Source organism: Lepidochelys kempii, chromosome 1, assembly GCF_965140285.1.
Source record: "Lepidochelys kempii isolate rLepKem1 chromosome 1, rLepKem1.hap1, whole genome shotgun sequence".
Lineage (NCBI taxonomy): Eukaryota > Metazoa > Chordata > Testudines > Cheloniidae > Lepidochelys > Lepidochelys kempii.
Genome location: NC_136380.1, coordinates 264536314 through 264680492, shown reverse-complemented (window position 1 = coordinate 264680492; position 144179 = coordinate 264536314). Strand labels below are relative to the sequence as shown.

The following is a 144179-nucleotide window of genomic DNA, read 5'->3' as shown; positions in this document are numbered from 1 at the left end:
GGAGGGAGGGGCGACTGACGACACGGCTTACAGAGTTGGCTTCAGGGAGCTAAAATCAACAAAGGGGGTGGCTTTACATCAAGGAGTATTTCAGGCAGGACTTCACGGAGGGTTCCAATAAGAAATGATGCACCTAAGTTATTGTTCTTATTGGAACAAGGAGGTTAGTCTGGCCTCTGATTGATACATGGCTAGATTTACCTCACTGCACCTTCCCTGTGAGTGACTGCAGTGTGACCTAGAGGAATGAGTCCCCTAGACGGGGGAGGAGGCAAATGAGTACAAAACAAATCTGGTCTATTTCTTATTTTGATCCACTCCATCTATCTTTTACATCTTTGGCTGGCAGCAGACGGTGCAGAAGGACTGCATGCCATCCACATCTCATGGCTGCTCGGCAGAAGATGGTACAGTACGACTGCTAGCCATCCTCATCTCTTGCCTTCCCGGCAGAAGATGGTACAGTACGACTGCTAGCAATCCGTATCGCCTGCCTGCTCACCATAAGACGGTTCAATAGGACTGACTGCAGGACTAAAGAGAATGACCCGGTCAAGTTACTCCAAATTTAGTCCCTGCGCCCATGTCTGCCCAGGCGCTCCCAGCCGACGTGGCCAGGAGCACCTCGGACACGACGATGACGGCTACCAGTCATATTGCACCGTCTGCTGCCAGAAGGCAATGGGTTGCTGCTACTGTGTAGCAATGCCGTACCGCATCTGCCAGCACCCAGGAGACATACAGTGACGGTTACCTGAGCGGGCTCCATGCTTGCCGTGGTATGGCGTCTGCACAGGTAACTCAGGAAAAAAGGCATTGGGATCTCAACCCAGAATTCCAATGGGCAGCGGAGACTGCGGGAACTGTGGGATAGCTACCCACAGTGCAACGCTCCGGAAGTCGACTCTAGCCTCGGTACTGTGGAAGCACTCCGCCGAGTTAATGCACTTAATGCACTTAGAGCATTTTCTGTGGGGACACACACACTCGAATATATAAAACCGATTTCTAAAAAAACGACTTCTATAAATTCGACCTTATTCCGTAGTGTAGACATACCCTTAGAGTCATGGTGAATGGTTGACTTGAATTCAGCATTTGTGGTGACCTTGCTGGTAAATACCAACAGAGGAGATTGTTGTGCATCACAGATAAAGGGGGCTGAGATTCATATCAGGGACTCAAGAGAGGGAGGTAGCCCATTGAACCCTAGGTATTATTCTGCTGTCTTGTAATATAATTTCTGAGCATTAGTGAAAAGTGGAATAAAAGTAACCGAGTACAATTTGCTGTCACGGGACCTGATCCAAGCATTTAATTTCAGCCTTTTGTACCCTTCTAGATGAATCTGGCAAACCTGGCCTGGGGTTTTTTAGGGTTTCAAGTTTTGAGAAAATGCTAAGTAATTTTCAGGGGGTGTGGTCCCTCGCAAATTGAACCCACCCCAGTTCAAGGCAGTTGTGTGACTCCACATCATCAAATTTTGCACAGCTCTGTGGTATCTTTAACTTTTCAGGTAACAGGCCATGAACACAGCAAGCGAGTGGCCATGATTTTCAGAAATGGCTAGAGATTTGGGATGCCTCCATTTTTGGGAGCCCAAACTAGCAACACTTTAAAGGGGTCTAATTTGCAGAAAGTGCTGGCCATCCTCCCTTTGAAATCAGGTGTCTCAAGTTGAGCACCCAAAATCTCTAATTAGTTCCTAACATCATGATTCAGTATTTGAAGGCAAACCAGTTGCCTACTGTAACTGTTGATCTTTTGATGACCACATATTTGTGATAGATTGTCAGCCAAGCCACCTTAGGTTTTGCCCTGAATATGCCTGCTAACTCCTGATGCAGTGTTGTTCTTCCTGTGTTGGTCCCAGGATATTAGAGAGACAAGGTGGGTGAGGTAATATCTTTTATTGGCCCAACTGCTGTTGGTGAAATAGACATGCTTTCGAGCTTACTCAGAGCACTGTGCTTACACAGAGCTCACCCACGCTGTCTGTGCTAAGTTCTGAGTTATTTTATTAGTAGTATTTGTTTAGCAGTAGCATGTAGAGGCCCCAGTCAGGGTTTGGGATTGTGCAAGGCACTGTACATACCCAGGCCATGTCTACACTACAGACACTACAGTGGCAGAGCTAAGGCACCGCATCTGTACCTCTATAGCACTGTAGTGTAGATGTTTCCTAGAGCAGTGGTTCTCAAACTTTTTTACCGGTGGCCCCTTTCACGTAGCAAGCCTCTGAGTATGACCCCCCCTTATAAATTTAAAACACTTTTGTATATATTTAACACCATTGTAAATGCTGGAGGCAAAGCGGGGTTGGGGTGGAGGTTGATGGCTCGTGACTCCCCCATGTAATAACCTCACGACCCCCTGAGGGGTCCCAACCCCCAGTTTGAGAACCCCTGTCCTAGAGTGACAGAAGGGTTTTTTCCATTGCTGTAGCTAATCCACCTCTCCAAGTGGCAGTAGCTGGGTTGCTGGAAGAATTCATCCATCGAGCTAGCCATGTCTACACCAGGTGTTACATCACCTTAACTGTGCACTGAGCGACACAGCTAGCTCAAACTAAATTTTAAGCGCAGACCAGGACATGTAATGAAAAGATGGCCGCTGCCCCAAAGAGCTTATCATTTAATGTACATCATCTTCTTCACTATGTTTTCTTCTGGCATTCTGCTCTTTCTTTTGTCTGGATCTTTTCCTCTTTGTACCACTTCCTCTTTTCACCTAATTTAAAGCCCTCATTGCATAAAACCAAGGAGCCTGATTCCAGTGCTGTTTAAATGGAGGCCATCCAACCAGTGCATCACTGAAAGAAAAGCAGTGCTCCATGAACAGCATTCATTCACTGTCTATAGTTCTGCTTTATTCAACCGCGGCCCTGTCAAAATCCCTGCAAAGAATGTTGTCTTCAGTTCTAGGTTCAAGTCTCCAAAGTCATCTGACATTCTGCCTGTTAACCTGTTGGCGGTTTCATTACAACCTTAGCACTTTCATTAACCTGGCATGTTATTTTTCATGCTGTCTTCTTTCCCATTCTGCTCTTCTTCCTGCCTTGGTCTACAACAGTTATCTCCTGTACTGACCTTTTGATAAATCCTCCCCATTGCCTGATCTTTCTCAGTAACTCCAGTTGCCATTCCTGTCCACCTGGCTTCTCCTTGACAAGGGTAACCAGCTTGCACTTTGTGCAGAGGAAGACCCCTGCATCTTGTCACAGCATGAGCATCATGTATCTACATCACTTATGTTAGTTCAGTGGCTGCTGCCATTCCTTGTTGTTCTATCTCTGGTCTCCTGGGGTGCATCCACTGGAGGTGGATGCGGGAGACATTTCCACACGTGTGCCCAGATTGTTGCTACCATGCTGATGTCCCTTTCCAGGACTCAGTCGTTCTCACTTTTTGATCAGCCTCACCTTCTCTTATGTGATTGCACCTAGATCTGGATTTGTTCTGACATTGGCTTGTTCTTCAATTCTTCCCTCTTGCTTTCTGAATGAATTCAGCGCTGGTGGACAGCAAAGTCTTCCATTTATCCCCACAGGGCTGAAAGTGGCAGGACAGGCTGAGCCACCCTGTCCTGCCAAAGGGTAATTCACTCTTGGATCCATTCCCTCTTCGGCATCTCTGCAATTATTCCTGGAACTGCCAACAAGACGAGTAATTGTTACCATAATTGACAAGAGTTAGGCTGCTGGTGTGCTGAGACCAGAGCCTGTCATGCTGACCAATATTGTCTCACTGTTTCCTTGTACTCCCCCATCTGTCTCTACCACCTGTTTTCTTATACTTGGATCGTAAGTTCCTGAGGGCAGGGGCAGTCTTTTTGTCCTGTGTTTGTACAGCACCTAGCACAATGGGTTTCCGCTCCATGATGGGGGCTCTCAGGCGTGACAGTAATAAAAATAAATGTTGGTGGCCTTTTGGATAAGGGAACTTGTTAATTAAAAATAGATTGAAACCACCAATTTATTTCATGTAAGCCACTGAAGAACAGCCAGAGGGCTAAATTCCTTGTAAACTGCAAGGCCGCATGGCCACTCAGCAGCCTATTTAGCATTGCACACGCGCTCAGGGAACCTGCCCGGTCAGGACCTGCCCCGGGCCAAGGGAGGAGCGGCCAGAACACAGCTCCAACGGGACCTGCCACAGTAGCCGGGGAAGGGGCGCTAATCCTGCAGCTCTAGCCCAGCCCCAGCCCAGACCTGCCGTGGCTGGGGGAGGGGCACCTATCCCACAGCCCCAGCCATGAAGCTGCCGCGGCTGGGAGAGGCACCTCTCCCGTGCAGCCCAGGTGCGGCTGCAGCAGGGAAGAGAGCTGGAGGAAGTCCTCTCTCCCCTCTGTAGCCCTGGAGCACCCTCCTGAACCCCAAACCCCTCATCCCTGGCCCTCACCCCCCCCACACACACACACACCTCAACCCTCTGCCCCAGCCCTGAGCCCCTCATCCCTGGTCCCACCCCAGAGCCCTCACCCCCAGCCAGAGCCCTCACCGCTCTGCACACCAACCCTCTGCCCCAGCCTGAGCCCACCCCACACACACTCCTAACCCCTCGACCCCATCCCCACCACATGAATTCTGTTATGTGCACCAATATGAAAGTGATGTGTCACACATCACCTCCATATTGGTGCACATAACAAAATTCATTCCACACATGGGTGGGAAAAATTAGAGGGAACACTGCCAGAGGATAACAAATTTTGATCAGTAAAAACCTATTTCACTATCTCCCTAAATGTGCCCCTTCCTAAAAGATTAAACCACTAGTATTCTTTATCATTATGTAAGTGAGTAATGATTAGGGATCCTAGAAATCCGTTTGCAACCAAAAAACACGGAATTTGTGTTTTTACAGAGAATCTTTAGTTTTTACATTTTGTGAAACAATAAAAACATATGAAGTACTAATTACCAGTGCCACTTATTCAAGGTGTGCAGCCCGCCCCCCCCCCTCTTGTGGTTGATTTTTAAATGCACTTTACATTTACATAACTAAACATACTCCAATAAACTGCTTCCGGAGTATAGAGGTTACTCAACGGTGTATAGGGGTTTATATGTTAATGTATCTCAAATTTCACTTCAGATGCTGAAAACTTTAAAAATCACTGTGTCACGGAGTTTGGCAAGAACAAATTTCACGTTGATGGCAATGTGCTGTTCTGTACTGTCAGCAGTAAGGCAATAGATTAATTTTGAAGGCAGACAAGTGTAGAAAACATGGAATACACTAAACATAAAGTGAATTAAAAGAAATGAAAACAAGAGACTGAAACAGCAGGGCCATCGACAACAGTAAAGAAACAACTCACTATGATTGGTTCATTCCAGCATTTTACAAATGCCAAAGAACAGCGTGAAACTGTCACTTCAGATTTTGTTCGAATATGTGTAAAAGTAGACATTCCTCTGTATAAAATGGATTTACCTGTTGTCAGAGTTTTTTGAGCAAGCACCTTAAGAGAGGCGGTGCCATTTCCAAGTCAAATCAGTTGTATTCCCATTACTTAACAACTCTTTGTGAAGAGAAAAAACAGCACCTTCTTAATGGCCTGAAAGAAAACTCCATTGCCGTGATCACCAATGAAACAACCAACTTCCAAAATAGACCAGTTTTCAACATTTTATTTCAGGTGCTCAAGACAGACCCGCTTAAGCATGCTGTCAGTACCCCACCACAGCTTGTAAAGACAGTATCCCTGGGAAAAGTTAATCATACAACCATCTCACAAGCCTTGATGTCTTCTATGGTGGAAGTCAGCGTCCCACTTGATTGAATCTAAGCATTCGTAACAGACAGTGCAAGCGACATGGCAAAGGCTTGGAATGATGTGCTTTGCAACCTGAGGTCAAACTGTGTTAATATTCATTGCTATGCACATTTAGTCACTCTGGTAGAAAATACTTGGCGAGATACCTTTAAGCAAGTGAGTTGCTTTGTCACTTTGATGAAGTCACTGTTAGTGAAAGCTCCAGCTCATGGTGCACGTTCTTGAGATGCCTGAATGCACAGAGTGTTGATTTGCCAACACTTCCACCTGCACCAGTTGTGACCAGGTGGAATACATGGCTCAATTGTGTAATGACTGATGGCACTGGTAGGCTTCAAACTTGCTGAAAAACTGTAAATATGTCAATAAAACATTGTATTCAACTGATACCTATTTATAGTGTGGCTAGGGAAACTAAAGTTCAGCATTTCATTTTAACTGAGGAAAAACATGGCGGCTTATGTTTTTTTACTGGAGAATGTTGTGGGATTTTTTTTTAATCACAGAAAACTAGGATCCCTGGTACTGCTCCAGTTCATTTTCAGATGTGCTACAGTCGAGGCTACGGAGGTCGGGCAAACACTCGCATTTGGCTGTGAAGGGGTGCAAGGTCAGTATGTGACTGTGATAATCCCTGGGAGAGAAGAGTTCCTCTCACTCTGTGAAGTGCAAGTGCTTGGCCAGCCGTGGATTTATGTTGGTGAGTGGAGGTCCTGAATCTTCATTCATGTGGTTTTCATGAACACAGCAGGGATTCAGAGTAGCAGCCGTGTTAGTCTGTATTCGCAAAAAGAAAAGGAGAACTTGTGGCACTTAGAGACTAACAAATTTATCACCCACCATATGTCTCCTGGAGTACAAAAGAATTAAACATTGGAGTTCCTATTATGAATTCCTATACTCACTATCTACTAACCTAAAGAGGAAAAGATTCCTACTGAGGAGTAAGTTTGGGGGAAAGGGACCATTCATTCATGACATCCCAGGCTGTGGAGAGTGTCCTCTGGAATGATTTAGAAAGAAAGAACATACAAATAACACTATTAGGTATTAGGTATACAAAAGGCTGCAGCCTGATCAGCGATGGAGTGGTTAACACAGTAGCTCAATCTGTGGTCTCTGTTTGTTGGGAATATAGGAAAGTGCCTAACTTGGAGGAAAACCCCAGGAATGTCAGTTGATGTCAGTATGCATATTTTTACCTCATGAATTTGAACTAAAACTTTGCCTAAGTGCCAAGAATATGATCCATAACTAGTTCTTGTAGCTGTAGTTTGCAGCCAACCTCAGGAGACCCTAGGCCAAACTCAGCATTTAACTTCAATGGAGTTAACCCAGGACTGAATTTGGTCACCTCTCTAAAGCCAGGGGGAAAGTTGTATCCCAGAAGTGAGTCATGTTGTTGCCTGGGGATTAGCACACATCACACACCTCTTCAGCACTCCTCTCCAACATATTCATTACAAAGCACTAATGACAGCAACCTTAAACTGTATTTCTACTCTGATGAGTTACTGTGAAACTGTATGGCCTTCCAGGTTTGTTTCTCAGCCATTTCCAGAGCAAATGTACTCAGTTAACAAGGAAAAGCAGTACCCCCCCTCCCACTCCAAATTTCCAAACCTTCAAATTTAACCTGGAATCTGAGAATCAAACTAGACTCTTCATCGTCACCAGTGATAAAGGATCAGCCAGCAAATTAGCCCATTTATTAAATTTTTATGACCCTGTAGCAATCCCTCAGTGACACCTGGGAGCCCCATTGCAATCAACAGAACCTGGCAGTTAAGGAATATAAATCTGTAAAAGAAACCTGGTTTTAGTCATTAAAGTAATAACTTGATTCCTAAAGGGGGAAATCCCCTGAGTAAGGGTCATGTTCATACATTTACTCTCAGGGCAGAACTGCATTTGAATGCAGTTGGCAGAATCCTATGGCTCCAACTAGGGGTCAAATGTCACACTGCCACCAACAGTAGTCACTAGACAGGCAGCCATCTTGTGAGAGAAGAGAATTGGCTTGAGATACAATCCTAGACTGTGGAGGTAAAAATGCTACAGTGTGAAATTTACTGCACTTCCTGTTGCTCCTGCCCCCAGGTCTGCCACCGCTTCACCTCTATCCTGATCTGAAGCAACCTGTACACAAGTGACAATATTAGATCCCTCACATAATCACCATTGACTCATGGAGTCTTTTCACATTTCTGGGGCAATGCTGCCATCACATGGCCATTCTAATTTAAACAACAACAATTTAAAATGTTCTTATCCCATAAGCTTTCACCCTATTTAACAACAAAGCCATAGCCATCTACAAACATCATGGCTGTTAGTTTGCTGCACACACTGATCCCCACAGCAGCAGCAAAGGCAGAATTCAGATCGTCATGTGCCAAAAGTACAGGACCTTACTACTTGAACTAAAAATGAATCTCTGTAAGCTAGCAGCAATATAGGGCTGGTGGCACATAGCGGAGCAGCTCTGATTCTACTCTCTAGACAGCAGAGGGGCTAGCCTTTTCATGACAGTAGTATGTACTGTATTCTGAAACTTCTTCTGTTTCAATCATATAATCCACAGCCTGAGCCAACTAAAGTAAATGAAAAAATGCCTATTGACTTCAGTTGGTTTTGGATCAAGTCCCTAATTAAGTGCTCTTTTTTCCCATGGAGGGAAGCTGTCTCCCAAGTAAAGGCACATACAGATTACACATTCTGCAGTTGTAAATTTAACCTTGCCCCATTGCACTAAGTAGTGAGCCAGAGCTGTGTGCAGAAAGGAGTTAAACCCCAGACTAGATCCCATTTCATGCACAACTGTTTATTAGCAAAAAGAAAAGGAGTACTTGTGGCACTTTAGAGACTAACCAATTTATCTGAGCATAAGCTTTCGTGAGCTACAGCTCACTTCATCGGATGCATACTGTGGAAAGTGTAGAAGATCTTTTTATATACACACAAAGCATGAAAAAATACCTCCTCCCATCCCACTCTCCTGCTGGTAATAGCTTATCTAAAGTGATCACTCTCCTTACAATGTGTATGATAATCAAGGTGGGCCATTTCCAGCACAAATCCAGGGTTTAACAAGAACATCGGGGGGGGGGGAAAGGGGGGTTGGAAAAAACAAGGGGAAATAGGTTACCTTGCATAATGACTTAGCCACTCCCAGTCTCTATTCAAGCCTAAGTTAATTGTATCAAATTTGCAAATGAATTCCAATTCAACAAACAATTTCCATCCCACCATCAACCTCAGCCTGGTCCAGTCCACACAAGAGATCCACTTCCTGGACACTACAGTGCTAATAAACAATGGTCACATAAACACCACCCTATACCAGAAACCTACTGACCGCTATTCCTACCTACATGCCTCCAGCTTTCACCCTGACCACACCACATGATCCATCGTCTACAGCCAAGCTCTGCGATACAACCACATTTGCTCCAACCCCTCAGACAGAGACAAACACCTACAAGATCTCTATCAAGCATTCTTACAACTACAATACCCACCTGCGGAAGTGAAGAAACAGATTGATAGAGCCAGAAGAGTTCCCAGAAGTCTCCTACTACAGGACAGGCCTAACAAAGAAAATAACAGAACGCCACTAGCTGTCACCTTCAGCCCTCAACTAAAACCCCTCCAACGCATTATTAAGGATCTACAGCCTATCCTGAAGGATGACCCAACACTCTCACAAATCTTGGGAGACAGGCCAGTCCTTGCCTACAGACAGCCCCCCAACCTGAAGCAAATACTCACCAGCAACCACATATAACACAACAGAACCACTAACCCAGGAACCTATCCTTGCAACAAAGCCCGTTGCCAACTGTGCCCACATATTTATTCAGGGGACACCATCACAGGGCCTAATCACATCAGCCACACTATCAGAGGCTCTTTCACCTGCACATCCACCAATGTGATATATGCCATCATGTGCCAGCAATGCCCCTCTGCCATGTACATTGGTCAAACTGGACAGTAACTTGATTATCATACACATTGTAAGGAGAGTGATCACTTTAGATAAGCTATTACCAGCAGGAGAGTGGGGTGGGAGGAGGTATTTTTTTCATGCTTTGTGTGTATATAAAAAGATCGTCTACACTTTCCACAGTATGCATCCGATGAAGTGAGCTGTAGCTCACGAAAGCTCATGCTCAAATAAATTGGTTAGTCTCTAAGGTGCCACAAGTACTCCTTTTCTTTTTGCGAATACAGACTAACACGGCTGTTACTCTGAAACCTGTTTATTAGCAGGTATTACACAAAGAGATAGTGGTGTGTGTGATGGGTTGTCACCCCCGCGCTGCAGTCTGGGAGCCATGGGAACCGCTGTGGGCTCTAACCCCCAGCTGGGCAGGCCTCTGTCACACTGCTGAATTGGATATACAGCCAGTCTCATCAGGTCCTGTTATCACCCAACACAACAGCAGGTGGTGCCACACACCCAACTGAGTTAGCTGAGTGCTTTACGTAAGCGACTCAAGGACATACAGCCAATTTTCCAGCTCCCCCGCCTTGCAGGTCTGCTGGAGTATAAACCCAGAATTGTACCATTTTACACTGCACAGGGATTTGTACAAAGTAAGCACATTAATATAGTTCGCTCTCCCCTCAATGTGGGGAAGATATGCAGGACAAATTGTGTTAACCAAGCTGAGATTTTCCCCAGACACTTCAATCAAAGCATGCTGGTAAAGATAAAACATGTTTATTAACTACAAACAGATAGATTTTAAGTGATTATAAGTTTTTGTAAACAGATCAAAGCAGATTACCTAGCTAATAAACAAAAACGGCAAACTAAGCCTAAAATACTAGATAGGATTTGAATCAGTAATCTCTCACCCTGACTGATGATACAAGCAGTTCACCAAGTTTCCATACACAGGCTAGAAATTCCTTTATCCTGGGAGCAGCGCTTCCCCCAGTTCAGTCTTTTTTCCTTAGGTGTTTCCAGTTCTCTCGTGTGGGGAATGAGGCCAAGAGATGATGTCACTCCCCGCCTTATATAGCTTTTCCACATGGTGGGAACCCTTTGTGCCAAAATCAGTTCCCAGTTCAATTTGTGAAAAAATAGAAATAAACCCAAAAGGGAGTTCAGTGTCATGTGCTCCAGTCACATGCCCTTATATGCCTTGCTGAGTCATAGAATCCATTATCCATATGCTGTTTGGCACGTTCTCAGGAAGGCTCAACAGGTGGGGGATAAGCTTCTCCTAAAAGCCTATTGTTTCCCCTAATGTCCCATTACCTTGAATAGGCCCAGCTGTCTAGACTGGGAGCATCTTGCCCCATGGGTGTCATCCAGGTGTAACTACATTTGAAATACAGCTACATAGTCACTATTAATAACTTCAGATACAAAAATAATACATGCATACAAATAGGATAATCATATTCAGCACATTATAACTTTTCCATAGACCCCGACAAGACATATCTTGTACAAAATATATCATAATTATGTTATAATCATACAACTATGAAGAATATGGGGTGCAATGTCACAGTGTGATCCAGAGTGTGGAGTCTTTCCTCTTCAATAACTGAACAACAAAAGCGAATAGGAGGTTTAGCAGTTTTTAACTTTCTGTATAATGCTGCTTATTTGCTAGTCCATCCTCCCCTAAACTGAGCCTGTGGGGGTGGGAACGTAGTTGCTCAATCTAAGAATAGACCAGCCTTGTATGATGATTAAGAGTGACTGAGTACAGTGTCTAACCCGAGAAAAATCACCAAACATTTCCAGCTAACTTTAGCTTGAGATCTCTCCATTTGCAAGGCAACAGAGACCTAATTTTAAACACACAAGTAATTGTTAGAGGTGGTTATTTCTTACTTGAAATCTTTGAAGTGTCAGTTGAGAATGATACTAAAGCGTGGGTATAACTTCAAGCCAAGTCTCCATGGGACTGCTCCCATGTTTAACATTACACACCTGCTTACGTACAACTCCTAGATCTGGACCTCAGTTTGTTTAATCACTTCGAGCCAGACTGATTCCCTTCCTCACACTAGTCCTGTACTGTGTACTCCACAAGGAGCCCCATTGACTTCAAGGGAACTATTCATGGTGTAAGATTCTAGTCAGTGCAAGTGCATCACAGCCTGGTCCTTAACTGTAAATCCAATGTGAAATTGCACAACTACTAACTGTGTTACGTAATCAAGGGCACCAGAGCCTTCCCAAAGGTGGTGGGGAGGAACACACCCCCGAGACCCCACCCCTACCCCCCTAAGTCCCTGCCCTCAGCCAAGCCAGAAGCCAGAGCATGGCCGAGGAGCCATCCTACCCAGGGTGGGACGAAAGCAGCCCCTGCCCATGTCCCAGGCCACCTGCCCAGGGCAGGTGAAGGAACTCAGGCTCCCAAAGCTGCCCATGTGACTCTCCCCAACCTGGCTCTGACTGGAGTGGGGGCCTAAAAGCCACAGCCTGGCCATGATAAGAGCCGGGCAATCAGGGTAGGGGAGCAACAGTGGACCCACCACCTCCCCATGATATGGGGGGCCCAAGGAGACCAGCCCTCAGCCTGCAGCTCCGAGGGCTCCCCCAGCCGGAGCCAGGTCAGGGAGAGCCACGAGAGAAGCTGTGGGCAACCGGTACAGAGTCACGGACCTTCCACCTTCACCTGCCCTGGGCCGGGCAGGGAGAAGGGGGGCGGGGACACAGGCCAGGGGCTGCTCTCAGCCTCCCCCCACCCCGGGCAGGTGGAAGGTCTGCCGCAGCTCCCCACAGGTGCCTGGGCTCCCTGGCCAGGCTCCACGCTGGGGTGGGGCCTTGGGGGGAAGAGGAGGTGAAAGGGGTGGGGTCAGCCCCGGTGAATAGTGAACTAACCAGGTCCATCCATTTTCAAAAAGTGAAAAGGTTATGGCCTCCCCCGGTTCTGGCATCACTGTATGTAACCTATCATTTAAATGAGCTTCTGTACCAGATGACCCAAGGATAGCTAATGTGACACCAATTTTTTTTAAAAGGCTCCTGAGGTGATCCGGGCAATTACAGGCCAGTAAGCCTAACTTCAGTACTGGGCAAACTGGTTGAAACTCTAGTAAAGAACAGAATTCTCAAACACATAGATGAACACGATTTGTTGGGGAAGAGTCAACCTGGTTTTTGTAAAGGGAAATCATGCCTCACCAATGTACTAGAATTCTTTGAGGGGGTTAACAAGCATTTGGAAAAGGGGGATCCAGTGGATATAGTGTACTTAGATTTTCAGAAAGCCTTTGAAAGATCCCTCACCAAAGGTTCTTAAGCAAAGTAAGCTGCCATGGGATAAGAGGGAAGGTCCTCTCATGGATCTGTAACTAGTTAAAAGATAGGAAACAAAGGGTAAGAATAAATTGTCAGTTTTCAGAATGCAGAGAGGTAAATAGTGGTATCCCCTAGGGGTCTGTACTGGGACCAGTTCTATTCAACATATTCATAAATGATCAGGAAAAAGGGATAAATAGTGAGTTGGCAACATTTGCAGATGATACAAAACTACTCAAGATAGTTAAGTCCAAAGCAGACTGCGAAGAGTTACAAAGGGATTTCACAAAACTGGGTGACAGGACCCCAAAATGGTAGACGAAATTCAGTGTTGATAAATACAAAGTAATGTACATTGGAAAACATAACCCCAACTATACATATAAAACGATGGGGTCTAAATTAGCTGTTACCACTCAAAAAAGAGATCTTGAAGTCATTGTGGATAGTTCTCTGAAAACATCCACTCAATGTAAAGCGGCAGTCAAAAAAGCTAACAGAATGTTGGGAATCATTAGGACAGGGATAGCTAATAAGTCAGAAATATCATATTGCCTCTATATAAATCAATGTTATGCCCACATCTTGAATTCTGTGTGCAGATGTTGTCTCCCCATCTCAAAAAAGATATATTGAAATTGGAAAGGGTAGAGAAAAGGGCAACAAAAATGACTGAGGTATGGATCATCTTCCATATGAAGAGAGATTAATAAGACTGGGACTTTTCAGCTTGGAAAAGAGTAAGAAATGACTCAGGGGGGATATGATAGAGGTCTATAAAATCATGACTGGTGTGGAGAAAGTAAATAAGGAAGTGTTATTAACTCCTTCTCATAACACAAGAACTAGGGTTCACCAAATGAAATTAACATGTAGCAGGTTTAAAACAAACAAAAGGAAGTATTTTTTCACACAACGCACAATCAGCCTGTGGAACTCCTTGCCAGAGCATGCTGTGAATGCCAAGACTATAACAGGGTTCAAAAAAGAACTAGAAAAATTCATGGAGGGTACGTCCACCAATGGCCGTTAGCCAGGACAGGCAGGAATGGTGTCCCTAGCCTTGGTTTGCCAGAAACTGGAAATGGTCAGCAGGGGATGGATCACCTGATGATTTACGTGTTCTGTTCATTCCCTCTGAGGCACCTGGCATTGGCCACTGTCAGAAGACAGGATACTGGGACAGATAGTCCTTTGTTCGGACCCAGTATGGCCATTGTTATGTTTTTATGTTTCTAGTAGTTGTATTTACCCATAACTTTCTGTGCCTGAAATTACTTATCTTTGAATCTGATTTACATAATGTTTAGGCTGGTAATGAGAAATGCAATGTCCAGTTGGCTGTTTTGCAAATGCAATATGTTCCCCTGGTTCTCTGTATTGTTGTAATTGTAATGTTCTTCTGCTTTTGTTCTTTCTTTTGATCATCTTTTAAGTAAAGTAAAGTAAAGTATATATGTCAATAACAGCCACCTAAGGAACTGCTAATGTTCTCATTCAGGGACTTTTGATTCACTCAGCTATTGACCAATAAAATACATGTAACATTAGAGCTAAACTTTGGGTCTAAGCACCAGTGGTGCACTGAGGGATAGGTGGGTTTTTGCACCCGTAGCATCCAAGTGCTGATAGAGGGGATGGATGGTCAGAGGTACTGAACACCACAGCACCCATTGACTTCAATTAATGTTGAGGGTGCTTGGCACTTCTGAAAAATCAAGCCCTACGCCCATAACACTTTCAAAAGCACTAAGGGAGGCGTACTCAATAACTGCCCTTAACAGCCTGATACCAAAGCATAGCATGTATCTTCCCACCACTTAACCCAGAGCTAGCCACTGTGTAGAGAGCGTGGAGCCCTAGCTGAATATGCCAACACGTCCAATGTATTAGATTTGGGAATCCAGGGTTTCTGTTTCAGATGTTCACTTTATTCTGGGTAAATTTTGCCTTTTTTGTTTTGTTTGTTTAGGAATGATTTGTGAACGGATCCTGATTTCTGTCAAACATATTTGTTGCTCTCCAGATAATTTGGAAAACATTGAGTCTGTGAGATGTCTGCACGTATTTCAGCTGTTCATTGTTTGTCATGTGTGACAGGTAACTCAGGCTCATGGGGCTCAGGTTGAGGGGCTATCGAGCTGCAGTGTAAACATCTGGGCTCAGGCTGAAGAGTGGGCTCTGGGACCTTCCCCCCCACAGTTGTCCCAGAGCCTGGGCTACAGCCCAAGCACAGAGGTCTACGGTGCAGTTCTATAGCCCTGCAGCTTGAGCCCTGTGAGCCTGAGTCAGCATACATGGGCCAGCCACAGGTGTTTCATTGGGCTGTCAACATGCCCTGATTCATAAGCGATACAGCAACTGGGAATCTGGGAGTCACGTGACATGACTGCAGGTCACCGGTGCACACGTTTTGCTCTGCTCACTTTTAGGCTGCTGCTTACTCACATGCATTTTTTTTTAAAGATTGGGTTATATTAAATATCTGTATCTGTAAAACATCCTTGGGGCCTTCGCTTCTGTAGTAGTTATTGTACCCCAACTACTGTGCCTTTGGGATGGATTGTCTTCTCGACCAAACATGGTGTTAATTTTTGCCCATTTAAAGGATTAAGAGCATGGAGTAGGATAAAGCAAAATGAAAACAAAGAGCTTTTCACCTGATCCAGGTCCCTTTTCTAAAAATATTTGATTTTTCATGCATTTGGTACCCTGCTGGTGCTAATCCACTTTTTGGAGCATCCAAAGATAGATAATTTCTTGCAGGTGGGAAGAAAAGTCACTATTTTTGCTGCAGATCTAAGAGTGACACAGTGGATCTTACTGAAGTATTTTGCCCTTACAATAGAGATGGAGGCCCCAATTTTCCTGCAGTAAGAGGTAATTAATGTCCATTTCTCTGTGATTTTTCCCCAGTGGAAGAGGAAAACTATGATTCAGCAGGTGGTGTAAGGTCTCAAAGTCAAGAAGATATGTTTGTGTATTGGATTTGGTTATTTCCACAGAACCCCAAGACAAACACCACTCCTTCATCCTATTTAATCTGTAACTAATTACTGTGTCTTCTGATGGATATTGACTGGTAATTTATGTAATATAGTTCCCCTTGAACTCTGTGAAAAACAAATTCAACAGAAACCATAGACATTGGCCAAGTCTCGCTAAAGGCTAGATTGTAAATGTGGACTGCACAGCCATTCAACAAAGCAAGGGGACATAACCAGTGGTGAGCTGGAGCCAGTTCGCACTGATTCGCATGAAGTGGTTGTTAAATTTTGAAGCAGTTTTAGAACCAATTGTTAACCCGCTTCCCCTGAGGGGGGCGCTGAGGCTTTGATGGGCTCTGGCTGGGAAGTGATGTAATTCCTCCTCTGGCTGCTGGGGGCGCTGCGCTACGGGAGCCATGTGGGCTGCCGCCTGGCTTTGGACACGAGCCCTGTTGCTGCTGCTGCTCCCCTGGCCCTGGGGCTCCTGATGCTGCCTGGTGGGTCCCCGGCTGCTCTGCTGGGCCTGGGCTGCCTCCTGCTGCTCTCCCCATGAGTACCCACCACCCTGCCCGCAGCCAGCCCCTGCCTCCAGCCACCCCCTGCCCTGCCTCCAGCCACCCCCGCACCCACTACCTGCAGCCAGCCCCTGCCGTACCCCCTGCCCTCCAGCCAGCCCCCGTCTCCAGCCACCCCCTGCCCTGCCTGCAGCCAGCCTCTGCCACACCCCAGCACCCACTGCCCGCACCAGCCCCCATCTCCAGCCACCCCTGCCCTGCCTGCAGCCAGCCCCTGCCTCCAGCCACCCCCGCACCTCCTGCCTGCAGCCAGCCCCCATCTCCAGCCACTCCCTGCCCTACCTCTAGCCACCCCTGCACCCCCTGCCCTCAGCCAGCCAATGCCACACCCCCTGCCCTGCCCGTACCAGTCCCTGCTGCACCCTCTGCCCTGCCTGCAGCCAGCCCCTGTCTCCAGCCAGCCCCACACCCCCTTGCCTCCAGCCAACCCCGCACCCTCCAGTCTCCAACCAGCTCCGCACCCCCTGCCCTGCCCGCAGCCAGCCCTGCACCCCCTGCCTCCAGCTAGCCCTGCCCCACGCCCCTGTCTGCAGCTGGCCCCCACGTCCACTGGTGCCCTGCAGTTCCCAGGGCAGTAACCCTGCACACCTGCTTCAATGAGGGGGGCAGGGAGCAGCTGGGACCCACACATGTGCACACCCTAGGGTGACCAGCTAGCAAGTGTGAAAAATCAGGACGGGGGTGGGGTGTAATAGGAGCCTATATAAGAAAAAGACCCCAAAATCAGGACTGTCCCTATAAAATTGGGACATCTGGTCACCCTTGCACACCCCCAGGGAGTGGCGGGGACCCGCACATGTGAAATGGAGCTCATTTCTAGTTCAGGACCATCTTTTTAAAAAAGAGCTTTAGGCTGGGTTAACATACAACCGTATTTTCCCAGACAGGTCAGGCTTTTTGGTTCTTAAATCGCCATCCGGGAGGAATTTTTAAATTTTAAAAATTCCTCCCAGGAAAATACGGACGTATGGTAACCCTGTTGGTACAAAAAATACATACTGGGGCACTTGCCTTAAATCAAAACTTTTTATGGGGAACCGGTTGTTAAGATTTTGGCAGCTCATTACTGGACATAACCCTCTCTGCCTCCAGACCCCACCCCACACACTCCTCTGTATAACCATGCAGGACCTACCTGAGTCTGAGCAAAGGGGTGGGTGTGGGGAGCAGGGGCAGTCTGAAACTCCATTTCTCCCCTCCACTAACAAGTGAGTGCTGAGGGGGCCTAGGCAGAGCCATGACTCCCCCCACCTTTCCCAGCATGCCCCAGCTGGGAGAACTGGCTGCAGAGGAAATGGCGAGTATGTTGCGTCTGGCAAGGGCCTGACAAGTACGCTCCCTATGCCTCTAACCCTGTGTGAAACAGGAGATCGGGAGGAAATGTTAACCCAAACTGGAGCTGCACAACAAAGAAAACAAATGCCTCCTTTTCCAGCTTTGTGGTGAGAGAACTATGAGTGAAGATTATAATGCGGGACACTGACAGCCTTAAACCAGCTGCCTCAGGAATCTGTCAAGAACTTCACTGAAAATATGTTCTTCATCTTAGCAATGGAGCTAAGGCCTTGTCTACACTGCCACTTTACAGCGCTGCAACTTCCTTGCTCAGGGGTGTGAAAAAAAAACCCCTGAGCGCTGCAAGTTTCAGTGCTGTAAAGTGGCAGTGTAGACAGTGCCCTGGCGCTGGTAGCTACTCCTCTCGTGAGGGTGGGTTTTTTACAGCGCTGGGAGAGGGGAGGGAGGCTGCAGCAGGATTAGCGCTGGGAAACCTCTCCCTGCACCAGACCATTTCCTTACTTGGGATTTCTTTTTGGTCTGTTCCGCCCACTTCAGCCAAGGCAACTGGCAACATGGTGCAGGGCATTCTGGGAATAGTAGTGCAGCTGTCCTCGCCGGTCCCAGGGCCCCAGTGGAACACAGAGGTATGCAAACTATAACTCCCAGCATACCCTTCAATACCCAGTCCCTGTTGCACCTGCATACTGTGCTCCCCAGGCTGCTGAGTGTTTCAGCTGGTGCTGGGAAGTTGCTGACTCTTCACATTTCTGGGCTGTGGCCCAAGCTGGATTAACCCTTTGTGGGCCCCTTCCAAGCCACGGCACCACTGGAGCCATTGTAAACCTAGTACTGTTTAGGATACAGTTCTACTGAAAATTTGTCTTTTAATAAGTCAGACATATGCTGAAATGGCTCCTCACCCAACTCCCATATTCCATATAAACAGACTGAATACTACATATCTGGGGGGGAGAGTGAGTAGTTAAGCATGTTGATGTTTGTATATACAAACACCCATTTCATCACTGTACTGGAAAATATAGCTGAACTTAATTTTCTATGGAGTTAGAAGGAAGTTTAACAGCCCCAATTGTTTTCTGTGTTAATCAGTCTGTACCTGAAAAAATTACATGCCTTCTAAGAAAAAAGAATCAGTCCACACTTACTGAAAAAAAAATTCCTTCCAACTAGTGTTCAGAAGAGTGCTACAAGACACATACATAACCTTATGAGCAGAGGGTGGAGAGTTCCACTCCTCCCACATTATGACCAGCAAAATAATAATAATAATTAATAATAGAATCTCAAAGAGGCAGAGGTACACAGATTTGCAAACCTGAAAACTTGTGTTATGCTTTAAACCACTTCAGCACATACCATGTTTATGACCCTTAAAAGGAACAGTGAAGCCCATTAACATGAATGTGTGCTAGTCAGTATGCCCTCACTGACTAAAGGTGCAGTCACACTTGAACAGCTAAAAATTAACCTTGCCCCTTTAGGCTAAACAGAGTCATGTCACTGACTCCATCTCTGTTCTTACATAACAGGTAACAAAACTCCAGTGGGGCATGGTGCTGGTACACAGGGTCTCAGGTACATGGTATGATTTTTCAGAATCTTTTCTGGGAACAGTCATGTAGGTGAAATAGCTGGTACTTATGATTATGCTATTTCTATGCATGTATATTCATCTTGGTATATGAAGTTATGAATATTAGCTATGTTTACTACATGTTTTCTTGCTCTTGTGGTAATGCTCACAATGTATTTAGCCAGCACATAGAGGGACAAGTCAAGTTGAATGGCCCATTAAGGAACACTTAGCTCACAATGGACCCTGGAAGACACTGTCTACACTTAATGGACTTTTTGTGAATGTTCTAACTAGAATATGGGTGGGGGTGATGGACATGTAACTTGCCCATGTGACTCCATACACCATCTTTCACAGTGAGAACAGATTTCCCTTTCCTTGGCACTTGGCAGAAGCTAAAAGGCCCTGGCCTGGAAACATCTCCATTTTGCCTCTTTCCTGCTCTGGTCTCTTTCCTGCTCCAGCCTCTGGACTGTGAACATATTTTAATGGGAGCATTCTAGCCAAGGGACTGTGGACTTGAAAGTAATCTGGAGCCTTCATATTTCCTTGATCCTTTGCAGATGGACTTATGAGTTGGTTATGGTACAGAGACTGTTCTAGCCTCATTGATTGCTGATTTCTCCCTTGCAATGGACAAAGATCAGATATCTGCTGACTTTCTCACATGAGTCAGCAGCTTTTGATACCTGTAGTATAAGCAACATAGCCTTTGCTTGAGTGGTTTTGTTCTTTCCTCTCCAAATGTCAAAGCCTGTTCCCATTGAACTCAATAGCAAAACTCCTTTTGATGTCAATGGAGACAGGATTTGACCCCAAGAGATCAGACAATGTGATTTTGATCAGTTGCTTATCTGTCTAGAGACAGTTCTCATGCATGTTCTGCCAGGCTGATTTTGATTGCCCCTCCTGTATGTCATGCTGAGGAAAATAATAAAATCATTTGGGCTGTAGTTCTATCAAGATGTACATGGCACACACAGTTTGATGCCTCTTTTCCATCAAACCCAGATGGCACAGCATCTTGTCTTTCCTAGTGCCTGGCAGAGAGCAATACTTAGATAAAGGCAAGCTGCAGAAGCTTAGTTTGGACATAAGGGAGGCACTGATAGTGTGTTACGGGAAATGGGGTGATTGTTCTTCCTATCCTTCTTTCATTTAAGAAGTTTTCAATTTGGGGTGCTGCTGGATCCTCAGTGATACCTAGAAGTACAGTTGGCACCAGGGGCCCAAAGCATTATTTTTACAATTGCATCTGTTCAACAGATGCAGTTGTAAAATTTGAGACAGGTAAGGGGGGTGTTGGAGGGGATGGGGAGAACATGGAGGCCCCAGGCTGGGGAGGAGTCACATGGGTAGGTCACGTGCCCTCCCTTGTGTCCCTCCTATGAGTGCAGTACTGGTAAGAAATTATTTCTACTTGCACCATTGTTTTCAGGTCATTAGAGTGTTCCTGATGGAGCCATATTGGCCTCTTCCTATCTTTCCTTTGCATCAGGATAGTTTGCAATTGTGCATTTATTGAATTCAGTGGGTTTCTGCATGGATACGGGACACCACCCTCATGTAGTTCCCCTCTCATTATTGAACTTTCTTCCCACTTTATCAGTCACAGGGACCTTTAAATATTTGGTCAAACAACGTTCCTCTTTCTAGAACAATTCTGATTGGAAGATATTGTGCTCAAGTGAGTTTAATCCTCTCAGAATCTTTCCATCTCCCAGAACTGGGGAGTTGTCCAATTTTCAAACAGGGTATTTAAATAGAAATCGAACATTTTGTTTGCAAATACAGTGAAAAGGCCACTATACAACCATGTTACGTAGACTCTCCCTGCTTCTTATGCTAGTCCTGAAGGGACCGTCTGCAGATGAAGGTAAGTGCTAGTTAGAGATTATTCTTTACTTTTATTTCCCCACTCCCCATTATCTGATCATTTTATTGAGAAGGATTCCTATTAGCAGGCCAAGTCCACCACTGCCAAAATCAGCTACAGAACCAGCGTGTTGACCCACTTACATTAGCCGTGATTCTGCCACTGAGCACTCTTACATGCCAACTGTTTTCTCCGTTGATCGTTGACAGATTTGATCGTAATCCTACAAGATACTATTAGTTTCCAAATGCAGACAATGGGACACACCCTCCAGGGACGCCATTTAGGGGGGCCGGAGGGGCTTTAGCCCTCCCCCCCGCCCAAGTTTCTTACCTGAGGTCTGCTCACAGTGCACCTCCAGCCCCAGACAGAGCTCTTATCTGCAACACAACTTGAGTGTGCTATGTGATGAGTTCTGTGCTGCTCCCAGCTTCTGCCTTTGGGGCAGGCAGTTTGTTTATAAACAGAGGAAAAGTGATTAAGATAACAAAAAGCTTGCCATTAAATTAAATTAAGGATTATTAAATGATCCTGAAAGCATTGCCAGGCACTCCAGTTAAAAGATAGGAAACAAAGGGTAGGAATAAATGGTGAGAATGGAGAGAAGTACATAGTGGTGTCCCTCAGGGGTCTTTATTGGGACCAGAGCTGTTCAACATATTCATAAATGAGCTGGAGAAAGGGGTAAACAGTGAGGTGGCAAAATTTGCAGATGATACAAAATTACTCAAAACAGTTAAATCCAAAGCTGACTGCAAAGAGTTACAAAGGGATCTCACAAAACTGGGTCACTGGGCAGCAGAGTGGCAGATGAAATTCAATGTTGATAAATGCAAAGTAATGCACATGGCAAAATATAGTCCCAACTATACATACAAAACGATGGGGGTCTAAATTAGCTTTTACCACTCACGAAAGAGATCTTGGAGTCATTGTGGATAGTTCTCTGAAAGCATCTGCTCAATGTGCAGCAGCAATCAATAAAGCTAACAGAATATTGGGAATCATTAGGAAAGGGATAGCTAATAAGACAGAAAATATCATATTGCCTCTATATAAATCCATGCTATGCTCACATATTGAATATTGCTGCAGATTTGGTCACCCCATCTCAAAAAAAGATATATTGGATTTGGAAAAGGTACAGAGAAGGGCAACAGAAATGACTGAGGTATGGAACAGCTTCCATATGAAGAGAGATTAATAAAACTGGGACTTTTCATGTTGGAAAAGAGATGATTAAGGGGGGGATATGATAGAGATCTATAAAATCACAAATGGTGTAGAAAAATTTAATAAGGAAGTGTTATTTACTCCTTCACATAACACAAGAACTAGGGGTCACCCAATTAAATGAATAGGCAGCAGATTTAAAACAAACATAAGAAAGTATTTCTTCACAGTCAACCTGTGGAATTCTGTGCCAGAGGATGTTGTGAAGGCCAAGACTATAACCGGGTTCCAGTAAGACCTAGATAAGTTCATGGAGGACAGGTCCATCAATGGCTATTAGCCAGGGTGGGCAGAGATCCAACATCATGTTCTGTGTGTTCCAAGCCTCTCTTTGCCAGAAGCTGGGAGTGGGCAATGGAATGAATCATATGATGATTGCCCTGTTCTGTTCATTCCCTCTGAAGCACCTGGTATCGGCCACTGTGGGAAGACAGGATACTGGGCTAGATGGACTATTGGTCTTATCCAGTATGGCCATTTTAATCTTCGTATATGGAACCCAGATGTATCTGCTCCCTGCTGTAGACCCCACTCCCCTCCCAGAGCTGAGATAGAACCCAAGAGTCCTGATGGTGTTTCTCTGTAGAGTTAGTAACAAAGTAAGAATATACATTAAAATTTTAAACCTAACCGGAATCCCTTAAGTGACTTGCCACAAGATGTCAAAACATGTTAGTATTAGAGTTGAATGGGTCTAATATTTATTTAATTTTCTTTCTTTTATATGGGAATTAGATACAGTAGTCCTGTCAGCTAATTGCTAAGTTATCTGCCTAAAAAACAGAGTTTTCAAATGCCTAAGTAGCCCCTGGAACCAAGGTTAAAGTTGCCCCCACAAACACACACCAAAATCTGAAATAGTGCCGCTGGCACCCTCCCCTACCAGCAAGACCTTCTCCTATCTAAAATTTATCTGGGAAAATGCTCCCAGAAGAAACCCTTCCCAGGTCCTCTCTGCCAGTGCAAATGGGGTTTATCATTTGAAAGTTTAAGTTCGCCTGCAGTAAAACAGGGTATTCCTGATTATTTCCTGCAGTTTCTAATGTGGCACTTGAAGGTGTAGCATCCCAGTCCAGCACCTTTAACGAATATGGAAACCCTGGCAATGCCATTGATGGGTCTCCATCCAGTGATTACCTGAGTGGAAAATGCCCCAGTGGAATGCACTGGCTTGTGTTCAGATACATGGCTGCCTTTTGCTGGAGAGACTCAGATCTACATGGATGTGTGTATACGCACCACTGCTTTCTGATCTGTAGAATAAGACATACGCAAGTGTGTGATGTATTGGATACACACCAGCAATGTTAAATGTATGTCACTGAAGAGAAGAGACTTCTGGGGAAAAGCCTTATCTGCTGCAAAGAGAGTTTTTGGGAGTGAAGTCTCCAATCTGACTGTGCCCGCCGAGATGGTAAACAAAGCTTGTGAGATGCCTGGAACTGTATAAATAACTGGTATGAATATTGTCCTACATTTTTAAAGAACAGTTTGTCTCTCTTTTTTTCTCTGTTTCCTTCCATATTTTTCCTTGCCTTTCTTTCTTTTTTGTGCCTTACTCTTGGTTTCTAGTTTTGGTTTCTACTTTGGGAGATTTTTGTTTGTTTGTTTAATTTTCGTATACCCCTCTGCCCTCTCTACATCCCCTAAAAGGGACAGTCAATTTGATTTTTGTTAACGTACTCCTTTTCAGTACTCCAGTTTCTGAGACAACCCTTTCTGACTTGATTTTTTTCTGCTTCCCTATTGATGTTTACAGATGTTTGTAGATGTTTTTTCCAGCAAGGGAGAAACGGACTAACTGAATCTATAAAGGAGCACTGAAACTAACTGTACACAAAATGTTGTCAAATGTACAAGGGACCTGTGCTTACTCTATTTAAGTCTCATTTAAGGCAAAACTCTCCTTGACTTCAATGGTGAAGGACTAAGCCCAGTGTAAATAAACTGCAGGTAGGAGAGGATAATATTAGGTGTAGGAGTAGAGCATTGCCTCGGTGGAATGCACTGGCTTGTGTTCAGAGACATGGCTGCCGTTTGCTGGAAAGAATCAGATCTACATAGGTATATGTACATGCACCACTGCTTTCTGATCGTTGGAATTAGATATAGTCAAGCGTGTGGTGTATTGGACACACACCAGCAATGTTCAATTTATGTCACTCAAAAGAGAAGGGACTTCTGGGGGAAAGCCTTTTCTGCTGCAAAGAGAGTTTTTGGGAGTGAAGTCTCCAATTTGACTGTGACCACTGAGGTGGTAAACAAAGTTTGTGAGACGCCTGGAACTGTGTAAACAACTGGTATGAATGTTTTCTTACATTTTTAAAGAATAGTTTGTCTCTTTTTCTTTCTCTGTTTCCTTCCAACTTTTTCCTTGCCTTTTTTTGTTTTTTTTTGTGCCTTATTCTTGGGTTATAGTTTTGGTTTCTGCTTTGGGGGATTTTTGTTTGTTTAATATTCTTTCACCCCCTCTCTACATCCCCTAAAAGGGACAGTCGACTTGATCTTTTGTTAACATACTCCTTTTAAAATACAGTACTCCAGTTTCTGAAAGACAACCCTTTATTACTTGATATTTTTTTTCTGCTTTTCTGTTGATGTTTACAGATGTTTTAGATGTTTTTCCAGAAAGGCAGAAACTGACTAACTGAATCTATAAAGGAACACTGAAACTAACTATACACAAAATGCTGTCAAATGTAGAAGGGGCCTGTGCTTACTCTCACTGAAGTCAGGGACAAAACTCTCCTTGACTTAAATAGTGCTAGACCAAGCCCAGTGTAAACAAACGGGGAAAAGGGGATAATTTTAGGTGTTTCTTGTTACTAAAGTAACAAACACAATTTCAGACAAATATGTAAATTTTCAAATTGACTACATCCATTTAACAAACAAACTAAACTTGTGGCCTACAGTTTTTCCATCATAAAAACATAGGGTTGCCAACTTTCTAAATGCTGACAGCTGGTCCCCCTCTGCCCCACCCCCTGCCCTGCCTCTTCCCCCTGAAACCCTACCCCTGCTCCACCTCTTCCCTTGAGGCTCCACCATTGCCCTGCCCCTTTCCCCAAGGCCCTGCCCTCTGCTCTGCCTCTTCCCTCAAGGTCCTGCCCCCCACTTGCTCCTCTCTCCCTCGCCCCTACCAACCTCCTTCCCTTGCTGACATTAGGAAAAGAAATTCATTATGGAGTCAGGTATTTCCTTGAAGCAATCCTTTTATTCACAAGCAATGTGCACAAAGTCCTGTTTCCCAGAACACAGTAGGAATTAAGAAGTAGGAGGCAGTTTCCTTGCTCTCAGTTCCAAACCTCTTTCCAGCCAGCACTTCTGCCCAAAAAGTTCTCCCTATAGGCTTTCTCTCAGGGCCTTGTTAACTGTGTTCCACTTGTTGTCTCTTTGGCTTTCTGCTTCTGCTGCCTTCTCTGCCTTCTTCTGCTTCTGGCTGCTTCTGCCCACAGACAAGCACGCTTCCACCAAACAGCAGCCAGCCAGCTGCATTGGCATTCAGTCACCAGTGAAACCCCTCCAACCACATAGCTCAACATCTAATGAGCCTTGCATGTGTTCTGTGGTTTGGTCAGTGGTCCCTCTTGTTTCAGTTATCTTACTCCAAAAAGTAGCTTAACTGCTAACATTATCCCAGATGAAAGGCAGCTATCAGACCCACCAGTGTTAGACAGGTTCCACCCATCCTCTAGCCTAATAATATACAAAGTGTGTCAAATGCACAAAATACAGAAAGGGAAGTATAGAAAACAAAGAATATTCTTTCCTGTAGTCTTTTGCAGTGCAAGAAACCTGAAGTGTTAATAGTTAAACAATTTTCACAGAAAAATGTGATTTTGGGGGGGCTTATATGAAAAAATTTGGTTGTTTCAATCCATTTTTAAGGAACAAATTTCCTCATCCAAAAGGCCACCAACACTGATTCATATTACTGTAGTGCCTAAAAGGCCCACCATGGACTAGTGTCCCATTGTGCTGGACGCTGTACAAACACAGAACAAAAAGATGCTCTCTGCCTCAAGGAGTTTACAATCTCAGTACAAAACAAGAGAGAGCCTCTGGACTCTCTCGTTCTTCTCCCTAAGATACTTGTGTGTACCTTTTTGAATGGGTGATCTCATCAAAGTCAAGCCACCACAGAACACGTCAAGTTTCGCCCATCACTTATTACGACTGAGCATGCTCACACAACCCTCCCCGGTATGACTCACCATTTGGCAATAATTATCCAAACCACTCTAACGTTCAGAACAAATACTGTGAAGGCAAGTGAATGAAATCTCACACTGAAGAATGAATTTCATTCTCTTCAACTGTTATCACACACTTGGTTTGAAAGATGGACACATTTGTGGAGGGTTCTTTATTACTTTTGCCTAAGTCACATCCTGTCTTCTTTCCTGATCTTATTCTGACTCAAACCCATTCATTCCTCACAGAGAGTCAAGTGATGAGAGAATTACAGTTGCTCTAGGATGGGTGTGATTATAACTAGCTATGATTTCTGTCCTAGGTCTCCTTGAAAAAGCCTTTATTTTCCCAGAGGAAACAGAGACTAGCTATGTTGTCCTGTCCCCAGATCTGCCCTTTAGTCTTGGAGCATTTACACTTTATATGAAGGTGGCCTCAGAGTTACCAGCCAAATGGGAAACCATTCTTTTCACCTACCGCACCAAGGACTATGATGAACTTAACGTGTGGCAAGAGTTTAATGGCACTTTCAGCTTGTACCTGAGTGGTCCTTGGGTGCACTTTACTCTCCCAACACTCAACACCTTTGGGAACCATATCTGTGTGTGACCTGGGACTTCAAATCCGGTCTCACAGCCCTTTGAGTAAAAGGTAAAGGAGCCAAAGAAAAGTGTTGAGACCAGGGCATAGGATCCAACCACAGGGCATTGTCATGTTGGGGCAAGATCCAGACACTTTATTGGGCAGCTTTGACAAGGCCCAAAGCTTTGTGGGAGAAATAAGCGACCTTTATATGTGGGACCATGTCTTATCACCTTCCATTATCCATTATAGGCATGGATTATCCATTATCCATTATTCCATTATCCATTATAGGCAGACTAGTCCCATGCTCACACATGCTAATGCCACACTTGTATCTAATGTATTATCTCAAGACACCTTGAGACCAAAGACGCTATGCAGAGTTGTGGTGCAAAGTGTCTAACTTGGAGGAAAACCCCGGGAAAGTCAGGTGATGTCAGTATGTATATTTTTACCTCATGAATTTGAACTAAAACTTTGCCTAAGTGCCAAGAATATGATCCATAACTAGTTCTTGTAGCTGTAGTTTGCAGCCAACCTCAGGAGACCCTAGGCCAAACTCAGCATTTAACTTCAATGGAGTTAACCCAGGACTGAATTTGGTCACCTCTCTAAAGCCAGGGGGAAAGTTGTATCCCAGAGGTGGGTCATGTAGTTCCCTGGGGATTGGCACATATCACACACGTCTTCAGCACTCCTTTCCAACATATTCATTACAAAGCACTATTGACAGCAACCTTAAACTGTATTTCTACTCTGATGAGTTACTGTGAAACTGTACGGCCTTCCAGGTTTGTTTCTCAGCCAGTTCCAGAGCAAATGTACTCAGTTAACAAGGAAAAGCAGTAACCCCTCTCCCACTACAAATTTCCAAACCTTCAAATTTAACCTGGAATCTGAGAATCAAGCTGGAATCTGAGAATCAAGCTGGGCTCTTCTTGCCCATCGACACCAGTGATAAAGGATCAGCCAGAAAATTAGTCCATTTATAAAAATGTTACAACACCGTAGCGATGCCTCAGTGACAACCTGGGAGACTCCATTGAGATCAACGGAACTTGGCAGTTAAGGAATAGAAGTCTGCAAAATAAACCTGGTTTTAGTCATTAAAGTAACAACTCGCTTCCTAAAGGGGGAAATCACCAGAGTAATTGTCATGTTTATACAGTTACTTCAGGCAGAACTGCATTTGAACGCATTTGGCAGGATCCCATGACTCCAACCAAGGGTCAAATGTCACACCGCAATCACCAGTAGTAACTAGACTGGCAGCCATCTTGTGAGAGGAGGAGAGAATTGGCTTGAGACACAATCCTAGACTGCAGAGGTAAAAATGCTATGTATGAAGTTTACTGCAGTCCCAGGGGCTCCTAACTCCAAGTCTGCCACCGCTTCACCTCTATCCTGATCTGAAGCAACCTGTACACAAATGCCAGAATATGAGATCCATCACATAAACTCAGGCAGTCTTTTTGCATTTGTGGGGCAATGCTGGTCATTCTAATTTAAACAACAACAATTTAAAATGTTCCTTTCCCGTAAGTTTTCACATTATTTAGCAGAGCCATCGAGGAACTTCACAGGTGGCGCGGCTGTTAGTTTGCTGCACACACTGACCCTCACCGCAACAGTAAGGATAGAATTCAGATCCTCATGCTCCAAAAGTACAGGACCTTACTACTTGAACTAAAAATGAATCTCCTTCGCTATCAACAATATAGGGCTGGTGGCACACAGCTGAGCAGCTCTGATACCACTCCCTAGGCAGTTAGGGTTGCCAACTTTCTAATTGCACAAAACTGAACACCCTTGCCCCTGCCCCGCCCCTCCTCTGAGGTCCTGCCCCTTCTCTGGGGCCCCGCCCCCACTTACTCCATCCCCTATCCCTCTGTGGCTTGCTCTCCCCCGGCCTCGTTCACTCACTCATTTTCACTGGGCTGGGGCAGGGGGTTGGGATGTAGGAGGGGGTGAGGGCTCTGGCTGGGAGTGCAGGCTCTGGGGTGGGGCCAGAAATGAGGGGTTCAGGTTGCAGGACAGGGCTCAGGGCTGGGGCAGGGGGTTGGGATGCAGGAGGGTGCAGGCTCCAGGAGGGAGTTTGGGTGTGGGAGGGGGGTCCGGGCTGGGGCAGAGGTGTGGGAGGGGGTGCAAGCATCAGGCATGACTTTGGGTGTGGGGGGGGCTCAGGGCTGGGGCAGGGATTAGGGTGCAGAGGGGGGTATAGGGTGAGGGTCCTGGGAAGGAGTTTGGGTGTGGGAGGGGGATCCAGGCTGTAGCAGGGAGTTGGGGTGTGGGAAAGGGTGTGGGCTCTGGGTAGTGCTTACCTTGGTGGGCTCCCAGGAAGCAGCAACATGTCCCTCGACTCCTAGGCATAGGAGTGGTCAGGCAGCTCTGCACTGTGCACGTGCCTCCTCCTGCAGGTGCTGCCTCAGCAGCTCCCATTGGTTGCAGTTCCTGGCCAATGGGAGGTGCAGAGCTGGCACAGAGGGCGGGTGCAGCACTTTTAACGGCCCACTCAGCTGTGCTAACTGGAGCTGCTAGGGTCCCTTTTCAACTGGATATTCTGGTAGAAATCTGACACCTGGCAACCCTATAAGACAGAAGAGGGGCTAGCCATTTCATGACAGTAGTATGTACTGTAGTCTGAATCTTCCTCTGTTTGAATCATATAACCCACTGCCAGAGCCAACCAAAGTAAATGAAAAGATGCTGAATGACTTCATTGGGTTTTGGATGAAGTCCCTAATTAAGTGGTCTGTTTTCCCATGGAGTGCAGCTGTCTCCCAAATAAAGGAACAAACAAATTACATATTCTGAATCTGAAGAGGTAAATCAAGTCCATGTGGTGTAAATTTAACCTTGCCCCACCGCACTAAGTAGCAAGTCTGGGATGTGTGCAGAAAAAAGTTAAACCCCAGACTAGATCCTGTTTCAGGCACAGCTGTTTAATAGCATGTGTTACACAAATAGTGGTGTGATCCAGAGTGTGAAGTCTTTCCTCTTCAATAACTGAGGCCTGGTCTACACTGGCAAGTTTCTGCGCAGTAAAGCAGCTTTCTGTGGTGTAACTCCCGAGGCGTAGACGCTGCCAAGCCACTTAGTGCCCAGAAACTGCACAGTTGCAACGCTGTAAAAACCCACCCCGACGAGAGGTGAACAGCTTTCTGTGCCGGGGCTACAGCACTGCAGTGCCAGTGTAGACACCCTGGTGATTACAGCGCTGCGATTGGCCTCTGGGAGATGTCCCACAATGCCTGTTCTCGCCTCTCTGGGTATCGGTTTGAACTCTACTGCCCTGCCCTCAGGTGACCCACCGGGAGTGCCACCCCTTAAATTCCTTGGGAATTTTGAAAGCCTCCTTCTCCTTTGCTCAGTGATGTGTGCAGTGGTCTCAATGCATCTTTCCAGGTGGCCAGGCCTGCTCCACGCACCAGGCGATTCCCCGCTTGGAGCAATGCCGAGCGGCTGGACTTCATCGGCGTTTGGGGAGAGGAGGCTGCGCAGTCCCAGCTGCGCTCCAGCTGTTAGAATTATGATACCTATGGCAGATTTCACGATGCATGAGAGAAAGGGGCCATGACTGGGACACACTGCAGTGCAGGGTCAAAGTGAAGGAGCTGCGGAGGCATGGGAGTCAAACTGCCGCTCTGGTGCTGCGCCCATGAGCTGCCAGCTGGGCCGTCCTTAGGCATACGCAGAATATGCAGCTGCATAGGGCACCATGAAATTTGGGGCACCAAATTGCCCCAAATTTCATGGCGTCCTACGCAGCTGCATACTTCATATGCTGCAGCGCCAGCGGCCAGCCCCATCCCCCATCTGGCCCTCCAGTGAGTTCCTCGGGGGATGCAGGGCCCGGGACAACTCCCTCCACCTCAGGCCCACCCTGTCCCCATTTTCCACCCCTTCTCCCAAGACCCCTGCCCCAGCGACGGATGCGGCCCGGGTGGCCTGGCGATGGCAGCAGGAATCAGGCCTACCCCTGCACTCACCAGCGGTGGCGGGAAGCTGAGAAACCCAGCCCCAGCCCGCTCCACTCCGCTGGCTCCGTGCTGTGTCACTCTGCTTCCCACCGCCGGTGAGTGCGGGGGTGGGGGGCAGATGCCTTCCCCCAAGCCCCCTCCCCTGAGCGACATGGCTGGGTCCGGGGGAGCGGAGCGGGCTGGGTCCGGGTTGTCCCATTTCCTGCTGCCAGTACCAGACCCCCCGCTAATTCCCCGGGCTGCTCTGGGCCTGTGGGCCCCCCCAAAGCGGCCCTCCACAGCTCCTGCCTCTGTGGCCCCACAGGCCTTGAGCTCAGCCAAGACCCTCCGCACGGGGGGAGCAAGTGCTCGGGCTGTGTAAGGCACCATAATTGGTAGGGATGGCCCTGGCTACCAGTTCTACAAAGAGCTGGACACGATACTCGGTGGCAACCCCACCTCCACTGTGAAGGCCACTGTGGATACTTCGGTGGCTCACATGCCAGTCGAGAGTGGACTGAGCTAGGAGGAGGAAATCTTGGATGAGAATGTGGAGGGGGAAGGGGACCCAGAGGCAGAGGACAACTCAGAGGTTAGAGATGCATGCAGCCAGCAGTTCTTCTCTACCCCGGAGGAATCTAGCCAGTCACAGCAGTCAGATCTTGGGGAAGCGCAAACAGGAGAGGAGGCAACTGGTATGTGGCTTTGATTTTGGGAATCGCTGAAGCAAGTTCTCAGGGGCAGGAGGTTTGCAGAAAGCAGGCTTGTGTCTGTATGATGCATGTACCACCACATGCCTAGTCTGGGCAACGGAACAGGGTGTTGATTGACTCCCTCACTTCACAGGAATCTACCTCAGAGATCTCCACGAAACTCTCATGGACATACTGAGCAAACTGCTGCTGCAGTTTCTTTGGCAGAGCTGCTGCAGTTTCTTGCCCCATTAAGGGTAACTTTCATGCGCCACTGTGCCATCACTGGTGGGGGGATGGGACCATTCCTGCACACAGGCGAGCTGCATAAGGGCCAGGGTGGAAGCCACAGTCTTGGAGAAGACCCTCCCTTGATTCCCTGCTCACCCTCAGCAGCGAGATATCTTCCATAATGAACACAGCCTGTGGAAAATGTGGGGACAGGAATGATTATAAGGCCCCCCCTACAGTGCTGGCTCTCCCCAATAGCCACATACCCAGTGTATAGTACAGTCCTGGAACACTGATTTCCCCTGCCCCTGTGGTTACTCACCATTTTGGGTGTCTTGTGGCTCATGTGTGCTTGCCTGGGGTCAGCCAGTTAGTGACAGGTATGTGCATAGTGGCTGTGTTTTAAATCAGTGGTCTGTGTGTTGCAAACAATACCGCTTCTGTAAAATGTTGCATTTTGGCTTCACAGATATGACCTTGGGAACCCAGCCGCCCTTTTTGTTATCGCCAGGTGAATGGCTGCGCAGAATTAGAAAGCGGCCACGAAGAACTAAAGAGGACTTTCTGCCTGATGTCATGATGCACTCGGCGGCCAGAAAACAAGAATTGAAGGAGTGGCCAGACAGCGAGAAGAGGGGCCGAAAGTAGAACATGGCACACCAGAACAAAGCCACGGAGCGGCTCTTAAATATTATGGAGTGCCAAGCGGACACACTCCAGGCGCTACTAGCATGCCCGCCCTCCCCTGCAGCCGCTATTGCAAAACTCTTTCCCATGGACCCCCCAGACCCCACCAACACACTCTTATCAACCTCCTGGCTCCAGTCTGTACCCACGGCATTCCACTCCTGCCCGGTCACAGTCCAGCCCTGCGGAATCCCAGTGCCCCACTGCATCAACACCCGTCCCTCTACAGTTTAGCCCTGCTGAAGTACAGTACCTGCTGCACTGTACTCCAGTGAAGAAGGCTGGATATGATACGTGGACATACACAAACCTTTAACCGTCCCGGGACCCCTCCTCCTCCTGGGACCCTCCCTTCCCCCATCCCCCTCAGTGCCGATGTGTTTTTTTGTTTGGCTCTCTCCTCCAGTTATTGTTTTTTAATAAAATAATTGTGTTGGTTGGAAAGCAATCTTTATTCCGTTAATTGAAAGCAAACAGAGCCCTGCAAAGCAACAGGCAATTTCCTTAAACCTTCACAGTGCATCGTCTGCACCAATCACAGTCACCTCCTAGCATTACAAGCATTGCACTCCCGAGCACAGCAACAAATATTAGTGGCTTTCAGCTTCAAATTGCTGCCTCAGGGCGTCCCTGATCCTTATGGCCCCATGCTGCGCCCCTCTAATAGCCCTGGTCTCTGACTGTTCAAATTCAGCCTCCAGGTGCTGAGCCTCAGCCATCTAGCCCTGAGTGAAGCTTTCACCCTACCTGTCACAAATATTATGGAGCGTACAGCATGCGGCTATAAGTATAGGAATATTGTCATCGGCCAGGTCCAGCCTACTATATAGGCTGTACCACTGGGCCTTTAAATGTCCAAAAGCACACTCCACAGCCATTCTGCACTTGCTCAGCCTATTGTTGAACCGCTCCTTGCTACTGTCAAAGTGCCCCGTGTATGCTTTCATAAGCTGTGGCATTAAGGGGTAGGCTGCGTCTCCCAGGATCACAATGGGCATTTTGATTTCCCGTACTGTAATCTTCTGGTCCAGTAAGAAATCCCTGCTTGCAGCTTCCTGAACAGGCCGCTATTCCAAAAGATGCATGCATCCATAGGCTCCGACTTCACCTCTACCCAGTGGGTGCTCGACCTCACCCTCACCCCTGACCCCACCCCTGCCCTGCCTCTTCCCGTCCCTGCACCACCATCACCCCACCCCGATTATTGTACTCAGTGGCTAGGTAATCTGGTGCCAGAATTGGAATATGAGTCCCATCTGTCGCCCTCCACAGTCAGGGAGGCCCATTTGTGCAAAGCCATCCACAATGTCACGCACGTTGCCCAGAGTCATGGTCTTTCAGAGCAGCATGCGATTAATGCCCCTGCACACTTCCGTCAACATGAGTCCAGTGGTCGACTTTCCCACTCCAAACTGGTTAGTGACCAATTGGTAGCAGTCTGGAGTAGCCAGCTTCCACAGTGCAATCACCATGTGCTTCTCCAATGACAGGGCAGCTCTCATTCTCGTGTCCTTGCGCTGCTGGGCTGGGGCGAGCTCATCACACAGTCCCATGAATGTGGCTTTCCTCCTCTGAAAGTTCTGCACCCACTGCTCATCATCCCATACATGCATGTCAGTGTGATCCCACCACTCAGTGCTTGTTTCCCAAGCCCAAAAGTGGTGTTCCACTGTGGTCAGCATCTCCGTGAATGCCACAAACAATCTCATGTCGTAGCTACTACGCGTAGCAAGATCAATGTCACGCTCCTCTTGCCTTTGTAGTTTAGGAATAACTCCACTGCCACTCGTGACCTGTTAGTCACAGCGAGCAGCATACTGGTCAACAGTGCGGGATCCATTCTTGCAGACCGAAGAGGCAGGGTGCACAATACACAAACCGTTGACAGATGGCGCCAAATGCGGACAGAAGCACAGGGATTGCTGGGATGAGAAGCAATGCATCACAGAGCACTGGGACAGGACCCAGGATGCCCTGCGACCCCCTCCACCGTCCCACAACTCTTAGTGGCAGAAGAGGAAGAGGTGCTCTGGGGGATAACTGCCCAGAGTGCACCGCTCTGAATAGCTCTGCAAGTGCCGCAAGTGTGAACACGCTATTGCGCAGGCAGCTGTCAGTGTGAACACACAACAGCGGTTTCCCTTCAGCACTCTCTGAGTGGCGCGGTAACTGCCAGTGCTGTAACTCTGCCAGTGTAGACATACCCTGAGCAACAATAGGGAATTGGAGGTTTAGTAATGGCTAACATTCTGTGTAAAGCTGCTCATTTGCTAGTCTGTCCACCCCTAAACTGAGCGTGTGGGGTAGGAATGTACTTTAGCTCAACCTAAAAACAGACCAGCCTTGTATGATGATTGAGTGTGACTGAGTACAGACAGTGTCTAACCCAGTGGAAAATCCCCAAACTCCTTTCCATTTCCAGTCTAATATAGATTTTAGATACTGTAGTTTGAGGTTTCTCCATTTGCAAGGCAACAGAGACCTAATTTTAAACACGCAAGTAATTGTTAGAAATGGTTATTTCTTACTTGAAGTGTCAATTGAGAATGATACTAAAGTGTGGGTATAACTTCAAGCCACGTTGCTGTGGGACTGTTCCCATGTTAAGATTACATACCTGCTTATGTACCTTCCTAGATCTGGGCCTCAGTTTGCTTAATCACCTAGAGCCAAACTGATTCCCCTCTTCACACTAGTCCTCTACTCCGCAAGTAGCCCCAATAACTTCAAGGGAACTATTCATTGTATAAGATTCTATTCAGTGCAAGGGCATCACAGCCTGGCCCTTAACTACATAAATCATGTTTCTATTAGCTGTATTTACACAAAACTGTCTGTGCCAGACATTACTTACCTTTGAACCCGATTGACGTAATATTTATGTGGGTAATGAGAAATGCCATGTCCAGTTGGCTGATTTGCAAAGGCAATGTACTCCCCTGGTTCTGTGCATTGAACTTCTGCTTTTGTTCTTTCCTTTGGTTGTCTTTTAAGTAAAGTCAATAACTGCCACCTAAGGGACTGCTAATGTTCTCATTCAGGGACTGCTGATTCACTCAGCTATGTACTGATACAATAAATGATGCAATTTTAGAGCTAAACTTTGGCTCTAAGGGCCAGTGGTGCACTGGGGGATAGGTAGGTTTACGCATCTGTAGTGCCCAAGTGCTGATAGGGTATTAGGGGACTGATTTTCAGAGATGTTGAGCACCACAGCACCCACTGACTTCAAATAATGTTGAAGGTGGTCAGCGCCTCTGAAAATCAAGCCCTATGGCCATAATGCTTCCAAAAGCACTAAGGCATATTCAATAATTGCACTGAACAGCTTGATACCAAAGTTTACGGATTGTCTTCTGTACCAAACATGGTGTTAATTTTTGCTTATATAAAAGATTCAGAGTACGAAGTTGAATAAAGCAAAACAAAAACAAAGAGCTTTTCACCCGATCCACGTCCCTTTTCCAAAAATACTTGATTTTTCATATATATGGTATCCTGCTGGTGCTAATCCATTTTTGGAGCATCCAAAGATAGACGATTGCTTCTGGGAAGAAAAGTTTCTATCTCTGCCTCAGGTCTGAGAGTGACACAGTGGATCTTATCAGAGTATTTTTTCTAACCCTAATCTTCTATGATTCTGTGTGGGTATGTCTACACTACGAAATTAGGTCAATTTTATAGAAGTCGATTTTTAGAAATCGATTTTATACAGTCGATTGCGTATGTCCACACTAAGCGCATTAATTCGGCGGAGTGCGTCCTCACTACCGTGGCTAGCATCGACTTACAGAGAGGTGCACTGTGGGTAGCTATCCCACAGTTCCTGCAGTCTCCATCTCCATTGGAATTTCTGGGTTAAGCTCCCAATGCCTGATGGGGCAAAACATTGTCGCGGGTGATTTTGGGTAAATGTCATCAGTTGCCCCTCCCTCCGTGAAAGCAATGGCAGACAATCGTTTCGTGCCTTTTTTCCATGCAGACGCCATACCACGGCAAGCATGGAGCCTGCTCAGCTCACCGTCACCGCTGCTATTGTGTCCTGGATGCTGCTGTCAGCAGACGGTACAGTACGACTGCTAACCGTCATCATCCTCCGCTTCTGCTGCAACTTTGCTCTCCTGCTCTTGTAAATGAACTCAGTCTCAATAGCAAATTTCTCCATGTTGTCATCATCCGCCGCTGCAGCTCTGCTCTCCTGCTCTCCTGGTGCCATGAATCCATCTTGCAGGTCCTCTCGTCTTTCTGTATAAATATCTATTCTCGTGGCATCCGTCATCATCCACTGCTTTCGCTGCAACTCTGCTCTCCTGCAGACGCCATATCATGGCACGCATGGAGCCCACTCAGCTCACTGTTGCTGTTGTGAGTATTGTAAACACCTCACGCATTATCCTGGAGTATATGAACCGGGCTAAGAGACGCCAGCACGAAGACGATTTTGATGAGGACATGGACACAGACATTCCTGAAAGCATGTGGCAATTGGAACATCATGGTGGCAGTGGGGCTGGCTGATACAGTGGAACGCCGATTCTGGGCCCGGCAAACAAGCAGAGACTGGTGGGACCACACAGTGTTGCAGGTATGGAATGATTCACAGTGGCTGTGAAACTTTTGCCTATGTAAGGCCACTTTCCTGGAACTCTATAAGTTGCTTTCTCCTGCCCTGAAGTGCAGGAATACCAAGATGGGAGCTGCCCTGACAGTTGAGAAGTGAGTGGCGATAGCCCTGTGGAAAGTTGCTACGCCTGACTGCTATCGGTCAGTCGGGAATCAATTTGGAGTGGGCAAGTCTACTGTGGGGGCTGTTGTGATCCAAATAGCGAATGCAATCATTGACATTCTGTTAGCAAGGGTAGTGACTCTGGGAAATGTGCAGGTCATAGTGGATGGCTTTGCTGCAATGGGTTTTCCTTTAACTGTGGTGGGGCAATAGACGGAATGCATATCCCTATCTTGACACCGGACCACCTTGCCAACCAGTACGTAAACCGCAAGGGGTACTTCTCAATGGTGCTGCAAGCACTGGTGGATCACAAGGGACATTTCACTGACATCAACATGGGATGGTCGTGAAAGGTGCATGACACTCGCATCTTTAGGAACTCCAGGCTGTTCGAGCAGCTGCAAGAAGGGACTTACTTCCCAGACCAAAAATTACTATTGGGGATGTTGAAATGCCAATAGTTATCCTTGGGGATCCAGCCTACCCCTTGCTCCCATGGCTCATGAAGCCTTACACAGGCAGCCTGGACAGTAGTAAGGAGCAGTTCAACTATAGGCTGAGCAAATGCAGAATGGTGGTAGAATGTGCCTTTGGACGTGTAAAAGCTCACTGGCGCTGTTTGCTGACTAGGTCAGACCTCAGCACAACCAACATTCCCTTTGGTTATTGCTGCTTGCTCTATGCTCCATAATATCTGTGAGAGTAAGGGGGAGATGTTTATGGCAGGATGGGAGGTTGAGAAAAATCGCCTGGCATCTGATTTTGAGCAGCCAGACAGCAAGGTGTGCTGCACATCAGAAAGGCTTTGAAAACCAGTTTCATGACTGGTGAGGCTTCGGTGTGACAGTTGTGTGACAGTTGTGTGTATTTGTCCTTGATGCAAACTCGCCCCCTTTGTTGATTTTAATTCCCTGTAAGCCTCTCCCCTTCGAAATAAAGTAACTATTATTTTGAAACCATGCATTCTTTCTTTATTATTTTTTTTAAAAGGGAGGTAACTGACAAAGTAGCCTGGGTGGAGTGAGGTCAGGGAGGAGGGAAGGACAAGGCCACATTGCTTATTGTAGCCACACTAAAAATCAAACTGTTTGAATGATAGCCTTCTGTTGCTTGGGCCATCCTCTGGAGTGGAGTGGCTGAGTGCCAGGAGCATTCCCCCCCCCCAATGTTCTTGGGCGTCTGGGTGAGGAGGATATGGAACTTGGGGAGGAGGTCAGGCGGTTGTACAATGGATGCAGTGGGGGTTTGTGCTCTTGTTGGCTTTCCTGCAGCTACACCAGATGCTTCATCATGTCCATTTGCTCCTCCATTAGCCTTAGCATCGCCTCCCACTCCACTCTTCGCGCTCCTGCCTCTGCTCTTCGCGCTCACTTAATGCTTTCCTAGCCTATAACACTGAATGCCTCCATGCATTCAGCTGTGCCCTATCAGTGCAGAAGGACTGCATGAGCTCGGAAAACATGTAATCACGAGTGCATTTTTTTCTCCTTCTAATCTGTGATAACCTCAGGGTCGGAGATGATAGGGGGAGCTTAGAAACATTTGCACCTGGGGGGAGATAAAAAGGGAGAGTAAAATTTAAGATAATACATTTCTGAGAACAAAAGGGAGACTCTTGCACAGTGAATCAAGGAATTCACAGGAGACAGCACATGTGCTTCAGGTATAAGGTCGCATTGCGCCTTTTATATTGAGCGCCTGCTGGTATGGTGACACATCACACATGGCGGGGCAACAGAATTCAGTTTCCATGCAGCCATGGTAAGGCAAAGGGTATGCGGGGTTGGCTTCTTACGCATAACTTGTGGGAATGGTTTCAAACTGCAGCGCCATCATTTCCCACAGCAAGCAATGGGTTGGGTTTCACATTTAAAAGGAGGGGCTGCGGTTTTCAGGTGGATGTGCAGCACACACCTCCCCCCACCCCACCACGTGGCTATTCTCTGGGATGATCCCTTTTAGCCAAGTGCAAACAGCCCAGCATGAAAGGAGTCCTTTTACTGTTCCCTTACAAAAATTCCCCTATTTCAACCAGGTGACCATGAATGATATCACTCTCCTGAGGCTAACACAGAAAGATATAGACCAAATGTTGCTTGAATGCGACCAAAACCCAGGACCATTCGCTGCTATGCTTTGTGCTGCAATGATTCCAGAATACTTTCAGAGTACCTCCGGGAGAACTTCATGGAGATGTCCCTGGAGGATTCCTGCTCCATCCCCAGACATGTGAACAGACTTTTCCAGTAGATGGACTGGCTGCGAATGCATCCCAATTCTTCAGGGCAAATCAAACATTAATCACTATTGCTTTTAAACCCTGTACTGTAGTTACAAATGTGCACTCACGAGAGGTGCCTTCTCAAGCTTCAGGGTCGGGGATCCCACATTTGGAGGGTATTGGCTCCAGGGTGATGAAAAGGTCCTGGCTGCCGGGGAGAATGGATTCACAGCTTGCCTGCTGCACATTCTCCTCCTACTCCTCATCCACAAAATCTTCCTCCCTGTTGCGTGAGACTCCCCCCTTGCAGGTGTCCACGGACAGTGGTGGGTTAGTGGTAGGTTCCCCCCCTAGAATGCCATGCAGCTGATCATAGAAGTGGCATGTATGGGGCTCTGACCCAGAGTGACCATTTGCCTCCTTTGTCTTTTGGTAGGCTTGCCTCAGCTCCTTAACTTTCACGCAGCACTGCTGTGTGTCCCTGTTGTAGCCTCTCTCCAACATGCCCTGTGAGATTTTGGCAAATATATTTGCATTTCTTCTTTTTGATCAGAGTTCTGCCTGCACAGATGCTTCTCCCCATACAGCAATCAGATCCAGTGTCTCCCTTTTGGCCCATGCTGGAGCTCGTTTGCAATTCTGGAGGGACGGCATGGACACCTGTGCTGCTGAGTTCACCATGCTGACCAAACAGGAAATGAAATTCAGAAGTTACCGGGGCTTTTCCTGTGTACCTGGCTAGTGCATCAGAGTTCAAAGTGCTGTCCAGAGTGCTCACAATGGAGCACTCTGGGATAGCTCCCGGAGGCCAATACTGTCAATTTGCATCCACACTGCCCCAAATTCGACCCAGCAAGGTCAATTTTAGCACTACTCCCCTCGCTACAGGGGAGTAGTACAGAAGTTGATTTTAAGAGCCCTTTAAGTTGATGGAACGGGGTTGGTTGTGTGGACGCGTTCATTTTAAAATCAACCTAACACGGCTAAATTCGACCTAACCCCATAGTGTAGACCAGGCCTGTGATTCTGCCCTTACAGTAGAGATGGAGGCCTCAATTTTCCTGCAGTAAGTGGTAATTAATGTCCATTTCTCTGTGATTTTTCAACAGTGGAAGAGGAAAACTATGATTCTGTAGGTGGTATAAGGTCTTGAAGGCAATAAGTTATGTTTGTGTATTATACTTGATTATGTCCATATGTTCCCATCCCAAGACAAACAGCACTCCTTTATCCTATTTAATCTGTAACTAATTACTGAGTCTTCTGATGGATATTGACTGGTAATTTATGTAATGTAGTTCTCCTCGAACTCTGTGGAAAACAAATTCAACAGAAACCATACAGACCTGCCAAGTCTCACTCAAGGCTAGATTGTAAATGTGACCTACACTGACATTCAGCAAAGTATGGGGACATAACCCTCCCTGTTTCCACACTCTCGCAACCACAGTCCTCTGTACAACCATGCAGGACCTACCTGAATTCTGAGTCTGGGCTAAGGGGGTGGAGGTGAGGAGAAGCAGGGGCTGTCTGAAACTCTTTTTGAGGGGGCCTTGGAAGAGCCATGACTCCCCCCATCATTCCCAACATGCCCCAGCCAAGAGAACTGGCTGGACAGGAGCTGGCAAATGTGTTGTGTCTCTGGCAATAGCCTGACAACTATACTCCCTATGCCTCTAATTGTGTGTGAAACTGGAGAGCTGGAGGAAATGTGACTCAGGGTGTTGTCTTTGAAGATTAAAACAAAGACTGTGAATGGCTAGCCAACTACAAAAGCAGTTTCTCCTCCCTTGGTGTTCACACCTCAACTGCTAGAAGAGAGCCTCATCCTCCCTGATTGAACTAACCTCGTTATCCCTAGCCTGATTCTTGCTTGCATATTTATACCTGCCTCTGGAAATTTCCACTACATGCATCTGACGAAGTGGGTATTCACCCACAAAAGCTTATGCTCCAATATGTCTGTTAGTCTATAAGGTGCCACAGGACTCTTTGCCGCTTTTTGAGTTACAGTGACTTCCTGGGGTGATGCAGCTCCGTGTTTCCCCTTCCACAGGACTCAGAGTAAACTCACCATCTCGTGCTATCTTAGAGGAGACTCTTTCATTCAGGACTCATTTTAAGACATTTTCATAGTACTGTATCTCCTAATTGTTGTAGGAGCAGCAGTGATCTGTATGCTCTGTATGACTCTGCTCTGTATAACCTGTATGCTCAAAAGGTCTGTTACACTTTCCCACCACTTTTGTCTCCTCTCTGTCTTTGAATATCTGTGAAGTGGCTTTCCCCCTCCCGCTCCCTCCTGGAATGCTTGTGGGATGAATGGGCTGGTTGAACAGCTGGAAGATCAGAAGAGCTCCCAGGTAGACAAGGTGTCTGGAACTCTAATTAGGCAGCACTCACACCCCCAGTGCATGGACACTGCATGGACACTGCCCGAGGTGGAGTGTGACCAACCAGACGTGGCCAAGTCATCTCTAGTCGCAGGCCATGAGGAGCAGGTCCTTAAAAGGGGAAGGGGCCACATGCTCAGGAGTGCACTCACAAGCTTGTACCTCCCATGAAGGCCCTTTGCCCGAACCGCCTGGCCAGTGGTTCACTGCGTTGCATTCCATCGTGCCTCGGGAAGACTTACCTTAATCGCACCATCCATCGCTGTGCTGTGGGACACTTACCTTGAAGGATCCTGACATCTCCAGTGCTGTGCCTGTCCTGGGAGCATGAGTATGAGAGTGTGACACCTTCCCCGCCCCCCCATCTTTTGAGCTTAGCTATCAGAATAATAAACGTGTTGCTTTCTGCCAAACTCTGGTGGGTCATTAGTTCTCCCTAAGCTTACTAGCTGGCCCAATTTCAGGTAACACTAATCATGAAAGATTTGCTGTGTATTTCAGTGGAGCATCTTATTGTTGCACTTCAGCTTTTCCCGGCTGCCAGCATGGCCTCCTGCAGCTGTGGGCAGCCACACATAAATGAGAGCCCCCTTTGGCCTACTATAACTTACATCAGGAGTTGACCTGGCCCCTGGCTGGTTCCAGAATTGGGGAGCCACAAAGGTGGCATACAGCCACCATTACTCCCCCGTACCAAGTCAGCCCCCAGCTCAGAGCAGCCAGACCCAAGAATCAGGGGCTGTATTTACTGGGGGAGGAAGAAGGGCTTAGATAAAATAAAATAAGTATACATAGATTGAGGTGCACTGATAGATCTGTGTGGTGACAAGAGACTGGAATAGAAGGTGTCCTGAAGCTGAGCCTTTAGGAGCATAGATCAAATTGTGTGTGGACAAAGCTGGCATAGTGCATTACTCAAAATGCACTATGTCCGGCTGTTACCAGTCCTCTCACTCCCCCATTTTTAATAAGACCTAGATTTACTTTTTTTTTCCAAAACAAGACATTGCTAAATGTTTAAAACAAATAAGAAAAAAATATCCGAGTGCGTTACCAGCAATGTTTCTGTATTGTTCGCTTTTATGATCATTCACAATTTCAGTTTATAATCATGCAATCATAGAAACTTTGGGCTGGAAGGGAGCTCGAGAAGTCATCAAGTCCAGCCCTCTGCACTGAAGCAGCACCAATTAAACGTAGACCGAGGTGGACAAACTTTTTGGCCCAAGGGACACATCTGGGTATGGCAATGTTATGGCGGGCCATGAATGTTCACAAAATTGGGGTTGGGGTGACGGAGGGGGTGAGGGCTCTGGTGGGGGCACGGACTCTGAGGTGGGGCCAGAAATGAAGAGTTCAGTGTGCAGGAGGGGACTCCGGGCTGGGACAGGGGGTTGGGGCACAGCGGGGAGGGCTCTGGCTGGGAGTGCAAGCTCTGGGGTGGGGCTGGGAATGAGGGATTTGGGATGCAGGAGGGTGCATTGGGCTGGGACTGAGAGGTTCAGAGGGTGGGAGGGGGAGGCTCAGGGTGCAGGCTCTGGGAGACACTTACCTCAAGTTGCCAATGGGAACTGCAGAGGCAGCGCTTGGGGCGGGGGCAGCGTGTGGAGCAGAGCCCCATGGTTGCCCCTATGCATAGGAGCCAGAAGAGGGACATGCCACTGCTTCTGGGAGCCGCACAGAGTTGCCCCCAACCCTGCTCCGCAGCTGGAGCACCGGAGCGGGGCAAGCCTCAGACTCAACTCCCCAGTGGGAGCTTGAGGGCCAAATTAAAATGGCTGGTGGACTGAAAGCAGCTCGCAGGCCATATCTTGCCCACCCCTGACCTAGACACTGAGTCCCCATATTGTAGTTTTGCATTTGATTTTTCCTTCCTAAATATCATATTTTGCACTTGCCTTTATTGAATTCCATCTTGTTGAATTCAGACCTACTCTCCAATTCGCAGAACTCATTTTGAATTCTAATTTTCTCCTCCAGAGGGCTTGCAATCCCTCTCAGCTTGGTCTCTGTGACGGGGTCCCTGTGGTGCAATTTGGAGTGCGGGACTATTGAGCCCTCCAACCCCACCAGCCTGGGCTGCCTCTCACACTGTGATGCTGATGTCAAGCTACAAGCCTCTGACAGGCACTGAACTTATCCTCTAGGGGCTTACAAATTGATTATTTAATAATTTGTTCCAGTATCTTCCCAGGTATCGAAGTTAGGCTGACTGGTCTATAATTCCCTGGGTCCTCTTTGTTCCCCTATTTAAAGAGAGGTACTATACTTGCCCTTCTCCAATCTTCTGGCACCTCACCCATCCTCCATAAGTTCTTGAAGATAACTGCTAACGGTGCTGAGATTGCTTCAGATGAATTTTATCATAGAAGCATAGAATCATAGAATATCAGGGTTGGAAGGGACCCCAGAAGGTCATCTAGTCCAACCCCCTGCTCAAAGCAGGACCAATTCCCAGTTAAATCATCCCAGCCAGGGCTTTGTCAAGCCTGACCTTAAAAACCTCTAAGGAAGGAGATTCTACCACCTCCCTAGGTAACGCATTCCAGTGTTTCACCACCCTCTTAGTGAAAAAGTTTTTCCTAATATCCAATCTAAACCTCCCCCACTGCAACTTGAGACCATTACTCCTCGTTCTGTCATCTGCTACCATTGAGAACAGTCTAGAGCCATCCTCTTTGGAACCCCCTTTCAGGTAGTTGAAAGCAGCTATCAAATCCCCCCTCATTCTTCTCTTCTGCAGGCTAAACAATCCCAGCTCCCTCAGCCTCTCCTCATAACTCATGTGTTCCAGTCCCCTAATCATTTTTGTTGCCCTTCGCTGGACTCTCTCCAATTTATCCACATCCTTCTTGAAGTGTGGGGCCCAAAACTGGACACAGTACTCCAGATGAGGCCTCACCAATGTCGAATAGAGGGGAACGATCACGTCCCTCGATCTGCTCGCTATGCCCCTACTTATACATCCCAAAATGCCATTGGCCTTCTTGGCAACAAGGGCACACTGCTGACTCATATCTAGCTTCTCGTCCACTGTCACCCCTAAGTCCTTTTCCGCAGAACTGCTGCCTAGCCATTCGGTCCCTAGTCTGTAGCTGTGCATTGGGTTCTTCCGTCCTAAGTGCAGGACCCTGCACTTATCCTTATTGAACCTCATCAGATTCCTTTTGGCCCAATCTTCCAATTGGTCTAGGTCCTTCTGTATCCTATCCCTCCCCTCCAGCATATCTACCACTCCTCCCAGTTTAGTATCATCCGCAAATTTGCTGAGAGTGCAATCCACACCATCCTCCAGATCATTTATGAAGATATTGAATAAAACTGGCCCCAGGACCGACCCTTGGGGCACTCCACTTGATACCGGCTGCCAACTAGACATGGAGCCATTGATCACTACCCGTTGAGCCCGACAATTTAGCCAGCTTTCTACCCACCTAATAGTGCATTCATCCAGCCCATACTTCCTTAACTTGCTGACAAGAATACTATGGGAGACCGTGTCAAAAGCTTTGCTAAAGTCAAGAAACAATACATCCACTGCTTTCCCTTCATCCACAGAACCAGTAATCTCATCATAAAAGGCGATTAGATTAGTCAGGCATGACCTTCCCTTGGTGAATCCATGCTGGCTGTTCCTGATCACTTTCCTCTCAGGCCCTGCTGACTTGAAGACATCCAACTTATCTACATATTCTGTAACCTGTTCCTTCCCCCTTGTTTTTAATAGTAATTGGGTTAAGTATCTGTCACCATTAACCTTCTCAGTGAAGACTGAAGCAAAACAGGCATTGAACACCTCAGCCTTCTTGATGTCATCAGTTATTATCTTTTCCCCTGCTAAGTAGAGGACCGACACTTTCCACCATCTTTCCCTTGCTCCTTACGTATTTAAAGAACTTCTTTTTACTACCTTTTACGTCTATTGCTAGGAGTAACTTAATTCATGCTGAGCCTTGCTGATTTTGTCCCTATGTGCACGTGCTAGTCTTTTGTACTTCTCCTTAATAATTCATCCACGTTTCCACTTTCTGTAAGATTCCTTCTTGATTTTCAGGTCATTACAGTGCTCCTTATGGAGCCATATTGGCCTCTTCCTATCTTTCCTTTGCATCAGGGTAGTTTGCAATTGTGCCTTTGATATGCTCTCTTTAAGAGAGCTCTCCTGAACTCCTTTTTCCCTTAGAGCTTTTTCCCATGGGACCTTGCCTACCAGCTCTCTTGAGTTTTTTATAGTCTGTTTTTCTGAAGTCCATTGTTCTTATTCTGCTGCTCTCACTCCTTCCTTTCCTTACAATCATGAAAAGTGTCATTTCATGATCGCTTTCACCCAAATTGCCTTCCACCTTCAGATTTGCTACCAATTCCTCCCTGCTGATTAGAATCACCTCTAAAATGGCAGTCCCCCTGGTTACTTCCTCCACTTTTGGAAGTAAGAAGTTGCCCCCAATACACTCCAAGAATTTATTTATTGGCAGGTCATGAAACAGTGTTGCTCTAAAACTTTACAGACTTGGCCACTGATCCTGCAATGTGTTATGTGTGGGCAGAGCCCTGCAGAAACGTGTTGAATTCAGTGGGACTCTGCATGGACATGGGACTCTACCCTTGTGCAGTTCCCCACTCATTATTGATCTTTCTTCCCACTTGATCAGTCACAGGGACCTTTAATTATTTGTTCTGCCAGATAAGAGCCAATGGTAACAAAATGTTCCTCTTTTTAGAACAATTCTGATTGGAGAATATTGGTGCTCAAATGAGTTTAATAACCCTCAAAATCCTTCCATCTCCCAGAATAGGGGAGCTGTCCATTTTTCAGACACAGAAATTGAATATTTTGTTTGCAAATAGAGTGAAAAGGTCACTATCCAACCATGTTACATACCCTCTCCCTGCTGCTTATCCTAGCCTTGAAGGGACTGTCTACTGATGAAGGTAAATGCTATTTAGAGATTATTCTTTTCTTTTATTTCTCCCCTCCCTGTTATCTAATTATTTTAGTGGGAAGGATTCCTATAAGCAGGCCAAGTCCATCACTGCCAGATGCAGCTACAGAACCAGTGGTGTGGTACCCTCTTACATGCCATCTGTTTTCTCTGTTGACCATTGACAGACTTGATCATGATTCTGAAAGACGCTTTTAGCTCCCAAATGCAGACAATGGAATGCACTCCCCTACCCGAAGACCTTCTAGCTAAAATGTTTCCCTGAAAAGAGTTTTACAATATTGCCAGCTATTCCTTCAGATTGTATCTGGGAAAGCGTTCCCTTAAGAATTTCTCTGCCAGTGCAAACAGGGTTTGTCATTCAAAACTTTAAGCTCACCTGCAGTAAAACAGGGTATTCCTGATTATTTCCTGCAGTTCCTGAAGTGGCACTTGAAGGTGTAGCATCCCAGTCCAGCATCTATGACAAATATGGAAACCCTGGCAATGCCATTGATGGGTCCCCATCCAGTGATTACCTGAGAGGCAAATGTAGTCACACGGATTTAGAAATTAATCCATGGTGGACACTGGATTTGCAAGCAAGGGTTCAAGTGTTCAGAGTAAAGATCACCAATCGAGGAGACTGTTGTGAAGAGCGGATAAATGGGGCTGAAATCCGAATTGGGAGCTCGCCGGAGAGAAGCGGCACAACAAATCCCAGGTAATATGCTCTGATGGTCTGAATGAAAGCGCTTGAGCACACAGAAGGAAATGTAGTGGAAGTGGTTAGAACAGACCTCAAATGGTTTTGTTGCTCATAATGATTTTAATTAAGCTATGCTCAGTTCCCATTGGCCAGCACAACTGCCTCTGTTCATACCACTTGTGTTTGTGCGTGTGTTTGTGTGTGTGCTTTTAACATGCTTTAAAATGGTTTCTATCAAGCATGATGTGTAGTTGGGGTTTTAGAGGCTAAAAGTAATTTCCTCATCTCTCCTGCTAGTAATTGCATGATCAGCTTTTTGCTCTCTTAAGACTCTTGATGCTGCACTGGAAGTGAGAAGCACAAACCCCAGCATTCATGCCGAGTCCCTCATGGTACTATTGTGTGTGAGTGCAGAGGACCAAGCTAGTGGCTCCTGAACCAAGATTGGTCCTTTAATTAGACTTTCACAGTTTCTTTCTCAGAACCGCTTTCCCATGGGACATTGATTTAATGCAGTGTCCTCCAAAGTGCGGTGCGCGCACCCCAGGGGGTGCGCAAGACCATCCCTGGGGGTGTGCAGCGGGAGGAGCGCTGCCGAAGGAGCAGTGCTCCTGGACCTTTGATTCTTCAGCGGCATGCTGGCGGCAGCTCAGCTCTCCCTGCTCCGTCTTCGGCGGCAGCTCTTCTTCTTCTTTGGAGACCACTGATTTAATGAATCTACAGTATCGATTTAAAGAAAGCTGTTGTTTAAAATGATTCAGCATCAGATTCTTCCACTCTTATGAGTATTACCTGGAAACTCCTTGAGGAGTGAGGTACTACACAATGTGAGTAAAGGTGGCAGAATTTGGCCCTAAAGATCCTCATGCCAAACTTGTAGAATCAACCTTATCTATAGCACTGCTATAGATGACACTAGAGTAAATAGTCTGTGTGTGTTGTTCTGCCTTAATAGTGATTCATTGTTTAACAAATAACTGAGGAAAAATAAGATGATGATGACATTTATTTGCTGAATTATGGGGCCACTTTGTATTTTTCATCCTTCCCCCACCTCCTCCCGTGATCTGAGCTATTGTTGTTGTCAAAGTATAATAATAATAATGGCTATTAATATGGTTCAACTCCAGATGTGCCCAGATCGACTCCATGGGCCCTGGGGAAACACGCTCATTTGACTGTGAAGGAATGCAAGGGCAGTATGTGACTGTGACCATCCCAGGCACAGGAAAATACCTCACACTGTGTGAAGTCCAAGTGTTTGGTCTACCAGTAAATTCTTCTGGTAAGTAGAGCATTGCTCCGATGGAATGTATTGGCTTGTGTTCCGATGCATGGCTCCCCTTGGCTGGAGAGAATCAGATCTACATGGATGTGTGTACATGCTTTAAACATACTCAAGTGTGTGGTGTGCTGAAAAGGACACACCAGAAATGTGGGAAAGCCTGTTCTGCTGCAAAGAGAGTTTTGATGAGGTTTGTGACTCAGTGAAGTCTCCAATTTGACGTTGAGCACAGAGATGGTAAACAAAGTGTGAGACGCTTGGAACTGTGTCAAGGATCGGTATGAATGTTGTCCGACATTTTTAAAGAACGGTTTGTGTCTGTCTGTCTTTCTCTGGCTGTGCCTACACGAGCACTTTTGTCAGTAAAACTTATGTCACTCAGGGCTGTGAAAAAAACCACCCCCAGATGGACATATGCTACACCGCCAGAAGCTCTCCCATTGACATAGCTACTGCCGCTCATTGGGGTGGTTTAATTATTGCAATGGGAGAGCTCTCTCCCTCGGCACAGAGCGGCTAAATGGGAGACTTTACAGCGGCACAACTCCATCGTTACAGCTGTGGCGCTGTAAGACCTCTAGTGTAGACATAGCCTCTGTTTCCTTCCATCTTTTTCCTTGGCTTCCCTGGTTTTCTGTGCCTTATGCTTGGGTTCTGGTTTTAGTGTATGCTTCTGGGAATTTTTGTTTGTTTGTTTAATTTTCCTTCTCTGCTCTCATGAACTCATTTTAAAAAACTCCAGTTCCTGAAAGACAGCCATTTATGACTTGATTTTTTTTCCTGCTTCCCAGTTGTTGATGTTTACCGATGTCTATAGATGTGTAACATACAAAGGAACCCTGAAACTGACTATGCACAAAATGCTGTCAAATACACAAAGGGCCTGCACATACTCTCATTGGAGTCAAAACCCTCCTGGACTTAGATAGTGTAAAACTTAGGCCACTGTAAACAAATGGGGGGGGGAGATAATCTCATTAGATGTTACCCATTACCAAAGTAACAAACAAAATTGCAGACAATATGTGATTTTTTTTTCTAGTTGACAATGTCCATTTAACTAAGAAACTAGGCTTGTGGCTTACAATTTTTCCAGCATAAAATACCTGGCAAAATGCTGTTGGGAAACATAAACCCTAAAATGGTGCTAACAATCCTGAAACTGTTTTTGTCTCCTAAGGTATTTTCAGAGGAGTCAGGGGCCCAAATCCTAGTGAATTCTAGTGGGCTTTGGATGACTCACTGCCTTGGGCTTCTTTGAAAATTCCAGACTAAAGAACGTTACTATCATTTTGAATTGCCTGGCATTGTTGCTGAATGAAGATAGTTAGTGGGCCTAAAAAGCTTGCTGGGCTTGCAGGTCCTCTTGTCACCCGTGAGAGTTGTAGACAGTCAATAGGTGGACGCACCATGTGGAGCCAAGCTGGCTCTGAGCTAACCTTGGACTAAGGGTCTGGCTATACTGGAGCCAGAAGGTGTAAATTCCAGCTTGAGGAAACATACCCACACTAGCTCTGATAGAGCAAGTGCACTAAAAATAGGAGTGTAGCCATAGCGGCACAAGCGTGGGAGGGGCTAGCTGCCCCAAGCACGAACCTCTGGTCTTAGATAGAATCAGATAGCTTCTCAGAGCTAGCATGAATATGTCTCGTAAAGCTGGAAATGACACCTTCCAGCCCCAGTGGAGACATACCCTAAATTCCTTCTTTATCACTGCTGCTGCACCAGCCTCCAAGACGAGCTCCTTTTCTCTCTTAGGGACTCTGCTGCTCCATGCCATCAGGTGAGTCCTTTTTATGCTCCTGCTTAAAATCAGGGTGAGCCACAAGACCAGACTGGACGGTGCACAGTCCTTGGCACAAAAGCAGGATGCTGCCACCTAAGGCTGGGTGTAATTGGTCTCTATTCTGGAGCTGGTGCAAGCTCTCTGCTCTCCACAGGCAAGCTGGCTGGCTGACCCTCTTGAGCCAGTCACACATCTGAGAGAAGTGTAAGGTAGAAGTAAAGCAATGGAATGACTGTTTCAGCTCCCTTAATGAATATTCTAAATGTAGGTGTGTATGACAGAGGGCATCCCAGAAGTAGGTGATTCCTTCCCAGACTCACCTTCACTTTATATTAGAGATCCAGAAGAAATGCATATAAGTCTTAGTTTGTTTCATTGGCCATTTTTGTGCACTGCTATCAGGCAGGCAGACTGGGGAGTTAGTTTTAGAGATGGTTGGAACATTTTTGACTACATGACATTTTGTTGAAGTACAGTATGTGATTTTGTCAAAGTCAAAACAGATCGGTTTTGACAAATGTTTCACTGGGAAGGGTATTGAGGTGGGGGCAGTTGTTTTTCGTTTTGGTCCAGGGATCTTTGGTCACTTTTGACCAGAAAGAGACTGACTCAAACTGAAAAAGCGGCAAAGAGTCATGTGGCACCTTATAGACTCACAGATGTACTGGAGCATAAGCTTTCATGGGTGAATACATCCGACAGGACTCTGCCGCTTTTACAGATCCAGACTAACAAGGCTACCCCTGAAATAGAAAAGTTCTGGTTGTCAATCTGAAAATGGATGTCACACAATTCTGTTTAGTGAAAACATTCAAAAGGTTGTGGGTTTGTTTGTTTTTTTTCATTCCAATGTGGAACGAAAACAAATTTAGAAACATCAAAAGTTGTGCAAAATGGAATTGTTGTCCTCTGGACAGCACTAGTTTGTGTCAGGATGGAAACTGAGTATTTTTTGTTTACTTTTGCTTTCATTTTTGTTCTTTTGTAGACCTCATGCTCAATGAAACTCTGGGCCCAAGGATCCCCAATGGAGGTAAGTTAGAATCTTATAAGAAAGATGAAATGAGATGCAACAGGCCTGGTCTACTTTGCTTGCTTCACTTCTATTTCTTAGATGTCTCCAGAACCAGAAGTGATTCTGTTGGGTAAGAGGAGAATCATCAAACCCAACTGTGTCTTCTCCCTTTGTCCTGATTTTTCTTTCTCCTTTTCTCAAATCTTCCTTGTCTGTAAATCAGCCTCTTATCACCTTCAGAACTTTGCCCATGTATGCCACTGGCTTGATTTCACTTTTGATACAAACTTCATCCAACTTTACCTTCATTTCTTCACACTCTTTAAGTTTTGCAACTCCTTTTGGATCTTAGCAGTTACAGAAGGAAAAGATCTGTTAGATGATAGCCTATCTTCCTGCCAAAACATAATATAATCATTAGCATTCATCTAGTGTCTTACATCTTCAAAGTTCTGCATGTAGATTAATTATATGTGTATTAATTATTATTAATAAACATAGCCACACATTATAGAACTTATTAGATATTAAAGGGATGCCAACTTGAGAGCCAGTCAATTTCAAAACATGTGTTAAAAGTAAATAGATTTTTACTATCTAATTTTCTTGTTTTTAAAATGTTTTTCTCTTCCTTGTTGCTGTGTGAACAATGCATCCAAACAGAGAATATAGACTAATTGTATGAGGGAGACCATGAAATTCATGGTATTGTTACCCCTTTTACCTGAACGTGTTAGCCAGTATTTGGAGTCTTGTGTGTTGTTGACATTAGGAGAAGAAACTGATTATGGAGTCAGGTATTTCTTTGGAGCAATCCTGGTTATTTACGAGGCATGTGCACAGAGTCCTGTTTCCCAGAACACAAGAGGAATTAAACAGCAGAAGGCAGTTTCCTTGCTCACAGTTCCAAACCACTGTCCAGCCAGCACTGTGCCCCAAAAGCTCTCCCTCTTGGCTTTGTCTTGTTGAAAGAGCTCCTTTTGCTGTCTCCTTGGCTTTCCTGCTGCCTTATCTGCCTCCTTCTGCTTCTGCTCACAGATGCACACACCTCCACCAAACAATATCCAGCCAACTGTATTGGTATTCAGTTGCCAGTGAAACCCCTCCAATCACATAGCTTAGCTTCTGACCAGCCTTGCGTATGGTCTGTGTTTTGTTTGTGGTCCTTCTTGTTTCAGTTACCTTACTCCAAAAAGGAGCTTAACTGCTTACCTTTGTCCTAAACGAAGGGCAGCTATCATAGCCACCAGCTTCAGCCAGGTTCCACCCAACCTCCATTATAACAATATACAAAGTGTGTAAAATGCACAAATTAAAGAGAAAAATAGAGAACAGAGAAGAATATTTTTCCTGTAGTCTCTTTCAGTTCAAGTAAACATAAGTGTTAGTAGCGAAACAATTTTAACAGAAAAATTTGATTTTTTATAAAGCTGACATACCTGTGAGCAGATCCTAGAATAGATCTGAGCCAAATGGTGAAGAGGTGGTCTCCGCAGATTTCCAGATCCTGGAATATGCAGATTGCTGCTGCCCATTTTCTCCCATGTGCACTGAAACATTGACCTTGCCTGGGTAAACTACCAGGAAGTGAGGTTTCTCTGTTATGCCTGCTGGGGGAAAGCAGCAGAGAGAAGACATGGGCTGTGCTCTAGTACTGGGAACAAGGAACATGCAATAGGATAAATGATCCTTGTCCTCAAAGGCATCTTGTGACTCCTGCTCTGCTTAATTTTTCAGATCATTTTGAAACTGACATATGGATCACTCTGAATAACTCTAGAGCAGGTAAATATTGGAGGGTTTTTTTAAACATGATACTGGGTTCCTGAGCAAATCATCATTGTGGTGTCAGGTACATCCCCTGCTACAGCCTTACTGGGAAAGTAAAAATTTCTCTTTGTGGGAAAAATCATACGTCCCCACTGGAATAGTTCACTTTCCATTTGCACAGTTTTGATCAGGGCTGTCTGCCCGTCAGGTAATTTTGAGCCCTATAGAAGAATCCTTAGATTGGAGGAATTGGGCAACAGGAGCTACAGAAATGCACTCTATATCTGAACCATAAAGGTGATATTTGTAATGTAAAATCCAATTCAAAATCAATGTTGACCTTTGAGTGCTGCATTTGCAGCCCCCAAAGATGGAAGTACTCTTGATCCCTGAGCAGAGAGCAGTCCGAGTTTCCCTCAGGTAGTTCCTCACTCTCTCTCCAAGGCATTTTAACCTGATGGGTTGGGAGGGGCAGGCTTCATAGGGGTGATAGGAAAGTTCAGTTTCCAGGCCCATTCAGTCCTTGGCTTCTCTCTGCTGAAACTGCAAATGGTGACCAGAGCTGAGAATTGAACTCCTGTCCTTGAGGAAATGGACTGGAACTCTGGCTCATTAACTCAGTGCATCTTATAAACTGCCACATTTTCTTTCTGTGATAATCAAGCTGTTCTTACTCTAGCACTTCTCTCCAAAGCAGGTGATGCATAAGAACTGTGTTTGTTGTTTTACAGCTCCTAATGTAGCCCTGGGGAAAACAGCCTTCCAGTCTAGCACCAGAGAGATTGAGGACAATCCTATGAGGGCCACTGATGGATCTTTATTGAACCATTTCCCGAGCCAACAGTGCTCACAAACACGCAGAGAGTTCCAGCCATGGTGGACAGTGGATTTGAGCAAAACATTTATTGTGTCCTCAGTGGTGATCACAAATCAAGGTGACTGTTACAAAGAGAGGATCAATGGTGCAGAGATTCGGATTGGGAACTCATCAGAGCTTGGTGGGACACTGAATCCCAGGTACTGGTCTGTTGTAGTTTGCGGAAGTATTTGAGCATGTAGAAGAAAACTGAATGAAAGTGACTGGGTACCTTTCCTGTACAGGACTTGAGCCCAGGTTTTATGTGCAGTCTTTTCCACGCTCCTGCAGAGTGGTGAAAAGTCAGTCTTCTCAGATGGTCATTTCCCATATGTGAGGATTTGTTAGTCTCTAAGGTGACACAAGGACTCCTTTTCTTTTTGTGAATACAGACTAACACAGCTGCTACTCTGAAACCAATCCAAGTCTTGTGCATCAAACGATGCAAAAACCTTTTAACTGGTTGCTAATCAAAACCCACCAAAGTCAAGAAATATATAAAATTCTCACAGCATTTAGTATTGTACTAATAATGCTGTCACACTTACAAACAAGGGCAGATTTGGTGCCCTTACTCCAGGTGAGCTGCACCTTACACTGGAAAATTATGTTGTGTAAGAACACAGCCCTGAGAAGTCATGGTAAATAATTACATGTTAAGCAAAACTGCACTCACTGGCCACAGGACTGTTGTGTTTAACTTTGTGTCAGTGGGTCATGAATAACCCAGCTGACATGATGATGAGTGTGACAGTCCTTGCATATAGCGAAAGCCTGATTCTTGTCTATACTAAGGCCCCTTTATATTGCTCTGACAGTAATTTACCCTCATTTTAAGGGATTTTACACTGTCAACAGCATAAAGGGGCCTCAGTATAAACGAGAATCAATCCCCATCTTGCTAGTTACCATAACTCCTCAAAGTCATGTTCTGACACAATGTAATTTCTCAGTGTAGACAAGTCCCTAGATGATGCTCCAACCCTTCCTGCCACTGCTTTCTTTTTGATCTCTCAGGTTAGGGGCCACACAGGTTATCAAACAATTTTTTAATAGATAGCTAAGGTACATGTTTTAATAGTGATAGAACAAACTGCCAAGACAAGTGTGGATTCTCCATCTCTTGAGGTCCTCAGATTAGGACTGGCTGCCTTTCTGGACGTTAGCTTTAGCCAAACAAAAATTAGTGGGCTCAATACAGGGGTAACTGGGTGCAATGTAATGGTCTGTGATATACAGGAGTTCAAACTAGATGACCTAATGGTTCCTTCTGGCCTTAAATTCTATGAATAAGAAGAATCGCTGAATAATGCTGCAGAATGCAGTGCAGTTCAGAGAAGGCAGGGCTTCAGCCTCTTCTGCTCCTCATGCCCTTATGTCCCCAGCCAGACTCTCTGTCCTGCAGACCTCCTAAAACAGCAGCTGGACAAGATGAAGAGCTGGAGAATGGCAAGAAAATACAGTAGCTTTTTGTTGTTGTAGTTCCTTTTAAAAAATGATGCAATGCAGAGAATTATGCGGCATTGTGACTGAAAAATCAATTCTTTGGTTTTCTGAGTGGCTACAAAGCACGTGAGGTCCCTGTTTTTGTGGTAACCCTGCTTATCTTGGCTTTGACATTCTTAACCATACTACTGCATGAACGGTGTTCGTGATTCACTGACTTCATTTTAATAGCTACGTCATTTAAGAAAATCATTAATAGAAACACTTTTAAGTGATCAACTGAACCTCATGGCTGAGACATTTGAAAAGGCCTAAGGATATGAGGAACCCAGGTCCCTTAGGCCCTTTTGAAAATCCCGGCCAACATGTGCTTATTTCAGCGCGTGAGCATACAAGAGATGGGAGCTTTCATTCCACAGATACAGACTTCATGGTGCTAGTGCTCTCTCAGATTCACAATGCATAACCGCTCTCTGTGAATAAGATCCTGTTCATTTCCAGATGTGCTACAGTTGAGTCCATGGAGCTTGGGCAAACACTCTCATTCGACTGTCATGGAATGCAAGGGCGTTATGTGACTGTGACCATCCCAAGGCGAGCTGAGTACCTGACTCTGTGTGAAGTGCAGGTGTTTGGTCTGCCATTGATTTTCCCTGGTGAGTACAGTTACTGAATTCACACACAATAGATTTCTGGCTGTGTCTGGGGAAAGTTCCCCCCAAAATTTACTGGAGCCCTGTGCAGAGGGAGTGCAGAATGAGCATAAAACACTATCAATGGGGTAAGTGAGTAAAAAAAATCTGATTTAAGGCTTTTCTATACAGAGAATTCATGCATGGTAAGATGGGGTGTAAATCTACAGCACACTAGCTGTCATGCACTAAAACTTCCATAGTGTACTTTGATCTACTCCCTTTATATGCTCCCTTTGTACAGATATGAATGACTACACAGGCTGCCAGGCAGTGGAGAATCAGGATCATTGTCTTTTCATAGGAAGGTAGGGTCAAGGCCAAAGCACTGAAAGGGGATGTCTAAATCCAAAAGAGGTACATTGGGAGATCTCCTGTGGATACTGGAACTGATTGACCTTAGGGGGTCTGCTCTCCAGCATATCTTTGATATGTTTCATTAGGCCTTTTGGTACTGTTATTGTCCACCTTGGCCTTCAGCCTTCCTGTCCAGCCTATTCATCAAGCATCACTGGCAGCCACTTTAATGCAGTCCTTACACCCAACAGTGCCAGCCAGGGACAAATAATTTCAGCCAGATGGAAAACACCAGACTGAGATGAAGGAGGGGAAGGTAATAGTGGGATGAAATGCAGCGTCAGACTGACCAGACAGAAAAGGCTCTGGATCATTTGACTTTTTCATAAGGGGCTAAATGAGCGATGATATATTGCTTCAGAATAATTTAGTTCTAGGCAAAAGGTAGACAAGCACCATATACTTCAGAGGCAAGGTGTTGGGTGCAGCGTAATGAAAAGTATACCAGCAATGTTAAGGCATGATGTGGCACAACAAAGCCCCGTGCCAAGGGCACAACGTTTAATACCCAATAGGAAACATTTATCCTGGGGTGGGGGGGGATGATCACCCACATAACACTATACATCTTCAAAATGCTTTACAAGCAATGAAGTCTATAGGCAGATCCCCTCAGTTTTGTGTTAGATGTCAATCACGAAATCAGCGTCTGGGTCCAGTGCCCCAGAACCCTCACAGGAGAGACTTGTATGTAATGCAGCGCTGAGCCAAAGGAAAGCTTGGATAAGGGAGTAATTCTGAGAAACCCAACAGTAATTACATGTCCAGGGGCAAAATTTTGGATCTGGCATCTTTTTTCTTTTGAAAAGTGGCCCAGTACATAAGAACAAACACATTCATGCTTCCCTTCTGCTATGTGACCAGCTCTGGTAATGATTTGGTTTTTTTGACTATGTTTCAGGTGAAACACTCCGAGCACCAAAGACAACAACAGGAGGTAAATGCTGCCAATTTGATATGGATGATGGAATACAGTTAGACAGACTGGACTCTATGTTCACTTGGCACAGGCTTGCAGAGCGACTATTCAGCACGTGCTTTATAGAACCTAGAACAGTGGTTTTTAAACCATGGGTCGCGATCCAGTACTGGGTGGCAGAGTGTCAGGCACTGGATCGCAGCAGCTCTGGTCAGCACTGCCAGCCGGGCCGTTAAAAGTCCCGTCGGTGATGCTGCCCGGCTAAGGCAGGCTAGTCCCTACCTGTTATGACACCGCGCTGTGCCCCACAAGTGGCCAGCAGCAGGTTCGGCTCTTAGGCTTGGGGGCCACGGGGCTCCGCATCCTGCCCTGCCCCTAACACCCCAAACCTCTGCCCCAGCCCTTAACCCCTCCCACACCCCAAACCCCTCATCCCCAGCTCCGTTGGGTCATGGGCATCAACAATTTTCTTCCACTGGGTCACCAGAAAAAAAGTTTGAAAACCACTGTCCTAGAACACACACTTTATAGTCCCAAGCTGTAATAGAGAGAGCACAAGTCTATCATTTGTTATTCTACACATATATGGAAAAATGCCTAGCTCGGTGGCCTATAAATAATGCTACTAACCTACAGCAGGTAGCAATAATATTTTGCATTCATACAGTGCATTTCATCCAAGGATTTCAAAGTATTTTGCAGAGGTGGGTGTTATATGTATGGAAAGGAAACCTGAGGATCACAGAAATTAAACAACTTGACCAGGCTATAAGAGCAAGTCCGTGGCAGAGTCTCCAAGTTTCCTGACTCTTAATCACCGTAACCACTAGACAGTTTCTGCCTACTTGTTCAGCTCCTGCCTATATGCAGAGCATGCTGAAACTGCAAATCTCCACTGCATTGCTAATACACACCTATAGTGAGCGCTGATAAATGGTGCCTGTGAAAGCGTGCAGAAGCCTTTTGGGAACTGAGCAAATAAATCTTCTCAGAATACACAACAGGAGAAGTCTCATCATCCGTTCACAAGGTGTTGGGGCGTATACAGGCCACCAGGACTGCAGAGGTAGCTATAGGCGGCTACATGGGAGCAGTGCTTCCTCTTCACCCTGGGTGAAATCTCAGCCCTATTGAAGTCAATGTCAAAATTCCCATTCATTGCAATAGGGTCAGAATGTCACCTTGTGTTCCTGGCCAGGCTGAACTGTTTGTTTTCTAGCTTGTATGGCCACAGGGAGACTGCCAAGACTCATTAGTAAGGCTACGTTTTAGTCACAGGTAGTTTTAGTAAAAGTAACCCCCCTCCCACACTGAAATGCCTGCTGCTGCTGGGGAGGGGGGTGGCCCAAGACTGCCCCAGCAATGGTTGGTGTGGCTGGCCCAGGTGGCCCCCGGGGCCAGTCACACTACCCGGCCACTGCAGAAGTCACAAGGTCCCGGAAAGTCACGGAGCCATGACCTCCGTGACAAACTCGCAGTCTTACTCATTAGTAAACCAACCAGGCATGGCAGATAGCCTCGGATTATGCTGCCCAGCCCATCAGAGAGCATTTACATGGTGAGCCTGGCGCGCTGTGGGAGGGAAGCGGGCAGGGTTGGCCACCCCCACCCAGATTTGCTGCTTGGCTTGTACTGAGCATGCTCACACAGACTGAGCATGCTCAGTAATACTGCTGAAGCTGGCTGCCCTCACTCCACCCCCCCGCCCCCCATCGGCAGGCATGGGTCACCTCAAGAGTCTGTGACAGGAGCCAGAATAGTCTGGGACAATTAGCAGTGCTTGATAAGGTTTTCCAGACCTCATTTAAGCTCAGCCATATGAAATACAATATAGCTGGTGCTTGCAGATTGGAATGCAGCACATCTTAGTCTCCAGCTTTCTCTTTACTAACACTTCATAGAGGTTTTGAGTTATCTTTTCATCACTACAAACCTATAGCACGCACAAATAATATCTGTCCACAGTACACCCTAATATCACATGTCACAGGGAGAGTGCACCAGTGTATAGCGCTGCCTACAGCAAGCATGCCAGTAGCATATTGTGACAGGCCCTGATTCAGGAAAGTGCTGAAGCACGTGCTTAAGGCCATCCCTATTCAGGAGAGCACTTAAAGTTAAGTCCTGTCCTGGAAAAGGGATGCTTTCCTGAACTGGAGCCATAGCAAGCAAATCAATATCCCCTATAGTGAGCAACTATAAAGTGAGCTGGGTGCAATCCTGGACCCATTGAAGTCAATGGCAAAACTCCCATTGACTTCAATGTGGCAGGATGTCACTGCTTGAGAAGAGGCGAGGAAAAGAGCTGCCAGTCCTCCACAGTGCTCTGCAGACACCTGATTCTATTAGTAGGGCAGCCAACCAACCAGTTTTCAGTAAAAGATGTGTCTAAATTGAGCGAGATTAACCCACGCAATGTAGAGCGTCGGTGGAGGTATCTGACATCCCAGAGGCCAAGCATGTCCAGTCTGTGCTGAGAAGTGGCTTAGCTTGGCTTGACAGTAACCATGTGGCATGGCATTTGCCAGCTGTCTCTCAATATTAGAGACCGGATAAATAAGGATCAGCAGATAGCTGAAGCAGGCCTCTGCCTTATGATTTTGATAGGCTAGATCTTGACTGATTTATTTAATCTACTTTATTTTGCAGCTGTGGGCATAGGGGTAATTCTTTCAATAAAATGTGTAGATCTTCGGCTGTTTCCTTATTTTGCCATTAAAGAGCTGCATTTTGTATCTCTTGGCACTAACTCTTACACGTTCTTGGGCTGATTACCTTGATGAAGCTACTAGTCTCCCTGGTACTACACCTGTAGTAATTTCACAACCAACTGTCTTTCTTTCCAGTCCCAAATGTAGCACCACATGGTATTGCCTCCCAGTCCAGCAGATATATGTACTCCTATAACGCTCAGAATGCTATCGATGGCTCTTTATCTGCCAACGCTTTGATGGGACAGTGTACCCACACACATAAAGAATGGTCACCCTGGTGGAGGCTGGATTTGAAATCAGAGCATAAAATCTTCTCTGTTGCATTAACAAACAGAGGAGACTGTTGCAAGGATCGGATAAACGGTGCTGAGATCCGGATTGGGAACTCTAATGAACAAGGTGGAATAAAGAATCCCAGGTATCCTTCCTAATCTTGAGCTGTCATTGCAAGAACATACCAAAATCAAACTCACTATGGGCCAAAGAAATATGGAATGAATTAGAAGCTGTTTCTTTTTCCCTTACTAAATACTAGTTATGGCTAGAGTGACAGCTCTGGAGAACGACCTTTTATCCATAGAATGCATGCAGTGGCCGTACGTATGTTACCTATACCATTTGCTACCACCTTAATGTGGAGAGACCATTAAAGAAGTAAGAAGGGGTTTTGGTCTCCATGCCTAGTTCAGTTCTAGGTCTTTTCTAGGACTCTCAACCACTGTACCAATTAGTGCCAGTTGTGGTGGTGGTTTTTCTGATGAGGATACCCATCCACTAGGAACTGGATTGAGCTCACTAACTCATTCTGGACTCATTCACAACTCCAGAGTGAAGGTTGCAAGATGTTCTCCATTCTTTGGCCTGCTTTCCTGCCTACTCTAACTTACAGGAAAAGTGTAGTTTCAGATTGTTTTCTGCTCAGTCCCAGCCCAAAGGAAAAAGTCTGAAGCAAATAGAACTAGCCATTTTTTTTAGTGATGAGAATGACAAAAGGAGCATATGTCTGTGTTTTGTGCAACCCTAACTCAAAATGTAACATCTTTTAAAAATTCAAATTGGTCATGGATTTAATTATCCATGTATAGTGCAACAGCTCATTATCTTTTAATCAGAGTGCTATTCTTTCCAGATGTGGGACAGTTTTCCGCATGGATTATGAGGAAACCCTCTCATTTGACTGTGAAGAAATGCAAGGGCGGTATGTGACAGTGACCATTCCTGGGCGAGCTGAATACCTCAGTCTGTGTGAAGTGCAGGTCTTTGGTCTGCCTGTAAGTCCTTTAAGTGAGTACATTGCTGAAAATCATAATGTCAATGCAAGGATAGAGATGCAAAAAACCATAAGATTTATCAATCAGATGTAAAGTCAATCAGATGTAAAGATTTATCGATCAGATGTAAAGCTTCCCTCAGGCTAATGTCTTCCCTACACCGGAGGTTTGCCTCCATCCCAGCCATCACTAGCCACCAACCAGGTAGCAGTACCAGTGCACACCCCTAGTGTAGCCAAGCTCAACCGCAATTTGCATGAGTGCCATTTATGTCTGCTTGAAAGCAGTTTGCCTTGGCTATATTTGGCATTTGGACAGGTGCAGTTACACTGTTGTCCACCCACCAGTGGCTGGAGTTGAGGAAGATTCTCATTGTTTGTAGGCAAGGCCTGCAGCCAGTGTAATTCTCCCACTGCTGAGAGGTGAACTTCTTGAATGATTAGCCTTATTTTCTACTGTGTAACTTAAATCTTAATGAGGACTCAGTGTTTAATTACCAAAATCCAGTCTTCTGGATTCTTTTCATGTCCATTCCACACACGCTGATGCAATGATTTCTAACAAAGTCCCAAGGATGATTAAACTGAAAAAGTGCAGAATACAGGGATGGAGAAGCAAATAATCAAACCTGTGTTATCCTACTTATTTCTGTGCCAGGAGGAAGGATACAATGTAATTTCCTTTAGAGACAAACTTAGCCTCACGGCACTATCTTAATATAAATAATAATCAATCATCATAATCAGAACTGCTTATTTAACTCTGTTCAGACAGGATTTGTCTCTTTTTAACCCAGTGGTAACTTGAAATTACATTTTTAAGACCGTGCCCTTTTGGTTGATAGCCAACCTTCTGCAGACCTTGTTCCAGCAAAGCACTTTGGCATGTATATAAATTTAAGTACTTGATTACTCCCTATCAAAATTGATAGAACTGCTCACATGCTTGATGTTTTGCATGTGCTTAAATGCTTTGCTGGGTCAGAGCTTTAATTAAAGCCCCTGTGAAAGAATGATTTTGCGAGTGGTGAAGATTATCATTTTTTATGGGATTGAAAACCTGCTTCTGAAGCTAGAGGTTTGAAAAGGTAAACTGTTAGTTGCTTCAAAAATGGACTTTTGCAAGATGGAGACGCTTAACCTGCATTGGGGAGAAATGGTTCTTAGGGTCTGAAATGACTAGAGAGTAATTACATTTGCAGGTTACAAAGGGATGAACACACCTTTTGAACCACAGGAATTACAAAAGAGAAAGTGATGTCTAATCTCAATAGACTGGAGCTGGCCCACATACAAGTAGGAAGGGACCCGCTATGCTAAATAGTTGAAGGTAATTTGTGTACCTCCAAATAATAGAAGGTAATAACAATACTGAACATGTCATATTTCCCAGGCTACCTGAGCATTGACGCTGACTGGCTGATGCCACTTTCCAAAACAAGCCCTGAACGGAATCCAGTAAAACAGAACGGTAAGTCTGGTTAATTCAAACGCACACACTCAAAACTTAGGCTACATGAAGATCAATTCCTCATTTAATGAAGAATATTAGGAGATGCTGCAGTTCTGTATATGTAGGAAAAGGCAAGTAATAGATGTGGATGGTGTTTACTGTTTGCTCAGGATGAGACAAAAAAATTATCTCTAGAAATGCTAGTTAAACACCTCATTGTGCAGAACAAACTGGCAACAATGTGAAATAAATTCCTTTTTTATTACTTGAAATATACTTTGCAAATTTAAGTCTCATTACTTAGCTGGTGGATATTTCCTTAGACTGAAGATGCTCTTCCCAGTTTAATTAATAGCAGTCATCTGAACTGGTTGTACCTGAAAACTGGGACCTTTGAGAGGCTGGTGAGGCCAAAGATTTTAGAATATCTTCCCAGGAAATGGCTTTACACCAGGGGATGATTCCACTGGCTCTTGCCTGGAGTGGAGTATAAAGCAGAATTGTATTCCTGGATAAATGAAAAACATAACCTTAGTGGGTAATTTTCATGTGCTTCTGCTGCCACCAAACCATCTGCATTACTTCATCTGTATTACTACTTGGGGCATAGAATTCTCTCTCCTCAACATTAGTTATAATCCAGTGACAGAAAGTTATCACAGATGGATCACTGTTCTCCACAGTTCTGATTCTTTATAATCTATAAAGTAATTGTTATAAAACTATGGAGATTTAGAGGGTTGTTCTTATTTCTAGTGTTTTAAATTATGCACTAAGGAAAAAATAGCAGATAGATCAAAATCAGGAGTGGAAAATACAGTATGTAAACACTTACTACAGGAGCATATATGTGATATACACACACACTCTCTCCCTCCCTCTGCAGTATAAATAGATTATCAGTCTCCCAGATCACCCAAAGTCCTCTTCGTCCACTGTTTACACAGATGACTGGAGCCACCCTATTGATCACCCTTCCTTTCCCAAGCTTTCTCAGGAAGGAGTTGTGCAGATCTGCATCTCCATTTCCCCTTTCCTACAGGTTTACAAGGGAGGCCAAATTATTTCCCCACATGTGTTCTTCACCCATCCCCAGGGAAACACAGCATCTTCTCTGTCTAATGGGTAATGAACAAGATTCAACTGAAAGTTAGGCAGGATGATTCCGTGATGTCACCCAAGATTCCACACTACAGGGCTAACGTTCCAAATTCTCTGTAGTAATAGCAGATATCTGGGGCCAAATTCTGATTTAGGCACATTTGGCTTCAGGGATTAGGCTGGCTGGCTTCAGGTCACCTTCAGTGAGAACCTCTTGTTCATTATTATCCCCGAGTTCATGTGGCAGACAAGATCACTGCAGATCCCCCAGGTTCGCTTTAATACCATTCCTCCTATAAAGCTTATGCTTATTCCTCACATACACAGTGCTAAAGCACATGGAGAGGGAGCGTTGTTCTACACTCCATGGGATCATGGTTGCTTTTACACAGGAAAGAGAATAATGAGAATGAACACACAGAAAAGAACAATGAAAAATGGTAGAACTCTGGAGAAAAGAGAAAGGAGGGAGAGAAGCAGATAGAGATTTTAAAAGGAGAGAGAAGAAAAACTGGAAGATGGAAAGGAAAAAAGACAACAAAAGACAGAAATCTGTGTTTTTATTAAACAAAGAAGGTGTTTGAAATATTGCTGATGCTTTTTGATTTATGCTGCTTTCAGTAGTGGCCGAAAGTAATGTAAAATCAATGGCTCTGCCCTCCTGGGAATACCTTTAGCACAGGGGCTTCCCTGGATGGTTCTAGCTACTTACCCTTCCCCCAAGCATCCTCCCTATCCCCCACAAGCTCTCTGTGCCACCACCTCTCACAGCCCCCAGTGTAGAAGGCATCCAGTGGGAAGGGGACGTGGCCGAAGCACAGATGCACTGTGGCTAGTCTCAGGTATAGCAGTGGCCCCTAAGGACTGTGGTGGACAGTAACACATAAATTATTAGGGCCTCTCTGAGGCTATTTTAATTTATGCCAGGAGCCAGGTAGACCCCCACAAAAGCACCAGATTGTGGGGAGCCACATACATGGAATAAAGCCACCTTGCTCCTATTCCCACCCCATGCCTGTATGGAGCAGAGCCTCCTTCAAATAGTAAAAACAACGAGGAGTCCTTGTGGCACCTTAGAGACTAACAAATTTATTTGGGCATAAGCTTTCGTGGGCTAGACCCCACTTCATCAGATGCATGGAGTGGAAAATACAGGAGGAGTATAAATACATGAAAACACGGGAGTTACCTTACCAAGTGCGAGGTCAGTCTAACAAGACGATTCAATTAACAGTAGGATACCGAGGGAGGGAAAATAACTTTTGTAGTGGTAATTGAGAGTGGCCTATTTCAAACAGTTGACAAGAAGGTGTGAGTAACAATAGGGAGAAATTAGTATGGGGGAAATTAGGTTTAGGTTTTGTAATGACCCAACCACTCTCAGTCTTTATTCAGGCTTAATGTGATGGTGTCCAGTCTGCAAATTAATTCCAGTTCTACAGTTTCATGTGGGAGTCTGTTTTTGAAGTTTTTTTGTTGAAGAATTGCCACTTTTAGGTCTGTTTTTGAGTAACAATACCCTGTGCTAAAGGTATTCCCAGGAGGGCAGAGCCATTGATTTTACATTACTTTCGGCCACTACTGAAAGCAGCATAAATCAAAAAGCATCAGCAATATTTCAAACAACTTCTTTGTTTAATAAAAACACAGATTTATGTCTTTTGTTGTCTTTTTTCCTTTCCATCTCCCAGGGAAACTGAAGTGCTCTCCTACTGGTTTTTGAATGTTATAATTCCTGATGTCAGATTTGTGTCCATTTATTCTTTTGCGTAGAGACTGTCCAGTTTGGCCAATGTACATGGTAGAGGGGAATTGCTGGCACATGATGGCATATATCACATTGGTAGATGTGCAGGTGAACAAGCCCCGATGGTGTGGCTGATGTGGTTAGGTCCTATGATGGTGTCCCTTGAATAGATATATGGACAGATTTGGCACCGGGGTTTGTTACAGGGTTTGGTTCCTGGGTTGGTGTTTTTGTTGCGTGGTGTGTAGTTGCTGGTGAGTATTTGCTTTAGGTTGTGGGGCTGTCTGTAAGCGAGAACTGGCCTGTCTCCCAAGGTCTGTGAGAGTGAGGGATTGTCCTTCAGGATAGGTTGTAGAGCCTTGATGATGTGCTGGAGAGGTTTCAGTTGGGGGCTGTAGGTGAAACCTTCAAATAGTAATGACATTTCACACTTTATATAGTACTTTTATCTGAGGGTCTCAGAGCAGTTTAAAAGCATTAGGCATTGCTACCTCCCGTGCCCCCTTGAGGTATGCAAGTAGTTTTATCCTCCTTTTACAGGTGGGGGTAAATGAGGTTAAATGAGGAAAAAAGGATAAGTAATGTATCCATGTTCAAAGGGTGAGTCAGTGTAAGATTGAAAATAAAACCTAGGGCTCCTGATCCCAGCCCCTTAACGTACCCACCAACTTTCTCTTCTCGGTCTTAATTACATTGTTTGCAACTGCAGTGATATACTCATATTATTATTTACTTCCTATTGTAACATGCTGCCCCTGGATGGGCGGTCAGCAGCGAACCTAAGACCTCTACACCTAAAAGCATGAGCTTCTACTGACTATCTCCTCAAGAAGTACAGAGAGCTAGAGCCCTGCAAATCACGGATATCTATTTGATATCCGGAGACCATGTTTGCGGATCATGGATCAGATGCGGATGCAAATTTTGTATCTGCGCAGGGCTCTAAGGAGAGCCATGAGAGAGTGTGGGTTACACTATAATAATTTTAAAGGTCTAGTTTTGGGCCCAAACTCTGTGACAGTGTCCCTTTAAATTATGTCATGTTTAAGATATATCAGTGATAATTTGTATCCTGCACTAGCTGAAGCAAAAACCTCAGATTTTCTTCCTCTTTAACAGCTTCTGTTCTTTTTTAAAAGCTTCCATCACAGACTCCCCTTCACCCTCAAAGGGGAGAAAAAGCTCACATAAGTACTGTTATCCTTTCCTCTGTTTCTCAATGGCAGGGGTTATTATTATTATCTTGTACTACCATAGAGTCTTGTAGCTTTAGTGACAGACCAGGACCCCATTGTGCTAGGTGCTGTACAAACATAGAACAAAAAGATGGTCTCTGCCCCCAAAGAGTTTACAATCTAAGTATAAGACAAGAGACAGCCGCTGGACCATCCTTCCCCCTAATATACTTGAGTATATGCCTTTTTGAATGGGTGATCTCATCAAAGCCCAGCCACCTCAGAACATGTCAAGGTTCACCCATCACTTATTACGACTGAGCATGATCACACACGTGACACACCATTTGGCAATACTTATTCAAACCACCCTATCATGCAGCACAAAGGCTGTGAAGGAGAATGAATGAAATCACATATTGAAAAGTAAATCCTTTTCTCTTCAGCTGGTATCACACACTTGGTTTGAAAGGTGGACACGTTTGTGGAAGGTTCTTCATTACTTCTGGACATGTTGCCTTACTCACATTCTGTCTTCTCTCCTGGTCTTATTCTAATCAAACCCATTCATGCCTCAAAGAGGGTCATGATGGAAGAATTGCAGTTGCTGTGGGATAGGTGTGATTATAACTAGCTATGATTTCTGTCCTAGGTCTCCTTGAAAAAGCCTTTATTTTCCCGGAAGAAACAGACAATAGCTATGTTGTTCTGTCTCCAGCACAGCCCTTGAGTCTTGAAGCATTCACACTTTGCATGAAGGCGGCCTCAGAGTTACCGCCCAATCGAGAAATCATTCTTTTCTCCTACCGCACCAAGTACTATGATGAACTCAATGTGTGGCAAGAGTTTAATGGCACTTTTAGTTTGTACCTGAGTGGTCCTGGAGTGCACTTCACCCTCCCCAAACTCAATACCTTTGGGAGTCACATGTGTGTGACCTGGGAATCCAAATCTGGTCTCACAGCCTTTTGGGTAAATGGTAAAAGGAGCCTAAGAAAAGTGCTGAGACCAGGGCATAGGATCCAACCACAGGGCATTGTCATGCTGGGGCAAGATCCAGACACATTTTGGGGCAGCTTTGAGAAGGCCCAAAGCTTTGTGGGAGAAATAAGTGACCTTTATATGTGGGACCATGTCTTATCACCCTCCATTATCCAGAATGTTTACCTGGACCACTCATTTCCCAAGGGAAATATTTTTGATTGGAAATCATTATCATATGAGTGTACGGGAAATGTGATTGTGCCATCCAAACTGTAACTGAGTGTAATGTGAATGAAGGGGCTTCAGACATTCTAATGTTTCATTTCTCCTATGCATGCACAAGAAATAAAACAGAACAAGGAATAGAGTGGAAAACTCTAGAAATTTGTGGGTTTTTTCTTTTTTACAAGATAGAAATTAGAGATAGCAAAGCCCTTATAGACAGCCTAGTCCCATGCCCACACATGTTAATGCCAATCTTGTATCTAAAGTACACTATGCAGATTTGTGGTGCAAAGATCTGCAATGACCTTTATTGGTAACAGTTTAGCTCTAGCCAACTGGATGGATGTGCAAAAGGTCCTGGGGGCGGGAATAGCTGGCCTGTCAATCATATCCCAGTGACCTATCATGTGACCTCCTATTCAGGGCAGCCCATCACTACAGCGAGGCTAACAACCTCATGAATCTATGATCCCTGGCATTGACACACAACCAGGTGATCCAGATGTGGGAAATCCTGCTCAGTGGGGCTCCCTGCACCAGAGGGGTGCTGATTGGTCCCATGTCACTTTCCCGTACATGACCTTCTGCCCCACTGCTTGCTGCAAGAGAAAAATACCAAACAACTAGCCTTCAAGTCGCCAGACCCTAGCTTAACCGAGTGATCTGGAGCTCCTCCAAGGGCTGCTTGACAGAGAATAAAAAGTGTTGGAAAACTCCTGTGAAATCCCTTGAATAACTGAACTGATCAGTCCTCCAAGGAAGGCATAAAACATGCATCCTTGCTGGGGGTGGGGGAGCCCTCCATGCTAGATTAAATTGTGGTGGGGAACACTGTAGCAAAAATATCCTTCCTGGCTCTGGCAAGCAGTCAGTTACTCCTAAGGGTGCTGTGCTTATCTCTGTCAGATTGCTGCCTCTGGTTCCCACCTGGCCACCAAAAGGAGTGAGGGAGAGTGGAAGTGTTACAGTCAGGCTCATGCAAAAGACAATAATCTGTCCTCCTCTCTGTTTTATAGTTGGGGGTGGGAGGTAGCTGGCCATGTAAGGTACTGGCCAATCAACCTCCCCCTGCTACTTGCCCTGTGTTTTACCGCTGGGCCTCTATGGCTTTGTCTACGCTAGGGAAAGAGAGTTTGCTGGGGGGAGGGGGGGTTCAATCCAGTTAGCTCAACTGACAACCCCACTTTGCACCAACATAGACACAGTTAAAACCTGTGACTCAAATGCTTGAAAAAGCACTTTTTTCCTAGACAAAGCCACAAGGAGCTGTGGAAGCAGCCATTATTTCCATGCTCACGGTCCCACGGGGAGGAATGCTGCTGACAAGATCAACCACAAAGCAGCTGAAATTGCTTCACTGTCCATTGGAATGGTGGTGATACTAGAGCTGTAATCATCCTCCATGGTTTACAGAAAACAGTCTCCTCTAGGCTACAAGGCCCTGTCTTCATAGGCAAAGATAATGTGTTGCCAGTCATGCTTGTTCAATCATGTCAGCTCCCCACAACTGAAAACTCTGATAACCCTTATTAAAAGGCAGGTTAACACATCTCAAGCTGTGTTAGCCGGCAGTGTTAACATGTTAAAAACTACAACTTGCCCTGGCTATACACGTAAAACTTTTGCCAGTGTAATAATGCCAGTTAGAGGTGTGGATTTTTATGACATTTATATACCAGCAAAAGCCCTTGCGCAAATGCAGTTATACCTGCAAAAAAGTCCTTTAATCAGCATAGCATATTTTGTTCTACAAACTGGAAAAAGTCATATTGGCAAAAGCCCTCTTTTGCAGGTACAGTATAAACTACACCTATGCTAGGCGGATTATATCTGTATAGTTATACCAGCAAACTTTTGTAGTGTAGACTAGATCTTGGCTTTGAAAAGGTATTAGCTAGCATGTTTTAAACAACTCAACCATTTTCCTAATGTAGCCGTACAAGAATTTTAGAGGGTTTTTAGTTGTGTTACGCTAATTCAATTGAGCAAATACAATTGAAAAACACACCCTTTTGGCCTGTCAAAGCCCCAGAAGCTGGTAACGTATTTGAAGCCCCAATACAACATTCCATTCACAGCTGCATTTGTGCACATTCTCTTCCCCAACAAAATATTTTTGTCACTTAACTGGCATTTTTCATCTTCAAAGCATGGGACAAATACAAATTAATGAATCTTCACATCAGCTGGGTGATGTTGATAAATATTCTTACCATTTTACAGAGGAGGCACATGAGTCCAAGAGGATACTTGACTTGTCCCAGCAACAGAGTCAGAATTAACACTCAGACATTCCTGGTTCCTAGCCCTGTGCTCAGAGCAGTACACCAGTCCTCATCAAGTTTTAGGTTCTGCAAGAGAGGTTGCAAACCAAATGTATAGGGCTGGTCATTTTTTTTTCAGTTTTGAGATTTTTGAAAAGTCAAATTTTTCCATTGGTGGGGGCTGGAATCCAATCAGCTCTACAAATGAAACATGCTGTGGTTCATTTAATCACAGATATCTAGGTCAGTACTTCCAGTATACTTGTCCTTAACAGCACTTTGTTGTATGAATGGTGATAGTCCAGAGGAGACGCGGGGGTGGGGGGGGCAGGTTTGCTGCTTGGCTTGTACTGAGCATGCTCACACGGACTGAGCATGCTCAGTAACACTGCTGAAGCCGCTGCCATCACTCCGCCCCCCCCCACCACCACTATCGGCAGGGGTCACCTGTAGCTGTTCAATGTTTGTTCTGTCTTCTCCACCATCTCCTCAGCCACATCCATCCTCCCATCCTCAGTGCCATGCAAACCTTCACACCAACAAACATATCCTCAGCTCTGATTATTTATAACACTTCTGGTGAGAGACCACCTGCCAACTAACTAAAAGGCCATCCTGTGTGCATAGGTAGATAGCTGGCTACTACAAGAAGATTTTCAGCTTACACTTGGGGTTTGGTCACTGACATGGTCAATAATACAAAGAATGCCACTGAGGCGGCCCTCTCCTGGAATATGCACTTTCCCGGGAAAAATATGGCACACCCAGGACTTTGCCAACGTCGCTTGTCTAAAGGCAGGCCAGAGGGTGTGTTAGAACTAGAGCTGGGTGACTAATTCATTATGACTAATTTATCCAGCAAATGCACCCTTCATTCTGGTCACAAATTATTTGAACGTCCAATACCATGCTAGGCACCTAACAAAAGGAAATATAAATACAGTCCCTACCCTGAGGAATGTACAGCCTCAATTCAATATGACACAACAGGTAAGGACTGTAAACAGAACAAAGTCAGGACAAGGGATAAACCTCTATTAGCTCAGTCACTACAAACCTCTGCATGATCCTGTCTACACTCAAGAGTCAGCACTGGTGCAGCTACACCGATTGCTTGCCACCGATGACAGCTTCCCTGGTGTAGGCCAGTGATTCTATCATGTTGTGTGTGTGCTCCAGCCAGTCAGGAACTAGGATCTCCATCAGAGTTCAGTTTTTAAAAGTACACTAGGCTTAGCGAATAAACTGATTGGTTGAAAGTGTATTTTATTTATTCCTTATTTGTTACAAGCACATGAGGGTTCACTCATCCAGCAAGCTGACTGGCTAGCACTCATCTCATTCGGTGTAGTACTAGATAAAGTCACTAGCTATTTAAAGGGGAGGAAGGGCAGTGATTCCCCTAAGAGGATGACTGCTCTCATTCAGAGCCAGGAATAGTCGGATTTTTTTTTTCTGCACTTCAGGAAAAGCGAACACACAATGTTCATTTGACGGGATCATTTCCTGAACATGATGTGTGCTGCACTGTCTCCAGGTCACTTTCCAGTGTGTCACATCCTTCTGGACGAGGGGGGCAGGAAATGGCAGACTCCCACTATGAGGCAAAGCATTCCCACTGCAGCAATTGGTTCGTGGGAACTATAAATTGGGTTCATCCAGAAACAGCATAAAATTTGTCCTTGGTGAGACTTGCTGGAAACAAAAGGTAAGTTGGAAATATTATTCCTTGGGACCCCTTCAGCACCCTTGATTAGGAAACAGTATTCTGCCCAGAAACGTTTTTGGTCTGTTTCAGACACATCTCTATTATTAATTATATTAATCATTATTATTATTTAAATAATTAATTACATAGGGAACTTTTTTCTGAAAACTGGGGGAGGGAGAGAACGGCTGAAGATTCTGTTCTCCCTGTAAATTGGGAGAGACCCCAGGGAAGCCTGGAATGGAGGGGGCTATATTTAAAATTATTATTTTACTAGTAGTGTCTGTGCAACTGCAGTTTTCTTTTTAGAAAAATGTTCATTTTCTCAGCAAGAAAATCAGTCGCACAAATGATTAAGGGGCTACCAGAATTGATTTCTTATATATTATCATCATATCAGATTATGTTCTGCGCAAACGTTTGGCTCAGTGCTTATCATCTGTACCAGTTTAGGGGACAGGAACGGTGGTTGAGAATAGTGTTAATGCGTTGATTTGGTTACCTGTGTCTTCTAGAGTTGGGGTGGGTTAGGATCCCTGCCACAGAAATCTTTCATCCTCTGGCACTCTAGTGGCTGCCTGTCTTTCCACATGAAATTGTATCAGACAGGAAACAACCTCTAAGGGTCTATCTCCAGCGTTTATCAAATGTGGCCTCCATGTGGCCACCAGGGGCTCTTCTTGTGGCTACAGCCGCCTGGGCAGTGATTGGGGAGGGGGAAACCAGTGCCCCCTCCCCATCCCTGGTGTCCTCAATGGACAGCCTTGGTTGCTGGGGCTTCTAGCAAGAGTTGGGAAGCCGGTGAGTTCCCCACTTTCCCAGGGGTGGTGGGGCTCAGGATTTGGGCTTCAGCCCAGGGGTGGCAGGGAAGGCAGGCTCCTGCCACAAGGCTTTGGGCACCAGCCACGGGATTTTAGGCTCCAGCCCCCCTCCCCCCCGCCTCCTCCCCTGGCCAACACTCCCCCCCGCCATTGCCCCTGGGCCCTGTTGCCTCTCCCGATCCCACATCCAGGGCTTAATTTGTCCCCAGACTTCTTGGGGCTGAGTAAGTCTGCTATGACAAATGATACTTGTATGTTTGTTAATACCACTTTTCACAGCAGACTTGCTAGCTAGCAATAAATAAATTACAATGATTTGGACGTGTATATGTGCATATTTATTTGTTTTTCCTAACGCTAATTAAGTATTTCAGGGGAAAGTGTGAGAGCGGCCACCAGCAAGAGTCGGGGGCCGCACTCTGAGGCCACTAAATAATTTGTCCTGAGAACCTCTTGCACTGTAGATGTGAGATGTGGTTGCAGGTCGTATAGATATACCAGAGCAAGCTTTAATCTAGCTAGTGCAAGTACCAATAGCACTGAAGGCGCGGCAGCATGGATTTCAGCACGGACTAGCTGCCCAAGTAATACCCCAGATCTTGGGCAGATTTGTACAGCTCGTGCTGAAGTACATCCTGCCACAACTTCACCGCTATTGGTACTCACCATTGCTAGATTAAAGCTAGCTCAGGGATAGCTACACATGCTGCAATCACACCGCTGGCTGCAGTGTACACACATTTGTAGCTCCTTTGCAAAGCTGCTTTAGCTAGGGAGGCAGTGTGGCCACTGCATTGGGACTCAGGAGATCTGCTTCTCTTCCCAGCTCTGCTGCTGTGTGACCTTGGGCAAGTCATGTCATTCTGTGCCTCAGTTTACCTATCCGTAAAATGGGGATAACGATACTTTTGAAAGCGATTTGAGAGCAACTATGAAAAGTGCTTTATAAAGAGCTAGGCATTATCATTAGATTGTTGCACTTTTCCCTTAAGCTAAGTACAGGGCACCGGTAGTGAAGTAATGATCACACAAGGCTCACAGCCTGAAAAGAGGTCACCAAGTCCAGCCCCCCCACACTGAGTCAGGACTAAGTAAACCTAGACCATCCCTGAAAGGTATTTGTCCAGCCTGTTCTTAAAAACCTCCAATGATAGGGATTCCACAACCTCCCTTGGAAGCCTGTTACAGGACTTAACTATCCTTATAATTAGAAAGATTTTCCTAATATCTACCCTCAATCACTCTTGCGGCAGAATAAATCCATTAGGTCTTGTCCTACCTCCAGGCGACCTGGAAAATAATCACTTACTATCCTCTTTATTACAGTCCTTAACGTATTTGAAGAATGTCATGTGGGACTGTATCAAAAGCTTTACTAAAATCAAGATATATCCTGTCTACAGCTTCCCCCCATCCACTAGGCCAGTAATCCTGTCAAAGTAGGAAATTAAATTGGTTTTGCCTGATTTGTTCTTGACAAATCCATGTTGGCTATTACTTATCACCTTATTATCCTCTAAGTGCTTACAAATTGATTGTTTAATCATTTATTCTACTATCTTCCCATTCAAATTCACCCTAGAAACCTGGTTCTCAACATTTTCCATACAGTGACAATAGAAAAATGTTTCAGGATCTGACTCCCAACTAACCTTAAAGAAAAAGATGATGGATGCAGGACCCTCCTGAAACATGTTTGCAACTCCCCATGGGGAACCTGACCTCCACTGAGAATCCATGTCCTAGGGATTACCCCTCTAGGCTTCACCTCATCAGTCTCTGTATTTGCCACCTTTAAATAGAAAGGACCCAGGATAAATCCCATAGGATCTCCATCGAGGAAGAAGTGCCTGAGATTCACCTCCCTGGTATCTGCACTACCTTGATATAGCAGACAGGGCCTTGAACCAATCCTCAAACACACACTCCTAAGACTGACCGGCTGAGTAAAGCCCATCTGTTTGTATTTCCTGACAGGGCCATGGAGAGAAGTGCTATAACCTTTCCTACAGCACTGGACCCTACACGCCACTTCCAAATGCTGCTGCTGAATCAGAGAAGCAGACTGCATGGCCAGATCAGGAAGCTTCGCGAGATTGCACGTAACATCAACAAGCTGCGCAGGCGATCCCTGATTGCAAACATCACCGGGAGTTCCCTGAGTGCAGTAGGAGCAATCACAGCCATCGTGGGGCTCTCCTTGAGCCCTGCCACTTTAGGAGCATCTCTCCTGGCTTCTGCTGTGGGGCTGGGCGTAGCCTCTGCCGGTGGGGCTGTCAATGTCACTTCTGATCTCTCCTTAGTACTCTCTAACTCCAGGGAACTGAGAAGGGTGCAGGAGATCGCAGTGAACTGTCAGAACCAGATGAGGGAAATCCTGAGCTGCCTAGAATTCCTCCACCGTGGACAGGGCCCAATGGACCCCCTCTTGCTCCAGTCAGAGAAAAACGCTTCCATCTCGCTGTACAATTCCCTCTGCTTCATGGTATTCTACGGTTCGCGCAACTTTCTTGTGCCAGAGTACACGAGGGAGGTCACAAAGGTGAGCCAAGCTGTGCTAAAGGCAAAAATCCAGAAACTGGCTGAAAACCTTGAGTCCTGCATCAGAGCAATGGACGAAGTTTGTGAACTCTTAGAATCCAGAGTAGAACTTTCCTCCAACACAAGAAATCCCAGCTCAAGTGCCAGGATCACTGTCAAACCTCAGGGAACATCCAGCTGAAACAGCCAAACTAAGAGTGTTATTAGAGATGCTGCATTATTCACTATTTTTATTACTGTTGTTATTTTTACAAGCATTTGTGGCACCCATCCCCACAGCTGGGAACAAGTTACAAGGTTCTGATTTAAATATGACAGCAAGCATGTCCCTAAAAGGGAGTTTATGCTTTTACCTCCCTGCAGCACTGAACTAAAATCTGAGGTCATGATGGAGATCTAGCCTGTAGGATAAATGACAGGAACGACTCCAGAGCCTACATTTAGTGGAAGACCAGCTGGGTAAATGCTGGATTAAAGGTTAATCTGCCCAAATTTCCTTGGCTCCTATCTGGTGCCGCTCCCTGATGTCAGAGAGGAATGGGTCTGGAGTTAGATCCAAAGACTCCTTGCCTGGTCTTGCTCCCTGGTTGTAAATAACCTGTGAATTCTTCTTCTCATAGAGGTAAAGGGAGTGAGATCTATTCTAATATCTAGCACCCACAAATTTCCTACTTAAGTGGCCAGAGATGTGACAAACTATATCCACTAGATGGCGGTACAGCACACACAATATCTCAGTAGGAGCTATGCACCAAAAAGTATTCTATCCCGTGTAGAGAAATATTTTCCTTGCCATGTGCTGTGGGACAAAGTGGAAATTGTGATACATTTTTTCCTATTTATTTGTATAGAGTTATTTTAAGCTTTTAGAATTGTATTTAAAAAAAGAAAAAATGTTTAAGAAGATGTTAAAAATAATGGCTTCCAACCCAGAGGGAAGCATTCCACAGGGCAAAGCAAGTCAGTGCTAGAGTCTGATGGAAAGTCTCCTATTCACTCACCAGCCAGTGCAACACCCTATCAAAAAGGGAGATAATTGTCTGAATTCAAATAGGTACAAAACATGTAGATTGCAGGAAACCAAGTACAGCTCTCGGAATGGGAGGGGGAAAAAGTGGAGGGGGGGGCAAATTCCCTAAGAGGAGGACTCGCCTCTTGAAATATGTAGAGGACAGTGACAGTTCCTCAGGCAAAAAGGAGGTTCCAGTTGTGAGATGTGGAACAGGATTTGATAGGTAGAGATGTAAATAGTTAGGCGTCTTGGGATATCAGTGTGAAGGTGGCAGGTCTCATGAGACAGCAATACACTGTTAGCGAGTGCTGTGGAGGAGTCTGCGGTTGGGATGTATATCGGTATTCATGACAGAGAGTGATGTAGAAGAGATGGGTGGTCCAGGGATTAGGGCACTAGCCTAGCACTTAGAAGAGACCCTGCTCTGCCCCAGAGTTCTTGTGTGACTCTGGGCAAGTCACTTGGCCCCTCTGTGCCTCCATTCCCCATCTGTAAAATGGGAATAATAGCACTTCCTTACCACCACGACCCCCTCCCCCGGGGTATGGTGCACTCAATACTTTACATATTGTGAACTGCTTACACATTGAGGTGGTGGGGGCCATATAAGTACCTAAGATAGGTGTAGGAGAGAGGACTTGGAAGCTAGCTTTAGATTAGTAGGAAAAAGGCTTAGGTCTAGGTACATTTTCAGTCCCACATGCAGAACTAGCTAAACAGAAGCAACTTCAGAATCATAGTGCAGGGATGAAAAAATGACCTAAAGAGGAGGATTTAAATGTATGAAGCACTGAGGAAACTCTTGGGGGGGGGAGAGAGAGAGACAAGCCAGAGTAGCAAAGTTTGAATTTTTGTCCTTGTTTTCTGCCCCTCCCACGTTCTTGGAACATGTGATTTTATGTACTTTAAGAAAACAAAAGCAGCAGTCACTGAGAGCATCTCACATCCGAGAATGATCACCACACACGAGTAATGACTCCGATGCGACGCTGATTCAATGAAATGAATATGAAGCTATTTTGTGTCAGTGTATATGTATTTCTGTATGTGTGTGATCTCTGATATTCTACCACATCCATACCCCAGTGTTGGGTGCCTGCTGCCTTTCTGGCTACCAGACATTAAATAAAGACCCAGTACTAGAAGTGTTGTGTATATTTGGGGTGGGAGGTGTGAAGGGTGGGTGTATTGTGTGTGTATGTGATCTCAACCATCAGTCCAGCATATCCATACCATGTAAGTAATGGGTGTACAAGTGTGTGCACACCTCCACTTGTGTGAGTACCCATCTACCTACGTGAGTGCTGTTTGCGCATGTCTCTGACCACATGAAAATGGCCCTGTGGATTGCATGTGAGCGAAAGTGTTTTATCTCGGTGTGAGTGCAGATGTATTGTGTGATCTCTAACATTGCTCAAGCAAAGCAATACCCCACAACTAACTCCTGGCCAGCTAAGGCCAGCCCTAGACACACAGCAACCTACAATTCAGACCAGAGAGCACAGGAAGATCAGCTAGAAGAGACCAGCCAGACTGGTCACAGCTTCTCCCTTTCTTTTCAATATTCATCATGAGCAAGGCTGCAAGTTTGTCACAGAGGTCGTGGAAGTCATGGATTCCGTGACTTTCCATGACCTCCATGACTTCTGCAGCGGCCAGTGTGCTGGCTCCAGGGCTGCCCAAGCAGCTCAGGCAACCCCTGGACCAGTCACACCTGCCACTGCCGGGGCAGTCTTAGGCCACCGTCCCCCGCCACCCAAACAGCAAAAGGAGGAGTTTGGGTATGGGAGAGGGTTCAGGGCTGTGAGTTGGGGCGCGGGAAGAGGTGAAGGCTCTGGACGGCGCTTACCTTGTCCACATGTTCCTCCCTCAGCTCCTAGCTCCAAGCGCTGCCTCCTCCCGCAGGCACCACCCCCACAGCTCCCATTGGTTCCCAGCCAATGGGAACTGCGGAGCTGGCAGCGCACGGAGCTACGAGCTTAGGGAGGGACATGTGGGTAGGGAGCCTGCCAGCCCTGCCAACTCCTCCCCCACCCCAACACCCATGATGACCCCCAGACCACTCCCCCAGCACTTGCTGAGCCCCCCGGACTGCCCCCCCAACACCTGCAGGGCCCCCAGTCACCCACAGCGCCCCTGGTTCGCTCCCCCCAAGCACCCACACACCCACACGAGCACCCTCGGCACTCCCAAGATTTAGTCGGGGTATATAGTACAAGTCATGGACAGGTCACGGCCGTGAATTTTTGTTTACTGCCCATGACCTGTCCATGACTTTTCCTAAAAATACCCATGACTAAAACATACCCTTAATCATGGCTGGTGTTTGTTTCATGGTAAATAAATCATTGAAAGGCTGACTCTGTTTTCCAACTCATTTCATTATTTGGGTGGCAATAATAATACAGATAAATTGCTTTTTTTCCTGCCCTCCCCTCCCCTTTCCCAATTTCCCAGGAACATAGTTTCAATCAGCTGCCTAGAAGCTGAGATCCAGTCAAAGGGTTCACTTCCATGTTCAGCCAGGCAGGCAGAAACTTCTGTCTTAATTCAATCTTTACTCAGGCAAAATGTCCATTGACTTTTGGATTTGGTTTCTTCCAGTCACGGTGTGCACATTCAGACTCATAGGACTGTGGTCTCCTCAGAAGGTCTCAAACTCATACCCAATATCTAATACTAAATACTAATATTTTTACATTTAGTTTAACCCCTTTCACCCTCAGTAATCACAAAGTGCTTTACAAAAAGTTTTACTTACAGTACCCATAAACATGGAAAGTTGCACATGTTTAACTACACATCAACTCTATCCAACATGTTAGGACAGGAAGTAAGACTTTTATCAAAAGAAATCTTAGAGTGTAAGAATAGCCATACTGGGTCAGATCAAAGGTCCATCTAGCCCAGTATCTTGTCTTCCGACAGTGGCCAATGCCAGGTGCCCCAGAGGGAATGAACAAAACAGGTAATCATCAAGTGATCTGTCCCCTCATTTTCAGGCAAACTAGAATTACACAACCTGGACTTTGGCCAAGACACCAGACCTAACATTCCTACTCCAGGGACACCCTTAATAGTCACTAGTGATCAGGTCCTTGGTTTCACATCTCTTCCAAAAGATAACACCTGCAGCAGCAGAAGGCCCCATAAGGGCAGTGAGTTCACTCAATCAGAGGGAAGAGTGACTTCCTATTATATCACCAACTCCGTTTCCTGCACCACCGTAGCTTTTCCTTCGAGGTCATCCCATCTAAGTACTGACAGGCCTAACATGACTTAGTTCTAACATATGATAAGATCACAACCTAAGGTGATGTGGCTGCTGGCCAACTTTTGAAGAGTCTAGTCTAGAGCCCCCTCCAGTATTTTTTGCCCCTGAACACTGTAGGAAGTGGTAGTTCCATTCTCGATGGTGTCCTGGATATTGTTTCAGGCTTCCTCTCCTTTCCCTGTCACACAAAGTTTATTTGGATTTCCCCTCACTTTCCTCATTGTTCTAGGAGTACAGGAAACAGCACATTTGGAATCCATTGACAGATGTTCAGTTATGTCACCATTTCCTCTGTGCCACCCACCCAGGTTTTCCAAACAGATTGAGAGAATGCTCATCAGAAATACACTCACGAGTCCCACTGAAATCAGAATCACTGTACTACTCTAACACAAATTCTGTGATAGTTTAGCATCCTTTCTTCTAAGTCAGGTGAATGATATTCAGCACGCCTAAGTTGGCTGTGCACTTTTGCATGTGTGCATGTGCATTACACACATGGGGCTGTGGAAGTAGACACAACTGATATCTGTCCAGGCTCCTGCTACCACAAATCCATCTCCTCTTCCACTACCCCTATGTGACCTCACATAACCAGAGGTCATATGGCTGAACCTTTAAAAATAATTTCAATCTAACAGACAGCCGCATTAGCTTCAATCCTTCTTATGTCACCAGGAGGTGTTTATAAGAACACTGCAGACTGAAATCGATAGTAAAAATCAGTGGATTCTCAATCTTTTGCATAGTATGGAGCACAACTTAATAGAAAGGTTGTTGTATTGAGCAGCTCCCTTCTCATTCATAATTGCATGGACCCATCTCCCAGCTGTTATCATCTCTTTGGCACATCAAAAATGGTTTATTTTGAAAAACAATATTGGACAGACTATAAGGTAATCTTAGCAGGGTTGGCTGAAAACAATCATCTGTTTTTTGACAGAAAAATGAGAGTCTGATTAAACAAAAATTATTTCAAAAAGTGTCCATTTTCTGCTGAAAAAAGTTGATTTTTCATTGAAAAATTCAACACTCCAAAAGAAAAATATTTCACCCCAAACCTGAAATATTTTGATTGAGAAATGCTGCCATGGTGCTTTATGGCAGTTGTAGTTCAGTTCCTTCATATACCCATTCTCCTCTGAGGCGGGCTCTCCAGCTGGAACATGTCTCATCATGGATCACGGCCAGGGATTCCCATGGAAACCCACCACACCTCTCAGAGAGTGGAGACCAGGGTGCATCATGGGAGATGTCATCTGATCAGGAAGTCCAGCCAACAGAAGAGAATGGGAGCTTGAGACACCTGAACTACATCTCCCATGAGGCAGCAAGATTTCCAACTTGAATATTTTGGTTTTCAAATTTCTGGGGGGAAAAATTTCTGGGAATGGAAAATTTGGGGGTTTTTTTAATTTATTTTTAAAATTTTCCACAGAAACAAAAGATTTCAACCAGCTCTAAAGTTTAGCTCTCTTTGTGTGATTTAACACATGGAAACAAGGAAAAGAGGTATCTCCACAAAGGCAGCCAGTTTTCTGCAGACCACGAGATACCACTCAGCTGAACATCAGTGCTCCACAGCCTGGCCTGGGAGATCTGCTGTTATAGACATTTTTGTTCTCTTTGAGAAATTTGAATTTTTTTATGCAATCTTGACCCAAGAAACTCTTAATGCTAATTGGCAAGGAGGTTTACTGGACTGTCCTGATTATGGTATTTATATTCTGGTTCACCAAAGAATGTCATGGGAGGTCTTAAATGAAAGCTGGAGCCACATCAGTTATTAACAGCATTGTGAAATGTATGTACATACACTGTATAAGGAGTTATGTTTATATGATGAAAACATGTTTTAAAGTCTGTATTAAGGCAGACTTGACAAACAGGTTTTTTGTCAAACAAATGATGTTTATTCACCTGTGTTTGTTGAGGTGTAAATTAAGCTTTGTAAGGTAAAACAGTGGGCATCATTTACATACAAAGTCAACAGAGAGATATGAAATCAACAGGGCAGCAACACACAGGAAAAACAAACCCCAGGGAGTTATACTGTCTCTGAGTACAGACAATGACTTTTGGAGATAGAAGTAGAAGGCAAAGAAGACGTCATCTTATCCTGCACTTAGGAAATAAATGGGCATGGTGCAAACTCAACCGGCCTGAGTTAGAAATGCTGTAGAAAGACTTTGGGAGAGAAAAGAGGTCTTTAGCTAGAAGGTTAGCCTGTTAAGTTTAGTATCAAAAAGCATGTTATGGTTTTATGTGTAGCCTTTTGTTTCCATGATCCTTATTCATTATCTCTTGAATCTTTGATAATCAACTTATTATTGTTTTCATTATAACTCAGAAAGGAATAATCAATTGCACAAATACAAAATGGGAAATGACTGCCTAGGAAGGAGTACTTCAGAAAAGGATCTGAGGGTTTTAGTGGATCACAAAATAAATGAGTCAACAGTGTAACACTGTTGCAAAGGAATCAAACATTCTGGGATGTACTAGCAGGAGTGTTGTAAGCAAGACAGGAGAAGTAATTCTCCCACTCCACTCAATGCTAATAAGGCCTCAACAGTATTGTGTCCAGTTCTGGGCATAATACTTTGGGAAAGATGTGGACAAATTGGAGAAAGTCCAGAGGAGGGTAACTAAAATAATTAAAAGTCTAGAAAACATGACCTAGAAGAAAAGATTGAAAAAACTGGGTTTGTTTAGTTTGGAGAAGAGAAGATTGAGGGGAGACATAACAATAGTCTTCAGGTACATAAAACATTGTTATAAGAGGAGTGGACAAATTGTTCTCCTTAACCACTGAGGGCAGGACAAGAAGTAATGGGCTTACATTGCAAAAGGGAGATTTAGGTTAGACGTTAGGAAAAACTTCCTGTCAGGGTAGTTAAGCCCTGGAACCAATTATCTAGGAAGGTTGTAGAATCTACATCATTGGAGGTTTTTAAGAACAGGTTAAACTTACAGTTATCAGGGATGATCTAGATAATACTTAGTCCTGCCTCAGTGTAGGGGACTGGAATAGATGACCTATCAAGGTCCCTTCCAGTTATGATTCTATAAATATATCTTAGTGCTGTGATATTAAGCAAGGAGCTGACCCTGAGTTGAAACATACAAGCTGGTGTGTGCATGGTCCCCTTTGGGGGGCAGAAGACATGGTATTTGTGTGTGTGATCAGTGGATAAGGGGCTGGATACAACAGGGGAAAGGCTTCAAAGGGGCTCAGGACTGGGGGCATCTCTTGTTAAATTGCAAGGTAAAATAAGGGGTTTGGGTTGCTAACAGGCTGGTGGTGTCAGGAAGCAGCTGACACCTAGTTAAGCACCAGCACTTCTCCTACTTGCTGGAGGCAGGAGGGTAACAAGGTGACTCACAGTCCTGGGTATCCTGAGAACCATCATAGTAATTAAATAATGTAGTTTGCTATGAATGCAGCCTCTTCATTCCCACATATAGAGATCAAGCTTCCAAAGCATTAGCTTTTGGGGAAAAGTTTTTCTCTTTTGTGATTATTTCATTATTTATAGAGCTATAGATAGATAGTGACTGTCTTATCTGATTTTCTTTTTCAGGTTCTTTTGCTTCTTTTCACATTACAGGTCCAAAAATCACAAGTCAACCAAGAAGCTAAGGCAACAGAATTCTAAACCTGAATAATGTATTACAGTGCTATGTCACAGCCACACCATACTTAATGTTGAGTAACAGTTTCTATGAAAACCCAATTCAAAGGGCTCAAAATGCACATGCAAATACTGTAAGGCCCCATCCTGTCCAGCCTTTCTGTAGATTTGGGTTCCACTACATCTGGAAAGGAAAAAATACTCCTCACCAATTCATTAAAAATTAGACCATACTTCATAAGATTCAAAACTTTGAAAATACAGAAAATATGCAATCTGATATTGTTAAATAAAGTTCTAATTAAATTTGACAGTAAGAGCTCAAGGTTTTATCGGGTACTCTGATTTAGAAACTTGGTTTTACATCACAAGCTTGACATCCTAGAAAATTGATCCCAGGCCTCCAACCTGCATGTCTTGGATCTTTAAGCCCTGGTCTACACTAGGACTTTAGGTCAAATTTAGCAGCGTTAAATGGATGTAAACCTGCACCCGTCCACATGATGAAGCCCTTTATTTCGACTTAAAGGGCGCTTAAAATCGATTACCTTACTCCACCCCTGACTAGTGGATTAGCGCTGAAATCGGCCTTGCCAGGTCGAATTTGGGGTACTGTGGACAAAATTCGACGGTATTGGCCTCCGGGAGCTATCCCAGAGTGCTCCATTGTGACCACTCTGGACAGCACTCTCAACTCAGATGCACTGGCCAGGTAGACAGGAAAAAAAACGCAAACTTTTGCATCTCATTTCCTGTTTGGCCAGCGTGGCAAGCTGCAGGTGACCATGCAGAGTTCATCAGCAGAGGTGACCATGATGGAGTCCCAGAATCGCAAAAGAGCTCCAGCCTGGACTGAACGGGAGGTATGGGATCTGATCGCTGAATGGGGAGAGGAATCCGTGCTATTAGAACTCCGTTCCTGTTTTCGAATTGCCAAAACCTTTGTCAAAATCTCCCAGGGCATAAAGGACAGAGGCCATAACAGGGACCCAAAGCAGTGCTGCGTGAAACTTAAGGAGCTGAGGCAAGCTTACCAGAAAACCAGAGAGGCAAATGGCCGCTCTGGGTCAGAGCCCCAAACATGCCGCTACTATGATGAGCTGCATGCCACTTTAGGGGGTTCAGCCACCATTACCCCAGCCGTGTTGTTTGACTCCTTCAATGGAGATGGAGACAACACGGAAGCAGGGTTTAGGGACGAAGAAGATGATGAGGAGGAGGAGGTTGTAGATAGCTCACAGCAAGCAAACGGAGAAACCAGTTTTTCCGACAGCCAGGAACTGTTTCTCACCCTGAGCCTGGAGCCAGTACCCCCCGAACCCACCCAAGGCTGCCTCCTGGACCCGGCAGGCGGAAAAGGGACCACCGGTGAGTGTACCTTTTAAAATACTTTACATGGTTTAGAAGCAAGCATGTGAAAGGATTTATTTGCTCTAGCATTCGCAGCTCTCCTGGATGTACTCCCAAAGCCTTTGCAAAAGGTTTCTGAGGAGGGCAGCATTATTGCGTCCTCCATGGTAGGACACTTTACCACTCCAGGCCAGTAGCACGTACTCCGGAATCATTGTACAACAAAGCATTGCAGTGTATGTTTGCTGGAGTTCAAACAACATCCATTCTTTAACTCTCTGTGTTATCCTTAGGAGAGTGAGATATCGGACATGGTCACCTGGTTGAAATAGGCTGCTTTTCTTCAGGGACACTCAGAGGTGCCCGTTCCTGCTGGGCTGTTTGCCTGTGGCTGAACAGAAATGTTCCCTGCTCTTAGTCACGGGGAGGGGGGAGGGTTGAGGGGGTAGCCACGCGGTGGGGGGAGGCAAAATGCGACCTTGTAACGAAAGCACATGTGCTATGTATGTAATGTTAACAGCAAGGTTTACCCGGAAAGAGTGTAACCATTGTATTATAAAATGTGTCTTTTTAAATACCGCTGTCCCTTTTTTTTTTCTCCACCAGCTGCATGTGTTTCAATGATCACAGGATCTTCTCCTTCCCAGAGGCTAGTGAAGATTAGAAAGAAAAAAAACTGCACTCGTGATGAAATGTTCTCTGAACTCATGCTGTCCTCCCACACTGACAGAGCACAGACGAATGTGTGGGGGCAAATAATGTCAGAGTGCAGGAAAGCACAAAATGACCGGGAGGAGAGGTGGCGGGCTGAAGAGAGTAAGTGGCAGGCTGAAGACAGGGCTGAAGCTCAAATGTGGTGGCAGCGTGATGAGAAGAGGCAGGATTCAATGCTGAGGCTGCTGGAGGATCAAACCAATATGCTCCAGTGTATGGTTGAGCTGCAGCAAAGGCAGCTGGAGCACAGACTGCCACTGCAGCCCCTCTGTAACCAACCGCCCTCCTCCCCAAGTTCCATAGCCTCCACACCCAGACGCCCAAGAACGCGGTGGGGGAGCCTCCGGCCAACCAGCCACTCCACCACAGAGGATTGCCCAAAAACCAGAAGGCTGGCATTCAATAAATTTTCAAGTTGTAAACTTTTAAAGTGCTGTGTGGCATTTTCCTTCCCTCCTCCACCACCCCTCCTGGGCTACCTTGGTAGTCATCCCCCTATTTGTGTGATGAATGAATAAAGAATGCATGAATGTGAAGCAACAATGACTTTATTGCCTCTGCAAGCGGTGATCGAAGGGAGGAGGGGAGGGTGATTAGCTTACAGGGAAGCAGAGTGAACCAAGGGGCGGCGGGGTTTCATCAAGGAGAAACAAAGAACTTTCACACCGTAGCCTGGCCAGTCATGAAACTGGTTTTCAAAGCTTCTCTGATGCGCACCACGCCCTCCGGTGCTCTTCTAACCGCCCTGGTGTCTGGCTGCGCGTAACCAGCAGCCAGGAGATTTGCCTCAACCTCCCACCCCGCCATAAACGTCTCCCCCTTACTCTCACAGATATTGTGAAGCACACAGCAAGCAGTAATAACAGCGGGAATATTGGTTTCGCTGAGGTCTAAGCGAATCCGTAAACTGAGCCAGCGCGCCTTTAAACGTCCAAATGCACATTCTACCACCATTCTGCACTTGCTCAGCCTGTAGTTGATCAGCTCCTGACTATTGTCCAGGCTGCCTGTGTACGGCTTCATGAGCCAGGGCACTAAGGGGTAGGCTGGGTCCCCAAGGATAACTATAGGCATTTCAACATCCCCAACAGTTATTTTCTGGTCTGAGAATAAAGACCCTTCCTGCAGCTTTTGAAACAGACCAGAGTTCCTGAAGATGCGAGCATCATGTATCTTTCCTGGCCATCCCACTTTGATGTTGGTGAAACATCCCTTGTGATCCACCAGAGCTTGCAGCACTACTGAAAAGTACCCCTTGCGGTTTATGTACTCGCTGCCTTGGTGCTCTGCTGCCAAGATAGGGATATGGGTTCCGTCTATGGCCCCACCACAGTTAGGGAATCCCATTGCAGCAAAGCCATCCACTATGACCTGCACATTTCCCAGGGTCACTACCCTTGATATCAGCAGATCTTTGATTGCGTGGGCTACTTGCATCACAGGAGCCCCCACAGTAGATTTGCCCACTCCAAATTGATTCCCAATTGACCGGTAGCTGTCTGGCGTTGCAAGCTTCCACAGGGCTATTGCCACTCACTTCTCAACTGTGAGGGCTGCTCTCATCTTGGTATTCATGCGCTTCAGGGCAGGAGAAAGCAAGTCACAAAGTTCCATGAAAGTGCCCTTACGCATGCGAAAGTTTCGCAGCCACTGGGAATCGTCCCAGACACTATGCGGTCCCAGCAGTCTGTGCTTGTTTCCCGAGCCCAGAATCGGCGTTCCACAGCATGAACCTGACCCATTAGCACCATGATGCATGCATTGACAGGGCCCATGCTTTCAGAGAAATCTGTGTCCATGTCCTGATCACTCACGTGACCGCGCTGACTTCGCCTCCTCGCCCGGTATCGCTTTGCCAGGTTCTGGTGCTGCATATACTGCTGGATAATGCGTGTGGTGTTTAATGTGCTCCTAATTGCCAAAGTGAGCTGAGCAGCCTCCATGCTTGCCTTGGTATGGCGTCCGCACAGAAAAAAGGCGCGGAACGATTGTCTGCTGTTGCTCTGACGGAGGGAGGGGCGACTGACGACATGGTTTACGGAGTTGGCTTACAGGGAATTAAAATCAACAAAGGGGGTGGCTTTACATCAAGGAGTATTTCAGGCAGGACTTCACGGAGGGTTCCAATAAGAAATGGTGCACCTAAGTAATTGTTCTTACTGGAACAAGCAGGTTGGTCTGGCCTCTGATTGATGCATGGCTAGATTTGCCTCGCTGCACCTTCTCTGTGAGTGACTGCAGTGTGACCTAGAGGAATGAGTCCCCTAGACGGGGGGGCTGGGGAGGCAAATGAGTACAAAACAAATCTGGTCTATTTCCTGTTTTGATCCATCCACTCCATCTATCTTTTACATCTTTGGCTGGCAGCAGACAGTACAGAAGGATGATGAAGTGAGCTGTAGCTCACGAAAGCTCATGCTCAAATAAATTGGTTAGTCTCTAAGGTGCCACAAGTACTCCTTTTCTTTTTGCGAATACAGACTAACACGGCTGTTCTACAGAAGGACTGCAAGCCATCCTCATCTCTTGCCTGCCCGGCAGAAGATGGTACAATAGTACTGCTAGCAATCCGTATCGCCTGCCTGCTCACCATAAGATGGTTCAATAGGACTGACTGCAGGACTAAAGAGAATGACCTGGTCAAGTCACTCCAGATTTAGTCCCTGCACCCATGTCTGCCCAGGCGCTCCTGGCCAACGTGGCCAGGAGCACCTCGGACATGACGATGACGGCTACCAGTCCTATTGCACCGTCTACTGCCACAAGGCAAGGGGTTGCTGCTGCTGTGTAGCAATGCAGTTCCACATCTGCCAGCACCCAGGAGACATACGGTGACGGTTCCCTGAGCGGGCTCCATGCTTGCTGCGGTATGGCGTCTGCACAGGTAACTCAAGAAAAAAGGCGCAAAACGATTGTCTGCTGCTGCTTTCACAGAGGGAGGGAGGGAACGGGGGCCTGACGATATGTACCCAGAACCACCCGTGACAATGTTTTAGCCCCATCAGGCATTGGGATCTCAACCCAGAATTCCAATGGGCAGCGGAGACTGCGGGGACGGTAGGATAGCTACCCACAGTGCAACACTCCGGAAGTCGACGCTTGCCTCGGTACTGTGGAAGCACTCCGCCAAGTTAATGCACTTAGATCATTTTCTGTGGGGGGACACACACTTGAATATATAAAAACGATTTCTAAAAAACCGACTTCTATAAATTCGACCTAATTTCGTAGTGTAGACATACCCTAAGAGGGGACAGAGAGAATCTCTAGCAGTTTTACCAATGTTATTTGAAGAACTAACTGGAGAAAGCATTGAGCCTGCATTAACTAGACAAAAGCCATTTTGCTTATCTCCCTCTTGCATTATCATATGACATGAAGCTACTGCAAAGGAAATAATATGTAAAATGATATTGTTTTCTATTCTTCTCCGGGAAAGAAAACTGTTTATCAAGGTCGTAGACTTTTTATTTCCCTGATGTTTCCATTGAAACAAGTGAGAAGCATGAGGTTTCAATCTCTGAAAGAAGACTTAAGTACATTTACACTAGAGATACCATAGCTATATTTTACCCTGCTAAACTCCATGTAATTTACAACTACAAGAAGTAGATCTTTCTGGACTATGATGAGCCTCTGCGGGTTGTTTTGTTATTATGATTATCTTACTTTATCTTCAATGATCAGGCAGTGGTAGCTACTGAAGAATATGATCTCACTAAACATAATTTTCATTAATATAAACCCTAAACATTAATTGGGGGCTTTTTTCCCCACCTATATTTGTATGGAATATTGTCATGGATTTTAATATATTCAATAGAGATGCCATGAACAAAGATTTTATTTTTCCCTTCATGCCAATAAATGAGTTATGAATGTTTTATTTTCCTTTGGCACCTTAAAGACTAACAGATTTATTTGAGCATAAACTTTCATGGGTAAAAACCCTACTTCTTCAGATGCATGGAGTGAAAATTACAGATGCAGACATAAATATACTGGCACATGAAGAGAAGGGAGTTACCTCACAAGTGGAGAACCAGTGCTGACAGGGCCAATTCGATCGGGGTGGATGTAGTCCACTCTCAATAATAGATGAGGTGTTAATTCCAGGAGAGGCAAAGCTGCTTTTGTAATAAGCCAGCCACTCCCAGTCCCTATTCAAGCCCAAATTAATGGTGTTAAATTTGCAAATGAATTTTATTTTTACTGTTTCTCTTTGAAGTCTGTTTCTGACGTATTTTTGTTCAAGTTTCAGAGTAACAGCCGTGTTAGTCTGTATTCGCAAAAAGAAAAGGAGTACTTGTGGCACCTTAGAGACTAACCAATTTATTTGAGCATGAGCTTTCGTGAGCTACAGCTCACTTCCACAGTATGCATCCGATGAAGTGAGCTGTAACTCACGAAAGCTCATGCTCAAATAAATTGGTTAGTCTCTAAGGTGCCACAAGTACTCCTTTTCTTTTTGTTCAAGTATAGCTACTTTCAAATCTGTTATAGAATTCTATAACATATTTATTTTCCTTTGTTGCTTATAGTCTATTTCATTTGAGAATAATTATTTTAAACTGATTTTTGGCAGGCTTCCTGTTTCTGCTGTACTTACAAAAATGCTGCTCTTAGTTTGTGTGTCCTGAGATAGCTGCTCTTCACATTCTGAATTGGCCTGCCTTACACTTTGATACTTAATGTACCCAATTTTATGCTCCTAAAGATTTGACTTCCCATTATTAAAGGATGCCTTTTTGCAACAAACTGCCTCTATTACTCTGTTGTTCAGCCATCCTGGCACTTTTTGGTCCTTTTTTTTTTTTTTTTTAAATTATTTGGGATATACATGTAATTCGAGCCTCTATTAAGAGTCTTCCTCAGCACCTCCCTGGTATTTCTGTCTTCTCCCTGTTCTCTCTCCTCCTTTCACCCCAACCCACCACCAGAGCACAGCAAGCTCCGGCTGCTCTGGAGGGAAGGGGGAGGAGTCCTGATTTGCTCTTCCCCTCTGGCCTTCTGACAACACCACGGATCGGTGGGGACGGTGGAATCTGCCAAGCACAATTCACCGATAGCACCAAAATGAGACGCCGCTGAGCTCTCCGCTTCCTTTCTCGCCTACTTTATGGGCAACTTGATAGAGATGCTCGGGCGACCCTCGCGCTCGCACCCTGTTGCCCCGCCCGGGCAGTCACACCCTCCCCGGAGCCCCTGCCCCCGGCTGGGCCACAAAGCCCCCAGCAGGAGCGAGCGCGGCGGGAGCAGAGCGGACCAGGCCGGCGAGGTCACACCCCGAGGCAGACGCCGGAGGTCAGCTCCGCCTGGGGGGACAGAGTTGCCCCTCGCAAAACCAGCGCCCGCCGCAGCGGCGCTTGACCCTCGGCGGGAGCCCCATGTAACCCCCGCCCCCGCGACTGCGCCCTCCCCCCCGCGCACGCGCACACGGTCACACCCGGCACACGCGCAGGGCGCCGCGGCCACACTGGCTCCCAGAGCGCCGCGCCCCGCCCCCCCCCGCCGTCATATTATCATCACACGCACCGCTCGAGAGCCAGGCGGGAACGCGGCTCACGTGCTCCGTCCGCAGCGCGCCCCACCCCATTGCGCTCTCTGATTGGCTGGAGGCCCACTGCGTGGGGACAACTTGCCGCACAATGCTCCGCGTCCGAGTGGCCGTGCCTCGAGACGGATTTTTCCTCCACCGCCCAGGAGACCGTATGTGACGTCATTGGGAAGTGCCGCCTCTCGGGAAGCCGCATGTCCCGGCGCTCCCCGCGGTGGGGGGGGGGTCAAAGGTGAAGCCCAAGATGGCGGCGGATGCGGCGCACGGGGCGCCGGAGGAGGCGGTGGAAGAGCTGCGGAGCTTCAAGGACCTGGTGAGAGAAACAGAGACCGAGCTCCCCGCACCCTTCTCCCCTGGGCTCGGCGTCTCCTGCCCGGGTCCGCCCTGCTCTGGACCCCGGGACTTGGGACCCGGGTTCAGTTCCCTGCTCTGCTCCCGGCTCCCTGGGGCGCGTCCCTCTGTCTCCCTTCCCCATCTGTGGGGCGGGAAGGACCGCGCAGCCCGGCCCCGGCTCGCCGCGCGCGGGGAGGAGACGCACGCTGCAGACTCTGCGGTGCTCAGGTGGGAGGGCGGCCTCGGGCCCAAGCACCAAAGCGAGCCCTCCTGTTCTGCCTGCCTGGTGCCACCCTGTGCCCTTCCCCGCCTGCTGAGTCTTGCTGCTTACTGCTTAATCTTGGGGCGTTTAAAGGAGACCTGGTGCCAGCACTTGCTGTGGGACCTGAACACAATGGCCTCCTGTTGTGCTGGCACTGTTTGCCTCTCTGTGTCAGGGGTATCTTGGAAGGGAGTGGGGGGTATTAACTGGCAAAGTGTCCAGCTTTCATTTGGGGCTTCAATTACCCTTGATAGGAGAGCTAAAGAGATGCTATTAACATAAAATATGGCTATTAAAGTAGATGAAGATGCTATACCTATCCTAGCCCTCTGCTCCCAGGTAACTTTTCTCTTTTAAACTCAGTTTATTCTGTTCTTAAATGTTTTTCTCTGCCCTGTTTCTACATGAAGGAAAAAAAACAGCCAAGTAACAGGGAAGACATGGGGAAATGCAACTGGTTGTATACAAAGTGCTGTGAAATGCATGAATTGGAAAAAAAATGTGTTTTTTCAGGCAGATTTGTGACTTCTTTTTTTTAAAGTTGAGGGATTTCCTTAAAAGCGATCCCCACAGTTTGTGGCTGCAGCATTGAGTGTCCAGGGGTTGAGTGGGTTGGAGTCTGGCTAGGAGGGACTTAGCTTCATTTGATTGGCTGGCTTGGTGGTAGTTGGCCATTTGTTGATGTTTGTCCCCTTTTTTCTTTCACTCTCAGGGAGTAACAGATGTACTATGTGAAACTTGTGACCAGTTGGGATGGAAGACACCAACTAAAATTCAAGTTGAGGCTATTCCTGTGGCTCTCCAAGGTGAGCAGAGTCTGCTTGTCTGTTTCCACGAACAGGTGTGGAAAGAAGGGTGTAGACTTAATATGGGTGAATCTTGTAGGGTTCTCTAATTCTTGAAATGATTGAAGACAATTCTTCACTCTCCACAGGAGTATGAATGTTTACTCTGTATCCTGTCCAGATTCTAGTTCAGATCTGACAGTCTATCTCCCTAAACTCCCCTGCGATACTAGATGGATACAGTATTCCTCACTCCCTGTATTGCCGTTTACCTTTGAAGTGCACTGTTAAAATATGGCATTGGGTAAACATGCTGTTTAATGGAGCTGGATGAAAAATTCATAGCACATAATTCAGCAAATTTTGTTTTTCCTCTTTGCAAAATATTAGTGCATATCATGATTTTCTCAAAACTGTTTTCCAGTTAATGCCAGTAAATAAATCTTGCTCTGTAGCAACTTCATTAACAGTTTGTAGTGAATATTTGATATTTCAGCTGTTTTGATTAGTCACATAGATGCTAGGGATGTAAATATCATTTAAAAAGTTAACCAGTTAAACGATTAAAATTATATTGTGTAACTGATTAACCAAGGTCCCTCCTGCTGGCCTGGCGCAGGTTAGGGGTTAACGGTTATGGTTGGTTAACCTTTTACATCCCTAATAGATGCATGGTACATTTCTGCTCTCTGCTTAAAAGAAGGTGTATCTTAGAATCAGACTTTCCAGAGTGAATAATTGCTCATTTAAAATGGCTTTCTGTGAACATCCTGTAACTGCTGATTTCAATTATGTTTTTAGCTAACATTCCTGTCACTAAACTCATTCACTAGAATATTCATAAAGTGAATACTATTGGGGATAGGAAGACAATTCAATAACATGTTTTAAAACGTGAGGTTTTTTTTCAGTGTTTGTCTTGTCCTATTACTTACATATTGACAGGGCATTTGAATAAAAGCCACATTTAGGTATTAGTACTCCTAAAATTAGTTACACTTTAGGCACTTTCCTTGTTGAAGGCAAGGATTGTTGTTATTTTAACATGTGGCTCGGAACAGCTGGTATCTTGGCAAAAGCAAGGTTGGTACTGCTACAGCAAGGCTCCCAAGCCATGGAACGTGTCTAAAATTGGACCAGATTTCCTTACCTTTGTCACTTCATGACTGATGAATTTTTTAGACATATTTAAACATATGAGGGGAATGGTGTATAAAATGGCTGGATTTAGTGAAATGTAAAGTGAGGGTTTGCGACCTGACGTTCTAAGACAAGCTATATACTGCTTGGAACCTAGTGGGGAAAATGAAAGGGACTGTGACATTCAAGTTAACAGTTGCATAGAAATAAAACCATGTTTAAACGCTGCAAAGATCTGTGGAGGCTCCCTGTTCGGGTGCTGTGTCCTTGCACCCCTTCTTTTCTCAATCCTGTGAGTACTTGCTGGTACAGGTCTCTCAAATCTCATTATAGGGTTCTCTTTTCTTACGATGCTGGGAGGGCCTCTCTCTCTCTAGGCTCAAGTATCACAGTCTTTTGCCTCCACCTTTCCCCTTGTAGGCCGGGATATCATTGGGCTGGCAGAGACAGGCTCTGGAAAAACAGGGGCCTTTGCTTTGCCCATCCTGCAGACACTGCTGGAAACACCCCAACGCTTCTTTGCTCTTGTCCTCACACCAACCCGAGAGCTCGCCTTCCAGATCTCAGAGCAGTTTGAAGCTCTTGGATCCTCCATTGGTGTCCAGAGTGGTGAGTGGCCTTCTAACGGGCCTCAGAATTGTACAGTATTTGGATGTTACTGTGTGAAAATTTGAGGGAGTAGAAGAAAGCTGTTGAACTGTAAGGAAGGGAGTAGAGAGTATGGAATGAGGGGAGATAGAGGAATAGAGCATGGGAGTGGGTTTGGGAAAGGAACATTGGTGAGGGGGTAGTATTTGTGGTGGTGGTATATCACCTTTCAGTGTGAAAGAGCGTGGAGCAATCTGTCTTCTCTGAACTGGATAGGGGAGTTCACACCCATCAGGCTTTCTTTGCAGACTCCCTGCATCAGTTCCATATTCAAACTGATGTTTTAAGGTTTAGTTTGCGACCATAAGGGCTAGGAACTCTGAATGAGTGCACAGATTTGCAGCTAAACTTAGTAGCACGGGGGGGGATTTTGCAGCTAGCTTTGTGACCGTGGAAAACATCGGTCCATGACAGTAAATGATCTGGGGACTCGAAATCTGGATTAGGATATCTGAGGGAAGACAGTTACTGGTCAGGGATGCCAAAATGAAATTAAAGGGAATTCTTATTAAGATAAGTGGCTTTTAATTCCTATACATAAGTTGTGGGTGGATTTGAGAAGAAACCAGACTAGGTAGATGGTTGGTTATAGTGGTGGCTTGTACTGGTTCTGTTCCAGAGGGACTCACTCTGCCTTTCTTCTTCCCCACAGCAGTTATTGTGGGTGGAATTGACATGATGTCACAGGCTCTGACCTTAGCCAAGAAGCCCCATGTTATAATTGGTAAGAAATCCACATGTAGAGTGATGCTTGTAATAAGATCACAGGCATCCTAAGGAATGCAGAATGGCGGTGTTGGTTGTCAGAAGTGCCTGTATGTGTCTGGAGGGAGCAATGAGTGTAACCTCAGTGTGTTCCTCTTGGCTTCGAAGAAGGAACAGTGGATGCAATGCAAGCTCATCTCAAAATTGTCCAGCCAAGTTGCCTTGCGACTGGTCTCCCATTCTCCCCTAGGAACTCAACCACCATGGTCTAGAGCTCTTCTCAGGATGCCTCTGATCTGGCCCACTTTTTCCCTTGGAAGGCCTGGTCTGGTGGTCCTCATTTTAAGATAGCTCTGGCATACAGGAGCTCTTCCCTCCAGGGAAAATCAGTCTGCTTTGGCTTCTCACCAAGCCACCTTCAGTTCCCAGCACAGCTCCCCATTGCTGTGGCTGCCTTTACAATCTTAAGCAAAAGACGCCAACTCTGTAGCAGAGTCCCGCCCTCCTCACTTGCAGTGGCTCTTCCCTCCTTATGTGGACTGCATTCTGGGGCATTTTTCCCATTGCTGTCACCTTTACCTTTCTTTTTGATTGTCTGTTGATAGCAACACCTGGCCGTCTGATTGACCATCTGGAGAACACAAAAGGTTTCAACTTGCGAGCTCTTAAGTACCTGGTTATGGATGAAGCTGACCGGATCCTCAACATGGATTTTGAGACAGAGGTGAGGACTATGATACCCGCCCTAAAGGAAAAGTCCTGTAGAATTTAACAGATGAAATCAATACAATCTTAAGGAAACTATTCTAAATGTCTATAAGACTCAATAGAACAGCGGTTCTCAAACTGTGGGTCAGGCCCCAAACTGGGTCACCACCCTATTTTAATGGGGTCACCATGGCTGGCATTAGACTTGCTGGGGCCTGGGGTTGAAGCTGGTGCCCAAGCCCCACTATCCGGGGCAGCAGGGCTCAGGTTACAGGTCCCCAACCAGGACTGAAGCCCTTGGGCTTCAGCTTTGCCTTCCCGCCCCCCTGGGGTGGCAGGGCTTGGGCAGGTTCAGGCTTTGGTCCCTCCTCCTGGGGTTGTGTAGTAATTTTTGTTGTCAGAAGGGGGTCGCAGTGCAATGAAGTTTGAGAACCGCTGTAATAGAAAATAAGATCTTGCTGTAGCTTTATTAAACTATCCCACAGAACTTAATAGTAAATAATATTGAACTTTTAACATCCCATAGAATTCGCTCTTAAATTCTACACAATGGTTTAAACACTTTAGAAATGATCTAATCTCTGTTAAATTCTTTTGGATTCTTCTCTAAATGTTTCTCTTGTTGTTCCTTATTAGGTGCACAATGCTGATATATGCACTCCTGCAGATATACTGCCTATTGACTTTTGGAGTCCATGGTGACTGTCTAGGTGTCCCAGCCCACAATGAAGCTTCATTTTATATGGCTCTCCTAAAAGAAGGAAGGGGTTTATTGGGATGGCCACTCCTCCCATATCAGACAGATTAGCATATGGCCCTGTGTTCATATGTTCTCTGCATTCTCTGCTTGGAACACTCACTTGAAGGGGCACATGTCTTGACTTCTGCTGTGCCTCAATAGCAGGTTTTGCCTCCCCTCTTTCTTTTACAGGTGGATAAGATCCTAAAAGTGATTCCCCGAGACAGGAGGACATTCCTCTTTTCTGCCACCATGACCAAGAAGGTGAGGTGCATAACTTTTCTCAGATCAGCCTGTGTGTGCTGAAAGTGGGGGAAGGGGTAGTGGATTATCTGATAGATGTTTCTACTCCCCTTTCCTCCTCCCTAAGGCTACATCTACACTGTGAGTTAGGGATGCGAGTCCCTTGCTCGTGTATGTATGCTCCCTCGTGCTAGCTCTCATTGAGCTAGCACCAATATAAACAGTGGCGTAGCAGTGAAGGAATGGCTTAGCTGTGTCGAGTACAAATCTGCCTGAAACTGGTGGGTACATACTTGGCACGGCCCAGCCGTGCCTCCACTACCGGTGCTACTCTGGCTGCCCTGCCGTTCGTGGTCTCACAGTCTTGAGAGCTAGCACCTGTACACAAGCAGGGGAATCGTGCTCCTAGCTCGTAGTGTAGACCTAGCCGTAGAGCCATGTTGCTGGAGGATTAGCATCTTGCTAATACCGATTTATTTTGATTCTTCATTCAGGTGCAAAAGCTCCAGCGTGCTGCACTGAAGGACCCTGTTAAATGTGCTGTTTCCTCCAAATACCAGACAGTTGAAAAACTGCAACAGCATTATATTTTCATCCCCTCCAAATTCAAGGTAATGCCTCTTCTCTCCCCATCCTCAAAGCCATTCTTGCTCCTCCTTCATAGTTACTCTCCTGCTCTTTCCCACCTTCTCTGGCTTATGATTGAAGTTGCCCTTTGCTCTCATGTCGTCTGTACCACTGCCGTGTTCGTTGATCCTTGCAGGACAGTTACCTGGTTTATATCCTGAATGAACTGGCTGGGAACTCCTTCATGATATTCTGCAGTACCTGCAACAACACTCAAAGGACAGCTCTCCTGCTCCGCAACTTGGGTTTCACTGCCATACCCCTCCATGGACAGATGAGTCAGGTAGCAGCCTATCCCACCCTTGCTGTGTAGGTGTATATGAGATAAGGATGTGTCACAGTGTCGTGACCATCTCCGAGAGGAAAGAGACCATAACATGTGTAGGACTGGCTCCCTAGAGCTTAATTTAACGCTCATGCAGCCACCAAATTCCAGTGTACCAGTATCAGTTGTCCCAGGTGAAAGCTTAATCTCCTAATCTTTCTGTATACAGAAGGATAACAATAGTTTAACAAGAGTAGGTTCAGTCTCTTGCTGTTTGATTCCTTAACTTTCAAGTTATAAACTTGTTTCTTTATTTTTCTTTCTACTACCACAGAATAAGCGACTGGGGTCCCTGAACAAGTTCAAGGCCAAGGCCCGTTCCATTCTGCTGGCTACAGATGTTGCAAGCAGAGGTCTGGACATCCCACATGTGGATGTTGTGATAAACTTTGATATTCCCACACATTCCAAGGTGAGATACTCATCTTGATAACGGAGGGTTCCTATCATCTGAGGCTTAAGATTGATCACCGAAACAGAAGACTTTCTACTCTGCTGACTGGAGCTCTTAGTTCACTTGTCTAGATGAAGCTGTACCATTTCTTTTCTGTGGTGATGTTTTTACTTGGTGTTGCTTTTTGAGTACATTGGTGTATACTGCAGAGCAGGGGCATGATAAATTGGGATGCTTTCTCTGTGCGTGGGGAGAGGGCCAGGGGGATAAATTCCAGTTTCTGTTGCATCATGCTAAAGGGAAAATATAAACTTTAATCTTGGGAAACGGTCCAATTTAAAATGATTCCAGTTTCTATATGTTGCAATTTTTTTTTTTTGTCAGTTAGTGTTAGGGTTTTTCTCTTCTGTATTCATGATGATTCTCTTTGCAAGGGAGAAACTGACTAGACTAGAGTGCTGTGAAAATGTAGGAATTTATCAAACTGAAACAGACACTTTACTAAACCTGAAGAGTTGTTAAAATCTTAGGATGTCTCTCTCTGGAAGGCATAGCATTGTCAGATGTGACCTTTCAAATTGATGGCATCCCTTGTTAAGACTAACACATAGCTCAAGACTTGCTATTAGGTAAACAATATTCAGTATTCTAGAAATTAAAACTGACTATTGTTTCCTGTAATGATTGTGGTGTACTAGACACTGCAAACAAATAAAATGTACATAGTCCCTGTTCTTGAAGATCTTAAATTATGAAAGGTTTCAGAGTATTATGAAAAGACTACGGGTAGATTAGGGGTAATAGACCTATTAGGTCATCTAGTCCAGGATTTCTCAAAAGTGGCCCATATCTTAATAGTTATGTGTGGACACCTCCCCTTGCAATTCACTGTCTCAGATCTCTTCCCCTCTTATTTCTTGCAATCATGTGACAAGCCAATGGCGCAGGTATAGAAAAGTGGCTGAAGTATCTTTATCTGCCTTACTGCGGTTGAGGAAATGAGTTAGTACCATATAACCAGCAAGTGTTCCTCAGATCAGTTTGGAAACTTCAGATCCAGTTAGTCTTGCCCACTCAAGGCTGTTTCCCACTGTATGTTCTCCAGAGCTTTTGTCTAGTATTAAATTACCTTAGCAATGGAACTTCCACTTCCCGTAGACCATTCCACAATCCAACAGATTGCACCCAAAAATGTCTTGATAGTTCACCTTATTTATATCATGATTTAATTTTGTCCTGCAGATTTGGCAGTGTGGTTGACTGACTGTCAGAAAAAGAAAAAATGAAGAGGGGCACTGTTATAGGCCTATACCATAATTCAGAGATGGGTTAATACCAGAGAACAAACTAGAGAGCTGCTTTCACCGTCCCCCTCAATTTTCAGGGAGCTACACATGCTACTCCTTTGAGCATAAGTTCTGACCATTGTTTCTCCCCTCCCTCATGGCTTCTGTTTTGTCCTAGGGAAATGCATAGTCCTCCCTGCATAGCCATTTACCCTGCTGCTTGTGGGGCTTCAGTATACTTGGGCACAGAGCACGCTTCCAGGGACTGTTTTCAGTTCAGTATTGGGCAGAGCACATCCTGTTGCTGACGGAGATATTTGCTTTCAGGATTACATTCACCGCGTGGGGAGGACAGCTCGAGCTGGGCGGTCTGGCAAATCCATCACCTTTGTCACTCAGTAAGTAACATCAGGGTGTGCTGCCTCTTCCATCCAGACGCACCTGTCGTCCTCCTGCATGAGTAGAAAGCATCTTTTTTTGCCCTGAGGAGCAGACAGGGTTCAGTGTGGTGAGCTTTGATAGGAACCATGTACATCTGGCTGGCTCTGGGTAGAGGCTGTGGCTAAAGGGAACCAAAGTATTCCTGGGAAGACTGATCTGTACGGGCTTTCATTTTACCAGGTACGATGTGGAACTATTCCAGCGCATTGAGCACCTCATTGGCAAGAAGCTACCTGTATTCCCCACACAGGAGGAGGAGGTCATGATGCTAACGGAGCGTGTGGCTGAAGCCCAGAGATTTGCTCGTATGGTATGTTTCACTTTATCCCTTATCTGTCTCCATTGCCCTGAATTTCTCTCTGAATGTGGAGAGTTCGAGCGATTGCTCACCTTGTGGGGTTTTTGTTTTTGTTTTTTCAGGAGTTGCGGGAGCAGGGAGAGAAAAAGAAGCGATCCCGGGATGAGGCCGATGATGATGACACAGAGGGAGCTACAGGTGTCAGGAACAAGGTGGCTGGTGGGAAAATGAAGAAAAGGAAAGCCCGTTAGCCAGATACTTAAACGTCTATGCCCTTTGAGTTTACATGGGCTGGAGCGGTACCTACCACACAGTATTTCCATCAAATCAGAAGCCTCCAGAACTACACTTGTAAACGGCAGGCCAGTTGGAAAGAGATTTTTCCATCATGTTTGAGTCTCCAACACTGTCTTTGGTCATAGACTGAACCTGCACCCTGGTAGTATGCTGGAACCCATCATCCTACTGAGGGTTGGTATCACTTCTAATGCTGGGCTGTAAGAGGGAGTCATCTCCTGCAGCTGGACTGTCCCCTGGACCTGGAAGCAGCAGTCTCCTGGCAAAGCCCATTTTTATAGGGGTTAAATGTGAAATGTTGCCCTATGGACACTTTTTTCCCCCCAATCATGCTGCAGCCTATTATCACTCACCATCCAAACCTCAGCGAGTGCCTCTTTATAAGACAATTGAAAGGAAGAAGAAAACTGAGAAAGCACCCTACATTTTCCAGGGTATGCATATGACGCTCCAGGATGGGGTTCTCGCCTTGAACAGAGACACTCATGCTGGGGCAAAAACTCCAAATATATTTTGCTTAACCACAAATCAGTTTGCTTTTCTGTGTATTATAACTTATTGTGCCACTTCTGCTAACTTTCAAAGTTACCTGTTTTAAGGGGTTTCCAACCCATGTAGGTCAACATCTCCACCCACACCCTTACTGTGAAGTCAACTCAGCATATGCTATCACCATGCTTTCTGTGGCAGCTGTTTGATGTTCCAGACATTGCAGTGACTTCATACAGTCTACTCCCACTGGAGGAGAAATGCCACGAAAATAGAGAGAGGCTGGCAGTGGCTGTGGGCAGAGACTTAGTATATGGCTTTCTGTGCTCCCACTAGTAGCCACTGACTCCTGTAGTACCTGAGAGCCAACGCCAGGGGGCAATGTTACACAGTCAAGCAGTGAAGCCCTTTATGCTGGAGGAATGGCAATGGATCCTTATCAGATGTTCTATTTCTGGCTCTTCCTCTCTGTCCCAATAGTGCTTCTTTTGTGTATTGCTTCTGAGCTTAGTAGACTATAAGAAGCAAGCGAATCTTTTTGTGAAAAGTGGAAGAAAGTTTTCAACTTCCTTTTCAGTACACCAGCAGTCTGGTTCTAATTCCCACGAGTAGTAAACCAATGCTAATATGCCCTGTAAGGGTGCTCTTCAGTTACTTTCTAAAACATGCCACCTCCTCAGGCAACTGAATAATTCTGCTGTCTGGGTGGTTTATAAAGTGTCTGTCCAAGCTGGTCAGAAGCAAGAATTTCCCTTCCCCTAGAAATGCGGATGCTTGGCGGAGGGGGTTCTGAATGGGAAGGAGAAGCCAACATTTTGAAATTTAAAAATTCTGAAAAACTGATTTATTACCAGTTAATGTCAAAACATTAAATATGAAATATAATATATAAAAGCCAGGGCTAGTTAAGGTAAAAGTGTTTATCAAAAGCAAGTGTTCTAACTTTCTTGTGAAAGTTCATCAAGCTCAAACATATTCCTGCAAAATTTCAGTTTACATTAAATAGCATTTTCCAGCAATACTTCTGTCAAATCGTTGACAAGCTCTATTGCCTATAATATAAACATGGGCCTAAGGTGGTGGTCATCTGATGCATAATATTTATCATTAACCTTGATTGCCTTACCAGCTATTTATCCTGGTCAATTACAATAGCAACTTATTCATACCAAACATCCAAGCAGCTTCAAATGGATGTGCACCGCCAAATTCTCGAGTCCTCCCAAAAGAGTAGAATTCTGTCACTTGGTTGAAGCCTGTGTAAGTGTGACAGCTTGTAACTCATCAGGGCTTGACACAAGAGCATTATGTCATTGTAAAGGAGTGTTTCACACTTTCAGTGGGACTTCAAGCATTTGTTGCTGTCTCAGGAACAGCTCAGGATACTGGACTTTAAGTCTGTGATCTTATGTACAAATTTACCTAAAACTATCTTAAGTACTCATTTAAAGACTTTTTGGTGATCAGATTTAATAATTTTATTAAGATGTTAAAATAAAAAGAAAACTGTACAGAGTTTAAGCATAGAAGTTTCTGGTTACCAGGGAATAAGGTACAGATTATCAAGGGGTGCGAAGTTCAGTTTAGGAACAGGTGGCGTAAGGAATACATAATCTGCGATATCCCTGATTGGGGGTAAAAGGTTAACAGGTCAAAGTACAGACATTGAGCTATGGGGGTATGTTCATATAATGGCTATGTTCTACTACAATGATACAGTTAACCTTCACAACACCTCTGTCAGGTAGGGAAGTGCTGTTATCCCCATTATCAAATTGGGGAATTGAAGCACAGACTAAGAGCTTGTTTACAGGAACAAATAGCCCGCAGGAAGCTGGATGTGATTCTACTCCCCATCAGCCTTCTACAGTCCCTTTGTGGGTACTCTGCTGGTATGTAACAGCTCCTTATAGCACTTCGATCTAGTAGTTCTTTTTGAGAAAGCACATTAACAAACATCTGCAAGGTGCAAAAGAACAGTCACCCAGCTTGCTGCTATCCAGTTGTTTGTGGTGACAGACCCTGAGTGGTGATTTGCACCAAGCTTCATAAGAATTGTGGTGGAACAGGGAAAACAACCCATGCTAGTACTCTAACCACTAGGTGCTCCTTCCCTTTTAAAAGCTTTAAATGAGTGGTTCTCAACCCATGGGCCGCATGCAGCCTAGTTAGCACACAACTGTGCACTAAAAAAAAATCGAAATTTCTTCCTCCTGCCTGGCAGGGCAGACAGTGGCAGGCGGCCCTGCTGGAGTGCTTCTGCCAGCAGTGGGTCTGTGAGTGCTGCAGGGTGTGGGAGAGTAGGGCTTTTGGGAGGTCTGTGGGGAGGCTCTGGGTATGAGGGGGTATGGGGTGCTGGTCAGCGTAGGTGGAACTATGGGAGTGGGGGGTGCTGGTGCACCCCCCAGGTTTTACGTGGGGCTCCGCTCCTGGCCCTGCATCAGGGGTCTTTGGTGCCCAATGGGGCTTGGGTCCTGTGCCCAGCGTAACAGGGCTCTGCTCCTGGCCCTGCTCTGAGGGGTCTCTGGGCGAGGGGGCGCTGTGATTCTCAACCTGCGGCCCATATAACACATTGCTACACAATGATAAACTCTTTCTCCGTAAGCCCTACACAGTTGAACTAATGGTAATTAACCCTGGCTTTGCAGATGGAGGAATAGATTTTAAAAAAAAACAAAAAAAACCCCAGCTTTTTAAAAGCTACCCTACACCTGTTGTGTAAATTGTGTTTTTTTTTTGGGGGGGGGCTCATTAGTGAGCTGCCAGCCTAGTAGCTTTATCACTTGTGACTTAACAGCCAGCTCTGCCAAACTCGTGCTGATTAGCATGTTTGTTGCATAATCCTCTTATCGTCCGTTCTAAATATTAGTATGGTATGAGAAGGCAATGAGAGTCTTCGTCTCTTCTGGCCATTAACAATAGTACTGCCTCTGCCCTGGCAAAAATGTTTTTATGGTTCTGTATTCCCAGGAGCTGTGAGACATTCCCAGTGCTCCATGCTTCCTGCCACTTTCTTACAGAGACAATGTTTAAAACATGGCTTCCCGATGTTGGAGATTCCAAACTAGTCACAGGGGCTGGGGCAAAAGAAGAGTAGTGGTGATGGGCAAGAGTTGTATGACCCTGAATCCACTGATTTCCCCTACTGAAAATGACCTTAAAATCGACATTCTCTCCCTGCGGCTGCAGTGATCTCTAGCATGACTGCCTGTAGGATCAAATAGCAGCTCACCAGCACAAACGCTGTGAGAGCATCTCAGTCAGCATGGAGCTTTCCAGTGAGTAAAGGGAGTAAACTGAAAATAACCACCCGGAACAAAGAGAAGGGGGGCGGGGAATGAAAAAGGAGAGGAAACCGTAGGAACTTGGCACCTGTGTAGGGTGATGGGTGGGGAGGGAGAGCGTGTTTATCCACCCATGAGTAAGGGAGCTTTTAACAAAAAGACTGGGAATTGCTATCCTAAGGTGTTCCACCCCTATAAGTGTGCGTTCCACCTTGGCTTATGATCTCACAAGCTAAGCAGGGTTGGCCCTGCCAGTCAATATGTGACTGCCAGTATGTCCATACAGCAATTAGACACCCACGCCAGGCACATGTCAGCTGACTCAGGCTCCTAGGAATCGGGCTGCAGGTCTGTAAAATGGCAGTGTAGATGTTGGGGCTAGGGCTGGAGCCCAGGCTATGGGATCCTCTCCCCTTACGGGGTCCCAAAGCCCAGGCTAAAGCCCTAGCCTGAACATCTACACCACAATTTTACAGCCCCAAGAGCCTGATTCCCTGTGAGCCTGAGTCAGCTAACACAGGCCAGCCCTGGGTGTTTAATTGCTGTGTAGATCAGAGGTGCGCAAACTATGGCCCGCGGGACCCTCCTGCCTGGCCCCTGAGTTCCTGGCCCGGGAGGCTAGCCCCCGGCCCCTCCCCTGCTGTTCCCCCTCCCCCGCAGCCTCAGCTCACTGCGCCGCTGGTGCCATGCTCTGGGCGGCAGAGCTGTGGCCAGACCCGGTGCTCTGTGTGGCACGATGGCTGGCTCCAGCCGGGTGGTGCGGCTGCCTGTCCTGGCGCTCTGGGCAGCGCAGCTGCAGAGCTGCCAGCCACCGGTGCTCCAGGCAGTGCGGTAAGGGGGGCAGGGAGGGGGGTGTTGGATAGAGGGCAGGGGAGTTTGGGGTGGTGGTCAGGGGGTGGGGCAGTCAAAGGGTGAGCAATGGGGGTTGATGGGGGAAGGGGTCCTGTGGGGGAAGTCAGGAAGGAGAAGGTGGGTTGGAGGGGGCAGTCAGGGGACAGGGAGTGGGGGGGCATGGATGGGGCAGGAGTCCCGGTGGGGAGGCTGTCAGGGGACAGAGGGTTGGATGGGGCAGGAGTCCCAGGGGGGCCATCAGGGGGCAAGAAGCAGGGGGGTCGGATAGGGGTTGGGGTCTGGGCCACACCACACCACGCCTGGCTGTTGGGGGGAGGCACAGCCTCCCCTAAGCGGCCCTCCATACAATTTCGGAAACCTAATGTGGCCCTGAGGCCAAAAAGTTTGCCCACCCCTGGTGTAGATATACCCTCAAAGGCCTCCAAGGAAAGCCCTTGTATAGCTGAGAGTGGTGTTGGTGACTCAGCGCGTGGCAAGCTTTTGTCTGAGTCAGTACTGAACAAGCGCTGCAGTATGATTTAAGGGGTACTGTGTATGGTGTTGGAGTAGGGGGCTGCCTTTTGATGAAACTTAAACCACAACTCAAGGAGCACAGAGGGGTAAAAGGCGAACCAGAACACAAGCCTCTTCCTTCCAGTGGACATTGGCTCTTGTTCCACAGCAGATTGTGAATTCTGTCCTCAATTCAAGATTCTGTCTTGCTTGTGAACTAAGAATCCAAGATTCTCTGTTTCCTAGAAAATTATAGGGAGAATGTGAGAGAAGGAATGCTCATATTTCAAAGAAAGCGAATCCACTCCTTATGAAGGAATACAGGGCGTTCCTCGTGAAAGAGGAGTGGTCCTGAGAGGAGAGGTATTGACGTTGTCCTCTCCAGGGCTGGAATGACCAAGAGCTATAAAATTCCTAGCACTAGAAAACCAAAGTGCTTTCCCCACCCACATTCCTGTCTGTGCCTCACCTACTCAAGTGATGTGTGTTAATTTCAGCTAAAAATATCACAGCTTGTTTGAATACCAGGAAATAGTTTCTTGGTATGACTGTGCCAAGAGCAGGTGCTTACGTAACCGAAACAAGAGGGAGTGGGGAAGCAGAGGGTCCTAATACTCATTCTGTCCAGGAGGGGAGAGTGCTAATCTCACCCAGGCTATTAGCAACACCTGTATCTGACTTCACAGGATATGAGCAGGACACCTTTCGGGGTGGAAGGTAGCTTATGTCAGCCTAACTATGGAAGTGTCAACAGTGACGCTTAAAATTTCACTGCCACCCGTGGGCGGCGGGTATAATAGGCCAAGGGAGGCTCTGCCTCCTCTGGTGCGGCCACCAAACCCCCAGTTGCAGGGTTTGGTGGCGAAGTTTTTGCTTTTATTATGCCCCATGCAGATTCCAGGATGGCAGAGGAGGCACATGCTGCCTCCGCAGCCACCCCAGAACCTGCATGGGGCACATCAAGTGTGAAGCATGGTGCAGCTTCGGCCAGCCCAGCCAGGGCTCCTCTGCTCGGGGAAGGCTTGGGGGCTCCCCTAGCCCAAGATGCGGGATGCTCCAGGCTGCGTCTGGCCTGGGGCTCCTCCAGGCGAGGGTGGGTTTGTGGCTCTGGCCACGGGGGAGGGAGGGTGCAGGGTGTCTCAGGGCTCCGGTCATGGGGACAGTGTGGGCAGAAGGGGCAGAGCTGGGGCCTAGCTTCCCCAGAGGGGACTCCACCCACTGCCCATGTTCCCACCAATGTCACTGCTGTGCTATGCTGACTTAATAACTCCACTTCCACAAGCGGCGTAGAGTCAAAGTCGATGTCATTAGGTTGACGCAGTGTCAGTGTAGATGGCGTCCCGCTCAACGGAGCCACGGGAACTGAGACAAGCGTTGCAGGAAGTGCGGCTACTCCAACGAGACCCTGTCCCACACCCTGTGCAGCTGCAAGCCCCACTCCAGAGCCTGGCAACTGCGCCACAACGCCATCCAGAGCTGCCTGGTGAAAGCCATCACACCGTGCCTGGGGGAGGTCACAATGAACTGCGCCATCTCCGGTACTGACAGCCTATTGCGACCTGACGTGGTAGTCACCGACGAGGCCCAGAAAAAAGTGGGACCTTCTGGGGGGGTCATCCTCGTCGACATCACAGTCTCCTTTGAGAACAGGACCCCGGCCTTCTGCGAGGCCTGAGCTCGTAAGCTGGAAAATACGCCCCCCTGGCCAACACCCTGAGAGCAAAGGGCTACAAGGTGCAGATGGATGCCCTGATCATCGGAGCCCTGGGCGCTTAGGACCCCTGCAACGAGCGTGTGCTGCGGACCTGTGGGATCGGTCGACACTACGCACGGCTCATGCGGCGCCTCATGGTCGTGGACACCATCCGATGATCCAGGAACATCTACATCAAACACATCACCGGCCACCAACAGTACTAGGAGGTGTGAGCCGGTACAACATCGTGCATCAACTATGGGAAAGGGACTGCGAGACTTTTTCCACTGGACCATATGAACTGTTCCTAAACCGAATTTCGCACCCCTTGATAATCTGTACCTTATTCCCTGATAACCAGAAACTTCTATTCTTAAACTCTGTACCATTTTCTTTTTACTTCAACATCATCTTAATAAAATTATTAAAACTGCATTGCTTATGTCGACTGTTAGCTTTCAGGAGGCTCACACTGACAGTACCATCAATATAAGCGCTTCTGGTGAGGACATGCACCGCCAACACAAGGAGCAAAGTGTACACACACACACAAGCATTGTAATTACTGCGGCAGCTCTATGGTGATGGAAATTAGGTCGACTTAATTTTGTAGTGTAGACGTGGCCTCAGTCCTTGGGCAGAGGTTGCTAATAAGGCAGTCATGAAGTACTAATTTTGAGGCGGCATTAGACTCCAGCAGTTCATTTCAGTTAGGTTGCAAATTGTTCAATGTGACCCTTGACCCTGGATCTGATTCCCTCTCAGCTTGGTCTACATAGCCTGAATTTGGTGGCATTCAGGGTTGAAATTCAGATGAGGAATATGGCCTGAGGCATTGTAGGGCACTGGGATGTATTTGACAATGGGTGTATTCAGTGATGAGCTGCCAAAATCTTAACAACGGGTTCCCTTCTCACCCCATGAGGTGGTCATTGCCCACCCCCGTCCCCCGGGACTCCTGCCCCATCCAACCCCCCTGTATTCCTTGACGCCCTCCCAGGACCCCTGCCCCATCCACCCCCCTCCCCTGTTCCCTGACTGCCCCCAGAACCGGGAAGGAGGGTCTCATGGGCCACTGTAGTGGGTGCCCACCCCACCCCTAAGAGCCAGAGGCACCTGCCGGGGGGCGAGGTAGGGAGTCCCAGCAGTGCTTACCTGGGGCAGCTCCCAGGAAGCATCCAGCAGGTCCCTCTGGCTCCTAGGGTTGGGGGAGCATAGCTGGGGGGGAGCAGGGGGAGCGGCCTCTCCACCCACTGATCACATCAAAAGTGGCTCCTTAGGCGCTGACTCCGTGTGTGATCCGGGGCTGGAGCACCCACGGGGAAAATTTGGTGGGTGCAGAGCACCCACCGGCAGCTCCACACCCTGTGCCCAGCCCAGCTCACCTCCGCTCTGCCTCCTCCCCTGAACGTACCGCCCCGCTCTGCTTCTCCGCCCCCCCCCCTCCCCACCGCCCCGGCTTCCCGCGAATCAGCTGTTCGGCAGGAAGCCGGGGAGGGCAGAGAAGCAGGCGGCGGCTTCACACTGAGGCCAAGGGTGGCGGAGATGAGCTGGGGTGGGGAGCGGTTCCCCTGCGCCCCCACCCCGGGTTACCTGCTGCGGCGTGGGCGGTCCTTCCTCACGCCCCTCCGCCTCAGCTCACCTCCGCCTCCCTGGACCTGAGCGGGAAGCCGCAGCTTGCTTCTCAGCCTGCCCCGGCTTCCTGCGCGAACAGCTGATTCACGGGAAGCTGGGGGGGGGGGGAGGTGCTGGTGGGTGCTCTGCACCCACCAAATTTTCCCCTTGAGTGCTCCAGGGCTGGAGCACCCATGGAGTCGGCGCCTAAGGCGTCACTTTTGGCCGGTTAAATTTAGAAGCCCTTTTAGAACCGGTTGTCCCCCGTGGAACAACAGGTTCTAAAAGGGCTTCTAAATTTAACAACTGGTTCTAGCAAACCAGTGCGAACCGGCTCCAGCTCACCACTGGGTGTATTGTTGTAAGGGGGTGGGGGCTGAAGATGATCAGGAAATGGATTGTACTGGTTTGTAATTTAAAGTGATGACATGCTGCCCAGAGCCCTTTTTATGCATAATTTGAAATACATTTCCCTTTTGGGGGGGTCTCTATTACCTGTTACTGGATGGGAGTCCTTGTCTTAAAAAGTAAAGGGCGCCTTTCTTTTCAACACCATGCTGTTAATGGAGGGAGGCAACCTAAAAAGATTAGACCAAGGAGTTGAGTTGTCTCCTTTTGCTAGAGTCTAGGATCAACCAGAGGGGTTGGAACTCAAGCTGCCTCAGTCAGATCCCTGGACTACACAGGGTGAACCTGTGACCCATCACAGAAACAGGGTATGTGAAACAGGCACCCCCTTCCTTACCAATGACCTAAATAATTTAGGAGCTAAACCTGGCAATTTTCTACCAGCACCACTAGTGTGTGGTATACAGTGAGCATTTGGAAGAGGCCCAACTCTGGAGGGAGCTCCCAGAATAACAAATGATTTGGAGTCTGGAGGGACTAATTGATGAAGTGAGACTGAAATAACTAAACAGCCATATTTCAGAGTAGCATCCGTGTTAGAATACAGGCGTACTTGTGGCACCTTAGAGACTAACCAATTTATTTCAGCATAAGCTTTCGTGAGCTATAGCCCACTTCATCGGATGCATTGTGCATCCGATGAAGTGGGCTATAGCTCACGAAAGCTTATGCTGAAATAAATTGGTTAGTCTCTAAGGTGCCACAAGTCCTCCTTTTCTTTAGCCAAATATCTATACCATATTGTAATTGCTTTACAAGTATTTTGAAGGGTGTAAGCACCAAGGAAGGAATGGGTATCGGTCAAGGTTTGAGCTCAGTGACTTGCACAACAGAAACAAGTATGTGCAAACATTTGTTCCAAGAGAATTTTTGTCTTTTCTGTAGCTGTACTTGGACTACTTTCTGCAAACATTTGAGTGAGTGACTAATTCTTGCAAAAATCTCATGCGTGCACACGTAAGCCTGGCACCAAATTCCATACAAAACCAGAAGTGTGTGTTTGGCCATTTTGAAATCAGACTTTCCCTCATGTTGAAAAACTTGTCATCAGCAGAAATTACCACTAGGTGAGTTTAGGTGGCTAGCCACACTCCAAGAGTAGCAAATAATTAAAGACTGATCGTTTGCAGGCAACCCATAGGCTGAATCATGTCCCTAGAATGGATTTGCATGTGCATGGAGTGAGAGGGAAAGGCAATGTATTTCTGAGCTCTCTACATAAAAGTGAAACATAGGGTTTAAATATGTAGTAGAGCAAAGCCTTCTAGAAGTCCTTTTCCAAGCAGACTCCCTCCCTTCCCTCCACCACTTCCCTTCACCTCTTACATTGGACATTGTTTTTGGGGTGCAATCTTCCCATACATCCGCTCCTTTCCTCCCTCTCCCAGTAGGTTTTCTCCCACAACTTCTTTCAGGAAGTGTAAGTAGTGATGGCTGGGTTTACCTTGTTCTTTTGTGGGGTGTGTAGAGGGGTCTCCACTTCAACCTTGTCCCAAAGAACCTAGCGTTCTAGAAAGGCTTTAAATTGGGTAACTGATAAGATTCAGTTAGGAGCTTGGCTCTGAGCAGAGGAAGTGAGCTCCCACACATCAGGTTTTGGCTTTGAGCCTTCCTTCCCTGGGGCAATGGAAGAATAGTGCACAGGAGGAACTTTAAGCCTTTAAGAAAGCAATTGGAGGAGTGTTACGTTACACCAGAGAAGAGTGATCATTGGGGTATCCCAATCAATGGTATAGACAGACATTGCATGAGGATTGTGGATCATAAAGATTTGCTGTTGTTACTGTATATAGTTCAGTTTAACATAAGGAACAATAACCATTTAGTTGCAATAGGTTATTGCTCAGACTCTTTCCTGCATAGGTGTTTTCCTTCTATAATATGTGCACGTAATGTTTACTTCTGTTGTTCATAAATCTTTTTTTTGAGTCTGCAGATTTAAACGTTGGAAATGGTACCAACCCTGTTGTTTACTCTGTAACTTTGTCAAATGAATGACAGGGAGTCAATTACAGCAGGATCTACACTGATCTGCCCTCACTAACACTACTGTATTAATCTAACATAGGAGGAAGCATGTTATTAATCTACCCAAGCAAGAGAATATAAAAGCTGCTGCACTGATTGAGAACAATAGTCCATCGCGCACAGTATTCTGTCTCTGACAATAGCCAGTACCAGAGCTTCAAGGAAAGTGTATAGAACAGGACAGGTTTGAAGTGATCATCCCCTGGCTTCTGGCAGTCAGAGGTTCAGAGTTGTCCTGAGCATGGGGCTGCATCCCTGACCAGCTTGGCTAATTCTCTGTGAACTTATCCAGGTCTTTTTTTAACCCAGTTATACTGCTGGCCATCAAAACATCCCATGGCAGTGAGTCCCACATGTTAACTGTGCACTGTGTGAAAAAGTATTTCCTCTTGTTTGTATTAAACCTAACGTCTGTTCATTTCATTGGGTGACCCCTGGTTTTTGTATTGTGGAAAAGGGCACATACCACTTCTCCGTTCACGCCTGCAGTGGTGGTGTAGCCATGTTGGTCCCAGTATATTAGAAAGACAAGATGAGTGAAGCAATATCTTTTATTGGAGCAACATCTGTTGCTGGGGCCTGGCCTACACTACGCGGTTAGGTCTACGCAAGGCAACTTATGTCGTCACTTTAATTTGAACGTAAGTGCCCCACTACGCTGACTTAATAACACCACCTCCCCAAGCAGCATAGAATCAGGGTCGCTGTAATCAGGTCAATGCAGTTTCAGTGTAGACACTGAGTTACTTGTCTCAACTGTTGTTGGCCTCCAGGAGCTGTCCCGCAATGCCCTACACTGAGCACTGTGGTCACCATTGTGAACCCCGCTGCCCAGGGGCCAGATAAACAGGAGACTGCCGCTGTTCCTTCCCCTTTAATTCCCTATGAATTTTTGAAATTCCTTTTCCTGGTTGCCCCTCTTGGCGAGCACATCTAGCAGCTCTTCATTGTTGAGTGTAACTGCCAGGTCACCATACTGGCTAAACGCTCCAGACATGCTTCTGCGTGGAGCACACAGCAGGTGTTGGATCTCCTGGGCTTGTGGGGAGAAGAGGCTGTGCAGACACAGCTCTGATCCAGCTATAGAAACGCAGACATCTGCAAGCAGGTTTCTCAGGGGATACAGGAGAAGGGCTACAAGAGGAACCAGCAGCAGTGTCGCGTGAAAGCCAATGAGCTGCAGTAAGCATAACAGGCGGCCAGGGAGGCCAACAGTAGATCTGGTGCAGAGCCACAGACCTGCCACTTTTACAAAGAGCTGTGTGCCATCCTCGGTGGAGACCCAACCCTGAAGAACACCGTGGATACTTCCGAGGACCCTGAGTCATAGGCCCCTGCTGTGAATAGCAAGGAGGAGGAGATGCATGAAGAAAAGGAGGAGTCTGGGGGACAGGCAACTGGGAGATCCAGCTGCACAGCGAGCCACGAGCTGTTTATGAGTCCACCGCAGTCCGGCCTGTCCCAGCAGTCGAGCCCAGGCAAGCCTAGTACAGGGGAAGGTATTTCTGGTAAGTGTGCTGTTTACTTTGAAATTACAGGGATGGCCCAGCCAAAGCAGCAGGACACATCTTTCAATTTGCTCATTTTTAATTGTGCTAGAAGAGGTAGTGGTACACCCAAGAGAAGTCGAGTTGCTATCTACTTTTCATTCCCCTCTAGAGTTAGGCAGTGGGGGCCACACCGAACAGTTTGTTTATGAGCACCGGTGTGTCCTGTGAATCCTCTGTAGAGATCCCAATGAAACTTTCATGGAGATACTCTGCTATCCTCTGCTGAAGGTTTCTGGGGAGGGCTGCCTTATTTCTTCCTCCTCGGTAGGAGATTCAGAGACTACTTCAGCAGCCACCATTGCTGTGCACAGGCTAGTAGCATACCTGGGTGGCATCAGGACCCAGTAGCAGCTGTTGCTCTCTCTGCCTCCGTTACCCTCAGGAGTAAAATATCAGCTAAAATCACCACCACCTGTGAAAAATGGTGCCAGCATTCAGGTCCATCGGCCTAGACAACTAGAATCATGCAAGTGAGCACCTATTAGCACCTCACATCCCAAACCCCCGGAAGACCACACTCATCGTGGCTGGAGCTGCGACTGGTTGCCGTGTTCTATCAATCCCAAGCAGAAGTGAGAATGGAGCGCTTACAACTTTTGGGGAGCAAGGGGAGTGAGTTCAGCATCTTAGGTTTCAATTTCCATCATGAATACGCAGACAGTGGTACCTCAGTGTGTTGTATCAGTGCAGCTCTCAGTTTGGTTTCCCGCCGCTAGAGGACCAGGGTGAGCTCAGCACAGAGAGCCAGGAATGTAGCCTTGTGCATCCAAAAATTCTGCAGCCATGACTAGTCATCCCAAACCTGCATGACAGTGAGATCCCACCAGTCAGTGCTTGTTTCCTGGCCCAAACCGGCACACACCATCTCCAGCTGCTCCGTGAAAGCCACCCACTGCCTTGAATTTTTTCTTGGTCCCGCAGCAGCTTCCAAGGAATTGTCAAATTCCCTGTGGTTCTTCTTGTGGTTCTGAAAATACTGCTGGATCAGGCACCCCGTGCTTTCAGTGCTTATGACAATAGCATAGAGCTGTGCAGGCTCCAGGCTTCTGTCAGAGATGGCAAACAGCGAGGAGGGACTTTGGGACTTTGAAAGAAGGCTTGAAATATTATGGCCTGCAGATGAAATTACTGGGTGGAGAACACTGTATTATGAGACGTTGAGATGTTGACCTCATCTCCCAGTCACCCCTGCGCAACTTGTTTCAGCCCTATCAGGCATTGCAAGAACTTCCCAAAAGACCCTGCACTGGAAGGTGGCAAGTTGCACAGTGGGATATCTACCCACAGTGCACTACATTCTGCATTCATATAAGTACTTGTTGTGAGGCCACACGCCATCAACACAAGGAGCCAAGTGCACACACACAAGTGATTTAATAACTGTGGAAGCTGTATGCTGATGTAATTTAGGTCAACATAATTTTGTAGTGTAGACATGGCCTGAGAGAGACAAGCTTTTGAGCTTACACAGAGCTCTTCTTCAGGTCTGAGAAACATACTGATGCCAGGTCTACACTACATACTTACTTCAGTATATCTACATCAGTGGTTCTCAACCAGGGGTACGTGTACCCCTACAAGTACACAGAGGTCTTCCAGAGAATACATCAATTGATCTAGATATTTGTCTAGTTTTACAACAGGCTACACAGAAAGCACGAGCAAAGTCAGTACAAACAAATTTCATACAGACAATGACTTGTTGATACTGCTCTATAGACTATACACTGAAATGTAAGTATAATATTTATATTCCAACTGGTTTATTTAATAATTACATAGTAAGAATGAGAAAATCAGCAATTTGCCAGTAATAGTGTGCTATGACACTTGTATTTTTATCAAAAACAATGAGGAGTCCTTGTAGCACCTTAGAAACTAATACATGTATTTGGGCATAAGCTTTCGTGGGCTAAAACCCACTTCATCAGATGCATGGAGTGAAAAATATAGTAGGCAGTATATATGTTACAGCACATGAAAATATGGGAATTAGTCTCTAAGGTGCCACAAGGACTCCTCATTTTTTGCTGATACAGACTAGCTCAGCTACCACTCTGAAACTTGTATTTTTATGTCTGATTTCGTAAGCAAGTAGTTTTTAAGAGAGGTGAAACTTGGGGGTATGTAAGACAAATCAGACTCCTGAAAGGGGTACAGTAGGTTGACAGCCACTGAACCATGCCACTCAGGGGTGTGAAAAATCTACACCCCTCAGCGACCTAGTTATACTGACCTTAACACCCCACCCCCACGTAAACAGTGCTATGCCTCTTGCAGAGCTGGAGTAACTAAACGGACAGGAAAGCTCTCCCCGTCGGCTTATAGCATCTTCATCGAATTGCTACAGTGGTGCAGCTGCACTGATGCAGCGTTTGTTGTGTAGACCTGCCCTCAGAGTGTCACAGCTAAATACAACATGGAACAGATTGTTTAGCATAAGGGATCATTCAAGGTGAAGTGACCCATTAACACTTCTCCAGTCATAAGGTGGGAAGGGAAGGCTGCAAGTGGAAGTTAAGTGGGTTACAGATTGGTGTAGTGAGATGTAAATCCAGTGTCTCTGTTCAATCCATGTTTTTTAGTATCTAGCAAAATTATTAATTTAAGTTCCCAGGCTTGTCTTTTGAAGGTTTTGTGCAGGTTTCTTTTGAGGATGAGGAATTGTGTGGTCAGATAGAGTGTTCGCATTGTGAAAAGTGTACAGTACATGCACAGGTGATATGGTGTTTTTGTGTTTTATCATTACTACAATCACTATGGTCTTGGATGGACTCACAAGAAAAATGACCATCTGCAAATTTTGCCACTTCACTCTTCACTCCCTTTTCCAGATCATGGATATGTTGAACAGCACAAGTCCCAATACAGATCTGTTCTTTACCTCTCTCCATTTGAAAAACTAACCATTTATTCTTACTCTATTTCCTATCTTTTAACCAGATATTGAACCATGCAAGCACCTTTCCTCTTATTCCGTGACTATTTAGTTTGCTTAAGAACCTTTGGTGAGAAACCTTGTCAAAGGTTTTCTGGCAATCCAGATAATTTACAGTAACTTCGAATGGTTGGATGGTGGTGATGTGAAATAACTTAAATCAATGCCAGTGGACACCATAATCACTTGTTACCAACCCTTGGGTTAGGTCTGCACATGAAAGTTATATCAGCATAGCTATGCTGGCCAGTGATGCGAAAAAAGCCACACCCCTGAGAGACGTATCTATGCCAACATAGCTGCATCTAGACCAGGGGTTATGTTGATGGAAGAATGCTTCGACATAGGCCAGGTCTACACGACAAACGTACATTGGTATAACGGGGAGGGGAGGGTGTGTGAAAAATCCACATCAATGAGCAACATTACTGACCTAACCACGATGTAGACAGCGCTATATTAATGGGAGGGCTTCTCCCATCAACATAGCTACCGCCTCTCACAGAGGTCGATTAACTACGCCATCAGGAGAAGCTCTTCACTAAAGTAGCTACAGCAGTGCAGCTAAAAATAACAAAGGAGCTTACAATTTAAGAGACAAGAAATGGGACAATAGTTCAGGAAAGAGTTTTCAACTACTGACCAGGAGGAAGTCTGGGGATAAATAGCCGTGTCTGTGAAATGGGGTCCTGCCTATCAAACTCAATTATACGCTTCACTGAGTAGTTGTCATCAGGGGTTAAGGAGGACCCTTCCTCTTTAATGACCTGAGGCAAAATTGGAACTGGTAATGTAAAAATGAGAGACTCTAAAGTCTCTCCCATTGTTAGCCCTCCTGTTTTCAGTGTGACAGGCTAGTGACCAACCACCCATGTTTCTTTGCATCCTGGGTTTGATATGTGATGGAAACAAAAGTAATGTTGAGCCTCAAAACAAACACTGCACGAGCCAGAGAACAGTGTGTGAGATTCTGCTCCCTGCCACAATTCAGGCTTGATCCAGCCCCCACTGAACTCAGTGGGAGTCCTTCCATTGACTCCACTGGCTGCATTGGATTGGACATAGTAACAACAGATGCCCTAATGATATTTTCTGCTCCCACATACTGGAGGGTCTCAGGGCCTGTTCAGTGCAGTTCTCCACAACTTTACCTCACCTCAGGGTACCATTCAGTGAGGGGCACCTCCAGGCTCCCCTATGGACTATGCTGCCCAGAATGAAATGACGATGGGGGAGGGGAGGGGAAGAAAGACAACTTCCTATTGCTATCACTTGTGACAAGTGAATTTCTTGGGGAGGGGGTGAATCTCTAATAGGCAGGTGCAGTATCCACCCTTCCCCACACCCCTCCCCTAAGGTCTTCTCAAAGTACTGACTTGTTTTAAAATGTCAAAGGAGCCTTCTCTTACCTGCATGATTACAGTTAGACTAGACCTTCAGAGAGCAACTGAAATCTCATGCACTTGGGGTCTCCTTGGACTGAGGCTGCTTCAAGGTGTCTTGCCCCTCACTCTTGCTCTCAGGAAGCCACAAACCTGTCTGAACTGAAGGCACCAGCTGGCCTGTAAAACTATGGCAGTGGTGGTCAGACCTTGGGAAAATGACCAGGGGCCTGTTGGTGATTAGAAGGGAGGTCTTGAGGCTTTTCAAGAGGCAGGGGGTAGGGGGGAGTGGTGGGATCAATAACTGGAGTTGAATAGATCACATGGTCTGTTCAGCCAGGGAGTGGGAGTTGGGCATTCAGGGGGTATGTTCTGATCAAAGAACTTGGAAGTTGAGGCTTGAATCCAAATTCCTTCCTAGCGTTTGTCATTCACTTGTTACATGACATTTCTAAACCTGTGTGTTTGTACAGAATGCATCACACTGGGGCCCTGATACTGAATGGGGTCTCTGGGTGTTCCTGAAATATAACACCTCCTGAATGACACCTCCTGAATGAGCTGACACCTCCTGAATGAGCCCCATCTTTGCACCCCTCTCTTTAGGCAGTCACTCACATCATTTCTCTGCACTGATAAATCCTCCATTCCCTTCTCTGCTCATGCATCCCTCCCGTTTTTCTATTCCTTCTTCTGTTATCTTTCCATTCCTTCACACATCATAGTCCCACCCCACCCCCTTCCCTGTGTACTGCTCAATAATTGGGTTCCTGTTGCCTTGACAATCAGGCTTATAGCTGTGATGCTGGCAGGCCAGATGCCAGCTCTTGCCCAGGCTGTGAGCATTAACTAAGAATCATAGAATTGTAGGACTGGAAGGGACCTCGAGAGGTCATCTAGTCCAGTCCCCTGCACTCATGGCAGGATGAAATGTTATCTAGACCATTTCTGACAGGTGTTTGTCTAACCTGCTCTTAAAAATCTCCAATGGTGGAGATTCCACAACCTCCCTAGGCAATTTATTCCAGTGCTTAACCACCCAGACAGTTAAGAAGTTTTTCCTAATGTGCAGCCTAAACCTCCCTCGCTGCAGTTTAAGCCCATTGCTTCTTGTCCTCTCCTCAGAGGTTAAGGAGAATAATTTTTCTCCCTCCTCCTTGTAACAACCTTTTATGTACTTGAAAACTGTTATCATGTCCCCCCTCAGTCTTCTCTTCTTCAGACTAAACAAACCTAATTTTTTCAATCTTCCTTCATGGGTCACGTTTTCTACACCTTTAGTCATTTTTATTGCTCTTCTCTAGACTTTCTCCAATTTGTTCACATCTTTCCTGAAATGTGGCACCCAGTAATAATACTCCAGCTAAGCCCAAATAAACATGGAGTAGAGCGGAATAATTACTTCTTGTGTCTTGCTTACAATATTCCTGCTAATACATTCAGAATGATGTTTGCTTTTTTTTGCAACAGTGTTACACTATTGACTCATATTTAGTTAGTGATCCACTATGACCCCCAGTACTGCAGTACTTCTTCCTAGGCAGTCATTTCCCATTTTTTATGTCTGCAATTGATTGTTCCTTCCTAAGTGGAGTACTTTGCATTTATCCTTATTGAATTTCACCCTGTTTTTTCAAACCATTTCTCCAGTTTGTCCAGATCATTTTGAATTTTAATCCTATCCTACAAATTACTTGTAACCCCTTCCAAATTAGTATTGTCCACAAACTTTATAAGTGTACTCTCTATGCCATTATCTAAATCATTGATGAAGATATTGAACAGAACTTATCTCTGCGGGATCCCACTCATTATGCCCTTTGATTGAACCACTGAGAACTGAGAACTAACAATCTCATCACTGGAGACCAGACCAGGTCACCTATATGTTAGTTTTTCTCAAAATAGGTATTAGTCTTATAAGAATGTATTTAGTATTTAGACTCTATGAAATGCTTGTATATTTCTGCATGTATTAATCCCACTTACAATATCTATATCCCAAGTTATAAGGTAATATTTAAGTGGTTGCTCTGTAACTGGAAAAATGTTTGTTCTCTCAGTGTAAACTCCCCCAGTCAGGAGAGAAGCGTTACCAAAACTAGGTTACCAGGAGGTGGTATTTCCTGCCCAACAAAAGAAGGCCCAAAGACACCAGACAAACCATTGTGGAACATCAGAGGACAAAAGACTTTATTGATTGCTCCCCCTGACTCAGGAAGAAGAGAAATGTGTGTGAACTTGTCCCATCATCTTGAACACTGGGGGAAGGGAACAAAAATCCCTGACAAGAAGAAACTGCATCTAATCTGAAGCCAGAAATCCCCAGGGGCTGCCCTCCTGGCCATAGGCACCAACTTTTCCCAGTGCCGATGGGTGCTCACCCCTGGCCCCGCCCCGACTCCGCCCCTGCTCCTCCCACCCCTGCTCCTCCCCATTCCAACCCCTTCCCCAAAGTCCCCGCCCCAACTCCGCCCCCTCCCTGCCCCTAATGGACTCCTTCCCCAAATCCCTGCCGCGGCTCTGCCTCTTCCCCAAGCGCACCGTGTTCTCCCTCCTCCCCCATCCCTCCCAGCGCTTGCTTTAGCCTGTAAATAACTCTCTCAATCCTAGTTAATAAGCCTTTGGATAGTGTATTACAGAATTAGCTCCAGGCATTGTGTTTGGGGTAAGATCTAGAGTGCCAGTTGATCTGGGATAAGTGACTAGTCTTGTGGGATTGGAAGCAACCTGATTTTTGGTGGTAAGTAACCATTTATCACTAAGTTAGTTTGTCTGGGTGGTAAGATAGACTGGAGGATCTAAGGGGACTGTCTATGACTCCATGGTCAGACTGTTACAGTGATCTAGGAGTGCACATTTATCACTGGCTTGGTGAAATCTAATCCTAGAACCCATCCCCCGTTTGGGCTGCCTGCCCTGTTTCTGAGTCTGCCCTGAGGTCGGCACTCACAGTCATGAGCCACCCTCGACAGCCCACCTAGCCTTGCCCCTCTCAGCAGCCTGCCTGGAAACACTGTGCTGTGGCTGGTACTCAGCCCTGGAGATCAGTAATATAAACAGACTGAGTGTGGCTCTTGGCCTTGAGCATCGCTGTTCTCCCTGCCGTCCCAGCTCCGTTCTCTCATACATTCCTCCAGCAAAGGTGCCGCAGACTACCATCAGTTCTTGCACAATGCTGACAGGCTATCACCAAGACCGGTTAATATGTCAACAAGAACAGAAATGCCTCATCACTCAGGGCTAGTCTTCAGAAGAAGACTCCCTGGCAGCTCTTTTCAGCCTCTTGTCAAACTTCTCAGGAGACCCATTATTCCGTCTCCCTTAGGCCCACCCCATTAATTCCAGCTCATGTTGGTTTGCGCTCTGTTACATTCACAGAGGCATTGTTCATTCATATTAGAAATGACTCAGACAATGAGGTTTCTGTCACTTCTCTTGGGAGACTATTCCATTGTTTAATAAAGGTAGGTCTGTGAGTTGTTAGGAAATGGTCATATTCAGAAACCACTTTGCTTAGGTCTACACTTAAAGCACCACTGCATGGGCCCCTCTGTAGTGCTTCAGTGTACACAGGAGGGATTCTCCCATGGGTGTAGGTAATCAGCCTCCCTGAGAGGCAGCAGCTAGGTTGATAGAAAAATTCTTCCAATAACCTAGCACTGTCTACATGTGGACTTAGGTCGGCTTAATTACATTGGTTTCAGAGTAACAGCCGTGTTAGTCTGTATTCGCAAAAAGAAAAGGAGTACTTGTGGCACCTTAGAGACTAACCAATTTATTTGAGCATGAGCTTCCGTGAGCTGTAGCTCATGAAAGCTCATGCTCAAATAAATTGGTTAGTCTCTAAAGTGCCACAAGTACTCCTTTTCTTTTTTTAATTACATTGCTCAGGCGTGTGGATTTTTCATGCCCTGACAAACATAGTTAAACAGTCCTAATTTTCTAGTGCAGACCACGCACTAATTGTATTACTCTTAAATCTATTTGTCCAGCAAAGGCTAGGCTCCTGGGACTTCGGACAGACTGCGCTTTCCTGGATTTTCAGGATGGGTCCTAATTTTTACCATAGCCTCAGCCACTGAACATATAATGGATAATATTATGCATGAGTGGTTATGAAAGGAAGAATCTCATTGGCCAGTGGAGGTTCTGACCATCTGGCTTAACCACGTGAAAGGTGGGGCTCATCAGCCATTCATCACAAGACATTTTAGAATCCCAACAAGACAGCAGAGGAAGTGTGGGCCTAGCAGGTACTGGCACCTCTGAGGAGGCCAGAATCTAATGCACCTAGAATGAGTATCTGGTATAACTGTGCACCCCGAATCCCGTTCATCGCTGCCATAACATATGGTCAAGTATTATTCTGGGTGTTGACAGCTATGAAAGTTAAGATGCTTGGGGCACTGACCTACAGCCTGCTGCTGGTGACCCGGTGTTCGCTATGCCAGTACAGAACCACTGCCCCTCTGTGTGCCAATGAGATGCAGAAGCCAGACTCTGAGATAACAGATAATGTTTGCAGGGGAGGAGGGGTGTTAGCCCCAGTAACTTGGCTGAATCCTATTACAAGGCCAATTTATTAAAGCCAAGATTGGGTATCTTTCTGTAAAATGTTCTAGTTCATCCACCAGTTATTAGGCTTAATACAGAAATTAGTAGCTGAAATTCTGTGTCCTGTGCCATGCAGGAGGTTAGACTGATGGTTATAACGGTCCCTTCTGACCTTTTAAATAAATAAATCTATGAACATTCTGCCAAAATAGAACGTGCCCTCTGAATTCAATTGGATACAGTTTTCTGCCCACTCTGTCCTAAATTGTGCTGTAATGTTGCTGTGCGCTGTTAAATAGCTGGTGTGTCCCTCCCCAGAGATGATTGCATTTCAGTGACAAGTACAGTGGTCCTGTAAAGCAATTTACAGTCTTTGAAAGTTGCTCTGTAACACTGTTTTTACATTATTGCTGTTTTTAATAAGCGGTGAGGGTAGCTGTTATACTAATAATGAACTGAACGCTCCCCTGGCACTACTGTGACCTGAAGAGGAACAGAGCCTGTTGGCAAGAAGAGACGGGTACTGCTGCCCTTCCAGTGATAAACACAGCACCTGTTCTTTTCTAGGAGACCCTGCCACCACCCCTTTTACAGCCATGCCTACTATTTGTCTTTGACTGGGTGCGTTTCCCTTTCACATTTCATTGGCTGCTAATTGCCTGTTAAACATGAAATCCTTGCACAGGGCTTGGCTGTGACTCACACACTTTGTCTCTGTTTAGCAAACAGCCAATGTCATGTGCCTGTGGGCTTATTTATTAGGAGAGCAGGAACATTGCCTGTTCTCTCGTAGCCCTGGGAGCACAGGCATGATTCCAAACCCACAACCTTTCACATCTTTCAGGGGGAGGAGCAGGAGGGTAGAGTGAAGGAAAAGAGGAAGGAGACAAGGAGTACTTGTGGCAAATTTATTTGAGCATAAGGAGACAGAGAACCAACCAGCCTCATCAATCAATACAAAACCAAACCAAGCTGGACAACTCCAGGGAGCCCGTTAAATAGCAGGCTTCCCAAATGCTTAGCTGTAGTGAAAGGACAAAGGATGGGCGGTGGGAGACATGAAGAAATTAACCCACCAAGTGGTTCTGGGTGGCATTGTAAATCCCGTCAGGAGAGCTAGTAGGGCTAGCAGCCGGCAGGGTGAATCCAAATTTTCCCCCATCACATTTTTTTTGATGGACTATTGGGGTTTAGACTAAAGGAAAGTTTTCTTGGGAAGTGTCTAATTTTAAGAAAACCAAATTGATTCTTTTTAATGAAAAGTTTAAATTTGCAGGAGGAGGGGGCAGATCTACGCACCAGATCACCACTCTTCCCCCTTACTTTAAAATGGCATTAGAAGGAGAATAATAAGAGACTACATCATGGCCTAAGTATCGGTACTGATATACGCAGAGCCTCTGGTTTGAATCCCAGCAGGGTTGACTCAATGCTGTTTCTTTCTCAAGCAGATAAAGTTCAGTGTTTAATGTGTGTGGATCTTTCAACTGTGACTCTAAGAAATAAGTTTTGTCTGATGTGTGGGGGCACGCCAAGGACCCCATGGTAAGCACTTGCATTGGTGAGCCTGGCCCAACTTTCCCCTCACTGCAAGATGCATAGTGTGCTGGTGATTTGCCTGTCTCCATCTCAGCTGTGGCTGTATTTCACTGTTGATACAGTTCCTGCACTTTACTAGATTTGTATAGGGTTTTAAACACTGGGGAAATAATCACATAAAACCAAAAGGTGGAGCTCAGCTTGCCACAATCCGTTTGAGAAGGAATGAGGTGGGGAGCAGTTGGGCTAGTGTGTACATTTGCACACACAGACTAATTGATGGCTGAAAAGATACAGGTAGCATTCTACAGGAGCAATCGGTTGGAATAGGGGTGCTACCAGACCACTTAAAACACACACATGCACATCCGACACATTCCTCTCCCTGTGGGGCAGATACACCTCTCTCAGCCGTGCACGGGTGTGGCTATCATTAGATCACATGTATATTGTTATTTAGTCATTCAGTATGTGCAGAAGGGTGGCTCTTTGCCCCCAAGGAATTTAAAATCTTATTCAACCAATAGAGTGAGGATATCTGTATCATAATGCAGCAGCAGCAATTGATGTGCAAAATAGGGCAGCTGTCATGAAAATATTCTTGCGGTGATATGAAAAAAAGGGCTTTTGGCACCTTAGAGACTAACCAATTTATTTGAGCATAAGCTTTCGTGAGCTACAGCTCACTTCATCGGATGGCTTATGCTCAGATAAATTGGTTAGTCTCTAAGGTGCCACTAGTCCTCCTTTTCTTTTTGCGGATACAGACTAACACAGCTGCTACTCTGAAACCTGATTACGGTGATATGTTATCAGACAATTATTGTTGAAAGGTTTTGTGAAAGAAGTTATTTAAAGCAAGGATGTTGAAGGAGAATGCAGAACTGAACACAAGTTATTGGGCTCAGTACAGAGGGAACAGTGAAATTTAATGGCCTGTGATATACAGGAGGTCAGATTAGATGATTTGATGGTCTCCCCTGGCCTTAAACTCTAGGAATCAATGAAAGAAATGCAGGTAGGGGAAATTCAAGATTTGTGCTTTCGAGGCCTTTGCACCTTAACATTTACTGTGATTTTAACAAAATGCAGCACTTAAGAAAAATGGCCAGAAAGCTGTTGGGCTTCTTCAAATGCACTGTGAAAATTGATGTGGCCCCTTTCCTGAGCGATGTTATTGGAAGGGACCCAGGAAGTCGACCATTCCCACACCTGTTATCTGTTCACTTCAGATTTCAAGTTCCATTGCACCTAGATCAAAATGTAGGATGCAGAGCCCCAAGCAACTTTAAAATGAAACATGTGACCTCAGTGTGATGGGGTTGTGTGCACCAATGTGTCTGAAAAGTGAGGATGTTTTCTGTCGGAGAAGAGACTGTGAGCAGAGCTGCCAGTTTTGCAGCAGCTGGGCAAGAAGAATTTAGAAGGGCCATGTTAAGATCAGCTGCTGCTCTCCCTTTCAACTGGCTTCTACAGTGTTTGAATGTGCCTGGGTCTTCAGTCCAGAGGTCCACAGCTATGGATTTCCAATCACATAGTACAGAGGGCTGGTTTTTTTTCTTGTTCAGATTTTCTTCAAACATGTCAAAAACTGGACCCATAATTTATCACCGGTGCAGTCCCACTGGTAGGAGCTGCACTAGGAGATGTAGTCAGGTGACAGAGGTAAAGCTTTTAGCCCTGTCTGCACGATAGCTTTCACTGGTGGAGCTGCTCCAGTTGTGAGTTACAGATCATATTTTTGCCTGTATGCTCAAGGCCAATGAGGACAAAGACTGAAGCCTGTTTTTCTACTCACTTATACTGGGTTAACAACATTGGTATCATGGCAGTTATTCTTGATTTACACTGGTAAGTAAACACAGAACCAGGCTGCCTGTGTTTAGCAAACTTTGAGGTATCCAACATAACAATCCAATGTGAACAATGTCAGTGTGTGGGTAAATGCCTTTATTATGCACATTCAAATAACACAGCAGCTGCATGGAATTTTACCAGACTCCCCAAATTAAATTCCCACACAGCTGAGCAGCTGCATGTGAAATTTAAGCATAAAGACTTATTTAACTGAGAAAAACTAAGTACCTGAAACAGAGCCTTAGCATGGAAGGGTCTCTATGGAGGAGCTGTGATTTCCCCCTCTCAAACCTAGCATTTATTTGCTTTCTTTGGCAGCTGTTACACACTGAGCACATGTCCACACTGAGCTATCCACAGTGCTGTGTCTAAAGCTATTTTCTGAGATTTTTTTAAACGCACTCAGAGCCATTAGTACATGAGTAACTTTAAACTTTGTTTCTGTTGTTCGGTACTTGGTACTTGTCCAGAATGGACTGTGTCCTCTATCGTGTTTTGCTTTTAACTGTAAAAAGAAAAGGAGGACTTGTGGCACTTTAGAGACTTAATACATCCGATGAAGTGAGCTGTAGCTCACGGAAGCTTATGCTCAAATAAATTTGTTAATCTCTAAGGTGCCACAAGTCCCCCTTTTCATTTTGCGGATACAGACTAACACAGCTGCTACTCTGAAACCTGCTTCTACCTGTGTTTTCTAGATCATTCTGGAGTTCCACAATCCTCTCTGGTCTTGACTACCTTAAATCAGTGCATGTCATTTGCAGGGTTTGCCAGCTCACTATTCACCTTCCCTCTTCCATGTGTCTGTTAAATATGCTGGGTCAGATTCTCCAATGTGGCCAAGCTGGGGTCAGCACAGGACCCAAGAAGGAGGGAAAAGAAGTAGCACAATGGGGTCCTGATCCATGACACTGGCTCCTACGCACTATAGTAACACTGAATAATAGCAGCAAGCTTTCTGCTCCTGGTCCTGGCTAAGGAGCAGGTCGCATACAGCATCTATACCAACCTGATGCTAATTGGGGATTTCCTTACCACAGGGAAATCTACAGCTGCCATATGCAGGCTGCTTTCTGATGCATTTCCTGAGCAGTGCAAAGCAGCTGGAGGTGGGGAGCCAAGGATCTCACCCACTGGACAAAACTGGCCCTAGTACTTATCCCTGGTGTACTCCACTATTGGTGTCTTTCCATGCAGAGAATTCTCTATTTATTCAGTTATCTACTATTTCCTTCCTAAATCTTATCCAGTGTTCAACCCACGGGTTAACTCCTCGCCCTGTGGTTATTAACTTTCCTTTACAGTTTCATGTGAGAGACTTTATCAAAAGCCTTTTTAAAATGCCTGTTTATTAGAGCTGGTCGGGAAACTTTCATCAAAATGAAACAGCAGAAAAGAAAAGTGACGCCCACACCCACACCTCCTTTGCAACCAGCTCTCTGAGTTCAGTAGACTCTCACTGATTCTTCTGCATAGGCGCAGAGTTGAGCAAGGGAGCCAGGCAAGCAAAGTTGAGTCTCTCCACAAAGCTTCCAGAATGTGTATGTGTGTTGACCACTGTGGTGTTGGGCTGAGACATTTTATGGCAGTGCACTGTGTGACTCTGGCAGTGAGTTCCACCCCAGGTGATGTGACAAAGAGACAGAGCATAGGTGTTGTCTACAATGGGCTCCCCCTGCCCGACCCCCAAAGCACCATTGCAGTGGTTTAGTTCTACCAGTTGTAGCAATGGTGAGATCTCTAGTGTAGACTGGGCACCAATGACAGCCGGCCTTTTAATTGTGTAATCTAGATGATCTCTGAAGCAAGGTTAAAGAACACAATGCTTAAAATGCTAGCAGCCCCCAGGAGCCTGACTATGCTAATGCTCCCAATTAAGTTGAGCAGTAATAGCTTCCCCTCCCCGCAAAAAAAAGAGTCTAATCTAGACTTTGCTACAGTGGTGCCAGACACTAGAAATACCTTAGATAAACTAGACAGAGGAAGAAAGAACTCCTGCAATACCATCAGGAGTGTTATTGTGATTGGTTGCCTCCCCACCGCGGTGCCACCTGATGTACTGGGGTACCACTGAGCCCGGCGATTCCACCAGTCTGAGTTGTCTTACACTGCCCTATTGAGCCAGCCTCCTCCGGCACACACACAGGTAGGGCCACACCCAGCTGCAGAAAGATACAGACACTGAGATCAGCTCTGCATGGGAAGACTCACCTCAGGAATTGCCCAGCACTCAGCTGCACACCCCCTCTGGAGCGTAAACCCAAAATTATATTGTCTTGCGCTGCACAGAAAACTGTACAGCGTAAGCTCATGACATGCGATCCCTCCCTCAACGTGGAGGAAGATAGGCACAGCTTTTTTCCACCCCCGCCCCCAGTTATGGATTCCACAAACTGGGTTTTAGAATAAACAAAAACAAGTTTATTAACTACAAAAGATAGGTGATTATAAAGGATAGCAAACAGATCAAAGTAGATTACTAAGTAAATAAAACAAACATGCAAACTAAGCTTAATACACTAAAGAACCTAGCTACAACTACTATTACATGTAGTAATTTCTCACCCTAAATGTTGTTTTAAGCAGGTTGCAGAGTTTCTTGAAGACAAACTGCTCTTGCTTGCAGCTTAGAACTCTAGGTATTCCTTTCACAGGCTAGACACCTTCTAGCCTGGGTCCAGTCCTTTCTTCCCTAAGTCAGTTTTAGGCATTTTCAGCAGTCATCTTGGATGGGGATTCAGTGAAGAACTGACCCTGATTAACTCACTTCCCTGCCTTATATAGGATTTACATATGGCTGGAATCCTTTGTTTCCCAATTTGATCCCCACCCCCTTTGTGGAAAAATACTAGCAGTCCAACATGGAGTCCAGTACCAGGTGACATGATCACATGACCCTGCAGCGTCAAAGCAGCCATAAATCCTCAGGAAGGCTTCCCAGGAAGGTGGGAGATTAGCATCTTCAAAGTCCTATTGTTCTCCCTATTCATCCATTGACTAACTAACCAGACTGATTGCATTCTGTCTGGTGGGCATTCCCCAGGTGCGAACACTTTTGTAATTGATACATAGTCCATATTCCTAACTTTAGATACAGAAATGATACATGCATACAAATAGGATCATCATAGTCAGTACATCATAACTTTTCCAACTATACCTCACATGAACCATCTTGCATTAAACGCATCTTAATTATGCCATTTTCATATTATAACAATATTTTTAGGAAGAATATGGGGCTTAGTGTCACAGTTGTACCTGGGCTAAGTCCACAGTGACCTAATTTTTCTTACCTGATTTCACTGGATTGTAAGCTCTCCAGGGCAGGGACCATATCTCTCTTTATGTGCAGCACAGGGCACAGTGGGGCCTAGTCCTGACATGGGCCTTTGGGTGCGTACTATAATAGAAGTGATAAAAAGTATGGTAATTCAAGTCCAACGCACTTGTCTTTGGGAAAACAATTAAGTTGTTAAAACTAGCTCCAGAAGAGATTAAAAGACCTAAATGTTTAATTTGGCTAAATGACAACCGGAGTGAGAAAGCGATGAGCAGGGGATCGAGAGGGACACAGTTAGATTAGATACTAGAGCTGGCTGAAAAAAATTCTAGCAACATTTTGGGTAGGAATTTGCCAAAAAAAAAAAAAAAAAAAAAACCACACATATGCTTCCCAAGATGTTTTGTAGAGATGGTTCAATGCTGAGGAATTTCCAACAGAAATGCCTGGCTTCTTGCCAGCTCACCCGCCCGGCTCCTTGGCAGACTGCTTGACTGCCTCTGCCTTGGAGACTTCAGGGCTTCCAGGCTCTGCAGCTCTGCAGCAGTCCCCCACGCAGACTACCCCAGTTCAGGGGCTCCATTCCCTTACTCTGAGAAGTCCTACATTTGGGGGATTTGTTCCAAATTGGAATGAACCATGACAATCCTCAGGAAAGAAAATTACCTTTCTCCACCTGGCTCTATTAAATAGAATTGTTTGAAGGGAATAAAGACCAAATGGGGTGAGGAGTTTCTGAGGCTGCGGAAAAGGAACATAACCAGGACCAATGGGATGAAACAAAGGAAGTGAACATTTCCTACCACGGGTTTCAGAGTAGCAGCCGTGTTAGTTTGTATTCGCAAAAAGAAAAGGAGGACTTGTGGCACCTTAGAGACTAACAAATTTATTTGAGCATAAGCTTTCGTGAGCTACAGCTCACTTCATCGGATGCATTCAGTGGAAAATACAGTGGGGAGATTTATATACATAGAAAACATGAAACAATGGGTATTACCATACACACTGTAATGACAGTGTATGTATATAAATCTCCCCACTGTATTATCCACTGAATGCATCCGATGAAGTGAGCTGTAGCTCACGAAAGTTTATGCTCAAATAAATTTGTTAGTCTCTAAGGTGCCACAAGTACTCCTTTTCTATTTCCTACCAGTGAGCTTTGTTAGGCTGGGGATAGTCGGGCAGGGGAAGTAGTGAAAGCCCCATCACTTAAGTCATTTGGAACTAGACAGGACAAAGCGCTTGACAAAGACTGCAGGGAAATCTCCTGCATTAGCAAGGGCATGAACACAAAGGACCTAGTAGGTATTCTCCATCTCAGATGTCTTTCATATTCTGACACCTGCCCCCTCAGGCTAATTACAAAGCTTGATTAATTATGCTAACAAGCTATGGTTGGCTGGCACACACTACCCCAATTAGCTGATCCCTCATTTTCCTCTTCATTCCAGGGAAGCTTCCCACGCAGCAGCAGCCACTGTTAAACAGACTTCTAAGCCCCTGCGATCAGGACAAATCAGCTTCAAACTCCCATACAGATCAGCTACCTCACATCATAATGCCAAGGATGAGGGAAGAGAGGCACTAATTGGCTCGGAATGGGAATCCCATCCAGTTTGCTCCAGCCAGAAAGGTGGCAGTAGCGATGTGGTGAACAAAGGATTCTTGAGATTTATCGTGGGATGCAGAGGACACCCTAGTGCCAAGAAGAGGAATGCCTCTACCCACTCGCCTGTTAGAGAACGCTGGTGTGTGCCATGATTGGAGTTGGACACTCTGGCATGAGTTAAAAATGAAGAATACAACAAGAAAACAGGAATCAGCAGAGATGTGATACAAACACACAATGGGCCAGATCCTCAGCTAGTATAAACTGACAGAGCTCTCCACTGATTGAAGCTGTGCCAGCGAGGGATCTGGCTCAGTGTCTCCTCTCTCCTAATTCCTCTCCCCAGTGGCGGGGAGTCAAGTAATTTTATATTGTAAACTCCATAAGGCAGAAGCCAGATCTTCAGGTGTTTATACAAACACCACACGCTGTTGGTGCCCAGTAGATAACACTATTTAAAACAAAAGGAGTATTTGTGGCATCTTAGAGGCTAACACGGCTGCTATTCTGAAACCTAACTATTTAAAACAACTCCCTATTTTTTGTGAAAGGGCAGTAGCAGATCCATGGCAGGAAGAACAGATTTTTTTTCCCCTCTTTATATCTACATATTTGTCTGTTGTTGGCATGTTGGTCCTTCTCCCGTTTTCAGTTTCAATAAGTAGCTCCAGTGTTTTGGTGTCTGTGTTCAGAGGGAATATTAAAGAGTGTTTGTTTGGAATATTTTAACATTGGCCCTTGTGGCAAAGTTGCCACCCCACCATGAACCCTCCTAGGTGGCTATGATATTACAGCAACTTTTGCCTCAGTTTCTCCCCCTCTCTCCCCATCTGTCTTTTGGGCTACTCTGGCCATAGGAGTGTCCTAGCCATTCAGCCCAACCACTTTGCAGAGATGGGCCTACCCCTTCCGGAGCCACGTCCAAATGAAACATAATGAAACGTCCAAATGAAACATAAATAAAACTGGGATCAGCTGGCAGCCAGCTCATTGCAGGCATGCCTGTTGCTCTAGACTGTCCTCCCACCTAACCACAGGCTTCTGTGCCTTGATCAACCCCAACACACTGCTCCTCTTGCTCAGGGGTTCAGATAGACTACAGATCCTCACGGCCCCCACTTCCACCTCAACCCTGAAGGAACCAAGCCACACTGGTCTGGTCCTCACCCTCTTTCAGGTTACGTCTCTCCTCTCCTCTTTCCACTGACCTCACCCAGCACTTAATGGCCCCAAACCCTGCTCTTCCCCACTGGGGCTTTATTTCATATTAGTCTGGCCCACCCTCCAGGTGTGAACAGGCAGGTTAATTCTCATCTCAGGCCCATAGTATATCTTTCCTGGTATGTGTGGGGTGAACACCCCATCCCAGCACCCCCTAAAATTCCTCCTGCCCATAGCCTTATGGACCCCATGTACCAGGAGTACATGTGTTAGGGAGAGAAAAGGATTGGAGTTCTATTCATTTAAACAAGAAAGCTTCTTCACAGTTGAGCAAGCAGCCAGCACTGCTTGGCAAATATGCATATTGAGTGTCACGTACTGTACATATCTCTAGTTTGTTCCTGTGCTGTGTAATGGCAGATAGCACAGTGTGAAGCTTGAGTAATCTGAAGGAGGTGAAGTGGGATAAAGAGACATTGTAGAGCTTTAAGAAAAGGAGTACTTGTGGGACCTTAGAGACTAACCAATTTATTTGAGCATAAGCTTTCGTGAGCTACAGCTCACTTCATCGGATGCATCCGATGAAGTGAACTGTAGCTCACGAAAGCTTATGCTCAAATAAATTGGTTAGTCTCTAAGGTCCCACAAGTACTCCTTTTCTTTTTGCGAATACAGACTAACACGGCTGTTACTCTGAAACATTGTAGAGCTTTGGAATTCAACTTTTTCTTAGCAATTCCCTCCTATTTGATGCCATCTGGGTCAATTCCAAAAGGAAAATAATTTGTTCTTAAGATGTACTTTTATGACACTGTTTGTCTCTTTTCTTCCCCACCCCCAAGCAACAACCAACCGATATAGCAGCACTCAGCGAGCAGGGAACTCAGAGGCAGGAAAATCATCCCAAATCATCCCAAATTTCCCTTCAAATGTATGGCAGAATTTTGACAAGGGGCTCGTGGTTTTCTCTTCCAGTGCCTTGCTGACATTAAACTGCGGCATTGAACGGTTTTGAGCAGAGGCAGGATTTGAATTGACAACATACATGACCAAATTTAAGGCTTTGAAGCTCAGTGCCAATTCCCTACTCCACGGCAGTCCCTGTGGATGGCCTGAAGTTTGTATCGAAATGAATTTAAAGACAGAAGAAGCCAATGGGGTTGGACAGGGTGTAAATTAGGGTAATGTTGGGTCAGCATGATTCTGAGCATTAAAAACATGTTTTGAAGGAAAGAGGTGTTTCTGTGACATTACTGACGCACATTTTATAAGGGAGTTGAGCAGAAAGAATTAATAGACATAGTTGATACCCAGCCAATATTGCTGACCAAAAAAAAAAAAAAAAAGCACATAATCCAGATGTGTTCCAGAGGATTAAGAGCCATCTCTTCCTATACACCCCTTTACTCTCTTGTGTACTTCACTGGTCTCTCCCCAACCAACAAAAGAGAGACTGTAGAACTCTGATCTTCATTGAGAGCCATGGGCAGTTTTGCTACTGAATTGAATGGGAGCAGGCTCAGACTCATTGTTTCTGACCAATATACCTTTGTAATTCCCAGGCTGCAGAAATATGGCAACCCTCCTATACACTAGTTGCATTTGGTCCGCCAGTGCTTCAGGGCAGGGACCATGTGTAACATTTTCTAAAGCCCTTAAGCATAGGTCTAAACTACACTGTAAACCCAGGGTTAAAACTCAGGCTCAAGACTAACTCTCCTTCCATCTACACACAAATTGCATTAACTCAGGACCCACAGTGGTGGAGGGTCCAAGCGCTGAGTCAAGCTGGGACTCAGGATTCAAGCCCTCTCACTTGGTAGTGTAAATGCAGCCCCACTGGCTTTGTGCTCTGGGAGTCTGCCAAAAGTCCCACAGACGGACTTTTTTTCTCCTCTGGACTGGCAAGTTTGATAAGCAGTCAAGTTTTCCCACACTGCACCACACAGCGGCCACATTTTGCGAGGGTGCTTGGAAACATAGGGCTATGGGTGGTCAGACTGAGGCCTGCATAATGCAGTGTAGATGCTGCAGCTCCAAGCTGGAGCCCAGGGTTCAATAATTCCTAACCTAGGATTACAGATGAATGTAGATGCTTATGCCCTCAGTTAACAAACCCAGGGTCTGCTAACTCGAATTCTTGGCTTACATTCTAATGTAGACCTACCCTCAGAGTCTGTTCCTGTGTCTTGGATGGAGACGTACTTGGGGCACCTGGCTCTTCCCACCTTCACGCCACCGCAGCTACACTTTATTTTTAGTGCACTAGCTCGATCACAGCTGGCATAGGTATGTCTCCTTGGGTGCCAGAGCAGGGGAGGGGGCCAGGTGGCTATAACCACATCTCTTTTAAAAGTGGGAGGACTATGCTTTGGAGGAACACGAGGGTGGGGCCTCTGTTAGGATATTCAGGCCTGTCTGTAAAGGCCTATACTCTAAGAATTTGGGTGTATTCTTATCACTTAGCTAGTTATAGAGGTATAAAAGAATCAAAATCACTGTCTGCTGGTGTAAGGGCCTTCTCTTACTGTGACAGTCTGAGGCCCTGTTCTGAGGCTAAGGGTATGTCTACACTACGGAATAAGGTCGAATTTATAGAAGTTGGTTTTTTAGAAATCGGTTTTATATATTCGAGTGTGTGTGTCCCCACAGAAAATGCTCTAAGTGCATTAAGTGCATTAACTCGGCGGAGTGCTTCCACAGCACCGAGGCTGGAGTCGACTTCCGGAGCGTTGCACTGTGAGTAGCTATCCCACAGTTCCCGCAGTCTCCGCTGCCCATTGGAATTCTGGGTTGAGATCCCAATGCCTGATGGGGCTAAAACATTGTCGCGGGTGGTTCTGGGTACATATCGTCAGGCCCCCGTTCCCTCCCTCCCTCCGTGAAAGCAAGGGCAGACAATCATTTCGCACCTTTTTTCCTGAGTTACCTGTGCAGACGCCATACCACAGCAAGCATGGAGCCCGCTCAGGTAACCGTCACCCTATGTCTCCTGGGTGCTGGCAGATGCAGTACGGCATTGCTACACAGTAGCAGCAACCCCTTGCCTTGTGGCAGCAGACGGTACAGTACGATTGGAAGCCATCATCGTCATGTCCGAGGTGCTCCTGGCCATGTGGGCTGGGAGCGCCTGGACAGACATGGGCGCAGGGACTTAATTTAGAGTGACTTGACCAGGTCATTCTCTTTAGTCCTGCAGTCAGTCCTATTGAACCGTCTTATGGTGAGCAGGCAGGCGATACGGATTGCTAGCAGTCGTACTGTACCATCTTCTGCCGGGAAGGCAAGAGATGAGGATGGCTAGCAGTCGTACTGTACCATCTTCTGCCGGGAAGGCAAGAGATGAGGATGGCTAGCAGTCGTACTGTACCATCTTCTGCCGAGCAGCCATGAGATGTGGATGGCATGCAGTCCTTCTGCACCGTCTGCTGCCAGCCAAAGATGTAAAAGATAGATGGAGTGGATCAAAATAAGAAATAGACCAGATTTGTTTTGTACTCATTTGCCTCCTCCCCTGTCTAAGGGACTCATTCCTCTAGGTCACACTGCAGTCACTCACAGAGAAGGTGCAGTGAGGTAAATCTAGCCATGTATCAATCAGAGGCCAGGCTAACCTCCCTGTTCCAATAAGAACAATAACTTAGGTGCACCATTTCTTATTGGAACCCTCCGTGAAGTCCTGCCTGAAATACTCCTTGATGTAAAGCCACCCCCTTTGTTGATTTTAGCTCCCTGAAGCCAACCCTGTAAGCTGTGTCGTCAGTCGCCCCTCCCTCCGTCAGAGCAACGGCAGACAATTGTTCCGCGCCTTTTTTCTGTGCGGACGCCATACCAAGGCAAGCATGGAGGCCGCTCAGCTGACTTTGGCAATTAGGAGCACATTAAACACCACACGCATTATCCAGCAGTATATGCAGCACCAGAACCTGGCAAAGCGATACCGGGCGAGGAGGCGATGTCAGCGCGGTCACGTGAGTGATCAGGACATGGACACAGATTTCTCTGAAAGCATGGGCCCTGACAATGCATGCATCATGGTGCTAATGGGGCAGGTTCATGCTGTGGAATGCCGATTCTGGGCTCGGGAAACAAGCACAGACTGGTGGGACCGCATAGTGTTGCAGGTCTGGGACGATTCCCAGTGGCTGCGAAACTTTCGCATGCGTAAGGGCACTTTCATGGAACTTTGTGACTTGCTTTCCCCTGCCCTGAAGCGCATGAATACCAAGATGAGAGCAGCCCTCACAGTTGAGAAGCGAGTGGCGATAGCCCTGTGGAAGCTTGCAACGCCAGACAGCTACCGGTCAGTTGGGAATCAATTTGGAGTGGGCAAATCTACTGTGGGGGCTGCTGTGATGCAAGTAGCCCATGCAATCAAAGATCTGCTGATATCAAGGGTAGTGACCCTGGGAAATGTGCAGGTCATAGTGGATGGCTTTGCTGCAATGGGATTCCCTAACTGTGGTGGGGCCATAGACGGAACCCATATCCCTATCTTGGCACCGGAGCACCAAGCCGCCGAGTACATAAACCGCAAGGGGTACTTTCCAATAGTGCTGCAAGCTCTGGTGGATCACAAGGGACGTTTCACCAACATCAATGTGGGATGGCCGGGAAAGGTACATGACGCTCACATCTTCAGGAACTCTGGTCTGTTTCAAAAGCTGCAGGAAGGGACTTTATTCCCAGACCAGAAAATAACTGTTGGGGATGTTGAAATGCCTATAGTTATCCTTGGGGACCCAGCCTACCCCTTAATGCCATGGCTCATGAAGCCGTACACAGGCAGCCTGGACAGTAGTCAGGAGCTGTTCAACTACAGGCTGAGCAAGTGCAGAATGGTGGTAGAATGTGCATTTGGACGTTTAAAGGCGCGCTGGCGCAGTTTACTGACTCGATTAGACCTCAGCGAAACCAATATTCCCACTGTTATTACTGCTTGCTGTGTGCTCCACAATATCTGTGAGAGTAAGGGGCAGACGTTTATGGCAGGGTGGGAGGTTGAGGCAAATCGCCTGGCTTCTGGTTACGCGCAGCCAGACACCAGGGCAGTTAGAAGAGCACAGGAGGGCGCGGTACACATCAGAGAAGCTTTGAAAACCAGTTTCATGACTGGCCAGGCTAAGGTGTGAAAGTTCTGTTTGTTTCTCCTTGATGAAACCCCCCGCCCCTTGGTTCACTCTACTTCCCTGTAAGCTAACCACCCTCTCCTCCTCCCTTCGATCACCGCTTGCAGAGGCAATAAAGTCATTGTTGCTTCACATTCATGCATTCTTTATTCATTCATCACACAAATAGGGGGATGACTACCAAGGTAGCCCAGGAGGGGTGGTGGAGGAGGGAAGGAAAATGCCACACAGCACTTTAAGCACAGCACTTTAAAAGTTTACAACTTTAAAATTTATTGAATGCCAGCCTTCTTTTTTTTGGGCAATCCTCTGTGGTGGAGTGGCTGGTTGGCTGGAGGCCCCCCCCACCGCGTTCTTGGGCGTCTGGGTGTGGAGGCTATGGAACTTGGGGAGGAGGGCGGTTGGTTACACAGGGGCTGTAGCGGCAGTCTGTGCTCCAGCTGCCTTTGCTGCAGCTCAACCATACACTGGAGCATACTGATTTGATCCTCCAGCAGCCTCAGCATTGAATCCTGCCTCCTCTCATCACGCTGCCGCCACATTTGAGTTCAGCCCTGTCTTCAGCCCGCCACTTACTCTCTTCAGCTCGCCACCTCTCCTCCCAGTCATTTTGTGCTTTCCTGGACTCTGACATTATTTGCCTCCACGCATTCGTCTGTGCTCTGTCAGTGTGGGAGGACAGCATGAGCTCGGAGAACATTTCATCGCGAGTGCATTTTTTTTTCTTTCTAAGCTTTACTAGCCTCTGGGAAGGAGAAGATCCTGTGATCACTGAAACACATGCAGCTGGTGGAGAAAAAAAAAGGGACAGCGGTATTTAAAAAGACACATTTTATAAAACAGTGGCTACACTCTTTCAGGGTAAACCTTGCTGTTAACATTACATACATAGCACATGTGCTTTCATTACAAGGTCGCATTTTGCCTCCCCCCACCGCGTGGCTTCCCCTCAACCTTCCCCTCTCCCTGTGGCTAACAGCGGGGAACATTTCTGTTTAGCCACAGGCAAACAGCCCAGCAGGAATGGGCTCCTCTGAGTGTCCCCTGAAGAAATGCACTCTATTTCAACCAGGTGACCATGAATTATATCTCACTCTCCTGAGGATAACACAGAGAGATAAAGAACAGATGTTGTTTGAATGCCAGCAAACATACACTGCAATGCTTTGTTCTACAATGATTCCCGAGTATGTGTTACTGGCCTGGAGTGGTAAAGTGTCCTACCATGAAGGATGCAATAAGGCTGCCTTCTCCAGAAACCTTTTGCAAAGGCTTTAGGAGTACATCTAGGAGAACCGCGAATGCCAGGGCAAAGTAATCCTTTCACATGCTTGCTTTTAAACCATGTATAGTATTTTAAAAGGTACACTCACCAGAGTTCTCTTCTCCGCCTGCTGGGTCCAGGAGGCAGCCTTGGGTGGGTTCGGGGGGTACTGGCTCCAGGTCCAGGGTGAGAAACAGTTCCTGGCTGTCGGGAAAACCGGTTTCTCCGCTTGCTTGCTGTGAGCTATCTACAACCTCATCATCATCATCATCTTCTTCGTCCCCAAAACCTGCTTCCGTATTGCCTCCATCTCCAATGAAGGAGTCAAACAACACGGCTGGGGTAGTGGTGGCTGAACCTCCTAAAATGGCATGCAGCTCATCATAGAAGCAGCATGTTTGGGGCTCTGACCCGGAGCGGCCATTCGCCTCTCTGGTTTTCTGGTAGACTTGCCTCAGCTCCTTCAGTTTCACGCGGCACTGCTTCGGGTCCCTGTTATGGCCTCTGTCCTTCATGCCCTGGGAGATTTTGACAAAGGTTTTGGCATTTCGAAAACTGGAACAGAGTTCTGATAGCACGGATTCCTCTCCCCAAACAGCGATCAGATCCCGTACCTTCCGTTCAGTCCATGCTGGAGCTCTTTTGCAATTCTGGGACTCCATCATGGTCACCTCTGCTGATGAGCTCTGCACGGTCACCTGCAGCTTGCCACGCTGGCCAAACAGGAAATGAGATTTAAAAGTTCGCGGTTCTTTTCCTGTTTACCTGGCCAGTGCATCTGAGTTGAGAGTGCTGTCCAGAGCGGTCACAATGGAGCACTCTGGGATAGCTCCCGGAGGCCAATACCATCGAACTGTGTCCACAGTACCCCAAATTTGAGCTGGCAAGGTCGATTTAAGCGCTAATCCACTTGTCAGGGGTGGAGTAAGGAAATCGATTTTAAGAGCCCTTTAAGTCGAAATAAAGGGCTTCATTGTGTGGACGGGTGCAGGTTTACATCGATTTAACGCTGCTAAATTTGACCTAAAGTCCTAGTGTAGAACAGGGCTAAGGCCTTTGGCTAAGCAGCAGAGGCAGCTATAAGGTGGGAAGCGAATGGTCACATCCTCACATTCCAGCCTAGTCACATGGAAAGAAGATGCTACTGGGCTGTTAGGAATACAATCTTGTCCTGATAATGCCTATCGCCTCCAGAGAAAGGGAAGTGTCTAGAAAATGTAAAAGGAAACTTAGTTTGATAGCATCCTGTCTGGCAAGAACTCACTTATCAGTAGCTGGGATGTGAAATACTCATTTCTTTGTTGTTCTAACATTGTAATCCCCATTTCCCTATTGTTTGTCTGTATAACCTCTGTCTGGTTCTGTAATTGTTTCTGTCTGCTGTATAATTCATTTTGCTAGGTATAAACTAATTAAAATAGTAAAATATAATTAGTTAAATAATCATGTTACAATATGTTAAAACTAGTTAATTAAATTTCAATAAAATAATTAGTTAAAATATAGCTAAGCAAAACTCAAGTTTTACTGTATAGTCTGGATCCAATCAGGAGGTAAGGAGTGGGGAAATGGGAACAGGGAATGGGGTGGGGAAATTGGAATCATGTTTTGCTAAGGGGGGAATGGGAACAGGGACACAAGTAAGGCTCTGTGGTGTCAGAGCTGGGAAGGGGGACACTAAGGAAGGAAACTGGAATCATGCTTGCTGGAAGTTCACCCCAATAAACATCTAATTGTTTGCACCTTTGGACTTCGGGTATTGTTGCTCTCTGTTCATGCAAGAAGGACCAGGGAAGTAAGTGGGTGAAGGAATAAGCCCCCTAACAGCCTCGGAGGAAGAGGAGGTGCAAGTTGCGGGGGCTCAGGGAGAAGGATTATAGAATCATAGAATATCAGGGTTGGAAGGGACCTCAGGAGGGCATCTTGTCCAACCTCCTGCTCAAAGCCAGGACCAATCCCCAACTAAATCATCCCAGCCAGGGCTTTGTCAAGCCTGACCTTAAAAATATCTAAGGAAGGAGATTCCACCACCTCCCTAGGTAACGCATTCCAGTGTTTCACCACCCTCCTAGTGAAAAAGTTTTTCCTAATATTCAACATAAACCTCCCCCACTGCAACTTGAGACCATTACTCCTTGTTCTGTCATCAGCTACCACTGAGAACAGTCTAGATCCATCCTCTTTGGAACCTACTTTCAGGTAGTTGAAAGCAACTATCAAATCCCCCCTCATTCTTCTCTTCCGCAGACTAAACAATCCCAGTTCCCTCAGCCTCTCCTCATAACTCATGTGTTCCAATCCCCTAATCATTTTTGTTGCCCTCCGCTGGACTCTTTCCAATTTTTCCACATCCTTCTTGTAGTGTGGGGCCCAAAACTGGACACAGTACTCCAGATGAGGCCTCACCAATGTCGAATAGAGGGGAATGATCACGTCCCTTGATCTGCTGGCAATGCCCCTACATATACAGCCCAAAATGCCATTGGCCTTCTTGGCAACAAGGGCACACTGTTGACTCATATCCAGCTTCTCGTCCACTGTAACCCCTAGGTCCTTTTCTGCAGAACTGCTGCCGAGCCATTCGGTCCCTAGTCTGTAACGGTGCATGGGATTGTTCCGTCTTAAGTGCAGGACTCTGCACGTGTCCTTGAACCTCATCAGATTTCTTTTGGGCCAATCCTCTAATTTGTCTAGGTCCCTCTGTATCCTATCCCTACCCTCCAGCGTATCTACCTCTCCTCCCAGTTTAGTGTCATCTGCAAACTTGCTGAGGGTGCAATCCACACCATCCTCCAGATCATTTATGAAGATATTGAACAAAACTGGCCCGAGGACCGACCCGTGGGGCACTCCACTTGGGATGGCATGGTGCGGGGGGATTAGCTCAATGGTTTGGGCACATACACACTTTTAGGAAGCTTCCACCACTCCTGCTCCCCACACTGGGAATCATACTTCCAGCTCAAAGTGTAGATATACCCTTAGGTGCCTATGTTCCATTGAAAGTCAATGGAACATAGGTTCCTAAATCACTGAGGTGCTTGTACAAATGTTACCTCATATTTTCACAAGTCTGTACAGCCCTTTGGGTGCTGAAAGAGTTAATCATAATTTGTGTGGCATCCTGGAAAATGTCATCAAACATGACACTGCACCCTAGTGAGGTTCGCTGTCTCTTTTAAATACATGTAATTAACTTTCCACTTATATCAGTCATCCATTATATAGTATGCATATACCCAGGAATAGAGACAGGTGAACTTCAGATGGTTCAGAGGGTTGGTTCAGATAGATACAAAACCAAGATCAGTTCTGTGAAACATACCCTCGTGGGTCTGGAGAGTTGGTGCTGAAATCTTGAGAGAAATCCCCTTTCCTCTCCTGTGATTTTCACTATTGCCTGCTTCTTTCCTAACTCACCAAAGCAGGGACCTACAAGGACTGATTTTAAGAAACTTTAAATCCCTTTTCTTAAGTGTACACTGAAATGAAATTGGGATGGATCAGTGTAATGCTCTGATCATTTGGACGGGCACCCCTCCCTCCCTCCTCCACTATATTAATGTTGGCCAGAAGTCAGATGATGAAAATACAAGTGGACTTCATGGGAGTGTCAGATTTTCACGTAAGGAGCTGCCTTTTACTGTGCATCTCGTACTATGTATGGCTGCTAGCGTGCTGAGACCACAGCCTACCATGCTGACCAACATTGTCGCATTGTTTCCTTGTACTCCACTATCCGCCTGGCTGTATCCATCCATTGGCTCTTGTCTTATACTTAGCGTGTGAACTATTTTGGGACGGGACCATCTTTTTCTTCTGTGTTTGTACAGCTTCTAGGACAATGAGGTCCTGGTCCCTGATAGGGGCGCCTCGATGCTAGGAAAATACAAATAATAAATAATAGTAATAAGATCCAATGCTTTGCATGATGGGGCCTGATCTTGGTTATGGCTTCTAGATACCTACTGTACTGCAAATAATAATGAGACTATTCCCAGGAAGCACCATTCAAACTAAATAACTCCATAAATAAAATGAAATAACGCTCACATTCCAATTACCCTGTTGACCTTTAGACAGGCTCCTTGTTATAGGTGTGACGGTTCAGAGCCAGACCCTGGGAGAGGATATTTGTCATGGAGACCTCCTGCGCCCTGAGTTATAGTTTTTATCAGAGCAATAACTGTGGCAAAGTGATTCAGATTCCTGATAGCGCACGAGGCATTGTCCCCAAGTCCTCCTTTTATTGGGGCACCAGAACTAAGAAACGGGAAACTCCTCTTTCCAGGGAATGATTATGGGCTTGTGGGTGCAGTCACAGGTTATAGTGAGAGGTAGTGGCCATGAAGGAATCGGAAGCAAGGGAGGTCTTAGGTGGTCTTATCTGTGGACCTAGCTACATGACAGAATTCCCCTCTCTGCCCAAGGACAGAAGAGAAGGGAATTCATCTCGGTTTGGAGTCAGAATCAGAGGGATACAGAGTACAAGGGTCAGAGTACAGTTTGAAGGGTCATTCTCATCACAGGGTTTCTTGTGCTTACAACCCTTGCCAGTGATTAGCTCCATGGCAGGGAAGCATATGTAGGTATGATGGCGTGGGGCTGCACTGTTATGCTTGCCCTAAGGGCTCCCACAGTCATCTGCCCTGCTGGTGCCAGGACTCTCAGGGAGGTGCAGTTTATCAGTTGCCTTGATGAATAGTATTTGATTCAGTCCTGGGGCTGGGCCTGCCTGAGGTTCCTCCAGCCAGCTGCAGGGTGATTACCCCACTGACATCAGAAGTTTTTACTTCATCTCCTGGCACCAGGACCTTATTTTCATAACAGCACCAGGACTAGTGGAACTGGAATAGGCGTGTCCCACTCCCCGCCCTCCCCATCCCAGTTACTTTTAAAGCTGCCTTTAGAGAATGAGTGCAGACCTGCTGCTTGCCCGAGATTACAGGAGCTGCCTGGCATTACTCTCCACCTGGGTGAGGTAGGAATTTCCTTCCTTCAGCCACTATTTCTGAGGTCTCAGCTTCCATACAGAATACCGATAAGGTAATTCAGAGCTGCGCAGCCAAGGCTAAGCTATGGGGTTGGGGTTTGCAAACAGCCTCCGAGTGGAGGCAGGGAACTCAGACCTTTCTCAAGGGTGACCAAGTTGAACAGCCTGGTATTGTGGACAGAGCCTTGGCTGGGGAGTCTGGCTTCTGTTCCTGATCCAGCCACTGACCTACTGTGTAATTTTGGAGAAGTTACTTTGCCTTTCTGGGTATGTCTACACAGCCTTTTGGAGCCCATGGCAGCTAGCCTCCCAGCCCAGGTTGCCAGACTCAGGCTAGTGGGGCTCCCGCTAGCACTATAGCTGTGTAAACAGCATGTTGAAGTTATGGCTCAGGCTGAAACATGGGCTCTGAAGCCTACCCCCATGCTAGACTCCCTTTGTGACTTGGTTTCCCCACCTGTTACCTGATAATAATGCTTTCTTTCCGTGCAAAGTGCTTGGAGATTGACAGATGTAAAGCCCTTATAAGTATTGTATACTACAGTATTAAAATGAGTGTGTAGTGGGGAGCGGGCATAATCCCAAGAGAAAAGATTTAGAGGGGGCATGTCTCATCCCCTTCAGCTCAGAGGTGTCCTTGAATCTCCAGCCTAAGATGTGGGGGACAGAGGCATACATCCGGAAAATTTCACACACACACACACTCTGAAAAGGGTGCCTTCCCGTTTTAAAAGAGATGTCAGGTCTCAGGGATGGCTGTGGACTGCTGTACATATCAATGCTATTACACAAGTAATCACTGATTATAAAAAATATGTGTGCGAAGAGAAATTAGCAGGTGACTTCTGACCCCCATCTCAAAAATTTTAGAACTCTTCCCATCCCATCTGGTCAGAGCTTGGCCAAAGCTGGGTGCTGCACTGGTGAATCTCTAATATTTCTTTCACTACCAGCGTGTGCTGTTCAGTGTATCTCACTGTCTGCGTGTCCCATGCCTGTCTCTGTGTCCCACGCTTGCTCTTTGCGATCTCCAGCTGTTTGTACATTGTGCCCCTGTCTGTGTGTCTGCTAGAGCTGGTCAAAGAGTGAAATAATCTGAGGTGTGAATTTTTATGTGAATACAAGTGTTGAATTTACTTCCCTGAAATTCACGTTATTCCTTACTCACATGTGTTTGGACAACTGCCAGGCATTTGTATAAATAATCAAAAATCCCCAAAG

General features: G+C 46.1%; 4 protein-coding genes and 1 long non-coding RNA gene across 7 annotated transcripts in view; 4 read left to right on the top strand and 1 right to left on the bottom strand.

Moving 5' to 3' along the window:
- Positions 1–38647: 38647 nt before the first annotated feature.
- On the bottom strand, positions 38648–91768 carry LOC140904938 (uncharacterized). The gene is made up of 3 exons (XR_012156683.2): positions 91578–91768; positions 53454–53621; positions 38648–39231 (listed from the first exon to the last, which is right to left on the bottom strand). It is a non-coding gene; the product is annotated as an uncharacterized LOC140904938 (long non-coding RNA).
- Positions 47684–68774, top strand: LOC140904936 (pentraxin fusion protein). Its single transcript, XM_073327327.1, has 11 exons — positions 47684–47943; positions 49059–49213; positions 51988–52032; positions 53752–53799; positions 54516–54801; positions 56588–56742; positions 58037–58072; positions 60901–61186; positions 61898–62052; positions 63432–63509; positions 68167–68774. The coding sequence occupies exons 2-11, from the start codon at positions 49078–49080 to the stop codon at positions 68772–68774; spliced, it is 1833 nt and encodes a 610-aa protein (XP_073183428.1). The 5' UTR covers positions 47684–47943; positions 49059–49077.
- On the top strand, positions 72594–78214 carry APOLD1 (apolipoprotein L domain containing 1). The gene is made up of 2 exons (XM_073327324.2): positions 72594–72695; positions 75494–78214. Exon 2 carries the CDS (start codon positions 75498–75500, stop codon positions 76236–76238), a length of 741 nt encoding a protein of 246 aa, XP_073183425.1. The 5' UTR covers positions 72594–72695; positions 75494–75497; the 3' UTR covers positions 76239–78214.
- Positions 91588–101358, top strand: DDX47 (DEAD-box helicase 47). Of its 2 annotated transcripts, none has more exons than XM_073327326.1 (12): positions 91588–91912; positions 92907–93000; positions 94540–94728; positions 95423–95491; positions 96078–96196; positions 97112–97183; positions 97657–97773; positions 97926–98072; positions 98389–98526; positions 100122–100192; positions 100416–100545; positions 100656–101358. In XM_073327326.1, exons 1-12 carry the CDS (start codon positions 91844–91846, stop codon positions 100782–100784), a joined length of 1344 nt encoding a protein of 447 aa, XP_073183427.1. In that variant the 5' UTR covers positions 91588–91843; the 3' UTR covers positions 100785–101358. The 2 variants fall into 2 exon arrangements, with proteins under 2 accessions (XP_073183427.1, XP_073183426.1); XM_073327325.2 differs by having other exon boundaries at positions 91589–91912; positions 95420–95491.
- A 41515-nt stretch (positions 101359–142873) lies between these two features.
- The window catches only part of LOC140906502 (retinoic acid-induced protein 3), a 10604-nt gene continuing 9298 nt past the window's right edge, over positions 142874–144179 (top strand). The window contains exon 1 of one of the 2 annotated variants that reach the window (XM_073330570.2): positions 142874–142946. The gene's annotated coding sequence lies outside the window, so the exon portion shown is untranslated. Of the gene's footprint in view, positions 143012–144179 lie in introns of both variants that reach the window. The other variant, XM_073330561.2, reaches the window with a different exon arrangement.

Excerpts from the sequence above, each read along its gene's own strand:
- LOC140904936 (XM_073327327.1), top strand. The coding sequence starts at position 49,078 with ATGGGCCCTGGGGAAACACGCTCATTTGACTGTGAAGGAATGCAAGGG. Across the intron at positions 52,033-53,751 it reads CCCAAGGATCCCCAATGGAG|ATCATTTTGAAACTGACATA; the intron begins GTAAGTTAGAAT and ends TTAATTTTTCAG. Across the intron at positions 62,053-63,431 it reads TCTGCCTGTAAGTCCTTTAA|GCTACCTGAGCATTGACGCT; the intron begins GTGAGTACATTG and ends CATATTTCCCAG.
- APOLD1 (XM_073327324.2), top strand. The coding sequence starts at position 75,498 with ATGGAGAGAAGTGCTATAACCTTTCCTACAGCACTGGACCCTACACGC.
- DDX47 (XM_073327325.2), top strand. The coding sequence starts at position 91,844 with ATGGCGGCGGATGCGGCGCACGGGGCGCCGGAGGAGGCGGTGGAAGAG. Across the intron at positions 97,184-97,656 it reads CTGCCACCATGACCAAGAAG|GTGCAAAAGCTCCAGCGTGC; the intron begins GTGAGGTGCATA and ends TTCTTCATTCAG. Across the intron at positions 100,546-100,655 it reads CCCAGAGATTTGCTCGTATG|GAGTTGCGGGAGCAGGGAGA; the intron begins GTATGTTTCACT and ends TTGTTTTTTCAG.